Below are 144,179 nucleotides of genomic sequence, written 5' to 3'. Positions count from 1 at the left end.
CAGCTCATGTACATGGGATACACTTCTGTAATCCTACACACAGCAATCACAAAAAGGCTTCTAAGTCTATACCAAGAGTAAAACAGACAAATGCAAACTCCTTGTTTTTAAAAGAGTTACTCAGTTTCGGGTTGTTTTTTTTTCCTATGTCACTGACTAAAACAAAAAGTGTGGAGCACACTATTGTGACAAGAACTCAAAAATCAAAGTTTTTTACAAATCAGTTTGTCTGCTCCAGGATAAGAACACAAACTTGCTTTCACAAAACATTTAAATATTCTCCCCCCCCAAAAAAGGGCTGTTCTTCATTTCCATCAAACACGATAACTACAACTTGTGAAAATTAAAGTAGCCGAAACACTTGTTTCTAAATGAGAACAAGTTAGCAAGAACAGACAGAAAACAAATTACGTTGAAGGTGGAAATGCCTGGTAATAACTTAGCATGTAGCTTCTCAAATCAAATCTTAAAAATTCTCTCACTGCAATTATGTCTAGCCTCTACAAATTACGTTAGCAGAATAAAAAGCAAGCATTCAGACAGAAAACTCCTTTTAGTCTTGTGAGTATTAAGAGTTCAATTTTTTACAATTGTCCTTCTTTAACTGTATGTTACACTAAAAATGTACTTATTTACAGTCTCCAAACTAGCACCAAACCTACTGATTTCCACTTTAAAATGCAGATCAGGGATAAAAGTAACCGTGATATTTCCCCGAACAGTATCTGCCCAGATTTAATTCTGTAATTTTACAAGAACAAACAGATGTCAGAAACCTGTGACACAGATTAATTTGCAATTTAGACCCACGCTATCTTTAACTTTCGCAGATAACAACTCCCCTGCCCAACCCACAGAAAAAATACAATATCCAGAATTTTATTTGTCTAATTTTTTATTTCATTTCTAAAGATCCCCCATAGGCTCATAATCCTCCACCAATATTACTGAATGTAACATATCTTTTAAGCTGAGAAATTAAATAAATATGTAAACAGTTGAAGATATAGATAAAGCATGTAAAAAAAAAAAAAGGCAAAAAGGCTGCATTTTCAATTGCTATCAACTATCCAACTACTGAATTAATACGCAAGAAACTGTGGAAGCAGACAAGAGCACTACAGCTTCAGGCTTCTCTCAAAGCATTTTCCGTCAGATTCCTTCCCCATTAAACAGTAAGATTTCTTTGGAATAACAACTCATCCAAATATCATTTACTATTAAACATGCATTTTAAACACTAAAAAAAAGACAACACAGAACTGAAGCAGCAGTAGTTTAGGAAAGCACAACTGAGAGCTGCGGATATTGCATTTAATCTACTGCAAAATATTTATGTCAGTTTTGAAAGGATATTGGGGTTGGGGTTTTTGGTTGTGTCGTGGGGGGGGGGCTTTTTTTCAGACATTCCTTGAATTTTCCTTTTATTCCTTAAAATTCACAGTGTTAATAATAACAACAAATTAAACAACCAGCCCTGAAGAGACAGTTGCACCCAACTGTGGCAAGCAGTCGAACACTTACAGAATTTTAAGTATTTCTTTTAATAATTGATGCAGTCATTTTGAATCTTTCTGCATAGGATATAACGTGTGAGTAGATTGCATTAACACTGCTTAAACATTTCAACTTGTCAGTATGGCCAAGTCGATTTCTGAAATATTTGCAGTATTTTCCCATCGAAACAGTAATAAAGGTAGAATAAATATATGCCACTGCTTTATAATCACTGAACATTAATGAATATTTTATGTCTTTTTAAATCTCCCTGTTTAATTTAAAAGGGTGAAATTAAGTCTCCTCCCTGCAATATGCCAATTATCTGTAAATCAAACAATAACTTGGCCATTATACTCCTTTTTGTTAATATACCAGAAGCTAATTTGAAAACACTGAGCTGCATTTTTAGGTAATAATTGAATAGTCCTTCCTGCCCTCTTGTGGTTGGCAAATGCAACTCCCAGAGAGCTTTTCCACGATGACAAAAATGTACCAGAAGGAAAGTAAACTTAATTTGTTAAAGTGTGAACAAGAGAGGGAAGGGGAAAAAAAAAATCAAACCATCTAACAGTCCCTGGAGAGGAGACAGACAAGGGACAGAAGAGAAGGAAAGATTCCTTCAAATCACACAGACTAACCAGATTCATCAGTCATTTGTTACAATGCTCGCTCTATGCTAAAAGGAAAGAAAATAATAAATTAAAAAGCCATTAGGGACTTAACATCCAAAACAGTGCTTGTTTTCTATAATTAGACAAATGTTCGCCAACCCTTTTACCTCAGCCAAATCCCCAGTGGTTTCCATAAGACTTTGCACAGACAGACATATTCACCTGCTCAGCATCAGCTGCACAAGAAGGTCCAGAATTCTTTTCATTTTAGCCTCTGACATGGTCTTCGTAATTTTATAGTATTAGATGTAATACTTAGATAGAAGACGTAAAGGCAAAGAAAGGTTTGATGCTCATGCTGGTTATGGGGTTTACTATTTTGGTTGCTTAATGAAGAAAATCATAACTGACTTTTACATTACATCAACTTTATATGGTAACACATTGACTATAGTCTGCCATTGTCAACAAGAAAGAAAACTTCACTGCATGTTGAAGCAGCCTAGATTCCCATGCTTCGTCACAGCTTTCTGGTTCCTCTAAGCTGGGGAAGACTCATGAGCAAAGTAGTAATTGATATAGCATACGTAAAAATTAAACACACAATACCTGTGTTTTCTTTTAGAATCTCACTGCTTTAAAATTAAAAACAGATATTCTGATAATTTATTGCCATAAATATTCAACTTGTTATTAATTGTAAAGAGTCAGTGCTCAGCCCCTCAAAAAACAAACTGATGCAAGAAGGTTTGTTTGTACTTAAAAACAAAGCAAAATAAAACAGAACTTACTATAGCGGGTTTAAAAAGGTAAGCACAAAACAGACCTTTATGCAGGGGAAAGATCAGAATTTAGATCTTAAGAACAGTAAGATTCACAATGAAAACAATGATGGTTTTTCACTGTTGTGTGAGATACTGTTCCTCTAACTAATATTATGGAACTTGAAATAATTCTGTCTACAACACCAGCATGTGGCATGAAAACCTTCAATAAATCTGTTCAACCCTAAAAGACCAGACCAACAGCAAGCATACATTTAATTTGAAAAGCAAACATTTAATCTTAATATTTTGTAATGTGAATTCTGAAGATTCACATTTATAGATTGTTTGTCATGTTTCCAGAAGTTAGTAGGCTATATAGAAAATAACATCCAAAACATCTGTCATTAGACATACCATGGAGCACGAGGTAACAACCTTTGGCTTTAGAAAGCAGTTTTTAAGATATGCCAGACTGCTTGTTCTAAATTCAGAGCCCAGAGTCATATTGGAGATATTTGTGCCTACAGGACTTAATTCTGATGAAGTTCTCTACAATATCACCCCTTGCTGGCCATTCTACAGAACGGCAGTGACGTCCATTATCCACAAAACCATTTGGCTAGTAAAAATTACAGCATTACAATAGCAACCAGTAACGGCAGAGGTGCCTACAAAATGGAGCTGGTTAAAAGAAGGGAAGACAGAGGGAAGCTTCAAAGGGCTTAAAGATAAAATGTGATTTGAATAATTGTTTTCCTCATTATTTTAGAGTAATTCAATAACACTGATTGCATATATTGCTACTACCAAACAAAAAGAAACATCTTTTCTGTATAAATTAATAGTAAACTATTTTTTTAGGCCAAGTTCTTTAATGAAATTACAGCAATCTTGATGATCCTACTGATTAAACTAAAAAAAGAGTCTAATAAAATGAAGGAATATCCATCAAGACTATGTAAACTCTCTTTAACAGAGCTGGCATTAGCTATAATGAGCTACATTTATTCTTCAGCTGTGAAACAGCACTCACCTCCTGAATGGTACTGCTTCCTGAGAAGTTGAGGTTGTACTCCCGCTGGACTTCTCTATGGGTGACAATCAGCATGAAGTTTTGATTTAATGACTCCTGCAGGGCCCTGAAATGGTTGAAAGAAAAACAAGAAAATCAGGGATAAGCATGTTATAGCTTGTTTTACAGTTGGATGCAAAAACCCCAGGGTACCCTAAACTCTACATGGACAAGTCCAGGCACAACATTATCATCTCTCTTTTCACTCTTAAATGCAAGGAAGCATGCTGAGAATGACCAAAGGCCATTCCTGAACTCCTTCCTTAATAAGGTGACAGCAGCCTTTAAAGCTCTTCTAATGTTAAGTATTCTCAAAATTGAGAGAGTCACATTATCTTCACAAACATCGGGTATATTTAGCACTCATAAAGCCATTAACATCAGACTTGTAAGCATATTGATGACCAGACAAAATATCAAGCTACGATGCACATTAAAAACTGATGGTAAGTAGAACAAGGCAAAGCATGCTCTTGCTTCTCTAGGTTACCTGAAGCATAAACCAAACGGACATTCTTCCGCTTAGTTTCATTCGAAGCACATAAACCCAGCTAATTAGAACTGGGGAACTAACCACAGCAAAATTTCTCATGTGGGTATTGAGCACTTAGAAAAGTTAGTTCTGCCCAAGCTGTTTTAAATGTGCATTAAAACTTCTTTAATCATATGAATTATGACAATCTGAAAATATAGATTAAGCAGGCCAACTATATGTTCATGTTGTCACAAACTTGGGTTCTTATTTGTATTTTTCCCTGGTAACAAAACATCTGGATGTTAAAAAGGCCTCCTGTTTGCTTCATTAGGTACAAAATTATGCAGCTATCTACTTTTCAAAATAGAAGGCAGGACTTCTGTTACAGGCACGGCAATTACAGCCCAGTACAGTCTCACATAGGCTACAAAACTGCAGCAATGCTGTAACATAAGCTTAGATTTCTAAACAATATTTAAAGCAGACCTGACCTGTTTGATGGCATATGGAATTAAATTGGGCTTACTCAATCCTGGTTTTTCTTATTACATACTCTTAAAAGAATGACAGAATGACAGACTAGGGGCTTTTTCCTGCACATCATCACTATTCCATGATACTTCAATATGCCATTCCTCTTAATAATAAAGGACAAATTCTGTATGTAGATAAGCATGAGCACAGATACAAGACAAGAAAGACTACTAGTTTGGGACCTGATTTGTTAGTTTTAACTTCTACTGCAATTACTGATGTGCACTTTTGCTGCTCAGATGGTAAGAAACCCATGCAATATTCACTGGATGCTTTAGCAAGAGATGCATGATTTGCTTTAACATCTCAAGAAAAATTACCTTAGAAAAATGTCTTCACTCAGCAACTTAATTTGGATTCTGTGACATCTTAAACATAATAATCACATACTACAAAGCGAAGTTATGTAGTGCTATTTCTCATCTTTTATGGTTTTGTGGTATGGAAGATAAATATAACTCATTGTCAGTGCCAAGTTTGATCAAGTATATGAGAGACACTCCACATGTAACTGATGTCATCTCTGCTGAACATGAAGTTTGCTGCACTTGGCACAAAATCTTGTAAGAAAAGTTCTAAAGAATACTTAATAGTCCTTCAAAAGTGAGGGGGAAGTTGTACGCCTGTTTTTAAAGGTAATTCTAATTCGATTATTAACAATAGGTTTTGCATCACCACAGCTATATTTTCTTTTGGCAAACGTTCAGTAGCAATATCCTGCTGTGCTTTTTCAGATTCTGATATTTTATTTGTTTTCATCAAATACTGGAGGCAAATCACATATTAATTGCTCTGAAAACATTAATTACAGCATATGCGAATGGCTCTGGATTCCATACAGAACCACGCAAGGCTTTCATAACTATTTTTGACTCTTATCCGAATATCTGTAGATGCTAACTGATAACGATTCACATTTTCATTCTGTAATTGATGCAAACACAGAATGAAACAGGCTAGTTCAATCAAACCCTCCATCTCTCAACATATGTGTGATACACACACTTCAGCACTATTCAAAATACGGCATGCTGATAAAAAGCATCTGTCCATAGGAAAGGTTTTCCACTTCTCTATTTCATCTGGATGTGATAGCAGAGAGTATTTAGAAAAGGGAAAAATATATTCTTCAAACACAGTTAATTTAAATGAAGTGCTTAAAATTAAAAGCCTCAATTTTTGAAGTTACTAGCAGTTTTGACACCTCTACTTTTTGGATTTCTAAACAACACAAGCTGAATGCTGTTAACAAGCAAATTCTCAGTACAGATTCGTAGATGATATAGTCAAAGAAGAGGCTGAAAATTAAGCTGTCTGAAAAAAACAAATGAAAAAACCTTGAGGATAAGTTTGGTTTTGAAGCGTTAGCAATTAAAGTGCATGGTTAATTATTCACTTTCTCTTCAGAAAAAAAATAATATAATGATAAATATTACTTATGCTTACACAGAAACGCAGGGGTCAACTGATCCAATTCTTTGGGCTCCCACATCAGAATTTCATATGGCCTGACAGCCACAAGACCTGTCCTATATATACTGGGAGAAGGAATTGAGGGTGCTTCTGATGAGCCATTTGTGCCAATGACTTCCTGTGTGTACAAACACTCCTCTGAGGGACTGGGTCGATTGGAGCACCCAGCTGGACAACCGGTAATGTCAGTCTCCTTCCAGATTAAATTCTTCCAGCAACTACAGGTATAGATTACCCCAAATTATTTGTGCCAGGAGATCTCTGCTTCCAAAACATACTAAAACTTTATTTTCAGCCATTAAGGCTATCCACAAATGTACAAAATAAGAGTATTAAGCAGTTTCATTTTCTTGCAAATGCTATCAGCTGACTATAGCCTTCCAAATGAAACATCCTCATGAAAGGAAAGGGGAATAAGGGCAAAACCCCAGGTCCCATTAAAGTCAAGACAGATTTCTGCCTCTCCCCCGCTATTAGTTCTAACAAAATGTAATTTATCTGAGAATTAATTAGTGGGAAAACTAAATTCAAGAAACAGACCACTCTTATCAGCACCATTTCTACACTCCTGCAAACCCTACCTTTAAAAAGCATTTGCTGACAGATTACATATTGCCATTACATTTTTTTCCCCTCAGCTGAATGATTATACTTCCACTATGCAGCACAGGAGACAAGGAAACTCAATGGTATTTTGGGGCACTAATCTACCATTAGAGGAACTCTGCCTACACCCAAAAAAAGAAGTCCAAAAACAGACAACAGAAAATAGACCCAAACAGAGTCATCAATCTGACCAGTTCTAGCACTAGAGGCTTGGACCAGTTTAGGATTTTGTATGTATTGTCTACATAGAGCTATTATCAGCATTATCACAATGCACAGAAACCTCAGTGTGGGACCAGGATTCAGCTGGGGTTAAAACTCTACACTATACAAAAATGTTCCTTCCCGAGACCTGAATTTCAAGCAAGGGAAGTTGCAAGCATTTTTTTTTCCTTTTTCACTAAACTCAAAATATCAGAACTCAATTACGAGTCTGGAAAGAATTTATTCACTCCATCAGAATTCAGTATAATTTGTGAACCACAAGTCTAACAAACTAAGAATAGAAACAACATTTAGTCAAAAAACGTCTAACTGCAAATAATGCTAATCTTAAGAGACAGCAACTGATCAATCAGTATGAAGCAGGATAGTATTAGCATTGATATTTATTGTATTTTAAGCTTCTATATATCTATATTTTAAGCTATTTATTATATTTTAAGCTTTTACCACTTTTCTATTTTTCTGTAACACAATCTATAAAATAGACTGGTTGTACCTATTGTTAAGTGACTGCCTTAAAGCTCTGATTTTTTTTACGTAATGCTTTGCTTTTTAATAGCATTTTTCTTTGAAATTTTAGTAATATTTCAAGCTTTGAAACTGAAAGTATATCCTTAATCAATGATCAAATGCTCCTTTCCATTTCAGTTCTGTATGCTTTTAAGGAACACATTCAGCATTTCCCACTAGGCAGTATCTTTCTCACTTACATGGAGATTTCTCCCAGAATCTCTGAATTTTACATAAACAGGTATGACACAAGGTAATTAACATTTCCATTTTAAACTTACAGATTTATACAAGCTCATGTCAACAGAAGTCCAAATTTACTGTAATTACAGATTATTTACATTAAAACAAAATAAGAAATCAGTATGTAAATGTAATGTTTGTTGTAGCTAATGCAGCAGGAGGTGGTAGATTAGGTTCAAACAGCAATCAGTTAGCAAATCTGGCTAACATGTAAATGAGCAGAAGCCCTTTTGTTTACATTCTATTGCATTTTAAACTTCAGGATTTTTAAACTGTCTCATGAGCAGATGTGAAAATAAAACATTAATCTTACCATTCTTATTGAAGCTTTCAAAGTAACTAAAGCAAGGCACTGCTCCTGTCCAGCTAAACAGACAATACTAATAATTGGAGTTGCAGGTTACATCGTTCTTAATTAACACTCTGCTACAGTTGATAACATACAACAAGACACCATGCCACAATCACCACTGCTCCACAACAATCTAAAACACAGGCACTCAGCAACATAGACCCATTACTTGGAAGATGGGGGTTGTGAGGTTCTTTTCCTATCCACACAGATAACACTTCTTAAATGAGTTACAATTGCTTAGCAAAAATACATTATTTGCAATAACCTCTAAGTAACGCGACTGGTCAAATTGCTTTTAACTGGTTTGAACTTTCCAATGATTCATCAGGTATAGTAAAGTATCTAAGATTTTCAGCTATTCACAAAAAAGTATAAATATAAAATACATTATAGTTAGTAAAATTACAACCAAAGAAAAAAATTGATAAAAAGCATCTCCCAGGGCGTACAAGACAGAAAGAAGATCCTGATGACCTAGCTCCATCGCCAGACTCACATGTCTATGCTTTTGATGCTCCCCTTTTGCATTCTCCCAAATCTTTTTCCTAAACTGGCCAGTTCTCAAGAAGCACCCAAGGCAGCAAATGGAAATAATTGCACTCCAAGGAAGCAAAGATTCTAATCTCATGAAGCTGGTGCAAGGGATCTCTCCCCTCTGACAATTAATTGATGGACATTCTTTAGCACCTTTCAAGACCACTTTCCAAAGGAAATCATGCTCTCCACCCACCTGTCCCATCTGGGAACTTTTGAACGTATTCACTAGTTTCAAGCAGGTCTGACAGTGTTAATAAGGTCCCAAAGACTGGGTCTAAATCAACAGCCAGGCAGAGGAAAGGGATCCAAATTACTACCCACCTTGGTTAAAGGCTGCATTGCAAGTGTAGTATTTTATACTCCATCCAGCTGACTTCTGGCCAATGATCTCACAACTACCCACAGCATATAATTTACTTTTCCTTTGATATTACCTGACTACCAGCTGGAGAACAGAGGCAGAGCTGACTGTCTACACAGAGTCAAAAAAATTACACAGGTGCTACAAAATACATGGGAAGAACTGGAGACAGTGCCAGAGGTAGGTGAGATGCGGGAAGCACGGAGGGACAGGGCTGAGTTACTGCAGCCACTTGGATGAGGCACAAATTCAGTAGAAATCAGGTTTCATTCTGCCCACAGTTCACAGAACATGTTATTATTCTTCTTCAGATCAGGCATGGATAAGTATGGCTTTGCCAAATGGGAAAAGCAGGGCATGTAACTGTACAGGTGGTATTTGACATTTAAATTTAATCTTTACACCTCAATTTACCAGCATGTGGTAGTAATTCACTGGGTTTCTATTACCTCTAAGAGCTTTAGATATGTCCCTGGTGAACGTAGATACCATAGGAGATTTTTGCTTGTTTAAATTGCAGGATCGCTTTGCCATTACATTTAGGTGCTACTTTTAAGTCAGTTGTGGGTTATACCCATTCAGTCTGTCACAATAAACTTCAATGCCTACACACCAGTATGTTGGAAAAGGATGTTTCAGATGCTGTACCCCCTCAGTGTCAAGAACAGGCACAAACTGCAGTTTATAGAGCTGTGACCAAATTCTTCCTTCTAAGAAGGGCATATACACAAAATATCATGTACTGAAATCTCAGGCTTTTCATATATCACTTTCAGGAGCTATTCAAATCACGACTATTTATCTTGAGTTCAAAATAGAAAGCATTTGAAGACAACAACAGATAAACTCACAAAGTAAGAGGCAAAGTTCCTTATCATCCATTAATAATAGATGTGAGCATGACGCTTTTAAAAATTGTGGGTAACAAACTAATCTGAATAATAACTGACCTAACAGTAGGCAGTAAACAGTGTAACTGCGTTTGGTACATTGCTTCAATTAGATGTGTTTTGATCTGCATTGATGCTTTAATTGGAGGCAAGCCTCCCCTTTCATCTAGAATTTATGACTTCAGGGAGATGATCTAGCCTTCAAATTATCCTTGTTTAAGTAGCCACTAATTAATCATCATTTGCTATCCCAAAGCTACCAACTTTATCTTCAAAATATGCAGAACTAATCTCCACTATGAAACAAGTATAAACTGTAAAGGTAACAACCACTTTGATTTTACTAGCAAGTTCTTTGAAACTATTCATCCACTAAAAAAGCCTAAGAACTGTTTTTAAACAATTGGTTATATAGTTTATTGAAGCTGCGATAAACAACATTCTTCAGACCCCAGTTTTCCTTCCAGAATCAGATATTCAAATTACAATATTCAGGGATACCTGGGTGGAAAATTTTGAAACTGGAAATTGATTGGTTTTAAAAAAATTAGTGTCTGCAGTGTTATTCCGCACTATTTTCACTGTCTTTTACTTAGCTGCTTAAGTACGATGGCTTATTGCCCTTACACACAATTACAGCTCCTGTTTGCACATACAGGGCATGTACAGCTCACCCCCTCTCTGCTCACTCTGCTCCAGTGCCACTATTCTTGCTTTTAAAGCTTCTTTTCTTTAGTATTATAATTCATATCAGCATTCTTACTTCCTCCACAGACAGTTACACTTGTGCAGTTATGCGTACAAGTACCTTTCAGTAATATAAGAAATACTTTTAGTTATTAGGAAACCAGTTATTTCCATCGATTGTCAACATTTCCCTCACCAGCAATATGACAGTATTTGTTGAATATTCTCCTATCGACTAGAGGGTAGCAAACCAGCTCCTTCCTCAGACAGCCTGAAGGCACTCTCTAGTCTAATGAGAAAGCAATTTCAGCAGTTCCAAGCAAGGTGCACAGCTGCAATCCCAGGCTCAATTACCGGGCACCCTCTAGCGGCTACTATATAAAACCCATATTTTGCTAATTAAAGAGCCCATACAGGTCTGCCTTTGAGACAGGGCAGGAAAGAAAACAAGCTAAACTAATCAAATTGTAAATTACTTTGTAAGAGTAAAGATTCCACCTTCTATAAAATGACATTTCATTCTCAAACTTTAGCAACAGTCACTGACACGTGAACACTCACCATTAACTACTTGACTATTCAAGTAAGTATTAAAAGATAACCTGCTCCATTAGAGAAAACTAATTATAAGATGACAAATGACTTTTTTTAATAATTTAAGAATTTTTAATAAATATTTTTATTCAACTTTTTCTCATTTTCACACTACATTTTTGTTAAATTAAAGTCATCACATCTGGGAGATGTAAAAATCTAGTGTACCTAAGTGGTACCTGTACCACACTTTCTTCTCAATAAGGATGTGCTGAGATACTTCATCCCAACACTTCCTAGAGCAGTGAAAATGCTTTGTATTTACCAAATGCAGATTCCTGCAAGGATACACATAGCTTCATAAAAACCATACAAAATCAAATCACACAAGCAGAATTTATGGCTAAAAGACTTACCCAGAATGACTTGAAGAAGGAGGAGGCAGGTCAGGTGTTAGAACATAAAGACTATTGTTTTTTGGCAAGTGTAGAGTTTTTAAAACAGTCTGAAAGGAGAAAAGTCATTATAAATAACATGTCAGAACTGATGTTTCATTTTATTTCTTTTAATTATTGATACTCATTAACAATACCACCAACTATTTTGCTTCAAGATACACTTGCTGCTAACTTCATAACATCTTTTTTGTAGGCAGGCCATGCTAAATACATAGCCCACACAAACTAAAGTCATTTGTCCCAAAATTTTTTGCAATGCTTAAGAGTTCCTTGTATGCCACCCAAGACATCTAACACTAACACTCACAATTTGTGCATTGTAATTCCCACCCACATATGCTGAGCTTGAAACTCTGAATTTAGTTAACTGAAAACACAGTTGAGAACTTACACTATCATCTACATCTCCAGTCTTCCACCCTTTTAACAGCATTTTAGATGCAGGAACCTGAAGTTCATTTTCTAGAATATGTTTGATATCTCCTAAAGAGAAAACAAATAAAATATGTAAGATATAGATACCTACTGCTTTATTTCAAACAGCACTGAGTTACAGTTAAAAAGAAAAACAAGAGTAAGGTATAATTTACTATGAAAACCGCTTTTAGTATAGTTACCCTTGTAACATGCCCTTCAAACAGAAAAGACAAATGAAGGCAAAAAAAAAGAAATCACATAAAGCACAAATGACTGGAGAATCATGAGGATCTGATGTTTTGGGTACATACTTGTCTAGTTCTACACTGTGTATTCTAGACACACGTATTTGCAGATGCACGCTACCTGGAGCAATGGCCTTTGCCAGCAATAAGGAGGGTGCATATTTTTGATCCCTAATGCCATTATTGTTAGTCCTGACTTAAAGAACTGGAGTGTTCACACAGTTTAGCCTCTCTGACAACTTTTTTAATGTTTTGCACATATCAGTGCTTTCTTCTTCCTGTAGCTATTATAGTTGTAAAATAATTCAGGCTGCAAGGCACATCAGAAGCTCATTCAGCCCAAGGCCAGCTCAGAGGTCTAATTCAACCAGTTTAGTGAAGGATTTGTCCAGCTGACTCTTGAGCACTTCCAAGGGTGAAGTCTGACAACTTCTCTGGCCAATCTGCTCCAGTACTTCATCACTCTCCACTGAAAAAGAAGTAAAAATCCTTTTATCTAATGGGAAATTTTCACATGGCAAACTGTGTCCATTGCCTCTCATCTCACTGTCATGCACCTCCAGGAGTCTGGCTCCATCCTCTCCGTGTCTTCCCAACAGCTACTTACAGACAGAGGTAAGGTCTCTACCTCTCCACTTCTCTTTCCCTGGCTCAACAAATCCACTTTCCTGTGCCTCTCTTGTGTTGCCATGCACTCCAGGCCCCCTGCTATCCTGCTGGACTGACTTCAGAATTTCAACATCTTTCTTGTACTGGAGACACCAAAATCAGATGCAGTGCTCCAAATGCAGTCTGACAACTGCTGAATAGAAGGGAATAATTATTTCTCTGGATCCACTGGCTACACTCTTGCTAACACAGCCTAGTACCTGGCTGGCCACCTTCACTGCAAGGCTGCAGTGCTAATGCACCCCTAGATCTTTTCTTTATAAGCTGCTTTCTAGCTTGTCAGCCCTGAGCCAGTTATCAGATAGGACATCAAGGAGCTATCCTATCCTGCATGCAGGACTTCGACTTTGCTTTCTTTGAAGTTCCTCAGGGTTCTGTCAGCCCATTTCCCCAGGCTGTCCAGGTCCCTCTAAACAGCATTCTTGCACTCCACTTTCTCTGATCTGATATTCACTGTGAATTTGCCACAAGCACTCACCTTAACAATGAGGTTTTTAATAAAGACATTAAGCAACACTGGCCCAAGGACCAACCCCTGAAGGACATCCCTAAGCTGTCTACCAGTCAGACTTTCAGCCCAGCAGCCCAGGCTATTATCTACCTCCCTTTGCAGCCCATTTATCCAGCCCTTATCTTAGCAATATTACTATAAGAATACTACAGCAGAGTATGTCAAAGGACTTACTAAAGTCAAAGTGACATCCACTGTTCTCCCCTTGTCCACAGAGCCAATCATATAAGGCAAATAATATTAATTAAGCACAATTTTCCCTTAGCAAATGCATGCTGAGTGTTTCAAATCCCCTTTTTTTCTTTCCTCCACTCAAAAAAGGCTTCCAGATTTTCTCCATCATCTTCCCACTGACCAATTTCAGCAATCACTATTGAACAGCAGGCTCACATTCCCGTTAGCCTTTCATGCTGATGGACATAGAGAAGCCCTTCTAATCCCTCGGTGGTTTCAGATGCACCTGAGCTTCGGTCTTCCTAACCCCAAACCTGCACACTGCAGCAACATCTCCATATTCCTCCTGGGTAATAAGCCCATCACTACTTTCCACTTTCTCCTTACTTTCTTTTTGTATTTAGCTTGGTCAGAAATACTTTGTTCTTCTTTGCTGGCCTTCTGCCATGCTGGCTCCTTTTTCTACATGTTGGAAGGAACTGTTGTGCTTTGAAGAGGTTGTCCTTGAAGACCAACCAGCTCTCTTGAGCCTTTTTGCCCTCCAGAACAGTCTCTCATGGGATCCTGCCAAGCAGATCCCTGAAAGAGTTAAAAACTTCTTTCCTGAAGATCACAGATGAAATTTTACTGTTTACCTTACTCCCTTCAGGACTTTTAACACAAGGCTGCATCTTTATAGGCCAAGATAAAGACAAAAGTTTTACAATGACTATTTCTGCCCTATAGCTCAACCATTTATACCTGCAAGAAGTTGATAAGCAAAAATAAAGTACTACGGCTGCAGAACTCTGTTTTGATCCTACTTTTGTACCTGCTTTGCATGGATGCAACTGAGTGCAGTGGAAAACATGCAACACTAGGCAAGAATTCAAACTAATCACCACAAGGTGGCACCAGCTAATACCAAATCGAAGGCTAAAAGGCAACTAAGGATCAAAAGTTTCAATTTCAAAATTTCATGACAGACAAAAGGCTGCAGCACTGAAAATTGTTCTGACCAACTATTTCTTCATATAGAAGAAATTTTGATCTGCATAGAGTCTGCACTAAAAATGCAAAATTAAAAGTACTCTTCTTAGCAAAATAAATTAACTCCCAGCTTGGGAAATGTAAAAAGTAACACACTCTGCAATACTAACGATAGAGTATTTATAATATACTGTTACAACATGCATCAGCTTTAGGATAAAGACAATAGAACTGATAAAAGAAACCTTAATTTGCACAAAACCAGTTATTTTTGAAGAATGCAATGATGATTTTCACACTGGAAAGAGTTCCTTTAATCTTGCCACTAATCCTGCACAGAAAGAGATGCCATACAGTTTCAAAAAGAAAATGCCAAGGTCATCCTCTTATTAGTAGATTGCGTCTACACTAATCCTACTCCAAATTACATCTTCATGCCACAACTTCATCAGTAACTTCCATTTTGTTTATGAAGTGAGTTCATAAGAAAACTAGATCTCAAAATGAATATTTGATAGATCACTAACCTTTACAATGGATTAGTGAAATTTTGCTTTTTTAAAAGCTGCAAAGAGATCTGAAAATAGTTTGTAGCTGTGAAGGCTGCATTTCTTGGGAGTCTTCCTTTTGGAAATGTTTTTGGTTGAGTTTGCTTTTTCTTTTTTTGGATTTAGACTTTTGGGGTTGGGTCTTTTTTGTTTGTTTTTGTTTTAACAGTTTTACCACAACAATTTTCATTTTATCTTTACAAATCCTTACCAACTGTGGAGCTGTCTTCAAGTACTACATCCACATTTCTGTCTCTGTACTCAACCCTGAAGTCAAGCATTCGAGGTTGTCTTTCCACTATTTGTCTAGATGGCACTACATGGCGAAATGCTGAGGATGAGGAAGGAGTTGAAGAAGCTGCTGTAGAATGACTTGTGGGGCCATATGCTGGTCCATGTAAAGTCTCTCCACCATATTCACTGAAAGATATGCAGATAAAAAGGCTTAAATAGAACAGCTTGATATGTTTAAATAAAAGTCAGCAAAGCAAAATGAACAGTATTAGTCACTTACTATGGTCTACAGCATATACCTCTTGAATAAACTACATAGTCATATCTGAAAATACTGGTTTCTTCATAATTAGAACATAACTTTCATATCATCAATATTAACACTTCAATAACTCAGAAGTGATATAGGAGAACAAACAAGCACTTAATCCACTATTTCAGTCTACAGTTCACTATGCAATTACTACCAGAGTTATCTTGATGAGAAGGATTATTTCCTGTTCTGGGAGTGCTGTCACCATATAAAAAATTGGCACCATAGCAACAACCAGCCTTCTACATCATTGGGTTAGTATCAAATGGAAGTGAGAATAAGAAATAAAGCTTAAAACACGGCATATGGATGGTACCTTCCAATACCAAATTGGTGGAAAATAAGTCAGATGTGAAGATAGTACTTCAGGTAAATACGATAATGAGGTATATATGGCAAAAGAATACCTAAAAGTACAACAGTAATGCAACACTGAATTCTAGCTTGCCTTTAAGTTCAAAATCCTTCAAGCCTCCTGGACATTCATATATCTCCATATATTCAGCATTACAAGTCAGAATACTCTGGGAAACCCTCACTACCCAGAGGCACCTCATCTTCCTCAGTGAATCTCTCCACAAGCAGTATATAACTGGGATTAGAAACAAAGGTAACAAAACATGAGATTTCAGGAATATAACTCCAAGCCAAGAAACCTATAATGTACGGAAATTGAATTTGGAAGGTAAGAAACTTCACAGGGTAAGCCTAGAGCTTTCCCTTGAGGATGTTCTTATCAGGAAGATTGTCTGGGCAGTTACAGGATATCACAACAGAGGATGCAAGCTAAAAATGTAAGCACTAAGAGAATGGAAGCCAAGCAAAGAAGGATTTAGAAATGCTGAGATGTAAGTTGCCTCATTTTCATTTTTAAACATGTATTCTGTCCTTGAAATACCGCAAGATCTCTCTATAGAAATTATCCTTAAAGCAAGTCAAATCTGTCATCTAGAGGAAGCCTGAACTTAAAAAAGCATCAGTGTGGATGGCATGCATGTCACAGAAGGGCAGAAATTATACACAGCTATTGCAAATCCCATCACTGTGCCTTCCACACTTGAAAAAGAACAATGCATTATGCTTGTAAATGTATTATTCCTGTAAATTATGGAGCCCCTTATCAGAAGTAAAGGAGCCCCTTGTTTTACATCAGCAGGTGCAGAAGGATGAATTCCCAGCTACCAAGACCCACACTCAAAGACCCTTGCTCAAAGGTCAAAGATACACTTCAGAGGTCCAAAGAGCACAGGAAATAGCCTTATTTTCAGGATTTTAAAAAAAGCATAATTATGGCATGATATGTCATTGTCTGAAATCTGATGGCCAACTACAAATTAAGTACTATAACCTTTTTGTTAACAGACCCAAGAAGCAATGTATATCCTTATTTTCAGGACTAGATTTCTTTGTTATTTACTTTTTTTAAGCAACACAACCAAATCATAAAACACCAACAAATTTGGTTAAATTATTTCCCCACCAATAAATTAATTTACTTCAAGACCAATTGTATTAATTCTATTTGATTCCATCACAAAGGCATTCTACATATCTGACTGGCAACCTCTAATGGAACATAAAAAGCTTCACAGCAGTAAAATAAGCCTCATCTGAAAACCACTGGAAACAAGGCTGCTAAATCTTCTGAGCCTCCTTTTAAACCACTTCCATTGGAAGGAAAAAGAAGATTATTTGAGACACATTTGACTGTCTAGTGATTTCTAAAAATTAAGGAATTACTGTGTAAGAAAGCTGGAAGTGGACAATGGAACAGCTTTTCACCCAAGTCAGGTGCAACTACTCCCCAGCTCCTTCCTTCTGACCAAATGGGTCCAAAACTGCTTGTATTCTGAATACAAACACTTTGAGGTCAGGACTTAGTAACATAGGTAAAAAGAGTGCTCAACACAACCGAGACTTGATCTCAACTCATCTAGGTAGGTCTTACAGTGACTAAACATCTAGCAACTTTTCTGAGCAAATGAGGTTTTTCCTGAATCAAAAACTGACTATTTAATGATAGCTTTAGTAAGTACTGACAGAGATGCCAAAACACCACTTCACTTCCATTATGGATCTTTTTTCCCCCTCATTAAACTTTTTTAAAATAGTACATTGAGTATTTTTCTGAACAAAATTTTAAACACTATTTTACAGTCTCTCTAAAATAGCTCAGTTCTTGTTCTGCTGTTTGCAATTGCCTCGTCGGCATTGAGGAGCTGGCGCTTCAGTGACTTCAAGACAGCCAAGCATCAGTATACAAACATAAGTTTCATTCAGAAACTGACAGAAAATCAGTAAAGCTACTTTTAGAAGGAAGCAACTTGGCTTTGTCTAACACAGTATCTGCTACCTCGAATTCAATTTAAAATAAATAAATAAATAAAACACACAAACCTCAGAAAATCCCCACAAAAATACAAACGCTTTAGGCCAGGGACAGGGAAGCATGGAATAGCAATACCTTTAAAAATGTCTTTCAATATAGCAATACCTTTAAAAATAAGGGAAAAGAAAATACTTAGCCAAGAACATCTTGCAAATTTTTAGATACTGGAGGTGGACGTTGTGTGTCAAGTCCTGACACCCAAGAAAGCACACCAAAATCCAGACTTTACAGTAACACCCTGCAGAGAATGACCCAACAACCAACGAATTCAAAACAAAACCTAACTAATCTGGATACATGTTTGAACAGGTCCTCCATCACTATGGGAAAAACTGAACGTTTAATCCACTGTGCCAGGAATAGAATCTGTGGCTCCAGAAAGTGCTTTAAAAAGAGAATTACATCATCTTATCAGGATTCAGGAGCAAAAAACATAACTATTACCCAGCATCATTCCCTGTGTGTACTACTCCAGCCTTCTGTACTTACCTCTGTAGAATGCCGTTTTCTTGTGGTATTACACCATTTATAGCTGCCTGAAAAGAGAAAACAAGTCCTGAGTCAAGCATGCAGAGCAACAAAAATAAATCAGAACTTCTATAATGTTTTAAAGAGTCATTAGCCTGCTTTAAAATATGTCATAAAGTGTTCTCCATTCAGTGACTAATCTTGGTAAAGGATATTGTCATTGAAGTACCTGCATCAAATAAAAATCGTATTTAAGTGAAAACGAACAAAACTAAAGCTCAGGGACCTGTAGGCTTGTGATGGATTGTCCAGGTGGAATGCATAGGAATAAACTGCACAGCCCACACTCTGTAAAGCTAACGCTTTGTACGCTTGGTATATACATACAGTGAACATACGGCTTTCAATACATCAAGCTAACTGTGCAGACGAGGCAGCCAGACAGCACGTACATAGAAAATCTAATGCTTCCCAGAAGTATCAGACCTGCACAAACCTTTAAACCTGCACAGCTGTACATACACTGCCTGCTGCAGGCCTGATGTGTTCACGAATTGCTGGGGTCAGCAGAAATAGCTACTCAACAGCATACATGCCTTGATCACACCTATGACTTCCAGACAACCTTCTTCTAGCTCACATGTACAAATACCATGCAGCTTCCTAAAAGACCTCATGTGGCAGGGAATTCAACAGTCAAACAATCTTCAGGTAGAACTGAAGTATTTTTAAAGTAAGATTTATGCAGTTTAATATCCCAGGCTGTCCAGATCATCAGAATGCATATATTACTGTAAGTAATATTTTGTGTAAGTACAAACCTGGCAAGTTGCATTCAGAATTAGTTTTATCTGCTGTTGCAGAGTTACTACCTATGAAAATATCCTAAGGAATTCTATCTCATATTAAAATACATTCTTTTTAAAAGAGCCACAATGTACACCAGTTTCAAGTTCAAAACCCCACTTCTGGTAAAACTGTCTTCTCAACCTGTTACAGCATTGCTCCAGTCTATGTTGCAGAAAGGTCTGATGCATTTCCAGCACACCTGACACTATAGAAGTTAGTATAAAATATGAAATTATATGTAAGTCACTATGAAGGAAAAACCTGGAAAGGAAATAAGACTTTCTTCAAGGATTTAGAAGACAACTTATATTTCAGACTGCTTTATACCACCAAAAAGGTATTTTAAAATCATCTCATTGCTAGGACTTCTCAGGTTTGAGGAGCAGGAAAAGTGATACCATGTGAGCTGGTGAAGAGGACTCATATGTTTTACTCCTCAGCTGATTAAAATTTGTTCTGATTCTTGCTAGAAGATATGGGAGTAAAGATGTCAGAATCCTATCTAACTTCAGACTTAAACCTAGCCCAGCAGTGGGCAGATAGGGTGGAATAACATAGGAGGAAATTTCACAAGGAATGAGAAAGAATTCAAAAGAAAGTCTGAAGAGAAGAAAAACAGACTTCAAAAGACTAATTCTATTTCTGTTCTTTGATGAACTTTATAATCACTATTGTGTTCACAGGTATATATTTGTTAAGCTTAACAGTGAGATTAAAAGAGAGCTTGTAGCATCCCGCTGATATCCATTTGCTGTTGTTCCAGCAGCAATTAATGCATTTCTACTATCACAACTCATAATATCCACTGTCATGTCAGATATATGTGACCTGTTGGCCAGGTGTAACTGGTGAACGGTGTCTGGTTGTTGATGAAGAGAACACTTGTCGTGGTTTAAGCCCAGACGTAAATCAGAGCCATGCAGTCTCTCTCTCACTCCCCCTCTCTGTCCCCCACTCCCAGAGGGATGGGGAGGAGAATCAAAAGAATGTAACTCCCACTGGCTGAGATAAGAGCAGTCCAGTAACTAAGGTGTAACACAAACTACTACTGCTACCACAGGTAACAATAATGATAAGGGAAATAACAAGGAAAGAGAATACAACCGCTCACCACCCGAATAGTGATCTCACCCTTCTGGGTAACTGCCCCCAATTTTACATCCTGGCCATGACATGCTGTGGTACAGAATACCTCTTTGGCTATTTGGATAAGGTGTCCTGCCTCTGCTTCCTCCTGGCTTCCCATCCTCCCTGGCAGAGCATGAGACTCACAAAGTCCTCGGTCAGAGTAAACATTACTGAGCAGCAACTAAAAAACATCAGTGTTATCAGCGCTGTTCCCAGGATGAAAGTCAAAACCACGGCGCTGCACCAGCTACTGTGAAAGAATAAAAATTACTGCTATTGCTGAGTCGAGGACAACACTGATGTTTAGAAGCTCAGAGATTCCCTGGTACTCCAGGAGGCCAAAGTCATACACTGCAACTGAACTATGGACACTCATCATCTATCAACATCATTTTTACAAATTGACATTTAAAAAAAATTGATGCTTAAGTGCTTAATAAACACAAAAAAGTAGATTAAATCAGTATTTAAATGCTATAGTTTCTTTATCCCTGAATACATAAACATGATTTTTTACAATTTCCATTAATAGTTAAGGCTACATAATATCAGAAAGTATGACTGCTAAACTCAGCTAAGTAGCTATGATATTGTAATAAGATTTATCCTGTATCTAGAAACAAATATTGCATAAATAATAGCAAAAAAGCAGACAAGGAAAAGGGACACAGGTATCTATAAAATACAGCAGCTACCCATGAGGCTGTATCAAATTGCAGTGAAAACAAAGCTTCCTACCAGATCAGTTTTAAATCAGCTTATCCACCATGCATAGCAAGAATCAGTGGTTTCTATTTAACAATATGTCTCATTTATCATCACTGTGGTTTTTGCAGTCATATAGAGCTCTTGATCATGTTCATCTAATAAACATCTAGGAAAGAGTGGGAGGTTTTGGTTTGTTTGGGTTTTTCTGGATTTTCTCCCCCCTCGTACTCTTCAGGAACATTCATTTCATTTTTGTCAACCAACAGGTAAATTTGGTTAAAAGACAGAAATATCCTTTATTTTGCATCTGTAGGATAGAGAGCAAATACAGGTTTTTATACCACAGGACCTGCACTGATAATGATCTAGTGGTGCAACAGAATTCTCTTTACTCAGAGAAAACGAAGTACTTCAGCTATGAGGAAATATAACAGCATGGCATTTCCACACTTCTCCTGTCAAAGCTCAGGTCTCAGAGTCTTGGAGGATTAAATCAGCTCAAACTTCTTCTAAGCCTAGTTAGAGGGGTTAAATACGATAGAGGCTCCAAGCTATTTTCTTTAAAACTGAATAACTCACTTGTTCACATCCCCAGTTTCATAAACTTGATGACATTTAAGGGGCGCAGTAGTAAGAAAAAAACAGCAGCAGCATTATGTACTTTTTTGATGGAAAGACCTCTATTAACCACACTGTAAAAATAAAGACTCTGGACACTGTTTGTTAAGCAAGATAGAAGACTAAAATTATGTAGACAGCAAATGGTAGCAGTGCACATGTAGATATTGCATAAATATTAAATATCCATGTTCTTACACGACATCTATAAGTAGACCCTGCAAAGAAAATAAGAAAAATGAAAAACCATCTGCTTTAGAATTTCACAGGAGGAAGGTTGTGACTATATAAAAAAAGATTAAAAACAACTTTTAAAAAGAACAAGTTATTAAGACAAGATTTGTTCCAGGCTGTTCTTCCCCAACGTCAGTCCCCTAAGAGAGGATCAGGTCTCTTACGGTTAAGCAAACATTCACAGATATTACTTTTTTTTTGTCTTTCCAAACAGGGATCATTCGACCATCCAAAACAGCCTGTGCGACTGCTATACAGTAATTTAGAAGATGTATTACCCTGGAAACAATGTGAATAACTGGCACATTAAATCTACTCATGGGTTATTAAATATACCATGTCTGGCTCAGAAAATTTCTCCAGCCATCAATAACCTGTTGCTGAGAGTGCTATCAGGGAAGCAGCACTCCGTGCTCTCACTGTTCTCACACTGTATATCCACAAGTCAATGGTAGATACTGGTACCACAGCTTTAACAGGTTCTAAGATTTTTCCCAAAGCTAAGAATCTCAAGCATGTCTCAGTGCTATCCATACACAAACTCTAGCATAACACTGTTCAAACTCAGAACAAAGGGATAGAAAGGGGGACATCATTATTTTTTCAGTGACAACATTCAAACAACTACAATTTATTTTAGGGAATTACAAGCCAAATTTAGTTATTCTTGATTTATACATTTTGTTTAGCGTCATCAGCCATATCCAGGAATTGACATGGTCAAATAATTGGACCTGGTTTGGACCAGACTGACATCCAGAAATAACTTCCAATCTCAAGTGCTCTGTGACTCCATCATCCAGGAGTAGAGGATATATTAACAAACATTACTGACAATCTTGTTCATTTAAATGACTGGGAAAACAGGAAGATGACAGAATACTGGACTGAGCACCAATTACAAAGGTTCAAAGTAATAATACTTTTCTTAGTGTTAGTTTCAACAGCAAGCTTCCAAATTACAGTATCAAAATATATTAATCCAACTTTTTGTTTCCTGGAAATATAGGAAAGAATAAAGCAATAAGGTTAATGAAAGGTTACCAAATTCATTAAGAGTTTGGCCAATGCAGTAACTCTGCAGTATTCTAAAGACTGAAATTATTTAAGTGCCTAAAGAATGTTGTGAAGCAGACTGTGAAATTTAAAGCTTTTCCTTAAGGCAATATTAATGTAAATAGCTTAGTTCTGACTAAATGTGACTATCTTTTATGAGTACAAAACAGTGTCAGGAAAACCAAGCACCACCATTTCTTAATAAGCTGGAGCAACTACGCTAATGCCTTCTTTCAAAATACAATTATAGTACTAACCATTTCAAAGCAATTAAGCATATCTTACAGTGCCTCCCATCTTAGGGTAGTGAAGGTCCTATGAAGAATTACGGACAAAATGTAGTATTTTAGATAGCACAAACATTAAACTCCTGAGTTTAAAATTCTCAGTGATCATCACTCAGTTTGAAGACGGACTGGATTTGCCAATCATATTATTTAAAAGCAGAGGTCTACATATTGACTGTATACTCAAGAAAGGTAGGGAATTCCTTTCTTTTCATGAACTACAGACAGGAGGTAGTTTTTAGATTTCCAGAATTTGAAAGTGATGTTTATACAAATTATCTTCAGAAGTCAAAGCAGGTCCAGGCAAAAAGTGCAATCGGAGGCTTTTGCAATGGATAAAATGGGTAAAGATCCTCCTCTGTGGCCACCTTTGTTCCCTCTCCTTTCCAGTCTCCACACCACAGAATGGTTTTGGCCATCAGATACAGACCATACCGTAGATATTGTTCTTTGAAACCTTCCCCATTCCAACCCCTATAACAATGAAGAGCAAAAGCTTTTACAAAGCACAACATAAAATCAGCTTTACAAAACAGGGTACTAGAAAACACATCTCTAAGCAAAACAAGAAAGCAAGTTCAAGCAGCATGATACTGGCAGATCAACCCTTTCAGAAGAAGAGGCTAGCGAGATGTAAATGCCATGCACATGTGGAAGCTGCATGAGTTTCATTGAGATAAATAACCATATCGGCTTAATACAACCAGGACAACTTTATGTATCAATCAGCTCACACAGAATTCAAAAGCCTTATTTAGGTTTGACTGAATTCAGCAAGCAAGACCATTTCAGTCTACTTATTAAAGGCCACGCAGACTTTACATTTGTTTAGCTAAAATTTGAGAAGGTTTACATTAAACAAACACAATACACAAATGAGACACAGAGTAACAAGAACTGCCATAGCAGATTGATTAATCCAAAATCCAAAGATGTCCAACCAAATTGTAACAACTGCTTCAGAAAGTAACAGGGAAATATAATGGAGTAATTTGCTCATAGGGCATTTCCTTCCAACACCCTCATTTTCTGTAGGTCTGACATGTCCAGATTTACAATAATTATAATTTTTGTGGTATTCAATGTACTGTAACAGCCTCATAATTCAAATATTTCATTGTTTCCATAAAACAGTAAGAGCTGTCTTGGAGAAAAGGATTCATTTATTATGACTTTCAAGAATCTATATTCTTCCCCAAGTGCTACAACTCCTACATTTTACTTCTGGTTTAAAAAAGTCTGGTAATCAAAAAAACAAACCAAATCATCAAAGTCCTGCATTTCATGTCTTTCTTGCTCATTTTGCCTTTTCTTTCTATTACACATTGAAAGTTTCCTTGATATAAAAACAATTTATCTCAAATCACAAATCCAAAGTTTAGCCCACACCGTTTTCTCCATTAAAGAAATAAAGACAACTCCTTGTCTTAGAGAAAGGGGTGTTAGCAGCAGGACTATGCTTTGAAATATAACCTAAAAGTGGTTGTTTTGTTGTTCCACACTAAGCAAACAGAAACCTATTTTAATATTTGACTGACCCTTTCAGCATTTAATCTTAGATTTATTTCTCAGTCTGATTACACAAGTGACTGTAACATCAAATCCTACGTACAAAATCTCGCTACAGAGCCAATATTCCTCTGTGCTATCAATTCATCGTGCTTAAATTCAAGCAAATTAAATCTGCTTTTTCAAAAGCTAAAAGTGTAATGAAATACACTAAAAGGCCCGCATTAAACAATCTGTAACGCACTAGAAAAAATACTTATCTTTTGTATTATATATTTCCACATCATCAAAGGGTCATTTCTACTACTCTGTTTACAATTCTAATTCCACTGCAATTAATTCTACTTCTAATTTGGGCTAAATGTGATATTGCCCTTGAAATACAATATTCTCACTCTAATTTCATTGCTTTCACATGATAAATTGCTTATCCTAAAGATTTTAAATCCATTATTTCGTGTTCAAATAAAAAAAATGGATGATAAAACTCCAAATGCTTTGTACAATGGGGAGCTTTAAAAAACGAAACCAAACCCAAAACTGAACAAATGTTATCCAGAGAGGAAAACCAAATAATTAAATGATAAGGGATAAAGAAAAGCATTAGTAAGATAAAACATGCATGAAAGGACCAAAAAAGCGAAAGTAAATTCAAAATTGCTTCCAACGTATAAATCTACTTAACAAAGGAACATACTTTTATATACAACAGTAAAGCAAAACAGGAGAAGTGCAAAGATTTATTAGTTCCTTTTGAGCACAGAAGTATTTCTTACAATGAAACTAACTTGCAGTGGTTCTGCTGTGTATACACACACACACACATATATATAGTAAATGTTTTGAAATAATGCTCCCCTAATACATTTCTTTTTGTTAAATACTAATTTGGCCTTGTATTTTCAACAGAACTGATAATAACAGGTAATGCCAGATGCAGACGTTTGTTCTGACCTGCTGATACTGTGGTTACAGGAAACTGGATAAAAAGCAAGTAAGACTATGCAGAGACTTTTCTCGATCCATTTACAATAAAAAAGGTAAAAAAATGAGAATAAACAGTAGAATTTTCACTAACTGATGCTGACAAAAACATACTGCCAAGTATCAGTCAATTACTGAGGTCAATCTGGATTAATAATAAAGGTTTGCTGGAATCAGCTGCAATACAATCCCTTCTCTATGCCCCAAGGCCTTGAGACTGTATTATAAGATTCCCAAGCAGAGGAAGATGGTTTCTGCACAGCTTTATGCAACCATCAACTCTTGCCTATTACAGGCAAGTCTGTGAAGCACTATTATAAACAAGAAATTCCATAAAACCTTCTGCAGAAATACCAATTATATTAGACCAGAAGCTTTTTACAAACAAGGTACATTATCACTTTCCTACATACACAGCTACTTTGAAAACACTGCCTCAACAAGTAACAACTGCTGTAAGTTCTAAAAGATATTTTTCAGCTTGGATTTTTAAATGAATGCAATAATATTCAAATTTTAAAAGATCACTAATAGTGCCCCAGTTGTTATAGAAGAAACCTCTACCTTTGTTATCTCCAGCAGGCTTTGCAATGCAAAGAAATGAGTCAGCTTTTTCCTGTAGCTTGTGTTATACTTGCTGGCGTTTCCCCAGCTTTGCAAGTCTCAAAGTATTTCCAAGTGCTAGACGTGAAGTTACACCCACAAGGTTTTTACAGAATGCCAACATTTGTCCCCATCGTGGTTAAAATTTAACCAAAAACTGTAATTGAACTACAATGAAATGTCTTCTATGCATTCTGCTTTATTTCAGCTTGCTTTCTTTACAGCTAATGTACTTCATGAAAAGCTACAAAACAATAGAATCGCTAATAAAGCAAAAAATTAACATTTCATCAAAAAATGCCACATGAATATATTCATACAGATGATTCACTTCATCAGCAAGAGAGCACGCGTTGAAATAGTTTACAATTAGCACTCTAGATGTGGTTTCCCATTTCTCCCTACTTCTTTGGTGGCTTCAGCAAACTTTTTCCTGTAGCTCCTACAACATGCCGAAATGCACTAGGAAGCCTTTCAACAGTTACATATACTTGCATAACCCTGGGGGAAAAAATACACATCTTGCACAGTTCTTTAATTTTATATTGTCACTGCATAATTCCCCAAACAAAGCACAACCTCTATAATAAAATCATAACTTGATGTTTTTTCCTAGAGTAATGAAAATAAATAACATGAACAAGCTTATTGATCAGTATCTATCCAAGCTGAAACTATTTCAGCAGGAATAAAGGAAAATAACCTACTCTGAACTATCCACTTTTTCATATAGAAAGGGAGAGGAGTAGACTATGATGCATCTGCTACCTCAATACACATATATGTACGGTGGTGCTAGTCAGGAACATCACTTTTTACACTAATACTGCTTGACCTTCTATATTAACAGAATGTAATGCTTATGTTTGATGTAAAAACATATTTTTTTACTCCTTAAAGTGTTAAGCTAGACAGCAAGAGAGTCAGATAAAACAAAGACTATGCCTGAAAAATACCCATGTACTGAATTCTCACATTTCTACCTCTCTCCTTATTTTATTTATTTTATTTAAATTACTTAAATCTGAATGACAACACTAAAATGAAGAGTTTAGGGGTTTTTTTAAATCATTTGTTGTATAACATGATAGGTCTTAGCAAGTACTACTAGGAGTAAAATCTCAGGACACAAGACAAGTCAAGAAGTCCTAGAAGTACTGCCCACAGACTAAGGCCCCTTCATTGAAAACCTGTAATAACATCAAACACCTTATACAACAGTTTTCAAATCACTTCAACTTTAGTCAACAGGCTACCTGATCGCTAATGAATAATAAAAGAATAATTATGCAAGATTAAGCTTAAAAGCTTGGAAACCAGAAAAATCCCAAGCCAAAGTAGGTAGCCTACAACTTGTCTCTCCTTATGCTACCCTGCTAGTGTTGTAGCAAGCCAGGTCTTCCAGGACCAGCTAAAGAGAGTTTGTTTAAATAAAACTAGGGCAGAACTCTTAAGATATTCAACAGTATTTTAAGTAAAACCATTTTTAAAATACTCAGCTTTGAAAACCTGTTGGATCTAGATGACTCCTAGTTTCTGCAGTAAAACTTTTCACAATTAAGGGTCACTTGGAAAATAGTCACAGCATTGGCACCAGTGCTGTTTCTTAAATTAAATAATTTACTTTGTTCCTACTCATACATTCCCAGCATGACTGCATGAGAGACAAATCACCTGTCAAACACACATTTGTAAGATGTATGCAATTTTCAGTGCAACTAGTGTCACAGAGGAACATACTACAAACTCCTCACAGATACCTCATTACCAGTCACTTCACTATTAATATATTATAGAAACTTGCTTTTAAATTCAAATGCCTCAGGACAAAATAATGGTAAGCAATCTTCACAGAAATTGCCAATACAGAAGTAACAACCTCTGATAGCAGGTATATATAAAACATATGACAAGGTGGGTAATGCATCCATATAGTTTCAGCGATACTATCAGGCACTACTGTGATCCCAGGTGCTGCTTTCTGGTTATACTCAGAACACAAAACCCTATCACAAGAAATGAGTCTTTTTCCATCAACAGAAATCTAAGTTTATTATTCCCATTGCTTGTTTGATCACTATGCAAAACTTAAGGAGCTTATTTCTGAAGTAACTAAATCCCATCTGTTATTTGGAAAGGAGAGACACAGTTTACTTTGTATTGTTGGCAGCAAAGTTTTACCTAAAAATCTCCTCCGCAATCTTTCTGGACAGACATTAACATTTCATATGTATCATCACAGCAACATGGCTACAAAACACAGCCATAAAATACATAATCACAATCCCTTTATTATCCCCCAGAGAATAAAGCAGGCTTTTTCTATTAGAAAAACTAAAATTCATAGTTATAAACCAAAATAAACTACTTCAGATTAACACTATCTCTTTAATGTCTACAAAATTATCTAGTAGACTGTAAAACAACTATTACACTAGCTAAAATTGTGAAGGGATGACAGATACGGATTTCTTCAGATACTGAAGAATTATTCCAGTGTAACAGGAACAAAAGTGTACTCATCTACAAGACACTTTGCCCAAGCTACAACAGTTTTACCCCACAGGTAAGATATATACCCCATTACATCTTCCTTCAATCAGCAATATAAGAATTAGCCCCTTCTGATGAATCAACAAAACTGCAAAGCATATGTGAAACAGCACTAAAGAAAACATATGCTTAAAGCCATGACTCTTAACTGCCTTAAACCCAAAAAACAAATCCCTACCTCCTTGAGAGCCATCAGTTTTTTCATCCTCCCAAACGACTGCCTTCAAATCAAAGGGCAAAATAATTCATGCATTTAAGCCTAATTCATGGTTTCCATCAAGCTGCGAACACATCCTTTGGCCTCCATCCATTTAAACATGGTAGACCAAATGAGCCCTAAATACAGTTAGCCACCTACCAAATAAATGATTTTATAATGTTAACGTTTTAGCAGCATCTTGAACATAGGAGACAAGAATGACACCGCACACACAGCACCAGTTTCCCACAATGAAAGCTCCAGTCTTCCCAAGCTCTGAGGCTGTCAAGATTCCTTCTGGGAAATAAGCACTGCATTTCAGCAAAGGTGCAGTTTCAAGAAGCTAAAACTGTTTTCACAAATTCCTAATAACCTCTTTCAAAGCTGAGACACAGCATTTCAAGCGTGGGGGAAGAAGAGTTTGTATTCACCTGCCTTAGGACCAAAACCAGCAAAAGACAGAAATCAATTGAAGAAACCAAACATCCCCCTGGGTCTAGTACCCAATTTAGCTGTTATTTGTTGGGGTATTTTGAGAGTTCTTTTTTTACTTGAATAGTCCCAGGCCAGATCTATGGCAATCTAAAAGTTTTGGGATAGCAGACTACAGCTGAAGAAAACCATTTCAGTTGTCAAATCTTTCTCTACAGACAAGCCAGAGACTGCTCTCTTCCCTCCTAGGCTCGCTTTTTACAGGGGAACGTTATGAACCTTAAAGATCCTTGGGTATTTACACAATTATCAGCAGCTACAGCTTTGATTACAGCTTTCATGGGTTTCCTTATAAAAATCACAAGATGTGGCAATGTTAACATGATCCAAGCAGTTTCTCAACCTCCTTTGAAAGAGCAAAGGGTCATCTAAACAGGAAAACAAATCCAAAGACCACCTCAGGCTTTTTGGGGGAAAAAAAGAAAAAATCCAAGGAACCAACCTATGCAATAAAATAGCAGTTTTACTCAAAACAACCAGAAGTTTAGAACATACAAGTTAGACATTTGCTACTTTTATTGTCCCTTTTGTAAACTGGTTTCTTTGCTTGCATGCGTCAGAATGTGTATGTGATGTTTTTATTGGGTTTGGCTCCATTTTATTCTAGAACTGTAGCTGCTCTGTTGACCACTTTCTGATGTCTAACAGACCACTTGCAGGCAACCGACCAAGACTGATGCAGACACACAATGGGATCCACTGCAACCTGTGCTCTCAAATTCATGTGAAATGACTCTCACAGTAGCAATGTATTAAACACTTTCCTGCATCACCTGAGGTATTGACTACTGCCCTTACTCTCAGTCTCAGAAGAAAGCAGTTTGGATTTGGTAGGACCACCAAGACTGGTCTACCTTGCTGCTAGCAGAGACAAGCTTCCCTCATTGAAGCATATTACTGAGGTGACAAAGCAGCACTGATATTCTACACTCTGCAAGTAAATTATATTTAATTTCATTTCCTCCACATGTATCAGTGGTGGTGTTTTAATAGACGGATGTGCCTATAGACCTGCACATTTCATAGAGTCTTCAATGTTGAAAATACACAAAAAGGAAGTACGTTTCACTTGAGATGCACGCATTCAAAAGTAAATAAAAACAATTAATTTAGTAATCATAGGGGGTTTAAGAATTAGCTAGTCTTCTCTGCTACCACACAGCTGCATGAAATACACAGCATGCATCTGAGCTTATGCGAATACACAGAAACATCACTTTGGGACCTGCAAAAAGCTGGAAATACAAAGAACAAGAAATCAATGATTTTTGCAGGCAGGGACTGTTAATTTAACAGGAAGTATATTCAAAACTTCCAAAAGTGCTTTCTGTAGCCCTTTGTAAAAGAAAAGTTCATAAACAATTTAACTGTGTCCTACTAGAAGAGATTAATGCTGCAGCTGGACACATAAGAAACCTGCAACTCCTGGATTTCCTGGAGAACAAGACACCGTGTCCACGGGACACCTGCACCAGTGGGATGCCTGTCCACCAACACTAGTTGTCATTACCTAGCTCAGAACTTCCTTCTTCCTTAGCCTTGCTGGCAGCAGGTTCTGAATGTAGTCAGGCAACTCAGTGCAGTAACAATGAGCATAAACTAACTGAGCTGACAATAACATGTTTGACAGGACACCACGATCCAGAAGAGAACACCTGTCTAAATCAAAACTTGAAAAGCTCCTTAAAAAAAAAATATCTGGAATACAAACCTCTGGTTTCCACAGGCAGATGTAACTGTTTATTTGGCCATACGGAGAATGTTGCTAATACACAGATAAACCAGTGCTCCTAATAGTGAAAACCCCTCAGATCTAGTCCTAATGAGAAGCACACCATGAACTCCTCACTAGTCCCATGGTGAGTGCTGTCAAATGTGTGCCATATTCAGTATGCAATTCTGAAGTAAAGAAAACAGCAGGTCAACAATGCAAGATAAAAGGGGCCAATGTGATGAACACTACCACCATAATGTGTAGTTCTGGTTCTCCAGCAGCTGAAATACAGCCTGCTTGGAATGAAACAACAGAGCTGCTAAACATATGTCAATACTGTCCCATATTTAAGGAAAAGAAATGGCCATGTGCCAAACTTAGATTAATCACCTAGTTTCTGGAAGCAGGCTAATTCAAATCAACCAAAAAACATGTACAATGAGATACCACATCAAAGCTTTTGCAGAGCAAACCAGTTACAAAAACAGACAAAAGACATCATTAGTGTACTAGTTTTTACCAACTTGTACTGAGATTTACTACACATTATAACAAAAGAACTAAGTTAATGGTTTTTAAGCAATAAAAGATACAAATAACAGATTATTGATAACTCTCGAGAGTCAATGGCCCACTTTCAGCCTACAAATCCCATCTAAACTGGCATCTCCAACAGAAATAAAGAAAAATTGCAAAGTTCAATTTTTTGGGTTTGTTTTTTAACTTCTTTCCAAAAAGACAACATTATATAGAATATATATATATATATATATATAAACACAAAATGGAGACTTATCAAAAAACTTGTTGGACATATAACTATTTTTAAGAGGCTTTAAACATAGAGATGCAAAAAGCCCTTATTTTCTGTGTAAGTTACACATTTGAAAGAAAAACTGTACTTGAGAGTTGAAGCTTTATAAAAACAGATGTTTAAAATACACAATATCTCATTCCAAGGTACAGAAATGGTTTTTGTTAGCTGACTCTTGGAAACTGTGTACAACAGGAACTGCAAATCATCACATTTCCAGGTGCATTGAATTGCTGGGTTTCCTGAAGTTATACTGTGCTTCTACCAGGATACAGAGTAATGAAGACAAGTATAGCAGGAAGGCACCAAGGTAATTTTAAGAACATATTTTGAAAATGGAAAGCAGTTATTTTGTAATTATTTATATATATATACATGTTTACAGTGAAATTAATAGGGGATAACACCCCCCCTTTATTTTGATGAAATCTGTTTTCTTCTCAAAGTGGTGTTAAGCAGTACCTACATTATGTCTATTGAAAAAGACATGAAATAAATCCAAATGGTCATATTGGAAAAAGCAGAAAATCAAGCATGGTGAATCCTGCTTTTCATTCAAAAAACCTGTTCTGATTACCAGTACGGAATATAAAGTCATGCTATATATGAAGGATTTGAGGTTTTCATTAAATCTGTGAAAGGCACAGAAGACCAGGTTTCATGTGCAGATGCAATCAATTGATTTCACGTGAGCAAAGAGCTATCACCTATGTAATAACTTCATATATATGAAGGTTCATACTGTGTAAATTCAAGTAGATTACAGAATCTGTCATTAATAGGTCATTTCCTTTAAATATGTACCATCATCAGAGACACTTCAACAGCCACACAGTTGGAACTTTCATCTTTTTATTTTATTGGTTTTAACCCAGTTTAAGATATATTTACATTGTCATTCTTACCTGCACATGCCAAAGCAGTCATCATTTTCATGGGCAAGCTATGAACCCAGACTTCACAATGGACAAATTCCTAACTTCTGTTACTTCAAATGTAAAAATGATTGTAAATTAATAGGGCTCAAAGAAATGACACCAGGAAATAACATATCAGCAATCCTGGCAAGCTTAAGAGGGCTGGATTCATTTATTGCAGAACAGTTTCATAAAGATGAAGGCCTGAAGAGATCATTATATTATCTATGTTGATGTTTCAGATCTTCTGTGACACACAAAATATTTCGTCGCCCAGCCTATAATAAGCCTAGTAATTAGGCTACAGTGTTCTAATGGAGAAAAAAATCTCAGCTGCTATATATGCAGCAGACCACCACAAAGGCCAAGTCATATGCAACAGTGGGGAACTAATTACCGACAAGGTTAGACTTCATGATCCCATTAAGCAATTCATACACTGTTACTGCATATGAATTCCTCTGCGGCACTCTTGTGATCAATTTGATTTTAAGTGGTTGAACAAGGCCTAGCAACCAAACATTTATGAAAGACAGCTTCCTATATCACTTCAAGCATCTACAAACATGATTTAAACACTGTAAAGCATATACGACTCTGAGATGTTTAAATCTGATTTAGTTCCAAGTCAAAGACAAATTAATGGCAGCTCATATTGTCTTGAAGTATCCTATACAGAGGAATAGACATGAAGACTTCTAATTGGGAGTGGGTAATCTTTAAACATTCAAAATTAGGAAGCTGATGTTTCAAGTTCTAAACTGAAGAGATTTCACATGAATTCTTAATAAGAAACAAAAGTGGCTAACAGAAAAAATAAACAAGAAAGGAGATCCTTATACTTCACTCAGGACTGGCTTTGTTTAAAGGTAAGACCAAATGTCCAAAAGATTCAAAACACAGTGACAGTCACTGAAGTAACAGGAAAGACATCAGTGATATTTTAACTCTTCACACTAAAATCTACTGGCAACACCAAATAAAAAAAAGAAAACAGAAGTATGTAGAAAATAAGCAGCAGGAATACTGCATCAGCACAAAGAAATCCTCAAAATTAGCTTACACAAAAACACAGTCCTTATAAGCATGAAATTAGAAGCATGTGAACTATACAACCTCTGCTGTTTGTGTATGCGCTGATGTACTTCTCTGTCAGCCTATGTCTGTATGTACTTCCCAGTTTCTGTTTTGGGATCCTTCTACATTCCAGCTCACCAGGCCTACTTGCTCTTGGTTGTTCTGTCTGAAGTCCATGAGGAATAACAATGCCCTGGAGTTGAGTCTCATAGAGTTCAAGAAGTAACAGATGTTCCAGGGAATTTTCAACCTGGTCCCTAGCACAGCCTCTCAGTTCCCAACTCTTTCCCCCAGACAGGAAAACAGAACTGAGATCAAGAAGCCTGAGCAAAGAGCAAGAAAGAAATCTGTTCAAGACAAGAACTTCCCTAACTTCTGGTTTTGTTTTTTTTCCCCCTAATGCTGCACAAGTGCCCTGACCTTAGGTTGGTCACATTGTAACAGGACCTGCTTAGCTTTCTACTTCAAATTACCCTGGGTGCCCCACAGGAGCTTTCCCAAATACCAAGCTCAGATTTAAACTTCCAAAGTCACAGAAGTAAAGGAATACATTAAAAATAATAATAGACACACCCAAAAAATCCCACCCTGAACTCCCATATGACACCTGTATGACAATATCTGACTATTACAGGTCATGATTATCAAAAACTTGAACTTGAAATAAGCCTCTGTGCACAAAACAGAGTGAAATTAGAGAAGACAGTGATGATGTTCTTCCCATTTACCTGACAGATGGGTGGTCAAAGGATGACAGAGAAAACCCTAACCAAAAGCATCACTACTTCACTACTGCCCTTATGATTTGTGAACCAAAGTCCTATAAACCTTGTTTTCCTTACAAATCCAAAACAATGCTTTGCTCTGTATTGAATGAAATATTTAATACCAAGCAAAAGGATTTCATTTTTAACTCCACGACTTTTTGGTTCAGCCAAAACAAAACCTTCTCCCCACCCCAGCTGTGGGGCACTCAGTTTGTACTTGAATATGGAGCCAAAGGTATTAAAAAAGAACCCAAACCAAAACAAAAACCACTAAACAACAAAATACGCATCACACATGGCCCATGTACTTTTAATTTAAATATAGAAAATGTTACATTTCTCATCAGTCATGAGCCTTTTTTCATGTATTGTTTTGAATTTTGATGTGCTAAAAAAACACTTGACTAACAGAGATGTTTGATGCCCTCTCAAGCTAACAACTCCTTTTCTTCTTACATTCATGTTTCTTCTGTCTTCTCTTTCTTCACTCTTCTAACTCCTGGTTAGATTGGCACAATTTGGTTTTCACTCTCTTGTTTACAAGGCAGTAGATTTTAACAAAAAGGAGCCAGTGTCCTGCTAATGACAGACTCTTAAGGCATCTCTTCACTTCTAGCCTCCTCAATCTTTTTAATTCCACAACTTATTATTTCTTTTCATAGACACTCCATTCATCTGTTCCATTTCAAGAACTATGTATATTCCTGAAGCACCTCTTACATCCCTAATTTTCTTCCCTTTCTTACTTTTCCTATGCCTTTTTTAAGCTTACATGTTTTGAGTCATTACTTCTTTTCCCACTATATTCTACTTCTAGATTGTTTAATTATCACTAATAAAATCAACAGAATATATTGATTATATAATAGAATATTTAAAGCTATTCTTGTAGCTCTTCTCATAGCTTTAAATACTTCACTCTCCCCTTCTGCTTATACTGGAGTCTCAAAAGAAAATAAACACAATTCCCTTAGTTGTCCTTACACTTTTTCATCACAATTCTCTCATTCAACACCATCTGTAAGCATTTATTGTAAAGCATATACTTTACAATTTACAAATCCCCAAAACCATATCCAACTGATTGAATGTATTGAGAACTTTACAACTCAAACAGAATGCACAAGGCTATTCCCTGCCTTCCCATAAACACTTCAATTTTCAAAACAGCCCATGTTAAGTCACAATAAACTACTAGGACAAAAGATGGTTTTAGTTACACCATTCCGTCAGTATACATTTGGGGTTTTCCGTTTGAATGCACAGAGGATAGGCCCTCCCTTTTACTCACTGGTGGCTCATTCATGCTTACACCATGACTTGTTGCAACATAAAGACTCCATATACTTTGGCCAACATTCATTTTAAACATTTAGTTTCAAGTGTTTGGAAAACATAGTGTTTGTTTACCATAGGTTACAAGATCACACATCATTTTAATTGCTATGCCTTCAAAGAAGCACAATACTCACTCTAACAAACTCAGTATAAAACCTCACTCTATGCCTCTGTGAGACTTTATTTCAAATTATTAAAACACAACGAACACCCTAAACAATATGCTAGGAACACAACGTAGCGGACAGTTGAAACGGTATCCAGAAACAGTTTTGGAATTATTTTTTCCCTTTTTTTTTTTTAATTTTGTGATAATTTGGACTGGGCCAAAGATCACTCATTTGGAAAAGACAAAGAAGGAGGAAGTCCTTCTATTACAGTTTAAAGGAACATCACTTGCTTTTTAATTAAGTTTGTTCTATTTTACACTTTCAGACCTCAAGAAAAGGCATTAATAGTTCCTGTATTTATTCTGATAACCCCATGCAGAGTTGCTCGTTTTACTGGTTTCCTCCTATTTGTCTGCACATTGAACCTTGCTACAAAAAAGATAAGGTTTTCTTAGGATGACTTTGTTGGGGTTTTGTTTGTGTTTGACTGTGTCTGGATAACTCCAAAACTAATTAAGGTCAGGCCTTAATCTCTTATTCAATTCTGCGTAACAACTAACAATAGAAGAGTGACTATGTTGTTTTATAACTAAAAATAGAATATGAAAGATTTAAGTTGGTTTACCTTCCATTTCTTCTACAAGCATTTAAGTCCTCAAAAGTCCTGTGTGTATACGTAAGTTGTCTTCTGTAATTGCTATCCTTAATAATACTACTTACAAAATTATGCACACAATTGATCAAAAAGAAAACTAAACCCAATAAGAAACACTGATTCACAGGAAAAGAAACAAATCAAAAAGGCTTGAAGACACAGTATAGCAGAGTATAACATGATAGAACTCAGTATTGTGTTAACTTGGCAATGAGGCTTTAACAAATAACCTGCTAGCCCCAGACATAAAAGACACCCCCAAATCTGAAATAAAGATAACAGCTGTCTCAGTAAGGTGACACATCACTGTTACATGAAGTTGATCTATGAAGTCATTTTCTTTGAATACTTACCACCAAATCCCAGTTATTTTGTTCAAGCAACGTTATAGCTTCATCAATATTTTCAATACCAGTACATGCCTACAAAGAAACAACAGTAAATAGAATTAAAAGCATTGATCAAAACCAAGGGTATTAATACTTATAATTTAATTAATTTCAGCAGAACAACAGGAAAGATATAGGTCTTTTTTTTCCTGTTAAGAGAGGGTAATCCAGAAATCAGATTTCAAGATGTAAACATCAAACATTGGGATATCATTCCCAGTTCCACCAGAGGATTCTTGTGTAACCTTGAGCAAGCCACCTAGGGAAGCAAGATAAAGTAGTTATTTGTAAAACTAGGGCAACAGTGCTGTCCCATAAAGGTGTGTTGAGAATTCTATGTTCAAATGTATGAAAGACTCACACCAACTTAAAAAGGACCGTGTAAATACTTCGTATTTAAAATTATATTTGAGATGGCTGAAATATTTTGTCTAAAGCCAGAAATATGTATTACAAACCCTGCTGCTTTCATTACCATCATCTTATACCCCTGCTCACTCTGGATGTTACACTGTGCGGTTAAGAAGGTGGCAAGTACAAATTTTTGCTTAACAAAATGTCAACTTACTACCACATGTACAAATGAGCACCCCTTGTGAAATTATTTCAAATTAAGACTATATAATGAAACATTTACAACGTTTTCCTTTCAGACAAAACACTTGCGTGTTGTTCTAGCCCTGCACTCTCTCCTTTTGCTTCGGTCAATTCATTAGTACAGTAGCATTTTTAAAGTAGTGACAACATCGCACAACATGGTATTGTAAATTGAGCTTAATTCCAACTACAAGGGAACACTACTCAGCAAAAACCTTGATACAGCATCCTGCTTTCTTTTTTGATATCAATACCTTTTCAACTATCCAACTTCATCAGGCAGACTATTGCTATTTGTTCCATATATGCTCTGACATATATTTGCTACCATTCATATTAAATGATAGCAGATATATTTCACCAGAGAGGAAAAATGGAAACAGTTGACTTTCTTTCTGGAATTTATCTTTTATCCTGATCAAAGATATGCTCTGTATTCAAACACACAAAAGCACACAAAACTTTTACAAGATCTAAAGATCATGTTCCTTCTGCTCTACTACACAGTTATATAAAGTTTATATAAAACAACATTGAAAAAATCCAACCTTTGATAGTGGCAAGAAACAAATCAGTTTTCCTAACTCCAAGAATATATAAGCCTGTTTTTCCTTTACACAAATAGGAGAAAAAGGGCCCTAGGCATAAAAACAGATACTTTTTTCTCCCAAGAATAAAAAGGCACCAGATACTATTTTCCATGCTCGGACTCATCTGCCCATTTACAAAAATTAAGAAATAAAAAGTAGAACAGAAGTCACAAGGAAATTCAAGGCCAGCTCTCTCTTCCCAAATTCAGTGTGGAAGAATTCCACACATATAAAGATATAATAATGCAGATACACTGTTTTGCATGCAGTATACTGCATTACATGCAGTATATCTACATAAAATGGACGAGTATGGAGGGCCACAAACATCATCAACAAGATGACATTTTGGGGATGTCTTCTTTTTGCCTGCAGAGGGGAGGCAGCAATTTCTATTGATCCACAATGTTCTCACCAGACTGATTCTCTCTGGAACAAGAGAAAACTTTCACTGCTCACAGCATGTTGTGAAATTAATATTAAATTCATTTTATTAAATTCATTTTATTAAATTATTAAATTCGATTAATGCTGAATTTCATCCCCTTTGCACCAGGAGATGTGGAGACAGTGTTCTGACAGGAGAATGGATATTTGGTACATGAGCTCTGAATAACTCCGAGGGATACAGCAAGGCCGTGGGAGGCCCGAGGAAGCCTAAGCAAGCAAGATAAGAAGAAGCTGGAATTCACTGACTTATGAGAACTGTGGACTGTTGGCAAGCATTCGAGGTCAAGTTCTCACACCTGTGCTTAACCAATTATATGTTAGTCACTAAGGGTCTTCAAGACAAGTATCCAATCATGATATGCCAAATTGCTGTAGGTGTGTGTAAGCAACAGTATATAAGGAGTTAATGCTTTGCAATAAATGGCTTTTTGTCTGATCATATTGATCTCTGACTGAGTCCTTTCCGTGGCAAATGGCGCCTGAACAGGGACCCTCTATAAGTTCACATTGAAACGGAAGAGGGTGTGAATCGCTGGGGCGTGAAGAAATCGGCTGGAATCAATCTGGCTGGACCAAGATCGGGAGGCAGAAGCCTCGGAGGAGGAAATCCTCGGATTGGAGCCTTGTGAGCCCGGAAGACACTGCGCAGTGCAAATAAGGTGAGCAGCCGGATGGCTGGAAGGGAGCTTAAGGATGGGAAAAAAGTTAAGAAGAAGTAATACTTAAGCTCTTCCAACATATCCTCTCTGTGAGAGGGACAGACTATGATGAAGCTATGCTAAAGAGATTGTTGCTCTGTAGTAAGGAGAAGGAGTTAATTGTGGGAGTTGGCGAAGCTTTTAAATCTCAAGACTTGGGAAAAAATTGCTAAGGAAGAAGCCTCTGATTTATGGATGTTTTCAGTCCTTCTTAAGGTGAAGGGAGCAACCTTTAAAGAGAAGACTTAAAGTTAATGTTGAAATGGTCGAAGACATGTTGCCCAGAGATTGATGAGTCTACTGGACTTGAGATCTCTTTGTGGAATGAGGCAGGAGTTAAACTGTGGAATGCAGCCACGAAAGGTAATGATGCTGTGAAAAGTTTGTTAATCATTTGGAGAACTGTTTTAGAGATGTTAAAGTCAAAAAATGAGATAATGGAGACCAGTGTGCAACCACCACCCCCCCCCCCCCCCCCGCCCCGGAACCTCCGCCGGTTGCTGCCACGGCTGTGAAGACTGAAGATGAGGATGAAGATGATCCTTTTGATTCAGGTCCTATTGACCCCAAGAAGGAGCCTGTGCGCGTTCATCAGTTTGCTGTTGCTGCTCCTGAGATTCTGACGCCTGATAATGCCAATGCTGACCTGGATGGTGCTTTTGACCTGGAGCCTATTCATCCGGAAAAGAAGCCTGATTTATATCTCCCAGATCCTCCTGATAAATGGGCAGCTGTAAAGGGAGAAGCGAGACGGGTGGGGGATGCAGATGTATTGCACAGTTCCCCATGGTGTGTGTGCTTCCCACCTGAGATGGGAAGGTCTCTTTTATGCTTTTATCAGGGGTGTCGGGCAGAATGTGTCAGACCATGGAGTTGGGACCCCATATACAACTCCTTTGATACAGTCTCTCTGTGATACTCATGTACTAGAAGTTGGTAAATATAAGTATGTCCATGTTTCTATCAACACTTGGAAACCTTTATAGATATGGCTGGCAACTTCTTCCAACATAGGCTGGCCACCTCTGTCGGAATGAGTGTGCATTTTGCTCAGTATAAAAGCCCAAGCCTCATGCAGTGTGAGGGAGGCAGAGCCTCTGCAGGGACGCCCGCTAAGGTTGAGCCTGCCACCTCACACTGCGATGATGCTTCTCGGAGCTGGTTTCCTGATAGTCTTCACAAGGTCCTTGTGCCACGTTCTGCATGTGGGACTGTGCAGTGGGAGCAATGATTGTCTGGATTTTGTGTTTCAAATGTTGTAGTTGTGTGGAGTGTGCTTGTGGGATCCCCTATGTGTGTGTGTGTGATGAGGGCAGACGGTGTTCTGCATATATTTTTTGTTGTCAGGTTCATGTAAAAGTTTTAACAGGTAGCAGTTCAACATTTTGAGCAAGAAAGGGTTAATGCAAAAGTGCAGCAGGTATTTATGGTTGCTGCTGCTGAGAAGGCTGCTGCTGATAGGCCGGTGGTTTTAGCTGTGCAAAGCAGGGTGAGCGACTTAAAAAAAAAAGGAAATGGGTAATGATAACTCACTCTAGGTGTTATTAGTGACTGTAGTTTTGTTGTGTATTGTTTCAAGCTTGTTTTCTAGCCAGTGTACTATCAACAGCATGTAAGGGATTTGATTCAGTGACACTGTCAGCGTGGGTCCCTGAATAGGTTAGTCGAATCACCCTCCGATACAGTGGGCTGTCCAGTATGCAGACAGGCTGGTCGGACACAAGGGTCTCATCCTTCTTGGGACACTGACAGGCTGATCAAATATAAAGGATTCAAGGAAATCCCCCTTACAATGTTACAATGTGGTCTGAGCCATAGGGGTTAGGAAGTATTGCTTTTGATTCTGCTTGTGTGACAGAAAAAAAAAAAGAGGGAGTGTAATGATGGAGCAAACCCCTTTGACTGTTAAAAATGTGCAGTCTATTTCTGCAGCTGCTTCACATCCCCTTTGCATCAGAATGCTTCTGCTTTAAGGAGTCACTTTAACCTGTCTATTTCTCAAGAACTGATAACCCAGAGGAAGGGGTATATTTCTGTCCTCCTACCTAGAGGTCCACGGCAGCTGTTTGCAAAGTTTGTCAAGCCTTGCCATGAGCTGGACAGATGAGTGGAAGAACTTGATGCACCATCTACAGAAGCTGACCGTGAAAACCCCAAGCAGAATGAGACAGAGAGAAACGAATGATTGTAAAACATCACTTGGGGCAACTGAAAAGTAACAGCTTGAATATGTGTGCTTGTAAAGTAGCTATTATTAGAGGTTGTGATTTTGTGTATAAAACCACCTGTATTTACTAGCCAGTTGCTAAGAAACTATACCTTGTATTGTATGGATTTGTCACTTGTAAAAGAGATGTTAGAACATGCAAATTTGCAGCAGCTGCTAGAAAATGCTAAGGCAAAAGCTAGAAAGATTCTAATATGATGGTACTGTTACAAAGCAGGTAATGGAACAAATTAAGAGGGTGGGAGAACTCCACTGGTAGGAAGTTTCTTTGGTTAGTCACCCACTGCCATCAGCATCTTCAACATGCTGATGCACTCTGTAATAGTTACTCTGCTAATGTCAATCTGTGTGCGCTTTGCTGTAGTAGTGACTTGCTACTGGATGAAGCAGGTGAAACTCTGCATTGACAACAAGGTGCAAGGACTGAGATTGACCAAATGCCTGCTACTACAGTCAAGGGCAAGACTGGGTTGGACTCTGTGTCTGCCACCAAGAAGAACCTTTAGCTCCGCTGCTGGCTGCAACCCAGCAGGCGTAGAGCAGTGGAGACACATGCCATGCCAGACCTTGATGTGAGGGATGGCCTCCGTTGTTATCAGAGAGCCATCCAGGAGAAAAAGGGCAGGCCGAGCTGTGTACAGCTATCAACAGGACCATACTGGCTGCCAGCGAAATGTACAAAGCCGCAGAACTCAACCACATAAAGAAACAGCAATGGTAGAAATCTTTGTAAAATCTTTGTGATATCTGTTTTATTATGTGTGACCATGGGTAATGGACAAGTATACTGAGCACATCTGTTAAATCCCCATTATTCCAACCTGTTATATGGTTGTAGGATTCACTGGTATGCCACATGTTATAAAGGTTCAAGTGACTTCAAATCAGACCAGTCTTACTGAAATAATGCTACCTAGAGTAGTGGGTAGTTATGTTACACAAGCCCAGCAGTGGTAGAGCAGACATACCAAATTGTAAAAAACTTTTAGTAAAACTAAAAAGGGGGAGATGTGGAGACAGCGTTCTCACAGGAGAATGGATATTTGGTACATGAGCTCTGAATAACTCCGAGGGATACAGCAAGGCCGTGGGAGGCCCGAGGAAGCCTAAGCAAGCAAGATAAGAAGAAGCTGGAATTCACTGACTTATGAGAACTGTGGACTGTTGGCAAGCATTCGAGGTCAAGTTCTCACACCTGTGCTTAACCAATTATATGTTAGTCACTAAGGGTCCTCAAGACAAGTATCCAATCATGATATGCCAAATTGCTGTAGGTGTGTGTAAGCAATAGTATATAAGGAGTTAATGCTTTGCAATAAATGGCTTTTTGTCTGATCATATTGATCTCTGACTGAGTCCTTTCCACGGCAGGGAGTGCTAAAAAAAAGCATAATAATAAAAAAAATAAATACAGTTTTGCTTTCAGAAGCAACATTTTGCCTTCTTTTCCATTACTTCTTACAGTTACTTCTGAAACTAAACATGAGACAACACTTTAATACATTCCCTAGCAAGTGTGAAGGCTATATACACTTACACCAGGTACGCTTGAGGAGTGCAGGGCTTGAGCTTGTCACTTCTGAAATCCCAGGTGGGTTCACTACCATAAACCTGTCACAAACTGGTGACAGCTCTGCTTTGAAGTAGTTTCACTTTGACAATAAAGCTTTGCAGAAATGACAGCCTGAGGTTTTATTTACAGTTAAGTGAAATACACTGAAAAATCTGGTCATTGCAGAAATAAAGAGTTACTATTTCCTCATTTTTCAGCGTTGCAAACTCTGCATGATCTTCTTAAGAACCAACTTGTGCTCCAGCCCACAGTAAGAACCTGACCAACAGTGTGTTGCTTCCAGCTCTGGGTTGTGAAGATGAAATTGAGGGTACCTAGAATTCAAGCTTTGAATACTGGATTTAGTGGATCCCTGTTCAGATCACCCCTGCAGCTCAGGTGACTTACACCTGTCCATATGCCACACTCTTAGCCCATACCAAATGCAAATCAATTCAGCTCACTTTGGCATACTTTTATTTTGAGATAAACTAAACAAAATTAGCTTACCCTTCTGCCAAAGCACACAGTCCAGTTTACTCTGCTGTGCTGAGGTATCAACCAACTAATTCACTTGTATGTTCGCATCCTTCCTAAAACATCTTGTTGATGATTTACTATCTAAAATAGAACCCAGCTCTCATTCTGGAGAAGGCTGTGTGAATATCTCGTAGCAGCCTTCCAGTATCTGAATGGGGCCTGCAGGGATGCTTGACAGGGACTATTCATAAGGGACTGTAGTGATAGGACAAAGGGTAACGGGTTAAAACTTAAAAAGCGGAGGTTTAGATTGAATATAAGAAAGAAATTCTTTACTGTTAGGGTGGTGAGGTACTAGAATGGGTTGCCCAGGGAGGTTGTGAATGCTCCATCCCTGACAGTGTTCAAAGCCAGGTTGGATGAAGCCTTGCATGGCTTGCTTTAGTGTGAGGTGTCCCTGTCCATGGCAGAGGGGTTGGAACTGGATGATCTTAAGGTCCTTTCCAACCCTAACTATTCTGCGATTCTATGATTCTCTTTGCAATGCAGAATCACTCGGTAACAGGAATGGACAGGTGTAAACACTAACTAAAAATGAAAACAAGAAGAATTCTTAATACTCAAGAAAGACAGTTTTGTTGAAAAGCCTTGGACCAGTTTTACAAAGACTTTTAACACTTGATTTTGAGGAGTTCTAAAACAAAGATTTCACTTTCCAGATGGAGTGGGTTTACTAGTTGTCAATAAAACAGAAAACAAACATTTCTGAATGACAACAGTGAAGGAGTAAGTGCTATTTATTAACATAATCATGAAACAGACATTCCAAGATCTTTCTCAACATCCTGTTAACATCATAGTTCCAGCAAACTCAGATTCTTCAGAATAACATTTCAACATTCAGACACTACACACCACCATATACAAATCTCTGCCTCAAGTCATAACTCATCAGTAAGACAAAAAAAAACCCCAACTATATTTTAAGTTTGCTTCCTTTTTACTGAATCATGTCATGCAAGATCAATTCAAGAAAATTATCTTCTTTGCATGTCTTTGATTCTCCCCAAGTAATTAAGTACACAGAACAGGCAGTCCTTCGCTGGCAGGTATGACATGACATCAAGGACTCTGCAACAGCAGATTAGACCCAGAACAGCCTGGTATGCTTCTGCCTTTGTTTTCTTTAGGGAAACACACACAGGAAACCAGCAGGTTCTGTGAGCAACAGAATTTAAAAGTCTGCTTCCTCGTGGGTTTGTCTCTTACCCCTAATTGTAAAGGATGATTTAAGCTTTTCCTATGGCTAGAATATTTATTAAGAGCTTCTTTTGATGGAATTCTTTAGATGATACCTGGCTATATTTTCATGAAATTTAGCGTCATTTAATTGGACACCTGGGCACCATAAAGTTGTGTGCCTCACTTACCTAGGAAAGGCAGACAAAAAGTCACAGGGTTTACTTATTTACATTACTTTTGGGTTTTGCTCATTTTTATGCTTTCCATTCCACCCAAACAAGAAGCAAAAAGATAAAAAACAAAACCATGTTAGATATTTGCAGCAACAGAAGGAAAAAAAATGCCTTCAAAATACAGCAAAGTAGATGAGCTCCAAAGACACAAAAACACATCTTTGCTACTAAGCAAAGTGATGCTCGTTGAGAAGAAATTATCTTTGATTCACAGATTTTACTCAGCTTTATTTTCATGAGACCTACTTAATGAAAGGCGTTCAATATTTTGAAAGAAAATTCCTACCAGAATACTACAAACTCTTGATTCAATCAACAACCAACACATCCTCTAAGTCATCAAACTGAAAGAAACGAGCCACCACAGTAAAGGTAAAACCTTCAAGGCTCACTGATTTGTAAACCTTAACACATCAAAAAGAAAGCAAAACATTTTTCTGAAAGGGAAGATAAAGGGGAAGATGAGATAGAATAGGTTCCTTCTCCAACTCCTCCTCTCCACATTTCCTCTAAATCTAGGATAGCATTTTCACACTTCACTGCAGCTCCAGAGAGTGCACAGTCCCTTCTGTTTTTTTCAGACCACACAAAAGGAAAATGACTATGAAGATGAGAAAACTACTGTTTTGCACTGAATGCATAAAATCAGATCCCAAAGATAAAAGCTATCGAACGGTAAAACTTTCTTAGCATCCTGTTCTTCCAGGCCAGGTGTTTCCAAAAGGCAGATTTATATTTGCATATAATAAAACTTCAGTGCATTTCTCCAAATGTTTTTTCAGGCAGCTTTACAGATTAACCATCACCTTAGTGAGGGAGAGCTTACCCTTGGAGGAAGATTCACAGCTAACCATGAGGGGTCCTATTTAACTGGCACAGTAACCTTAATTACTGTTCCATAAAGCAAGCAAAGTAGCCACGCAATTCAGTAGAAGTCAGAGGAAAGACAGACTTCAAGGCATTCAAGACAAACCTAGGAGGCACTTCCAGACAGTCGTAATGCAGGATGACAGACTTGCTCTTCTAAATCCCTTGCAGGGTGGTCTGACCCCAGCAGGCAGCCGTAACAGCTGGATCTGGGTTTTGAGACCCTCGATGACCCCCGACTTCAACAGCACAGGCTTCAGCCTACCTCCACATCTCAGGAAACCAGCTGTCCTCCCCATCTGGCCCCAGCTGCTGCTGAAAACGTTCCTCCAGCACCTGCTGCAGTGATCCAGGCAGTTGTTGCACAGCAAAGCTGGAAGGACAACTGCTGCTCCCAACACAGAGAGCTGGGCTGTTACTGCTGTAAAAGCTGGGACAGCAACAAACAGCTGTTGCTGACTCAAATACAGAGTCAGGCTACTGTTGCCCCGACAGACAGTGGGTGGCAGTTGTTGCACAGAAGCTGGGTGCAAATGGTATTTGGCAGCAAGGCAGAATTTCTCTCACCTGTGGCACCATTCCCCTTCTGGCCAAGACAAAATGCAGCAGCCAAAAGCCTCCAGATGACCACATTCAGCCTAGCTGCCCGTAGCTGGATATGAAGAAGTTAGAAGTCTGCCTCTTGACATTTTTGTTGAACAAAACTGTATTTCCTTTGACTACCCACAGTAGCTATGTTTTCCTCAGAAAGAGACCATCTCTAAGCTAACCCAAAGTAGGCTTTAGCCTAGAACGTTTCACACAACAGGTTCAGGCCCATTAAAATCTGGCACACAGATGGCTGTGGATTACCACATGCATCAGTCTCTCCTGTAAAAGTCAGCTGGATAAAAAAAACATTTCACTTTGTGCCTAACCTCCACAGGCATTCTGCAATTAACATCCTCTGCTGCAGCCTCCTGCAGTAATATAGACTAGATGCAAACACAGGTACCATGCTCAGTTCATACAACCAACAGGATAAAATTGGAGCCATAGCTCCAAGTACCCAAAACAGCAGCAAACTCAGACAACTGATCTTCAGGGCAGAGTCACATCACTTGTCAACCACAGACTTTTTCCCTCTCTTGCTAATATCTCATCCATCTGTCTCAGAACAAGACTAAGCTACTATGATTCAGCCTGATGCCTATTACTCAGCCATTGAAACAGCAGATACAGACTCTCCTGTGTTGGATGAAAAAGGAGAAAAAAACTTTCTGGCATCAGCATTTTGTTGCAACTGTAGCTCAGTCCATCTTTTTAATACTTACACAATGCCCAAAGAAACAAGAAGATTAAGGCAACAAAAGATTTGACAGGTGAAATCACCTAGAAAGAAAAGCTTTCAGCTCTTGGGATCTCCTACAAAGCCCCAGGAAGCCAGCATTAATACACCTCCACCCACTGCAACTGCACATGCAGCACCCTAGGAAATGCTTACTTTTAAAAGCACTCAATAATTTTTTATCACTAGATACAGCAGTGCAACTACAACTATTTCTAGTCCATAAAGATGAGGTTTTAAAGATAAACCAAAAACACTGGCAAAGAAGAAATATTGTTAAAATCAACTGACTATCCCTTTAGTAACTTACTCTTCAAAAGACAAGACAGACGAGGAGCATCGAAAACACTTTTCAAGTCCTGGCCACTAACCTGCTTGAAAGGATGGCTGAATTATTCTATGATTCTGTAATTCTCCAGGTCAGCAGCTTAAAACCAAAAAGAAAAACACACAGAGCTGCTCTTAATAGCATATGAGACATAACAAAAGATATTACTTATGTCCTTGAATTACATCCAGACAGATGAGATAGCAGATGTGCTCCAGCGACCTCCCCTCCTAGGCAGCCATCCACTGGACTTGCTTCACTTTGTCAATGGAGGGACTGATACCAGACACAGTACTCCTGGTAGTAGCAGTCTCACCAGCATGAGAAAAATGGATTCCCTCAGTCTCCCAGCACACTAGTGCAACCCACTATGTGGCTACTACTTCTACTAGAAGAATCTTTAATTTGCTTTCTAAGCATTCCTAATAAAAATCAGGTTTCTGCATGTAGGATTTTAAATAACCCAACCCTGAGTTTCCTGTTTCTAGAGTGAAACATAGTACCTTGCTTTCCTCTCCCGTGCTTATAAGAACAGCTTGGAAATCAAAGATAATCATTAAAAGTCTATAAAGCAGCCAAAGGCAGCTCCAAATTGTATCTGCTAGAAGTCTACTCAAACCCAGAAAGCTCTAGGAGACTAATTCATAGAATCACAGAATAGTTAGGGTTGGAAAGGACCTTAAGATCATCTAGTTCTAACCCCGCCACCATGGGCAGGGACACCTCACACAATTATGTATTAGTAAGTGAGAAAATGTTCTTGAAAATTCCCACATATCATGTTGCAATGGTAAATACTTCAAGGCAACTGAATCAAAACATAACACTTTTTTCCCCAAAAGCAGGTAAAGTTAAACAAATATGCTCAGCCAAGCAAGGCTTTAGAACTATATTATCAGATTTAGGATCCACATATAACTCCCCTCTGGGCTACCAAGACATTCAGCACATTTGGACACTCACAACTGAGACTGCTGGTACCTCAGCTCTCACGTTCCCACAGTCCTGCCTGACTCAGGTGCACCTCCACAGGCTGCAACACCAGCTACATACATGCCCTTCTGTGGCATCCCCTCTCATTCTCACCATGCAACAACCCTACTGATATGATGAGACTGTTCTTATTATGAGTCATCCGTGGTTATTAAATTAACTTTTACTTCTCTCTGTTTCAGACAAACACTTCAAACCAACATCCAGGCATATAAACTGAGAGGTCACCTACTGCAAGCATCCAAAGGAAGAGATAAGAATGCTCCTCTGTTTTTACATAATTCAAGAGACCATCTGGTAAAAATCAAGCAGATTCACCAGCTGTTGGCTTAACAAAAACAAGCTAATACACTTAACCAGTATCAGAAATCAAGAAAAGGTTTAGGCAAATATGCCAGGTTCAAACTTTGCCCAATGCATTTGAACTCCCACCCCCTACTATTTACAAGTTTCATCGTTCTACTATTTAAGCACCACCTTAGGCAAAACACTGAAGTAAGGAAGCATTAGTCCTTTCCTACATGAGGAATGGGGGAATAAAAGAAGAAACAGCATTTCTGAAGGTCACAGAAGACATTTCTACCTATTAGTTACCAAACAGACAAGCATGACCCTTGCCCACGGTCTGAGATGACTGCAAGCCTTCTGCACAAAGCAAGCAGGCTACAAAGTCTAAACTGGTAGCATGAAGCTCTAACCACTTCTTAGCAGAACTAGCTAACTTGGCACCACACTAACCACTTTCAAATGGTTTCCAGCAGACTTTGAACACTCTCAAGACTCTGGAGCAAATTCTGTTTCCAGAATACCACGAAGGCACATCCCTAGGAAGCCCATGAGCTGAGCCAAGACATGAACCCTAGCCTCCCAAGCCCCATGTGAACACCAGCGTTTAAGCCACATGCACTACACACAAAGAGCAGTGCTCAAACTGAATTAAAACCCAAAACAAACCAAAAGTCACTACCCATTAATCAGTACCCTGGACTACTAAACTGTCTTTCCTGAGGACTGAAGACAGCCTTTACCCAGCAACTACAAAAAGCTTTAGTTAGAATTGTCCCAAAGTTTCTGTGTTTGTGTAACACTTTAATTAAAAGTATCTCAGTGAAGGTGAAAAACCCAAGACATCCTGAATCACAGTTATTTAGCTCTCACAGTACATTATACACTATCACATAAGAAAAACTGATGAAAACCAAAAAAGAACTGCACAAGTCAGACAAATGCTTTTGCTTACTGGATATCGGCAGTCATCTCCTTTCTCCTCTTTGCCTCAAAAGCAGAACCTTAAAAACGACTAAAGAATAAATAAAGGCCACTTTCCAGATATGCACACAAGGAAGAGTATTTATCCATACAAAAAACATTTTACTCCACATTCCACAAACCCTCAGGTTTTTTTGGTAAAGAACAAGACCACAGAGAATGGACATGCTCTTAAAAACCTGAGAATGGTATCCAAAATAGGGAAAGAGAAGAACACTCCATCCCAGCAGAGCACAGGTCATACCATAATGCAGGCCAACAAAACTAGACTGGAAAAAAAACTCATTTCTCTAAAGACATTAAAATTATACAAGCTTCTAAAAGCACAAGGACAAGAAAGTCTGCCAGAGAGTCAGTGGGACCAAAGCAAGAAGATACTGAAGAAGTATTTAGAGAAGGTCAGGGCATATTGGAAAAGCTAAATGAAATTTGTGCACTTGTATACACTTAGGGACCCATCCTATAACAAAGCTGCTCTTTACAGAGAGCTCTCATCCTAAAGTGCCAGTAGAGACATACAGAAAAAAACACCAGGACCAGATGACTGCCCTCAAATCTTAAGGAACTTAAATATGAATTTTTCACAGCAGACTGCTCTTGACATCAACCTCACACTCCTATATTGCTGACACTAGCTGTTTGGTGAAATTTATTGGGGTGCAAGTCAGAAAGGGTTAAGATTTCTACAGACAAATTTACATACAACCCCATCTTATAACAACCCCATCATCAAGCTCTTCAAGTGCTGACTTGTAGAAACTAGGATGAGGCAAACCCATTCAAATTCTGTTTCTTTTGGTTCTTTCCTAAGGACTAACGACTGCTGCAGAGGAGACATTAGGCCAGCTGGCTCCTTGATCTGAGCTGATACGGCACCTTTGATATTTGCTCACACAAACAACCTGACCTTTAAAAATAAGAATAACAGAAGTGACTCAGTTTTAGAGTTCTTGTCTTTACAAATTGTTTCCTGCTACACGTAAAATGTGAAACCTGTATCAAATAACTCAAGGGCTAACGTACTCTGTTCTAGTTTCAAAACCTTTCCAAGAACTTGAGCTTTAATGAATTATCTTTTGAAAGTATAACTACTCCTGCACAACAAAGACCTGCACAACCAGTTAGACACACAAGACCAGTAGATGACTTCTTTGATAGACCAAACAACATGTAATGCATACATTAGGGCTTTGGTTTCCCTTTGAGCAGTTTGGTTTTACAGTTGCACATTACCTACTCAACTCCAAAAAACTGGCTTAATTAGTAGGCATGAATCCAGCCAGAAAGCATGTCATTTCCTTTCATCCAAATTATGAGGGACAAGTAAAATGTTAGGCACTTCCCCAGGCTTTTTATTCTACTTCTTACAGCAGTCAAAAGAAAGGACTCACCTCATGGTTGCCCCATATATGCACACTGACTTAACCACTGACTAGAAAAACATGAAATCCTACCAAAGACATGCCATGTATTTCTTTTAATAAGCTATTAACTCTTGCTTCAGACGCAGAAACACATGAAAACTAGGCTTGCAATGGTAACTGAACCATAACAACTGCCCAAAGAGAGAAGGGTATTCTACCCTTTCAGACTTCCCAACACCAGTGCAATAATCCCAAGATGGGAGATTCTCAGGACCCTGTAAAACATGTATCAAATCTCTCAAATCCTCATCGTCTCCTCTCTCACACCTCCTTCCACACAAAAACATTAACTTGGTGTGTTTACTGCAAATTATCTTTGCTTACCAAGAATTACCCAAATTTAATTTTTAATGTGCTGAATAACTTTCACAGTAACTTCCAATGAAAGCATGCTCCTAGCCTCTGGGAGTATATACAATTAATAACTTCAATGTTATAATTAGCATCAGTTGTCATGGCATTTGAAAAAGGATCCTACACCTACCACCTCTCAATCTGTTTCAGTGACCTACTAACCCAAATACCTATATGAATGGACCCATGGAAAATATTACATGATTACTATGATGTGAAGAGTCTTTCCAAGGTAATTGAACTAAAGGAACAGTATAAACCACTTTCTAAAGATGAACTGGTGCTCCAGTGGTAAATTATTTAGGTTCTTGCAGCAGGGCTGAAATGCACACAAATCATATTATCCTCTTTCTTCTCTGTAAACATCAGATTGTATTTCTAATTAGCTATCTCTTCTTCTATATGAGAAATTAGCTGGCTTTTCCATGAAAAGCTATCAGTGGAAATGCCCCGGTTATAATGTTTCTGAACAGCGATAACCTATTTCAGTTTCTTTCTGTAGTGATAGGCCAAGGAGTAACGGGTTAAAACTTAAACAGGGGAAGTTTAGATTGGATATAAGGAGGAAGTTCTTTACTGTGAGGGTGACGAGGCACTGGAACGGGTTGCCCAAGGAAGTTGTGAATGCTCCATCCCCATCAGTGTTCAAGGCCAGGCTGGACAGAGCCTTGGGTGACATTGTCTAGTACAACTGTGCCTGCCCATGGGAGGGGGTTTGGCACTAGATGAACTCAACATCCTTTCCAACCCCAACTATTCTATGATTCTATGTGTGACTCTGGAATACACTTGAGCTTCAGTTTACAGACCAGAAAGTTGGCTAGTAAATCAAACTAGCTTTGCTCTGATGAACAAGAGCTTTGGGATTACAGCTGACTCTAAAAGCATCTTAAGAAATTAAAATGTTAATTCTTCAGAAACACACACCAAACAAATAGAAGCAATGGTCTTGGAAGCAGACAACAGCAATCAAACTAACCAAACTAAAACACACTAAGCACACAGTATACTTTTATCGTGTCTCTTGATCCTAAGGCCATTTACAGCAAACAAAACCAATTGCGTTGCAAACCAACTAACAGTTCCAATGCTGTTATTGACTGTGCAATACACAAAACTATAATGTGATTAAAAGCAAGAAGGATTAAAAGGAATCCTAATCAAAATGTAAATTAAGAGGTCTCATAGGTATGAACTTCAACATCTTACAGTGTCTTAAAGTCCTCTTTTTTACACTGAAAACCAGCTGTTTATTTAAAAATTTAGCTAAGAATATGGTAACCTATATCCATGAAAATACGTGAAACAGTGCTGAGCATCCTAGCAACTAACTACTAGAAACCTAGCAGAGTCCACTTCTACCTAAAGAATACACAGTATGAGGGCACGAAGAAACAAATGTGTCTATCACAAACCCTGATGTCTAATCTATGGAGCACTGGATCCTTCCAACTACTATGGTGAGAGCTGCAGAGCTCAGTTTAGCTGTGTGCCCTAGGGGCACCCACTGCATTATTATCCTACAGAGAGGGCACACAGGAAACAGTTTGGTATGAGCAAGACTGAGGTTTAAACTTGGACAGATCTTAACACATATAAAACTAGATTTTTAGACATCTAGGAGACTCTTTGGTGAAAATGCAGGCCTTCAAGAATGCTAAACGTAAGTTGGAAGACATTTCCAAAAATTAAACTTCAATTGGAAGTCTCTTCAGCACCTATCTTTTGTTGAGGATCTTGTCCCAAGTGAATTGTCACCCACTTCACAGAAAGTCTGCAAAGAAATCAAAACCAGTCCTTTGTGCTCCAATGCTTTCATGACAAAACACCACCTTTTCTTTCAGAAACCAGTGCTAAGGACATCAACTTGCTATTTGTTCAAAACTCCTTCATGGACAGTTTACCCTTACAGAAAATGGTTTAAAGACTCCTTCCAGTCCCCAGCATAAGACATAGTACAGGGCAAGAATGAAGCAAGGGTACTGACTCAAAGCTATTGCTGTCTCTTTTTCAACCATCACATTTACATGCTGACAGTACCTTAAGTGACAAAAAACCTAACCCAGCACACATAGAAGAACGTAAGGATCCCTTAGCAGTCCCTTCAAAAAATAACACACATGTAAATTCTGTATATAGATGCTTAGAGAGTGAATATATGCACAGTTGCATAACAGAGATAAACTTGAACAGGGCTGAAGCAGACAGATGTTTCTCATAACCAAAACCAAAAAGTCTTTAAAAACATATCAGTTATTTAACAGCACTGTATTAACTTCCAAGTGTAACAGACTCTTCAATTTTTTTAATTTTAGCTGTTCCAGAAGGAAAAAGAGTAGTCTGAATTATGATTAAACCTTTAAAACAAAAAGGAAAGAAATACTAAGCTGATGTATCAATGCCATGGTTGATTTTATAACTAAAAACACGATTATGTGGCATGCTTTCTCACCTTTCTGTAACTGACGGCAATGAGGTTCTTCATTCCCAACTCCCCCTTGCTCCTCCCACAAACCTCTGGTTTCATGAAACAGACTGACACAAAGGGGAAGTTTTAAGAAAGATATTTTCACATATACGTGTGTGAACCATACCAAAGCAGTCTGGTACCCAGTATAAGGGGTAAAAAAAAACTGCAAAAAGAAAAAATACTCATGTAACTTTTTTTTCCACAATGAACACAGATGAAAGACAGAAGGAACAAAACTCATGTATCTGTTGTTTCAATAAAAGCAAGGATTTTCCAGTTCTGCCATTCTACTCCAAAGTCTTTCCACCCAGACCTGAGCTACTGGGTGGGAAGACTTAGCTCAGAAGACTGAGCTACTTATTTATTTTGTCAGTGGAAAATGTGAATTCTGTGAAAAACCTCCTTCTGAAGCTCCACATGCCAGATATTCTTGTAATAAGTGGGCACCCAGGAGCTGGAAATTCCCACAGTACTCCAGCTCTTGGGCCCTACATTTAGAACTGTTGGAAGGACAACCATATAGCATGAATAAGTGGTCCTGTAGGTGGGTATAACTTATAGTGACAAAAAGATATTCTTGATAATTTTAGTCCCTATCCTAGGTGAAGCTGTTTTACAAAAGTAAAGCTGCTTGCATACAAAAATGTCAGCATCTGGCATTTCTGCCAATGTGCAAAGATCGTTCTTCATTTCTTAACAGCCAAACTATGCCAGTTTAACTCAGTTCAGTACAATTACAATTAATAATTTAAAAAGGAAAAAAATAAGAAAAACGTCTATTTTCTTTATAATGAAAAATGGACCCCAAACTGCATAGATCATTAATATTTTTGTATCTTGCATGTACCTGGGTATCCCACTGGAGACGGAAGAACATTTTACAGCTAAACACAACAAACAAAAGGAGAACAGCGATGTTGACAAAAACTGGTAGGAATTTTATGCCCTTATTTTCCCCAGCATGTAGCAGCATCACCCTTTTACCAGCTCACATGCAGTTACCTTTCAAAGAATTTCTGCTGCAAACAGAAGCAGAAATTGTTGGGCGTTTTTTCCTATATGCCAATGACACTTTGTGGAGAAATTCTGAATTGCATTTAGTGAAACAGCTAAAACTTGCCTGTGCTCTCAACTCCGCTTTGGCTACTTCCACTGAAAACAATCAGACTAGTCATGTACAAAGTTAAGCTTCTGCATAATCTTTCCTAAGTGAGAGCCTAAGAAGGAAAAGTTAGACAGGTTGCTTACACAGCCCACATGTATGAATACCTACTTTGTACTCCCTGGGTAGCATACAGTAACCTCATTAAAAAAGGAAATGGAAAGAAAATAATTACAAACCACACAGAACAGGCTTAAATTGTTTTGAGACATCAAAAAAAAACATTAGGGTAGATCACTTACTGTGTTTTGCTGTATAGTTTAAATCTTTAATAAAATTATGCAGTGTTTGTATGCATACATATGTATATATACAAAATATTTTGGAAAGCATTTCCTTTTAGTACCTCAGAAAAGCAACCTGTTACAACAATGACAGCTAAAAGGGAAAACCAAACACGGTACAAGATCCTGCTCTAGTTGAAATCAATGGCTTTGAAAGGTACCAAATAAGCCCATGAGAGCTTCATAAAAGCATCAGATATCAGTATAATCATGACTTCACTGAAGGCACAAGTTTTATAATGGGGAAAAATCCTTTCAAGTTTTAAAAGTTCAGACATTGATCTATCCTTCTTAAACGTAACGGGGGAAAGGTAAGAGTGAAACAGAAGTTTCCCTCCCAACTCAATTCAGCAACGATGAGATGAACAAAACTGCAAAGAATAGCTTTTAGGTTTCCAGTGTGCACAGCATTCTTCAACAAGATACCTCATACATATATAGAAGATAGCAGCAGAACTCTGAGAAAAAAACATTTATTAATTAAAAGGTACAGAAAATACAGAAGGGAAAACCATGCAGGATTATTTTCCACATAATGTTTTATTTTCCATTTTAAATTCTTAGTGAATGAGTTGCAAATTCCATGAAGTACTTAAAATACCCCAAATCCTTTACCACTCTGCAAGATACAAGGCCCAGTAATGCCTGACATTGTCCTTTGCTAATCTGAAGCTTTAGCAGCATAACAATTAACAGGCCAGTGTTTCAGAATCAGGCAGAAGCTTGATAGGATTTTTAAAAAGGAAAAAAAAGGGAGTGAAACAAAAAAATAAAATAAAAATAGGAAAGCTGTCTGCTGAAATACAAGAAGAAAAGGTTTGGGTTCTTTTTAAGTAAGTACTGTTATAGGATAAAATACTTCCTGGGTCTAGGTTCAAATACATTATGTCATCCTTGATCTACAACTGGTTTCTATGACTCCACCACCCTTCTGCAAGCTTGCAATAATACTTACTTGTCTTCATGGTAGCAACACTGCAGTTGCTCTTATGCCTTTATTAACTGGTTTCAAAACTCAAGCATAAAAATACTGCAAAACAGCATTGACACTAAAAAACTTGGGAAGTGGATACAGGTTGAAATCTCTATTAAAACAAAAATAATCTTACATTCACCAGCCACTAACTTGGGATTCCTGAATTTAAAGCCATTTCAGGGAATTCCATAAAAGTGGGATTCCATAAAAGATTGTCTTCACTAGTATGAGCACAGAATCGGGGTCCCTGGTTTCCTCTTACACAATGTACTGTTACTGGAAGAGCTCCCTTATGAAACCCCAGCCTTAGAATTGAGATGTCACTCCTTGCACACACAAAAGCACCTTCAAGCACAACAAAATAAAAAGATCCTTATAGAAATGTTAAACATTTTAATAAGTATGGGTGTAAGGCACTCAGGTACAAAAAGGGAAAAGACTGCCCTGTTACCAGCTGGGAACTCCGTGTGTTACGTCAGTGAGATAACAGATACCTTTTGTAAAGGGGAATTACATAATGTACATGACAGTCACCCTACCTGTAATTCCAAAGAAACATTCCTGTTAAACACACACGCACAGAGTGAACAAAGGGATTATTTTAAGCTAGCAGCTGAGAAACAGTCTTTTAAGAAGTTGGGCACACAGACAGCAGTTTTACAACTGAATCAAAGAATATCCAACAGCTTATCCATGTAAGAATAACCACTGGAAATGGAAAAAGCTTCCAAAAAAAACACAAGAAAAATCTCCCAACAAACAACAACAACAAAAAAAACATGGATTAAAAAGTAAATACTTAAAAGATATATTCAAAGATAATCTGATACCCTTCCACTCTGTTTTGAGCTCTTCCCAGTACTCCAAATGGAGGAACCGTCCACTTTTTTGTTCTTAGAAAAACCATGTAAGAGCAAGCAGTATTAGGAAGCAATACACTGAACAGATTAACCAGACTTCTGAACACATCACTTTTATTCAGAGAAAAACTTTATTCTGGGAATGAGATTTAAAAGTTCGAAGTTAAATTATAACTCTTTTTCAGGGAGGAAGGAACATGAACAGCTTTTAAGGGCATATTCCTCCTTCCTCCTTTCTACACAAACATGTTGTTGTTTGGAATGGGGCGGGAAGAGTTTTACCGTCATTACAACAGTCATAGGCTGAGGCAACCGCGAAGTTAGTGTTGATGTTATAATGGAAACACCTCTGCCCAGCTCTAATCTGTAGTACCAGTAAGTGATTCATTACAAACACTGTGACAAATCATGAGGAGTGATGAGTTTAGTATCCTCCCTGGCATTTGCCTCTTCCAAGTGAGCTGGCTCACAGCTGTCCCAGGGCCTGGGGTGGTTGCAGAGGGTTGGAACAAGCAAAAATGGATGAAAAAAAAAAAAAGAAAGCTTTTTTGTTTTCATTAGAAACCGAAACTCTTTAAGTTAAAAGAAGACATTTTGATCACGCACCTTGAGAGAAGGCACACGTTCCCCATTTCTGACAAAACAAAACAAAAAAGAAAGAAAGAGAGAAAGAGCAAGGGGCTCTGGAGGGTGGGCTTCACCCCCACCACCCTGGACCTTCCCACAAAGAACCGGCAGCACAGCAACCAGGAGAAAGAGAAAAGCAGCGAGAGGCCACGGTTGTGTGGCGGCGGCTTGAAATTTACCTGGAAATCAGCCAATATCATTTCTCGGTCCATGTTGGACGCCATTGCAGCCAACTGCGTCCCCGGCTCTGCTCTGACCCGCGCACCTGGAGCTGCTGCCGGCGAGGACGGGGCAGGGTGGGAGCTACGAGCTCATCGAGGCGCTCGGTTCCTCCCGGGCTCCCGCGGCGCTCTAGGGGCTGCCCCAACTCAGCAGCGTGCGGAGAAGAAGAAGGGAAGAAGGGAGGAGAGAGGCGAGCGGGGCGCCGGGAGCGGGCCGGGACCGGGAGCAGGCAGCGCTGCCTCAGCCGCTGGCCCGGGCGGCAGCAGGAGGAGGAGGAGGCAGCGCCGCTCCCTCCCTGCCTCCACAGCGCCTGTCGCACATTTTGCCTGTCATTGAGGTCGCAAAGAGGCGCTTTGCGGCCGGCACGTGACCACCCTCCTGTCAAGCGCTCGCGAAGCCGGGGGGGGCGGGGCCGAGCAGAGCGGGTGTTGTTCTCCCCCCCCCCCTCCTCCGGTTCCCCCCCCGCTGCCCGCACCGGTTGGGGCCCCGGGGCCCAAGCGTAGGCCCTCAGTGCAGGCCGGGCCGCCTCAGCACCGAGGAGCCGCGGCCCGGCCTCAGAGCAGGGTCAGCGGCTCCTCCGAGCGGGCAGGGCAGCTCCGGCCCTCTGCTCGTCCGGCGGCAGCGCTGGGGCTGACACCGTCCCCCTCTCCCAGCGGTTGGCGGCGGCTCCCCGGGCCCGGCTGGGCTCCGCTACCGGCTGCGGCCTAACGGCGGTGGGGGGGAGAGAACGCTGGCTGCAGCGAGCCTAGGCCCTGCCCGCCGTCCCTGCGAGGGGGGAACGAGGGCCGGGGCAGGCGGAGAGCGGCTGTGCCCCCGGTGCGCCCCGGAGCCCCGTCCGTGCCGCCGCGGCAGAGGAGCGGCGGGATGGCGGCCGCAGCAGTGATGACCCGGTCCCCAGTGCGGCTTGTGGCCGCTCTGACAGCCCGTAACTGGTGCTCGCTGAGTGACCTGACATCCTTGCCCCGGGCCCGGGGCACGCAGAGACCGGCGGCCGCGGGCAGGAGGTGGCTGCTCCCCGGTGTTGTACTTCTCTCGAAAGGAGGATGTGCGTTTTCCACGGGCTTCTGAGCCAACAGACCGTGATCTGCACAGCGGCCCTCGCTCCAGCTTAGCACTCCAGCACTGTAAGAAGCACTTGTATTGATTGTATACCCCAGATACATCTGTTTGCTTTAAGTAATGCAAATCTAACTAATTAATGCTCTTTAAATCTGCTTGCTACAACCTGATGCTGTTCACCTACCCCTTTAGTATGCATTTGGAAGCCAGCTTGCTAATTAGCGACGTGTCTAGCTCTGCTCTTCGTATGGGCGCCGCAACTACCTGAGTTCCCAGACACATCCAGCACCTTTCCCGTTCGCTAATAAAGCCACACGATGGTGCCTTGAACCAAGCTGTTTTGTCGTTTTTAGGAAACACTGTTCTTTATCTGTTTCCTCTCTCTCCGTGAGGGTTATGGACGCGATTTCCCGGACTGCGAGCTCCCTGCCGCCGGCCGCGCTGGCACCGGGAAGAGCCCGGCGCTACCGCACCGTTCGGCGGTGGGACAGACCGAACACTGCGGATGGGGGAGTAGGAAAAGACAGACTGTACCTGCAGGAGAGCCCGTGTTCCCAAGGAAAATACTCCTGGGATTGTTTAAATCCTGTTTGCGAGCGCAGCTGGGAAGCTGCAAGGCGCCGGGGCCGTTCGGGGTCTCCAGGCGGACTGAGGCCACACCGAAACGCCACTTGCGATGTAAAACCAAGTGTCAGAGACATTGGGGTTTATATTTTATAGTGTTCCTGCTCTAATTTGTGTTAGCAGGGTTTGCCAAGAGTTTTTTATTGCCCGCTGACATTAGCTTCACAATTCGAGCTCCCCACCACGGGAACGATAAAGTAATTGCCTTTGCACCTAATCTTATTTGTTTTACCTTCCCCCCCACCTCCAGTTTGGTGCTATAGACAGTTCTGTACAAGGTATGGTGCAATGCCAGGGACAGCCTATGCTAAACTACAAACAAATCCACCCACACATTACTAGAGAGTAACTATAATAAAGGCTGAAAAGCGAGTTTTAACAGTTGGATTAAAGCCAATTAGTTCCTGGCAGGAAACGAAGCTATAGGTATGTTGTCAAGGTTAGTTACCCGGCGTTCACGTCTATTACAGCCATATTTTAAATAATGATATCTATATTAGATCAAAACAGGAAGGATTTGGTCCAGAACGTGAAGAAAAGGTGAAAAGCTGCACGTGTGGCCCGCACCGCAGGAAGTTCACGGTAGAGTCACAGTGAAAGTTTGTGCTCTCCTCCTCCCATCCCCTCGCCCGGAGCCACTCGAGGTGCTTCTCGTCCTCCAACCAGTCAGACAAACCGGGGAGCCGGGGGAACACTCACTCATTTAACTCCTCCCAATGCCCGGTGATAATATTTCCCCTAAGAAGCTGTTTCTTTCGCTGGTTTTAGAGCTGATCGGGGTAACTCTTTCTCGTTCAGGAGAAGTATCTTGATCGTTGTGGAGAGGAAACGATCAGGATTAACCAGCTGCTCCCTGCGAGGGGTTTTGACAGCTCCACACGGCGAAGGCGGTTTGACGGCATGTTCCAGCTGGGCAGCTGTACTCGCAGGAGGCCTGCAGCACCCCGGCCGAGCTTCACTTCACTATTTTTGTGATGTGGTGTCATTAACAGAAAATGGGGCTTTATTCTGAGCTCTAAAACAGACCAAAAAAATAGGGAGACTGTTATAAGACCGGCAGTTCTAATTCTACAATGAGTTAGCAACAGGTAACACCACAGAAGCCTGTGTATTTTAGGCATTAAATAAGTTATTTATAAGCCGTCTGACTGAATATTCGAAGTTTTGCATATGAATTTCCTTTTTATGCAGAAAAATAACTGCAATTGAATACAAGGACGCTATTTATAAACATGTATTTCTCGAGTTAACTTTGAGGGAAATTATCGGACACATTTTTTGTTAAAAGAACTATTAGCACTGTTACTTCTGGCCGAGAATTATCATAATGAGGCCCATAAAAATGGGCCTTTTAGTGGGAGCAGGGGTCACTCGATGAGCTGAGTAAAGCCGTTTTCCCTGCTCCGCATGCAGACAATTCGTTACTTGTCACCTTCGTGTTTTCACAGACAAGCGCTGGGCAGAAAACAAGGCGGGGGGGGATCAGGACAGGAAAAGGTGACCGCGGAGCAAGAAGCAGCCGAAGCTGGCAGGAGAGAGCCAGACACAGAAGTCACACCGGCTTTCCTCCAGCAGCCCCCCCTACCCGGGTGCAGGGTCACCCCTGTAACGCTGGTTCTGGCGCTGCAAGTCGGGACCGAGGGGGATACCTGTGCTTATCAGGGAGCCGTGAGATTGCATCTTACCTCTCGGGGGTTGCCTTTGGCGGAATTCAGCGTCCCGAGGGTCCCTGAAACTTAAAGCAATCCGGCCATTAAAGCAGACATTAAAAGCTGTTAGGCAGAATGGCGTTGAGATCCCCGTGCTGTTTGTAACATCCTCACTTTGCCGCCCTTTGAAGGAAAAGCGAAGCCCTCACGTCTTCTCGGTGGCTGGGTGCGTTTCTCCCTCAAAATGGCACTTTCAAATCAATCAAGGATGCCAGGAACGCGGAAAGCAAGGAGTGCTGCCGTGGACGATCGCCTTCCACCGTTAAGAGAACTTGACATTGACCCTTCATCCTTGACCTTGTCCTTGGGGAGAGGAGCCCGCGTCGCTGCCGGGGTAAACCCCGGCCCCGCTGTCCCGCGGGGTGCCGAGTGAGGGCGGCGGGGCCGACACCGAGTCTGGGTGCGAGTCCGGGTCCGCGTCCGGGTCCGCTCCCCCCGCGGGCAGGTGGAGACATCCCGGGGGAAGCTGCGGATAGAGCCGCGGCTGGAAGCCTCCCTCCCGCAGCCCGAGCTTCTCCGATCCCCGGTCCTCCCGCCGGGGCGCGGCGGCTCCCGCTGCTAAAACCTCCTTTTCCTTTCATTCCCCCCCTCCCTCCCCTTCTTCTCCCCCCTAGGCCTCAGCAGCGCTCCTCCTAAAAACACCCTGACTGCTATGTCTGTGGCGGGGCAGCGCCGTGCCCGAGCTCTGCAAGGCCGGGGAACGACGCAAGGAGCCGCGGGCCGGGGCCGCTGCAGGCCTTCCTGCCCGGCCGCGCCGCAACTCCGCCGCGCCTCCTTAAATCTCTGCCGTTAAAATGTGGGCGGGTGTTTCAACTCAAAAAGCGCTCAAATTTTTTTTCTTTTCAAAAAAAGCTGATGAGGTTAAAAAAAAAAAAAGGAGGGGGGGGGAGGAAGAGAAGAAGGAAAAAAAAAAAAACAGAGAGAGAAACCGGCTTCGTGTCCGTAGGAAACAGAAGTAGCAATTGTTTGTGCTTAAAAAAGGGGGAGCGCAAAGCCGCGGGCGGAGGCAGCGACCGCGGGACCGGCAAGTGCAGCTTTATTTCGCGAAGTTGAAAGAAGAGGCGAGCGGCGGCTGTCACTGCGCGCCGGGCCGGGCACGGAGCGGCCCCTGCCCCTGCCCGGAGCTCACCCTCCGCTCCCCGCCGGGGCGAGAGGCGCGGCCGGCGGCGGGCAGCGGTAACAGCGGCACCCTCCGCTCTCCTGGATGCTCCGGAGCCGCCGCCGCCGGGGGCGGCCGCCGGCCGGGATCGTGCCCGCCCGCAGCGCGGAGGCTGCGCGGGGCAGAGGGAGTGAAGCTGCTGCGAGGAACGGGAGCACCGAGGGAGCCAGCTCGGCGGCTGGGAGCCGCGGGCGCGGCCCGTCCGACCCTGCCCTGCTCGGCCCGGACTAGAGAGGCGGCGGCGTGGGATGCCAAGGGGGGACCGGGATCCCGAGCGGGAGTTGGATGCACACTGCTACGGAAGACTTTTCCTCGGAGCTGTTGCTGCTAAGTCTCAGATCCCGACTGTAAGCAAGGGTGGGTTGTCTTCTTCTTCCAAGATCTCAGGTCTGAGTGAGTCTCCGGTGTACGTGTATATATGTTACCTATAACATATATCATATATCGCATAGCTCTTAACCTACCCTCCCCCCAACCTCCCCGAAAAGAGGCCAAAGTCTCTCCTAGGAGTTTACTCTATATGTGGAAGCAAAGAAATCTTCTTTCAAGTGGAGCTGCACTTTTTGCTGAATAATCACGTGTGAGTTAGGGGCGGGCTCTTGGCAAGGAGGTTTTTTACGAGTATTTACTACAAGGTCTACTCCAGAAGATTAACCATCCCAATCCTTCTGTCAGCCTCCGATGCCATGCCTGGGTAAAAAAAAAAAAAAAAAAAAAAAAAAAAAAAAAAAAAGGAAAAAAAAAAAAGAGAAAAAGAGAAAAAAAAATTCTCCTCTTTTTTCCGATCGTCAGTCACCCTAAAGAATGGCCGAGCCTTCTGGGAACGAGCTGGCGTCCGCGGCTGCCAAGGGGGACCTAGTGCAACTTACTAATTTGTTGCAAAAGAATGTAAACGTCAATGCACAAAATGGATTTGGGAGGACTGCGCTGCAGGTTGGTATCCAGAGAGGGAGGAAAAAAAATGGTTCATCACTGGTACCTCCGTGACCCGGGGTTCCAAAAACGACAGCGTACTTTTTGGTTCTGGTTTTGAAAGCAGGCTGGTGGATGAAATTCGAGTGGTTTTTCAAACTCGTTGGATGCCATATTTTATAACTTTAGTGGCTCCAACTCCCTAAAATGACGTACTTGAAATAAAAATCGCTCAAAACCATGATTTCAACCGGGGAATCACCCTCAATGTCAAACGGGCTGCGAGTTTGCTGATATTTTGTAACTTCGTGGGGAGGAGGCAAGGAATGAAAGAGCTGAGATGGAAAGAAATCAGCTTAGGTGAGCAGGATTTCATAGCAGGTCTGTAAACACCAATGTGCTGTTCTCTGAGCTTAGGATTTCTCTATTTTTTTCCTCTGTGTTTTTCTTTTTTTCTCCTTGTTTTTTTCCCTTTTGCCTGCGATCTGCTTTTAAAGCTTGGCTCGTCTCGGGTCTGGGGCTGCTGTAGATGGTACTTTTCCTTTCTACGCTGTTTGTGAGGAATGACCTTTCTCATCGGGAAGCATGCTGCTCCGCACCGAGGACCTCCGATGCACATTCAGGCTTAGCCCTACGAGTCAGGGATCCAGCCGGATCACTTGCTGCTTTTTGCTTCTTCTTCCTTTTATTTTCCATTCATAACTAAGGCTTTAAAATGTGCTTTTTCAGCTCGGCTAGCAGGGGCACCCCTTCCAGCTATTTCCTTTCTGATCGTATAGGGTGCTATGTCCTAATTTTTAAGTGTGTGGCTGTGCAAGGCAGGAGCTGGAACTCGTCCAACTATTGGAACTGATGAAAGATTTTGCTTTGAATAATATCAGATAATGATGGCAAAAAAGGTTAAAATATCTACCAAACAGCTAAAGATGTGATTTATAAATCTGGAGGGAATAATAATAACAATAATAATAGTGATGTGTAGTTATCTGTATATTTAAGGTATCAGTAATGAAACGTGGAAGTGCAGCTATAGATCTTCTTAATTTCCCAATGTTAGAAAAATCATTTGTTAACTCCTCTCCCCCTCGCCCCCCCCAACCACGACGATAATTGTTTAAAAATGGGGTTTTAAACAGCAGAGAGCTTGCGAATGTACCCGAGCTATTTACAACTTTTTGGCTTCCCATCAAAACGTTAGAGCTGGAAAATTAGCCCCTCTTGCTAAAAAAGCAGGACTGACCCTTTTTGGACCATTTCGCTGGAGCTGGGGCTCTGTGAGCTCCTCTCTGCCCTGTTAGCACCTAAATAGGGCATCGCAGGGCATCGCAGGCACTTGCAGCAACTTTTAAGAGAGTGAAAGGATTTAAATTAACAACTTAGACAAACTAACTTCTTTAAGAAGGCAGGAAACATTCATCAAGCTGGTTTATCCTCGGGACAGGGACTGAAAACCGATTTGTCCCACAGCAGTGTATTTATTTTTTTCCCCTTAAAAGCAGCTAACTGTCCGTGTCCTGAATTAAGGCATATTTTACACAATGATCCAGCACCCAGCTCTATTAAACACACATCTGTGTCCTAACAATGCTTCTTATCGCTGCCTAATTATATCTGAGTTAATGAACCACGACAAAAATCAAAACGGGGGAATCTGCCGACTTATTTTCAATATGTATCATCGACCACACTCGAAAGAGCTCTCTGTCAGTGCCCTCTCCCAAACGGAGATAATCTCTCTATAATCCCCCCCTTAATTAAAACGGGGTGAATGTTCCTGGATTAATACAAATGAATTTATCTTTTTCTCCTGCTTTTATGTTGAATTAAACAGCTGCTGAGCTTGTCTTGCTCTGTCCTTTTTATTCCTGGTGTAGTGTACCTATGCAGGCCTCAAATACATCTCCTGCCCTAATGCTTTTCGTCAGCCTGATTCTATCAACGCTTTCTCCTTCTTTGCCTCCCTCCCCTCGAGTGAAACTTTGCAAAATAAAGGGCATTCGCTGTGCAGTTGTAGCCCATGACCCACGAGCATCACCTTTTAGATGATTTTCTTTCCCCCCCCCCGCATCTGTAACTGAAGCCTCTGGTCCTCTGAGCCGAACACAGAAAACTCCCAAATACATGTTTTGAATTCCCAAATAATACAGCCTGGGCTCTGCAAAAGAGTTCAAAATGTCCGGATTTTACTAAAGAAAGAGAAATCGCAATGCCCTTGTTTTCTTTTACATCTCTTCCATCTCTGGTCAGAAGTGAAAGAAGTGGCACACAGGCAGCTGGAAACCTTGGGGCACAGAGAGATCCCTTTCCCTGAATCCCGGATCTTTTTCCCTGAATCCCAGCCTGTCTTATCTGCACTTTTTCTCTGGTCTGTAGATAGAATATACCGGGCTGCTTTACAGCCCAAATGCTGCACTAATTGTATTTATTATCGCTTGCTTTTCTTAAATAGCCTAACCGAGATTTCTCACCAGGAGAGTTTTATAGCAAAACCCCTTGTAGAAATCGTACCTTTTGCTAAACCCAAGGCACTGTAATGCTCGTTTATGCAGATAATTTTTTTAACCAAGATTTTCAAATCGCTTCTGGCGTTTCTCAGGAAATAAAAAAGGTTTTTATTGTTATTTTGACTCGAATTTGACACTTGCACTGGGACTAATGGCAAGGACAGGAAAATGCTGCCCATAGGCTGGAGATTATACATTACTGTGCTCATGTAAAAACCCCCTTTGTGCTAACCAAAAAAATAGGAATTTAGGGGGAATCGGTGCAAGCTGTAAAGTCCCAAATAAGAGAGATTTGCCTTCGAATTATGATAGTTTTATGACGCAACTGAGAAAATTCAAATAAGCTTCTTCTTTTATTTTTTTCTCTGAGAGAAACAGAAAATCCAATTATTGTTGTTGTTGTTTTTTAAAAAGGGCTGTTTTTAGCAGCAGAATATAGCCACGGTTTGCTCAGATTGAACTGATGAAAGTAGAATGGAATACACTGGGTTGAGAAAGAAACTTCTGGGACTTTGAGACATTCCTTGTAACTTCTCCTTTTTGGGTGACCTAATGCAGCACAAATATAAGGGAGGAAAAATTTCTTGTAGCATTTATTTGTCTTAGCAGACAGAGCTATGGTACAGTGCAAATATTTGTTTTATGATAATGCACAGACAATGTAAACACCTGAAAGCTTATAAAAACACATGGCACATTTGCTGTTGCTGAGGTGAAATATCTGCTCCTCAGAGACCATGGGCTGGGTGTTTAAGGAGATTAAACAGTAATGCAAAGGTGTCTCAGTGCTCAGGCAAATGAAACCAAACCGTGCTTAATGTTTGTGTGTTGAGAGACTGAGATAACCCATATCAAATAATAATAATAATAACAATAACAATAATAATAATAATAAATATAAATAATATAATACAAAAATCTCCATTCTATGTCACCTCCTCCAGTCATTAATCTCCCTGAGACAGAAAGCCATTACCACCGAAGTGATAACATCTTTAACCGGGTTTAGTGAAAAATACATTAAAAACCAGATGTTCTGCTGTGCCGTTAGCTTTCTAGGGGGGCTTCCCTGTCTGCTTGACATGAGGATTTGAGCCGAAGCAGAACCCAGGGATAAGCACTGAGCATCCAGCCCTGTGCTGGAGCAGTTCCCCCCCCACCCCATCCCTCGGTATTCAACTCTTCTTCATCTCTCCTAGGTGATGAAGCTGGGGAACCCCGAAATTGCCCGGAGGTTGCTAATTAGCGGAGCGAACCCCAATCTGAAGGACAGTACTGGCTTTGCTGTAATTCATGATGTAGCCAGAGAGGGGTTTCTGGACACTTTGCAGACTCTGCTGGAGTTCAAGGCTGATGTGAACATCGAGGATGATGAAGGGAACCTGCCCTTGCACTTGGCGGCCCGGGAGGGGCACGTCCGGGTGGTGGAGGTCCTGCTGGCCCGTGGGGAGTGCAAGGTGGGCCACCAGAACAAGCGGGGGGCCACTGCCTACGACCTGGCCAAGCTCTACAAGAGATCAGCCGTGGTGAAGCTCTTGGAGGGCAGCAGCTTCTCCCCCGCAGCCATGGATTAAGCCCCACTCGGACATTGAGCCTTCACCCTCCTCAGTATTTTTTTGTTCTCCTCCTCCTTTTTAATAACATTTGTTGCAACTTTACTTCTATTATTATATATATATATATATATTATTTTTTCTCCCCCCCCCCCCGAACAGCTGATAGTGTAAGTCTCAAGAGATTCTAGAGGTGGGTTTACAGGTAACAGAAACGCTTTAAACCTGCGCTCCCAGTGATTTCTTATGCCTGCCATTTACAGCCTACTCACAGACTCAGCCGTGTACGTGCCGGTCGCTCACACTTACTTTTCTAAGTATCAAGTTTTAGGATTTTTTTGTAGGTCATTCGTATTAAGTCATTAATACATATTCACATGCTTAATGTTGCTGGGCTTTTAAGGAAAGAAAAGAGCCTACTGTGATTTCTCCCACCTCTCAACGCCCCCCCCACCCATGCCCTCCTTTCGCCACCCCTTATTAGTCAGGCTTAAGGGTTTGAAAACCTGCTTTTGGCTTAAAACAGCTTTTCGAGGGGTAACCTGCATCTCCCTGCTCGGGCAGAGCTTGAAGTCAAAGGCTGCTTGGCCTGAGGACAGAGGACGGCGCTTAGAGGCTTTGGGGAATAGCTGCATTTTGACACTAGCAACAGCTTGTAGAAGTAGGTCACTGGCTTTCCAAACGTAGATGACACTTTTCCCCTTTCTGTATTTAAACTTCCACCAAGCTGGTTTTGAATTTAGTTACCAGAAAGAGTGTAAGTGGTGGTGTTCTGGTTGCCAGAGGTTTCAAACAGCCCAGCTGAGTAGTTCGTATTTACTGTGCACTGAACGAGATGATTTTTCTAGTTGCAAAACAAGCAGCAGAGAACCTTTGTCGGAGGCAGGAGGACGCGGGGGCTGCGATGCAACACGTCTTCTGGTCGCTTCATAAACTGACTGCAGTTTAGATGCTCTTTAAGGAATATTTGCTTTCACCAGCTGTTCCGTTCTGCCTGGAAATAAACTATCTCAATGACAGATGCACCTCACAAAGCAGGAATATCGGGATACAGTGACATTTAGGAAGCAGCACTTTGGTATTCGGGAAATTATGTTATTGCTTGTGCCTAAAACCCAATTTAACCACTGATTTTTTTTCCCATTGCAATATAGCTGAGAGGAATCACCAGACTAATTTTCTTCTCCAGCTACAACGTTAGGAGCTAAGGACACTTAGCACCGTTTTGGAAGGAGTTTAGTATGCAACTTATTACGTTTGTACAGGTTCCAGTTGTTGGACAGCTGGGCACTTTCAAGTGCTTTATTCTGAATTGCCTAAATTTCAGTTGCGCAAAATAGAAGATTTTAAATCGATGTGAAATGAACTGTACTGAAAATAGCAGTTAAAAAAAGGAGGGGGTGTACTTTAGTTTAGATTTTAACCCTTAAAAAAGCGGAGATTTTTAGCCCCCCCAGTTCAGTTACTACCGTTTATCAAGTAAGAAGTGATCTGCTGAAGCTGTCTGTCACCTTTACCATCCGCTCTGTCACGCTGCTGTGTTTTCTGATTAAAAACCTCTGTGAAATACGGAGTTTTGCGCTCTTTTGTTACCGCTTTTTGTTGACGACGGATCATTAACCCCGGCGGCTGGCACAGGGGCAATAACCCGCAATATACCCTCTGTAAAGAGCACTAAACCCATCCGAAGCATTAAACCCGAGCAACGTAATCAGCAGGTCCCCGAGGTGGAGTGACCCAGACCCTGTTGCTCTCCGTCTTCCTTTCCTCGTGTCCTGGAGGATGCTCCAAGCTTTCTCTTTCTCCAGCCAGTGCCCCGCACTCCTCCCAGGGAGCAGAAATACACTCTTCCACCAGGATTTCTTCCATCCGAAAGGTAATATGAATTTCTCACTTGTTTTTCACCTGTGCTGCTAAAAACCCTTCCTACCAACCCCGTTTTGGGCTCCATCAGCGTTTAATTCACGCTAAGCCAAAGTTTAAGCAGTGGCTTAATAAAACAACTGCTTTTCCGAGTAAAATGCCCCGCCTCGCCAGAAATAGCAGCGTTTATTGAGTGCCAAAAGTTCACGTTTATAGACAGGACGTGTTACACTCCGGTCACGCCTATGGCGTTAGGGGTGAGTTACTTCTGATATTAAGCCCGGTTTAAAGGTAGGGTTTATTTCCTTTACCTGCTGCGTTTTCTCTGTAAACTACCCCATTTATCGGAAAGAATATTGTAAATTGAAATTCCTACTGAGATACTTTGAAAAGCGAAAATTGTCCCAAGAAGTTAATGGTTACGGCAAGAAGCCTCTGGGAAACAAAGGGAGGAATCAGGTGGTGGGTAACATGTACGTTATGGGGTCTGTAGATTATAAAAAGCGCCTTGTTGCTGGAGCTGAGTCAGCTAAAACCAGGGAGAAGGTCAGTAAAACCAGGGAGAAGTCTGTACATGTCCTGAGCGAGGAGAATATAATGTAAAGCGAGTCTCATTGACAGCGGATCTTGACACCGCGCAAGGATTCTGGTATCGGATGTGGTTGCAGAAGTCACTGGTGTGATTTTTCCCAAGTAGCCTGGCAACATGAGAGGGTCCAGGTTCACAACCTCGCCTCTTTGGGAAGAAACAGGATGCAAACCTGCAGCGTGTGGGATGGAACGAAATTTTTCCGAAGGCTTTTATTGAGACATAAGCCAAATGAAGAGCGAGTTTGCCAGGCAGGAGCAGAGATTGTCCTGCAGTAACCCAGGGAGATGCAGTAACCAATATAGGACCGAGGTGAGTACATAGAAATAAATACAGCAAACACAGAAAAAATGGGAAGAAATGGGGCAGGAGCTGTCGCTGTACCAGGATTTACCCTGAGCAGGCTGCAGGAGAACAGAGCTGTGGGGAAAGAGCCTTCTCCCCTATTTCGGTTCCACGGATGAGCAAAGCTGTTGCACTTGACCTTTGTTTCTAAATTACCTTCGGAACAAAGGCGGGGGCTGTGGAATTCCTTTGGGAAAGGGCCAGATCCTGCAAATGGATCCTACAGGGAAAAAAAAAACGGATTTAATGTGTGGCAGCAGCTTGCTGAGGAGGTGGAAAGGGCCGGTCTGTGACCGGGGTGGGGGGGAGAGAGGGGCAAAGCCCCTGAGGGCTCAGGGTCTTCGGAGGGGAAACCCAGCTTAGGAAATAACTGCACATTTAGGGCACACGGAAAGACTTTCCTTCCAGTTTTCAGTGGGGGGGGGAGGAATCGGTGCTTTATTCCATGGTGGGAGCTGGAATTATCTTCGTAGGAAACGCCGCTGCGTTTCTGGCGTGAAGAAGGAGTTAAACCGGTGGAAGCCCACCGCTTTTTAGCTTTGCGAAGAAAGCAAAGGCTCTCCTCTGCGAACGTACCTGGCAATTCACTGGGCAGCCAGAAGCAGCCACGTATTATCATCGACTTCCTAAAGTGCTGAAGTTCCCTCGGGAGAAGGGGGGGAGGGGGGGGAATAGCCAGCGAGGGGAGGGAAGAAGCTGCGGCGTTTATTTGTGAGGACTGTTATACCGTGGCACGGCATAAAAACGGGAGGGGGGGTGGGGAATGAAGGGAGCAAGAAGGAAAGAGCGAAAGGGAGAGCCGGGTTCCCCGCCAGCCTCCAATCCACACGCATTCAAAATGTCGGTGCAGCTCCCGGAGGGCTTCCCGGGGTGGTGGGGGGGGGGCCGCAGGGTCGGGGCAGGTCGGTCGGCCCCGGGGGAGCGGGGGGGGAGCGGGGCAGGGGGTGGTGCGGCCGGCCCCGAAACCGTTATTTCAGCGCTGCGGTTCCTCTGCCCTCGCTCTTCCTGTCCAAATATTTTTAAATTTACGCGCCTTCCCCAACAGTCTGATTTTATTTATTTAGTTTCCTCCGCCGCCGCCTCGCCCCGGCCCCCCCGCCGAGGAACGGCCCCGGGGGCAGCCGCCGCTCCGCGTCCCATCCCCGCCGCACCGGGCACCCCGCACCCGGTACCCCCCTGCTTGGGGCCGCCGCGTTTCTTCGCGACTTTGAGCCCCTTTTTCTTCCACCCTTCCCCTTCTCCTGCTCCTGTTCTTTTCCCTCCCGCTGCCCGCAGCCCGGACTGGAGCCTCCTCGGCATAACCCCGGTGCCTCCGCAGCCCCTCGGCCGCAGTGAGTACAGCACAGCAAGGGACCCACATCTCGCCGGGGGGATGGTTATGACACATATCTGTGGCTACTGCCCGGGCTGCGGCGCTCCCGGGCTTCTCCCCCCCCCCCCCCCTCCCAACCCCGAGGTTTCAGGGATGCAGAAGCATCTCTTCCTACATAGAAGACAAAAAGCAGCAGGTTTATCTCCAGGTTTCCTTAACAAAATGGGAAGCAAGGTGGATCTCCCAGCCTGAGCGCTTTTTGTTGCAGTTGGAAATGACAGAGAGCAGAAAGAGCAGGGAAACAAAATGAATAAGCAGCCACCCTTCTTGGTTTCTATATCACAGAGGCGAGGAAATTATCGTGCGATGTAAACCCCACGGCACGTTTCTGAGAGCCACATGTGCCAAGTCTGCCTCTGCAGACCTGATTTACAGAGCTCCACTCGAAAAACTAACTTCTGCCATGGCCCTGCGTGGTAAGATGGCTCCTTGCGTTTTGAAGAAGCACCAAGTGCAAATCACCAGGGACGTTTCCCAGTGCTAAAGGTCACTGTTTGTCACCCTGTACTTCTTCGCAGAACGTTTGAATTACCTTTCAGCATGGTATCAGTTGTAATTGTGTGAAGTTCATCTTAAGGAATGACGAGGGAGAGCACTCTCCTGGGTTGGATACTTCAGAATAACCTTGACCTTTCATTAGTGCTTATCCTAAAAGATAAATCAGACAGGGAAAGCAGGGAATTGGGCGAGGCACCTGCAAAAGCATAAGTGAAATGTCTCGGGGTTGAAAGGAGTGTTAAAATGGCTTCTGAATCCTACAAAACCAGGGAGACTGAGGGGCTAAAAGACAAAACCCAGAGCTCGCAGGCAAAATTCAGCCTGAGACACACACAAAGACCCCGGGTTCATTTCCTCAGCCCCAGATGCGTTTTCGGCCGTCAGTCCAATCAGCACTGCTGAAACTCAAACTGCCAAAAAGGGTAAATTCCCTCTGAAAGCAACTGAATCAGCCAAAATCAGCTTTTCAGGGAAGTACAAGACCACTGAACCATGTTTCCAGTTGCATTTCTTTATTCCTCCGTAACTGCTTTCTGATCTTTGCAGAAGGAATTAGGAGGGCTGCTGGTATTTATGAATATTTTAAACAAACCAGCTTAATTCTGCGTGGGAAGCATGAGCCATTCTGCTTCGCAGTGCAGCCACTAAAAGGTTAAAGTCAATGCAGAGCTCCTGGTGAAGTTTTCCTTCAGCAGATAGTGCCTATCAAGATGGTCTTTCTTTCTCCTGTTACACCCTGAGAGCAGGAAACGGGGCAGCATTTATACGGCAAAGCAGCCCTGTCACTCCTTAATATGATCAACACAGTGATATTTTAATGAACACTTTTCTACGAGGAGATAATGAATGTTTAAAGGAAAAGATACTCACCCAGCCCAAAACACAGTAAAATGTGATGCCCTATAGAAACGCTGAGTATTTGGAAGCTTTTAGGGTTTGACCCTACAAGAACAATTCTGGGTACACATCACATTTATAGCAGAGTACAGTGCAGGCTGGAATGAGGGCTTCTGCTAAAGTTAACTGTAATTTTCTGGTGAGGGAGGACCACATGTTTAGGCCTTAAATTATTAACATCTATTCTGATGGAAATAGGGACATTTGGATACACTTTGTCAAACCCAAGAGAGTGCTTTCTGCTTTAGGTATGTTGCCACCGAGGTGATGTGCCACCGCTTGAATAGCTGCACTTCCAAATCAGGCATGCCAGGACAGGAGCATATTGATCGGTCATGAACTTTTGCTTCTACTTGGTAATGCTGAAGAGCAGGCAGAGAGGATTTTCAGTCCATGCTGGCTGGAATAGCAGCAGGCCTGGAAACCGAGCTGTTAGCTGTGAATACCTCATACAAAACTGATTATTCCTTATTAATTTCTGAAAGGAGATGTACACTCTGCTAGAAAAAGCAGCTTTATATCTGGACACACCACAGTTCTCAAGGGTGTGACTGTAGGGGTGCAAATAAAGCTGTATTTAATCTCTCTCAGGGAATTTTATAGAGAACATCAGTGAAAGAGAAAAGTGTATTTGTTTCATGAGCACTGTAACTTTTAATGATATCCCCTCCTTGCTCCAACATATATGCTCTGAACAGTGTGATGTCTGGGGATTTTTCAGATGTAATTTGGTTTAGCTCTTGTAAAATAAGGGCTGCAGACAAAAAGCTGTGTTACCCTGTCATATATTCACAGCATTCACAATCCAAGCACTGCATGCCTATATCGGAGTGAACAACAATTTCCTTCGTGTACCAGCATTTTAATTTATGGAAACATATTGTTTTGTGTAAAGAAGGTAGTAGATAATTAACTGTATTCATTTAATCTAATTATAGGCCTCTGAGGCAAAAAGCTGACACTTTTCATTGTGGTATATTCAGAGAAGTTAATTGAAAAAACATTGCAGCCACAAGGCATAACATGCCCATCATATATTTGATACTAATTCTTTTCTCAAAAATGGGATGAATCTGATGCTCGCTTGAGATAAGGATTACTGTTACTCACTCGAGTAAGGCAAAGTCTGGGGAAACTCATTATGCAATGCTGCAGTGCACTGCAATATCTCTGCCATTCCAGAGCTAACCACAGACAACTTAATTTGCCAAATTGCGAGATGGTTTTGAAATGCGCACAAGTATCTATTACAAATTAAGGGAAGATTGAGCACATTTTTAGCTGGGACGTAGGTCAGAATTTGAACAGAGATCTGCTTCGAGAAGCAATAGGTCAATGTATCAGCTCCTAGCTCTGTTTAATCTTTAGGAGGAACCAAGTAGTAACAGCAGCCTTACCCCTTGCAGTTGTTACTCGGAGTGTAATATATGTTTTTAAGCTATCAGTATGGCAAACAAATAAACAGACAGCAAAGCAACACTTGCAACTCCCAAGCATACAAACCATCAGGCCATTTTTGCAGTTTCAGGGTCATTTTTCCTATCACCTGATATATACCAACAGCTTTATCTTCTGACAGCAGTGCTACTTTCATTCTCAAAAGGAAAGTAAAGCAGCTCAGCTCTGCAAAGCTTGCCTCCCAGCTGACAGAGAACACAACAGATCAGACATATTGATTGTGGGGAAGCATTTGCCACGTATGTTAAAGAAATTCCAGCTTTTAAGCTGAATCATCATCTTAGAGGCAAATATCACCATTCCCCCCTACTTTTATTGGTGGAGGAGTGTAACTCTGGTGTCTCTGCAGCTGTAGCAGCACCACAAGCAGGACACCTCCAGCTGCTGAGCATCCTGGCTCAAGTTCCAGGGGCCTCTATTTCTGCTCTGCCTGTGGGCACGCTGAGGCCACCCAGTCCTCTCCACCTCTCTCTTCCCATGTCTCCAGGCAGTGTTGCTCTTAGCTGGTGGGAGATGACATCGCAAAGCCACCACACTGTGATGAAGTGTGCCTAATTACTGTGGTGGTGGTGCAAGCCCCCTTAGGTGAAAAACAACCACAGTGGAAGGCCACCGAGCTGATCACAGGGCTTTGCTCTGCTCTGCCAGGGAGAGGCATTGCTGGCAGCCCTATGTAGAAGTCCAGAATTACTTGTTTTCAAATATATTTTACAGAGATGTTTTTCACTGTGGCTAAAAAGGCAGCAGATTGCACTTTAGGCACTTCAGATGTTTGTTAATAAAGTCAGAGGAAGTCTGAAAAGTAAACAGATGGTGACATGCGGTCACCTTAACTCTGGAGCTCTGGCTCAAGAGATCCAGAATATTTGATAAAGAAGTTCTCTAACAAGAAAAAGAAGTGTGGCTATAGATAGCCATACCCAGTTCCTGCTCCTTCACCATTACATATAAATCACGATTTGCACTGATGTCAGACTCAAAACCCCAGCCTATTCTTTAGGAGTTCAGCCTGCAGCCACACTCCTCCTCTCCCTTGATGCTCCTAACTAATCTTCCTTCTGCCTGGCTCCTGCCTTCTCTTTCTCCTCTGTGGTTTTGTCAGATTACTCCCAGCTCTTGCTCTTTCATGATTCGTTTATACATCCATTCCATGGCTCCTGTTTCCACTCTTTGTGCTCTGTTTTCACCTCCTAGTTTCCTTGCCTTCAAATGCACATCCAACCTCTATTTTTTTGCTTTATTACTTCCCCTGGCATCTTATCTTTATCTCCATCATGCTTATTAACCTCCTTACCTTATGTATCATACCCTGTCCCCACTGCATAGCAGAATCTCATTATGTAGATACATATAATCTTTTTTTTAACCCCTAGTCACGCAGAACTGCTTCCACAACTGATTTCTGTCTATGATGTCCTAGGAGAAATCCTAGCACTGGTCAATAATCGTTGTCTCCTTGGCATCTACCTCTTTCATCTGCTCCTGCTTCTCACTTTCCTTTCCCTCCCATGCTCTGCCAGTTACCAGCCTCCTCCCAAACTCTTTCATCTTGGTGACCCAGCCTTCTTTCCTCACTGCCTCAGCAGCAACAGAAGAAAGGGAGATGAGGCACACAGGGGAGATGATGCGCACAGGAGTACCCAGATGTCACAAACATTAATCTCTTAGGAATGCAGGAGGAGATATAGCAGAGAAAGGCTGCTTGGTTCCCAGTGCCTCAGGCAAAGAGCATACTGGGTTGTTCTGTGAAAGAGCTGCACACGGTGCCTGCACGCCAGGCGGATGCCGAACATGGAATGGCTCTGTCAGCACAGGCTCATCTTTGGAAAACTGAGCTGCCAAAAGTTAACAATTCTTAACCCATCACGTGCAAACCGAGATGTTGTGGAGCCTTCTGTCTTTGTTATGTTCGGATGCGCATCTGTGAAACCACAGCAATGGTGCTGCCAAATTCCATGTTGCCACTGAAGAGGTACATGGATGAAACCAGGCCAGTGATGGTGCTCCATTTCAAATTCCTTCAGTTGAGAAATGGGGATGCTGATAGTTCTGAGTGAGGCAACTGCGTTATTATTTTTTAATATGGGCAAAATATTGTTTTAACCTTGCTCTTGAAAATGACTACAGTGGTTTAGCTGGGAACTGCCAAAAACCAAACCTGGGGCAGATGCTTGGCTCAGAAAATACCAGCCCAGATGGTAACAAATAAGATGTTATTAAGACACACCGGACAAGATTAAGCAGAGCAGTTCAGTGACTTTGGCCTAAATGCGGAAGATTTTTAAGTGATCTGTAATGAATTTCTTAATAACAACTTTGCTGAAACAAGCAGAAGCCAGTCAGAGTTCACATTTTTGGGTGAAGACATTTCCTCTGAAAATAAAGGTTATGATCCAGAGTGCTCTGATGTGAACAGGGAGAGGAAGGAGTGCACGGGGACTGAGACTGGGAACACTGGGACTGAAGGCTGGATCAATTTCTTTGGCAACAAAACCAATTTTAAAGACCTACAGAAGGGTAGAAATAAGTTATTAAAGGATATTCTATGGAGATGAAGCTTTATGGAGACAGCAGAGAGAAGGGGAGAAAGGAATTGCTCTTGTTCAACAAAATTCTGATCGATTTTGCTCCAAGAGCATCAGAGCAAAAGAAAGGGAAGCCCAAGTATTTTGTTAGCTCTGGGGTTCTTAAACACCCCAGCTCTGTTCTGCATGTGCCAATGGATTGAGCCCAGAGAGTAAAGCAGGTACCTTGCCCCACACCCTCTTTAGTGCAGTTTACCATCACAAGTCTCAGGGCAAGCACAATTTAACAGACCTTAAAGGTGCTCCCCATCTCCTAGAGTTGGCTGCTTACCTTCACACACCAAACTGGAAACTATGGGTGTTAGTTTGGGTGCTGCTCTGTAGGTTGAAACCTCCCTGCAATGACGGATGTCAGAGCAGGCTGGACAGCTGAGGGTATTACCTGGTTCAGTCATCTGACTTCAACGCTCCGCTGCCTCCCTGCTAGAGACTTCAAGAGTAGGTTCCCAGCAGTAGTTGCAGCTATTACCACTGACTGCTACTCTGCATTTGAAATTGCCATTCCATTTCTCTGCTATGAATGAAAGTAAGAGAGTCACACAGGTCTATTCTAATACACAGTGAACTGCCTGTTAATTTGCTAGTACATTCATCACCTTTTTTGTCTATAAAATCAGTACTTTAAAATTCTTTTAGCAGATCTAATGGATTCTCTGTCACTTGTTTGCCTAGAAGATAGGCTGTTGCTTGAAAAGAGCTTAATTCAGGAAGTCCTGTGGCCTTTGTTTTGCAGGAAGTCAGATGAGGTGAAAATGGTGGTCCCCCTGGCCACTTTATCAGCCTGTTTGTCTAGGATTTTAAGAGCAAAACTGCATTAATGCTGTGAATTTATAACTAATGCAGTTAAAACATTCTGAAACATCCAGCACAGCCCATGTTTGAAGAAGTCTGGTTGCATTAAGCAAAATATTTTATGTTAATGACCATGACTGTATAAATTACAGTAAAAATGGTGGCCTGCGATAACACTGCATGGAGAAAAGTATGGAATTAAAACTACTTTAATTAAAAGAAACCCAGCATCTATCTTCATATGCACCAAGCTGAAAAATCATTTTAGGTGCTGCTGCTTGGCACACAACTTCTTTTGCTTTTCTTAGAAGTGCATGTGTTTAACATGTTCAGATTTCTTTTCAGGTTTAATATTAAACCTGAGTTGGCAGTGCTTAGTTCTGGGACCACTGCAACATTTACACAACATACCTTAATCTTTGTGGTATTTTATGCTCAGCACCTTCTTCCATTTGATACAGTTTCATTTTTTTGTCTTTTTAGCTGGAAAAAAAGGAGGTTTAAGGGTAGCAGGAAAATTGTCCTGACAACATGAGCTAATGAACCACAAACTGCCTTCAAAGAGAAAAAGTAGCAGGAAGTTCTTTCATACCAGGTATTAAAAATAGACTGCCCCAAGTCCTGGAATGCACACGGCAGTTATGTAACGATTTTTCAGTGACATGCATTAGGAAATATTCCCAGTAAAAGCTTTTCCTTCCTAACACCCAGTTTTACCCCTCTGAAGCTTGGAAACTCTTCATATGGATGCTTCTAAGAAGTCTGAAATTACAATGTCCATTTGAATAACCTATCAATTAGCAAACCACATAATGACACCATCTAATGGTACAATTGAAGTATTTGAATTTAATATAGTGTTTTCATACTAGTACAATATGAAACACATGATGGAATCCAATTTCCCCCCCCCCAAGTTAGACTTGATTTTTTTCTGACAATGTAATAACTTTGCACTGGAGCCACCAAAAGAGATGAATCAGTTTGGGTACATAAGTAATGAGAACACCAGCTATCTTGGAGCACTAAGTATTTCACATGTTTCAAAGAGGGTTATTTGGTTTTAGGTGCCTTTGATAAGTGGGAGGCATCTGTGGAGGACTGACAGGAGCCATAAGAGCTGTATCTAGCTTCTACCATATTGAGGAAACTAAATGGTGAATTATAGTGAACTAAATTGCAAAGTATTCCTCAGGCTTTTCCCCAGAGACTGAGGAGCTTTTCCAGAGGTCTAAGCTCTGGATCCTGAAAGTATCATTTGAATTTGAGAAGGTAATAAAGGAGATGGAAAATAATTGAAGTCTAACTTTTGGATTTTCAGTGTCCTATTGTTTTATTGGATTACTTAATGTTCATAACAAAGCCCTAGCATCCTCTGCCTATAGCAAGAGCACCATACAAGGAGAACAACATACTTCCTTGTCTGCCCAAAGCCTGCTCTGCCTTTTCTAATGTCTGTTAAAAGACACAAGCCCCACCACAACCTTTAGACTTCCACGGCCACCATGAAGTTATCTCTAACATTACTGATTTCAGTTTATACTTCAAAGACAGCAAAACTTCCCAATGTGAGGGCTCATGGATCCCTCTCACCCTGGTTAGTAGCTAACTCATGCAGTGTCAGTATTTCCTAGGTTGTCACATACCAAGGTGTATCCAAAAGCACAATTGCAGTTTTCATCATCCAATCCTGTCAGTGATGGAGAGCGATAGGAAGCAGTATGGTGGGTGAAATTCTGCTCACATTTTGGCTCCTAGTAATAAGGTTTTCCCAGCTCATGTAATGGAAATTACATACCAGGATCTCCTAAATGGTCAGCTATGACTATGGTAAAGCAATATGAGGGTTTTTTCTCAGATGAGTAGAACCCCATTCTTAGTGTTGAGTCTGGCTTTCCTGAGATGTCTTTAAAATATCTTCAAAGCCAAAACTGCTTTTTTTGTGGAGCAAGTAAAGCTCCACACTGTTCTTTTTGAGAACACAAATAAACTGACTGAGGTACAATCAGAGAAAACATCAGATTTATTTTCTCTCCTTCCTGTTCTGCAGAATGGCAGAATTAACAATTCCATATTTGATGCATGGAAAAAACTGTACAACATTGAAAATACTGCATTTGGGGAAGATACATAAATAATAAAAGCAGGAGCACAAATGAGCCTCTTGTAGGGAACCTGTTTGTTTGGTAAAATAGTACGAAAGATCTTAATAGGCTATCTGAAAGAAAATTAAATAGGGCTCATGGAATCCATGTCCAAAACCTGTATCAGAAGAAGAAAGTGAGTATCAGAGCTGAGATAAAAGTTCTGCTTTTCAAAATGACAAACATATTATTTTTAAGATCAAGGTGCCTTTAAGGTCATAAAATGAAAGAAAAACCAATGAAGTTATCAACACATTCATTTGCTTCTAGATGCTGTTCTACAAATACACTTCTGGGAATCTAGTGCCTAAAAAGTGATTTGTGAATAAGTCAATACTTATTTTTCTACGTTGGTACATATGCAAAGCTCGAGTTGTTTATGTGGGGAGGAACTGTTTCATGCATAGTATTCAGTAGTGCTCCGAATTACAGGAAGACTCTCATCATTCAGCCTGATCAGTTTACATGAACTGAAGCAAATAACATCCTCTGTTTTCTTATTCATTTCATGTCTATTTTCATAGAAGCAAAAATGCCTTAAATCAAGACTTTGTCCATTTTGAGGGAAGGACATTTTAGAGCAAATAGAGGATTACAGACTCCTGTTACATCTAACTTCTCTGTAAGCTGTGCTTCATTAGGCATTTGGGAATATTTCTGAGTTTTACTGCATACATTCACTTTGTGTATGAGATTTGCTGTCACCGAATGTGATATTCAAGGTCTACATTGCAAGTGTAGCTGTAAACAAAAGCTATTTTGGCTGAATTTAAAACCTCAGGTCTTTTCTGTCCCTAAACCAACATGGGAAACCTTATTTGCATATTCAGAGAAAAAAACATTCCCTTCTTTTCCCAAAATTTTCAGTTATTTTGCTTGTATTTTTCCTTTTGTTCACATACCATTTTTTTCTTCATTAAAGTTGCTGATGTGCCTAAATAAGTCTCATTATTATATTCATAAATGAGACAAATTTGAGCTCACCTATGAAAACAAAAGCAAAGCTCTGTTTTCATCCACTTTCATCCACTTTACAAGCAGAGATTATTCTGTAGCACTGAAGGCTGTATTTTTGTCATGGTCTGAATTTTACACTGTTTGCTGGCTATGTACAACAGAAGAACAGAAAAAACCCATCAGAGCTTGAGACACTTAACAGGATGTCTTTGGAATATTACAATTGCGCTAATCTTTTCTTTTGCTTGAGCCAGCATTCCTCTCGAAAGGAAGAGAAATGATGCTGAGACAACTTATTACTGCAGATTAATTGTATGGTCTATTTCCCAAGCATTTCACTTGGCCATGCCAGCCTGTTTAAATCAGATGAGTTGCTGGAAGGTGACATAAAAGAGAGACCAAGTTCTTTAAAGGTGGCCAGTAACTTTTAAGGAATGAAATGAAATGACTGGCCTTGTTGCTTTTATCCAAGTAAAGCCTAAACAGGGTAGGGGAAAACGGAGTGATTTAGCCTCAGCAAAATTCCTGCTACTTGAGACCTTTTGGAAATGTTGACTGAAGAGCACTTGTAGACTGGAGCAGGAAAGAAGGCAGGCTTCATATGGCAAAAGCATATGAAACATAAAGAAAAAAGTGTAACTTTTTTCTACTTCTCATAAGAGATAAGTATGAAATCTGGAATATATTTTTTGGGATAGGAATTGGGATAGATGCACCTGCTCAAACCTGTCTCTACTTGCATGAGCACAGATAAGCCTGTTGCAAAAAGGCCCCTCCATTAGGTCCCTGTTGCTTCTAAGTCAGTGGGTCTGAATTTGCTCCTTTGCAGTGTGATTTGTTTTCTCTTTTTTAGCTCTGGCATTCTAGGAAGTATTTCCATGTGTGTACCCCTTGCCTGAGTCCACTCTTGGTATGCGGGCCTCCACGATTAAGCAATCCTGGATCCTTAACCCATTGCCTCCAATTTTCCCAGCTTGCTGCCTTGGTCCTTCTCTCACAGCTTTTCAAAATCCAGTTTGATCCAGTCTATCCACACAGGAACTTCTATTCATCATAAAAGCTTTTTGGGATCATAAAAGTGTAATTTTATGGTTAAATCCATCTTGTTTTCTCTGGGAAAACTTAAAGGCAGTGCATAATGAAGGCAGCTTAGGATTTGGCATTTTATCAGACTCTCAAGGAATCTCTCTGAGTAAACTCTCTTTCATTGGGAATAGTTATTTTTCAGGAAGCAACACTTGAAATTTTCCTTGCCAGCACAGAATTCTGCAGAACCCTATAGAAGAAGGTGGCACATCACCCAAAGAAACCTTTCACTACTCTGATTGCTACATCTAAAACAGTGCATCCTTCCTTCACAAAGCAAGCAGGCCTAAGCAAATACTTCAAATGGAAAATTACTCTTTGAGAATAGGGCATAGACATTTTAGTTATAGACAGCAGAAGATTAATAGACACTAATACAAATTTAGAGTGGATAAAATACTTATCTCAGTGCATTGTAAAGCTAATAAATTCCTATTTTGCTAGCACATCCTAGATATGACTTATTTTCAGAGAATTACCTCTCACAATTTTAGATTCCAGAGAAATATGATTCCCATAAACTCAGGGATTCCTTTTACTAAAGTGACCTTGGGGAAAAGATCTGTTTCATTCTGTGCCTAGTCTCTTCCTTTCCTGTCTCCCCTTATCACTTTAGAGAAGGCAGTACCATCAGTGACACACACTCTGCAGGCTCTGTGCTCCTGCCAGCCCGCCTGCCCTGCAGACCATGGGCAGGAGCAAAGCTCCTTTCAGGGACCAGGCACAAACTTGTTCTAAATGTTACTCAAAAATCCTAATCTGAATCTTGGTACCAGATATCCATTCATTTATTAAGAGCAAATAGAAGAGGCAACTAATGCTGCACTTTTTGTATTATTCAAACCTGCTGCTAACAATGAAGAAGATGATGTCATTCCCTGGATGTGACAAAGGACTAATATTATATGCAGTAAAAACAATGAGTCAACAGTTTCTATGCCCTTGAGGTCAAAGCATTCAACAGTTTTGAAAGTAGACTGTTCTTTTTGTGCACAGAGCTTGTAGCTGTATATTAATACAAAATGTGTAAAATCAAGATACAATTTGAAAAAAACCACATATTTTTTTAGTTTAAAACTGATTGTTTCCAACCAGAAGTCCAATTAAAACATGTTATAACATAAAACAACTGATAAAAAAGTCACCCACATAGGTCAAGTATAATATTGCAAAACACCTTTTTTTGGAGGGGTTAAAAATACATTCTCTTTGTTATCATTTCTGTGATCTTAAAAGGCACTTTGCAATTCCCAGTAACATTTAGCAAGAATTGTATTAATACAGCAATTAACATGAAATGTTCTGGAGATATTTTGTAATGGTCTGAAAGATAAGAAGGACCTTTAGCATGGAAATGTGTTTTGTGAGACAATTGAAAGCAGGGAGTCTAACAACCAAAGTTTCCCAGATATTCTGGAATACATGAGGTATTGACCTGCCCATCTTTAACCAGAGCTTCATTTAGAATGCCTAGTGTTGATACAGATCCTTTCTTCAGTAAATGTAAAATCATTATGGAGGATTATTATCCTTCTCACACAGACAGTGAAACTGAAGCACAGCAAAGTGACAGTTCAAGGTCATTTTAAAGTCAGGAGAGTTTGGAAAAGAACCCAGATTTCTCAATCTCTGTCCAGCACTCTGCCCACTGGGCTTCATTGCCTTGCTCAGTATCTGCTTGATACAGCTCCTTTTGAAAACCAGATAATTTAACAACTTTGAGAAGTTTTCAATTCATCATATTGTTGTCTATAATAATTTTATTTTCTGGAAAAACAGACTTGCCTAATTAGATCAGGCTGCTGACACACAATCAAATGCAAGGGAATCCCAGGCCATCTGCAGCCTCTGTTCCTGTTGTCCTTGCAGATTGAATTCAGAGACAGAAAAGCAAACCGGATCATATCTAGATGGGCTTCTATATAGCAAGAAATATGAATTTGCCCGCATGGATGCTAAATGTCAGTGTTTTGGGTTAATATGAGCCCTAGTGTGAATTAACAATATTCGGCATCCAGACAATTAACTGAAATTACACCTTAGGTTCTGAATCTCAAGGAATTTTTTCTGGCATGCTGACAAAGCACGGACAAAGTTTTCTCAGTTTATGCTGACTGCTTTATTCTGTCACCTAAAATAACTGCAAATGCATTCAGATATAACTTATGCAGTAGAGCCCAGGCCCAGTCAATTACTTACCCAAAATATGGAAGAGTGCATCTATCAGGTTAGCTGGTCAGGATCTTGACAGCTTTATTAGAGAAGTAAATGCAAGAGGCATGGCTCAATCTGATCTTCGAACTCTATGTTTTCTAACACTTAAGAAACTCTTTATCATTTAGGTATCTACACCAAATATTTAAGCCCTAAAGATATTTCAGGTGTTTAAGGGTTATGTCATACTGCTCAAGCAAGGTGAGGAAGCTTCTGAGTTATTCCAACAGACACAAGGGCTCCAGGGCTCCACATGGTTCCTTACAAGCAACAGAACTGAGAGGATTTTAATGATGAGGACTCGTTAGAGCAATTCAATTCAAACATACACATTTCCACCAAAAATTCAGTGACAAGCTGCTCTTATAAACTCAAACAAAATCAGACAGATCTGAGACATTTGAGACAACATGAAAAGACTAAAGTAACTTACAGAGTTTCCTTTGGATATCTTGAGCTAATTACAAATTGTATGGCATGCAGAGTCTGGTATTTTAATATTCATTGTAATTGATCCTCTATAGTCACAATTAAGGAAAGACACAATTATTTTATGTCATGTAAAAGAGTGATGAAAAGAATTTTCCCATGTGAAATAGACAGACATTAGAATCCCTTTTTGAAATCGTGAGAAATTTTTGCAGGCATTATCTCTTAATGAAAGCCACCATCTGAATGTACTGCAGAAAGAGTCATGCATGCTGCAGCCATGTTAGGAATGCTGTTCAACAGAGAATATGTATTTGTTTTCTTCCTGATACACAAATACAAATACATTTAATTATATTAAAAGTAAAGTCATACATGGTCTATTAAATAAGTAGACTTATGATGAAAAATAAACATTTGGGCTCATATCTTAGTGTGTTCCAAGAAGGGATCTTTACCTGACCTTTGCTTTTAAAGCCCTGATCTCAGCAACAAACTGAAAATCTGCATAACATTAAGTACTGTAAGTGCTATTGAAGCTGCTCCTTTGTTAAACAGGACATGACAAGTTTAGGCACAGAACTTCCCAGTCAGGAAAATACTGTAGATCTTATTTAAAATTAAACACATTTTCCTAAGCAAATGACATTTCCAAAAGAATATTGTAATAAACCCTCCCCAAGCAAAGGCATATTAATATTAACTTAGAGCCACCTTAGTACTACAAAGTTTGGCTAATATGAGATCTGACAAAACTGAAGTTCTGTTCAGTGTTATTTTGACTGTCAGCACAAAAATGTCACACCAGTAGCATTTATGAATTCATAAAGACAAACATATTCTTGATATTAAATAATAAAGATAAAAACCTCCAAAACCCAATAAAAAGTTTTTAATGAAATTGTGAAGCAAATCATTTGGCTTTGGGCCATTTTATGTCTGTGTCTATCACATCACCATCAGACCCATTTGTAGGCCAATCCTTTACCATATGTTGCAGTGTCTGTTTAGAACCTCACTCTTAACTATCATTTCAACAAATCAGTTACACAGTATAGCATGATGTTATTGATCTGCAACAGTATTACAAGCTCCAGGATTACAAGCAGGGAAAGTATGCAACAGCACCAACTCCAATTCTGATCTTAGCCTGTGATACAATTGCCATCATGCTGCAGTATAGATACAGATTTAGCTATGGCCCAGGGGTTTGTATTTCTTGGATGTATTAATCAGTTTCACAGTTCTAGTGTTACTTTTCTCATGTATTAATACAGACAAGAATGTTTCACAATGTTAAAGAAAAAAACAAGTTTAGCTGGAAGGCCTTTTGAGAGAGCATCATATGCTCTCCTCTAATTATTCCATAAAGTTAAATCTTTGTCTTATTTTCTCTCGCTGGTAATTTTCTATTGTTGGGAGGAACAAGAGGGAAACTTTATACCAATTTTAATATATTTTCCCTGGTGAAACAAACTAAGAAGCAGACATAGCATGCATAATAGTTAACTATATTTTGTCAGTCAGTTTTGTCTGTGGAAGAGAAGTTGTCATACAAACCCTGATGGATATTTCATCATTCTGGAGAGATCCATACCGGCTTCCAGGGGGGAAACATGGGAAACCTTTGACTCGATCAGTCATTTTCCTAAGTGCATAGATAGGTCTGAAGCCTATGCTTTCTACAGAGAAACGGTGAGAAGGGATCTGAGAGGGGCCTCACTGTATGCTATCTCCAGCTGCAGAGCTGAGGATGAACCCAAATCCTACATTCTGGGAGCAGTAGCAGGAGCCTGTGCCCATTTTCAAGTCAAGGTCTGAGTCAAACTGCTCCTGAACTTCAAGACAGGGTTGGGGATGTTGGATGCTCCTGAATCCTAATATTAGGCAAGCAAGCATAGAGGGACTTCAGGTAAACGGGTATGGTGGGTAGGCTTTCCTACTGAACTGACAAAATAGGGCAAGATTTTAGATAGGATTATTTTCTTGCAGAATACATCATCTGCCCTACCAGTCAGATGGAATTATTATCCACTCACAGCATTCTAATAGCTAGAATGGTATTACTCATTCTCTTTAACAGAAACTTGTACTGTGGTTTTGGTGACACACTAAACATTTATTTTGATCTTTCTTGTGTTTTCAGGTGGAAATGCATTGTCTCCTTCTGATCTTGGATTAGAGTCCATACTAAAATAAACATTTTTAAAAGCAATTAAGAATACAAGTTTGTGGATTTCTTTGTAAATGCTGGTTATGGGCCTCCCATAATGAAGCAGCTTTTTCTCTAGAAGTCTTGCTAAGTCCTCATTTGGAAACTGTCTATTTTCCCTCGCAAATGCTGTATTATGTGAGTTTTTTGACAAGAACAAAATACTGCTTTTTAAACAGAAGTGGATGTTATCACTTCAAATGTGCTTATATGTATTTCCTGTGCTTAGATATAGCCTAGCAATAACAATACCACAATTACCAGAACGTATAATCTATAATGTAGTCCTGTGTAAATCAACACATTGCCGAACGAGTTGCACACATCCTGCAGGATACCACTGCCATTCTAAATTGTTTCCGGTTAACACTGTGCATCTGCAGGATGATTTCTGAGCCGTGCTCAGGCTGACTCCCAACTTAGAACACTGAAAATTACCTCCTTCTAATATTTAAAGGGATCTAAATGTAGATTTAGGTATAGACATAGGGCTAAAGCGTGTCTTGTTCAGGACTGCCTAAATGGGAAACCAGAAACCAGACCTAGAGGAAAAATAGTTTTGATGTTTTAAAAGCACTTAAGGGATTTCCAGCAAAACCCAAAATCACGCAAATATTGCAAGGGCAAATGTTCAGGATTTCATCTTGGTTGTTAAATTACAAAAATAATACCTGGGTTTTACATACAGTGAAGACTTAAAGGTATGGTCTCAGATACTCTGCAATTCTCTTTAGAATAGAGCATTATTTCTTCTCTGTGTAAAACATCTGCAAAACACACATTTTTGAAAGTCATTTTATGAAGTCAGAGAAAAAACAAAAGTCCAAACTGAATCAGAAATACGTCATTTTAATTGCAACAAACATTGCAGCCATAGACTTGGAACAATCTTACAGGAGTACTCTGATCAAACGTCACTGTCATGATTCAGTCCAAATTAACTAACCAGACTGACTGGCTTGCAAATTAAATCTAGCTGACCTGTTCAGTGACTTTGCTCTTTTAGCTGGTTCTGTGATTCTGACTTTTCTAAACTTATGCTAAAATCAATATAAATTAAAAAAAACATAAACCACTTTAAAATACAATTTAAAAATATGATCCTTAAAAAAAAAGAGGTGGCAGTTGTGTTATTTGACAACTTTTAGAACTGGACCCAGTAAACCTCTACTCTCACTATGCTTTATAGTTGGGGGTCAGGCCACCTTCCATAAGTATATATAATTTCCACTGAATTCCTTACAAGCCACCAGAATTTTAGTGTGTTTTATAATAATAATATAGCAATTTAGAGAAAATATTAAGCAACACCTGTTATTTTTATCTTTCTGATACAGATAGATCATACTAAAAAGAGATTCTAGCAGGAAGCAACGATGAATGCAATGTTTGCTTGAAAGGTATCTTTCTTAAATTACCCTTTTTTTCTTGCTGCTTTTGGTACAAAATAATGTGATGAATAATGATTCAAACTTATCTATCCATTGCAGAAGGTTATGGAGAATATTTACTGGGTTAGCACGCGTACCCGCATTGCAGAGGTCATTTGAGAGGAGCAAGAAGCAACCACGGCCATGTGGCCAAGGGCAGCTGAAAAATGGAACAAACATGTGCTGAGAGGAATGACCAAGCACCTCTGCACTTCAGCTCTTCTGGGACATGCAAATCTGCTACAAAACAGTATAGCCATTCAGATCCATACAAAGAACTTTATCCAGTAAGTTTTGTTGTTTTTTCTGTTGTGAGTGGTTAATTTGTGTACTCATTTTACATTCCCTGTTATTGCCTTTTACCTTCTCTAGTCTGATCTTGTGTAGAAAGGGGCTCATACACTTGTTCACTTCCACTAAATGCAGTTTGGGGTGGCTGTCTTTTTAACTATGATTGAAGAAAAAAAGACTACTACCAAATTTTATCTGTATATACCAACTCAACCGCTCTCAATAGTAGGTCCCTCTGTAAGCATTTTGGAATTAATAGTCACCCGTACATTATTGTATGACAGGGAAATAAGGATTCTGGCTATCACTGGCTGCAGAAAAAACTCAAGCTACTATGTGCCATGGCCACACTAGGGTGACTGCATGGAAGCCAACTTAGCTGAAGCTGAGGATGAACTATTCTGCTTGTCCAGATTCAGACTGACTCCTGTGGTACTGCTGAAGCAATCTAGACATACATCTCCTTGTGCCATCCATGAGAAGACATTTTGGTGGGCATGATGTTTGCACTGGGAACCCTGCTAGGGCATACACAGCTCTGCTGGTCTTAGTCTCTACAGACACAGTTCTTCATTCATCATGAGCCTGTCTACTTATTCCCTTTTGTACATGATTTTGGACTGTCACACGTGTGTGTGTTGCTCTCACTCAGACAGCAAACAGACCAAGCTCTACATGAGTGATTTAAAAAACAGGCTTCAAACTTGTGATATCATTAGAAATGCAGATGATGTGCTTATAAAACAGTTATTAATTCTTTGATGATGCAGATACTTCAGTCAGTTATAAAAACGTGATAGAATTATCAAATTATACTTGTGTTATTTATTGCTAACTTTTTAGCTGTGGCACCACCTTGTGGACATTATTACAGGGATGAAAAGCTGACTAGTGCCAACAAAAGCATCTAAACCAGAGCAGGCATTTTGGAAAAACAACAACTGTATTCAGACAAGTACTGCTAAAGCAGAGTAAAATAACTCAATTAAAAAAGAAATCCTAAAAATCCACTTATGAAATAAAATGTATAACAAATACTGCCAGCAGTGTACTCAGTTGTCTCTGCAGTTTTTACCAACCCTTCTGGCATCAGCCAAGTGTAGTAGCCTTCAGAACTATTTTTGTTCCTTCTTGACTGATTAATTAGCAGCATCTGAACCCCAGTTCTGTCGTTGCTGTGCAAACAGACACGACTTGTGCAAGTATCCCAAGCAACAAGACTTGCAAAATCAAAACCGTAATACTGAACGTGTGGAGAAAATATTAGGTCGTACTCCATAAATGTAAACTCAACAGGCAGATTAATGTCCAAGCTAAGCCACAAGAAAAATAAGCTGCGATAGAGATGAACTGGTGGATCTTTTAAATGCTTGCTGAAAAACAAAACAAATCAAAACAATTAATTCCATTCTGTTGGTCATTAGATTCCCAGAAAAACCTTTCACAGTTGAGGTAACAGGGTATTACTGTTATGAGTACTCTATCTACTATACAGTTGAGTCAGTAAAGCACAGGAGCCAGAATTTAAAATGGCAGGAGCTCTCAAAGTTGTGTGCAGCATATATCCATCCTAAGTGTGCCTATGCGAGAAACCTTAAGAATGCAATCTTAAACACTGAATTGCATTTTCTATTTCTATCTCTTCAAAAAGTTCTGCATACAACTTGTTATTTATACTTGCATAAAGTGAAGGTAGAAGATTTGGACCCAGTTCCTCCCCTCTTGGATTGTCAATGGACTGTGCTATATTCTGTCCAGGAATCTCACATGGATAGACTCTGTTGGGGATGAGCAGCTTCCATGTCTCTGGCATAATATCGGGGCACAAACCCTTCATTTTATGTCTCTTCTCCAAATGGACCTCTGTAGCCCAAACACTACAGGCCCTTCAACTAATACTGTCCATACCACAGTCCTCCGCCAAACTCTCCTTAGCAGTACATGAGAGTTTACTCAGTGGAGCATTTCCATTTCTAGTTTGACAAATATATAACTATTAAAAGCAAGGCACAGAAACTTGAAAGCCTTCAGTTAAGAAACAGTCTTTTAAGTAACTGTTTCAGCTGATGATATTTTCTCTTTGTTAGTATCTCTTTTTAAATGAAGTTTGCACAAGTTTCTCCCTTCTTCTGCAAACTCTTCCCAATTAATCATTATAGTGACAGGAATAACCAGTAAATCAAGTTTTTGGCTGGCAGCCTCAGAGCTTGCTCCACAACTGCCCACTGCCCTCAAGCCATTTTGAACTGAAATGGAGTGTTACAGCAAACATCAGAGTTCCCTAAACTGAACCAAATGAATAAGTAGTTAACAAACTTCTACAGGGAAGCTTGTTTGACATCTAAGGTAACTCTTAGAAGAAGTGGTCTAGCATCTGAAAAAACCAAACCACTCTGGGAAGGAACCAAGCACAGAAAATCTCAGACAAGCTAAAATGATACACTGAGCTCTGTCAGACAGGTGAGCAAACCCATTCCCAATGGAGTTTGCAGATATCACCCATGAGCTGTGATTTACTGGATTTTGGTGACATGTTACTCACGTGGATTCCACATCTTAGATCCTTCTCTATTCTTGCAGTTATCCATCTTAAAGGAGTAAGTAAAGGAGTTATATCATCATTACTGCCACTCACTGCATAGGATCAGCAGAAGAGGTTTGAGGAGTAGTGCTAAGGCACTGGCAGAGCCTCTGAAGACTGCTGAAAATAATCCAATCTATATGTATTGCACCAACAAAGAAACCTTGGTGACAATGAAATTCAGAGTCAAATTTACTCTTTCTTAAATAACTGGTTTTATATCAATGTTCATTGTCAGAGAAGTTAGCAGCTGAAGTTAAGACTGTGGTGGATTACAGGAATGGAGTTAAAATAGCTAAACCAATCTCAAAGGTAGTCCGTTCCACAATAATGCCACCCTGAAACAGTTTATCAGGAAAGATCAGAATATACATCAATATAGATTTTTAGAAAGTTAGTTTATTAAAATGTCATGTAATGCAATTAAATATATTATGCAGTATAAAGTCTATACTAGAAAATACTGGAACACCATGTTTAGGTAACATATCTAAACATACACTGAGATGGTTGGGTCAAAATAACTTTGGAATTAATGAAAGAAAGCTTGGGCAGAAAATAACAATGTAGTTTTGAAAGGAAATACTTCCATTAATGATGTAAACTGATATGATGTCATACCTGTTTGTGCTCCTGGGCCATATGAAACAGAATAGGCTGGACACAGTGGATGCTGTAAAAGAAGATTGTTATTTTCACATTAAGCTTTTCAACCTGCTTGTTTATGTAGATATTTTGACAAGTTATCCTTAATTCTAGAACAGACACTACTCTCATTGGAACTGGTGTCTTTCCTCTGGGAATAGCACTATCGTACCTGTTTTATGAAAGAACATAGAGTAAAATGCCATTTTCTCCTTTATTATCTCAATATTAAAATATCTTGTAAAATCTAATACAATTTTTATAATAGAGATTTTAAGAATTGTTTCTTAGAAACTCGATTTTATTTTGTTCATTCTTCATCTCAAAAAGATGAAGCAGTTTATGCTGGTAAAATTGTTTTCCTTTAGTATCTTCATACAGTAAATATCACAGTTATTTTACTTTTGGTGCTAAGTAATTCCCTAGTATAAGCGCACTGTCTGGAAAAAATACAGGGCTTCCAAATTCCTGGTGACTTTTCTTTGGGATTGTCTATTAAAATTATTTTCAATTTAACTTAGTTATTTCTGAAAAGTTAGGCCTTTGCTACCCCTTATTCATACTGAGTGCAGAGATTCTCCTTCTCCTTAGGCATCATCAATGTAATTCTGTTCCCCATTGCAATCAGTTGCACTAGAGGAGCCATATTAAGGGCCCTGGATGTATTTAGATGAAAGTTGTCATCCACAAACCTGCAGCAGTGGTTACTGCAAACCTGGGGTGACACAGGAGAGACTGTGCCAAGTCTTATATTGAGTTCAGTTTATAGAAATACCTTATCTCTCATCTTCTTGAGCAGGTGAAAATGTTATTTTGAGTCCATCCCATTCAGCTGTTTTGCTTTTAGAAAAGAAGCCAATAAGCTGTGCGGTAAAAATAACCTTGTATTTCCATAATGATACTTTCTCCAGAGACCTGAATCTCCCTTGAATGTTTTAATTATCTCTTTCCTGAAAGCCAATGAAGTAGCCTGGCACTATATTAAAATCATTTTCTTTGCATTCTGCAAGAACTCATCTCTTGCTGAATTAACATATCAGCTGCAAAACCAATTTCCACAGCACCAGTGACCTTATGTTACTCTATGTGTTACAGAAACAGTTTCAGAAGGCTGCAACAGTTTAAAATTATTCAGTATAAATCCACTTAATAAACCAATACATGCAGGAGACCAGACCCTGGAATTATGGTGCTAATCTGTGTGGTCTCAAGCCAGATTTCTGCACTTTTAAATGCTGCACCCACCAACACAGAACCGCAGGGGGTATTAATAGAAAATGAGATGGAACAGGCAGAAATCTGATCAGGCTGGAGAAAATCCTGGGGGGAAGAATAAATGAGATCACTCAGCACCCCTGGGGTAAGAATACAGGGTACACAGGCCTTGCACAAGGGAAATGATTGGGTTCCTACCACAGGGAGAAGTGGAGAAGGGCACCAAACCCAAGACATGAAGTTTCAGGGAGTCCTTCAATAAGAGAGTAATATTGAGGTGACATTCAGAGAGCTTGTGGAAAAGGATGGATCAACCCAGACTCCTGTAGTCCAAATGCAGAACCTATTTGGTCTACGGAGAAACAAAGTGCACAACTCTAGCCATCAAAAGACAAGGTAATATTATTAAGTTACTTAATACTTTTTTCAGCAAATGAAGGTTGCATAAGCTTCTGTGCTTATTAGACATTAGATTTAATTTCCTGTATTACTGAGAAATGGGTGACTTGGAGCTATGCCAGCTTTGGATAGATATAATAGGCTATAAATGTATAAAAGGAAAACATTAGAAGTAGGAACTGCTGCTAGAGGTGTCAATTTAAAGTAACACTCTTCCCCACCAAACCCCCATCCCACACAGAGTCTACTGCAATCAGAGGAGATTTGCTGTAAAAGCACTAAGTCATGGAAAAGTGATGGCAGATGATAGCAACTTATGACTAAGTGTATTTGACCTTCATATGTTACTTGTGTCTGAAGACTTGATTTTGTGATTTTAGGATGAGTTCAACCACTGCAAAATTTACAGTCTTCTAATAGTTATCACAGGTGTTATTCATATGCTTCTGTCCTTGTCTGCCAAACCCATTCTGACTCCATATATTGATAATAAAGAAACAGGTTATTTCTTGGTGTTTCATTTGCTGGAGTGCAGAAAAATCAAATCAAGTGCTTTATAATCTATTTATTTCTTAATTCGTTGTACAAAGTTTTCCCTTTTTCTTAGAGGCAACACAAAAGAAAAAGTGTTTTCAAAAGGAGTATCTGGGAATTCTCAACACTGAAAGTTAGTTCTTTGGCATTTTCATGATGGAAACCAAAGGTAAATCTTCCTATCACTATTCAGTTGACTTAAAAAAATACATTACTTTGTCTTTCCATATAAAACTCAAGTAATGAAAATATGAAAGTAATTTCTGAATTTAATCTTTGTTTTCTGAGGGTGCTGTAAGAATAGTTTGACACTAAGTACCATAGAATATGCAATGTAATTATGTATTTTGATTTTACCTTGATCAAATGATAACATTCTCAAGTTCTTGACACATAGCATGTGCCTATTACCAAAATAATATGTCAAAATACATTGCAATATTTTAATATCAGTACTAATAAGAAAGCATGGAACAAACCAACAAATTAATTCTGCACCATAAAGCATCAAATATTCATTTATAGAATAAAGTACATGGTAAGATTTTCCAGAGCAAGATTAAATTAAAATAGGTGTTCAGAGAGAAGCTGTTACCCTTTACAGTCCAGCTGAAACGAGAGATCATACCAGTGATCACTGGGTATTCAATGTCACTGATAAGAAGACCCAAGTCTCTTCTATATTTGTATTTTTAAGTGAGATATCACTCTGATGAGACATTTAAAATACTTAGCAGCTCCCATTATGCCTTTTCTGGGCCTCAGCCATCTGGATGTATTTCTAGGGTTACAGACTGCTTTCTTTAGGATTCCTACGCAGTCAAGTTCCAGCTAAAATGCTGACCAGACATAAGCAAACTGCTTCAAATATTCACAGTACCACTGAGGCTGGAAGCACGTCTGGAGATCATCTAGTTCAGCCCCCAGCTCAAAGCAGAATCACCCAAATAAGGCTGCTTAGAAGCTTGCCCAATTGAGTTTTGAGTATCTTTAAGGATGCCAGCTCCACAGCCTCTTTGGGCAACCTTATCTTGTCCCTTAATCACCTCCATGGCCCTTACCTGCAGTCACTCCAGTATGTCCATGTCCTCCTTGCTATGGGGAGCCCAAAACTGGGCACATTACTCCTGCTGAAGTCTCACAAGTGCTGAGTAAGAGAGAACATTCACCTCCTTTGACCTGCTAGCAATGCTTTTCCTAATACAGCTGAGGATGCTGCTGGTCCTCTTTTCCAGATGTTTACAGCTATAAGAGTATTTTAAGGACATGATTAGTTTTATATTTCCAGGGCCTGCTATGTATGAGGGAAATAAAACTGTATTATTTTGCTAATACATGTCTTATGTCAGTATCAGGGACTGTATTTATGCTCTTGTTACATGCTTCTTTAAATTACTGTCCCATTAAAAACAGTTGTTTGGGATGACTATATACTGCCTTGTAAAAACATCTGTGCACTGAAAACCTCTAACAATCCTGTCTTTATAGGAATGAAGGCATTTTGGAAAACTGCAATTCTAAAGAGCAGGAATTCTCAATTTCATCATGTTGTTAGTGTCAAGATCTACAGATAGCAGATTAATTACCATTATGTTTAACTCACAGATAACCTTTTGTAGCAGTAACATTCAGCTCATAAACTTCCACAGTTTCCAAAAGCACTCCATACTGTGTTAGGAGCCAAAAATCTAGTTCTCCCTCATGTATTCCTGAGAACCTTCCACTTCCTCTGCAGCTGCCACAGTGCAACTGTGGACAATACGCTTATGTACTGACAACACACAAATCTGCTGTGGAGAAAGGTCCATAGACTTTCCAGTGGGTCCTCAGGCAGCCTAAAGCAATGAGATGTTCTATCAGATTTGTTTGTCTTGGCAAGGAAGAGAGCAACCTTGTTCTCGAAAAATCTACATTTAGTTCTTCATTTATAAACAATTTTCATCAGTTCTTCCATCTGCAGTATATGCCTGTTTGGAAAACAATTTGCAGTGTTTCTTGTTATACATGTCAAATTGTTTATGTTCTGCATGAGCTATGATGACTAAAGGACCAAAATTTCACGTGGTAGAAGGACTTTGTTCCCTCCGAATCCAGTGGTAACCTTACTGCCTGGGCTGGTCCATGATTTCTTTGCATTTCTCAGAGTCTGTGACTGAAGAAACCTGAACAATTAGACAAAGCAAAACTTGCTGTTAATGACATACCAGTACCCGAGCCAACATGCAGTGTAGCTAATGTCCTTTAGCCTTCTGGAATAGTTTAAAGCAGGATGCAAAATATTCTTCCAAAAATACACAAAGTCCTTTCCATCCTTTTTTCCTATAAAGCTATGCCAAAAGCCCTGAGAAAGCCTTTTGACTCCTAGCTAACATGCTGAAAAGAAAATTGGGAGACTGGCAAAACCCCACAATATAATTAGGACAATGCTGGGATTCAGATTAACATTATGAAAAGCAAACACCTTTCATACCACTCCCAGCTCTCATGTATCTGTACTGAAGCGAGATTAAAATCCAGATTCTAGAAAGCAGAGTAGCTCATCCCAGAACAACACCAGATTGGCCCAGGTGGCCACAACCTGCATGATTTTTCACAGACTTTGAAAGTGCCTCATAGCTGCCTCTTGGTCTCAAAGATGCTGAATATCTTTCTCTGCTCTTTCCAATGCAGACCAGATGTTGTATTGTGATCATTCTCTCATGGGCCTTTTCCATTTTGACTCTCCATCAGCTAGGAATCCAAAGAGACGTTACTTGAAAAACAGGAACCATAAAAGAGCCAGGAACTTATAAATTAAAACATAAACATTAATTTGTTTTCCAAGATACAGATGTCTTTTGTCAGTTCAAGCCTTGATCTCTCCACCAGTTAAAGGCAACAGTTGTTCTGTGGAGGCATGCACTGGAAATTAGCCAATGGGCATTAACTTTTGGTTCTGATTGAACTGGGGAAAATTTGAAACAGAAACAGAGAATTAAAAGTTGTGATAGTAATTAATGGCTGATGCCATTTTAAAATGTTCATGACATTAATACCAGAAAAAGTGTCTTACTACAAGAATTATTGAACCTTTTGGACAAGGCTTGGAAGAATTTCAAGCTGGTTTTGGTGATGGCAGGGGCTTTTCCTTCTCCTTACCTTGCTGATCTGTTTTTGCATAGGGACCAGGATCTGTCTCTGGGAACATGGTTCCTATGGTGGTGACCAATGGAAGTAGCAGTGGGGTCATGGCAACATGGCACCAACACAGCTCTGGAGAAAGGTACAGGGCTAGAAAAGGAGTGGGCAGAAGGCAGAGACAGTACAGGTGCAGAATAATGGAACAGGCTGATAGAAGTATCACACAGACATGAAAATGTAAGTAATGAACTGTATACTTTAAATTATTATTCTGGTAAATATTACAGTAACATCAGTATTGTTCTTTAGTAGTTTCTACAGCACTGTATCCTTGCAGAGGTTAATTGCAAGACAAAACACTGTCTGGTCAATAAAACATGAACTCTGGTATGAAGGATTTGCTCTAGTGAGTTTATAAAGAGGTAGAGTGAAAGCTTTCTTCCTTTTGATTAAAAAGAATCTGCTCAAAGCATAACCCACCTAGCTGCAAAAACCTACACTGCTGAAAATCAGACACAAAGTACTATGCTAAAATTACATACCGAAGTTGGAATTCAAATGACATAATGAAGGCATGGTTTTAAGAGAACCCTTTTATACATTACAAACACAAGTGCTCAGAGTTCAACTGCATATACTGAATTTTGTAGCAACATACACATGAAGCCTTGCTTTCAAATGCTCATTGAAAATCTATCTTTTTTAATGCTAAATCACTTCATATATCTGTATTATTACATCCCTTAACGTTTTTATACCAATAAAAAGTTAATATGCAAAGATTTAATAATAGAAAGGCTAGAAAGGACCAAAGAAAACATTTACAAAAATATGCATAAAGAGAGAAGGATGAAGACTTGTTTTCATGTGCTTAGTACACATGACCTACCTGTGCACTAAGTTTTTATCTTTAAAAAGTAGCAATTCACACCTCTTCATTCCTTTTCAAATCAATTTTATACACCCACACAGCTCTTCTGCAGTGGATTACTGCAAGTTTACACTTAAAACTCTGAGCAAACTGTCCTGCTGTATCTTCTTGATAAAAATCTATTAGTACAAGAGATGTGTATTACTCTGCAACTTCAGCAATTAGCCCTCTGTTTATGATACACTGCAACTGAATGTTTTATCATACATACTAGCAGGGGAATGTACAACAGATTACTCTTCAGTGTCTTGATGCCATCAGTTTCCTTCCTCCTATATGGGCATATAAAAGCAACCTTAGTTTCTAATACAATCCAATATGAAAAGTACCACTGAACGCTTGCCTGTGTCTCATACTCCTTCACAGACTTTTGCTTTCACCCATACCACCTTTTCCTAGAGCCTCCTGCTCAGAGTAAGGATACAGGCTGTCTTTTATACCAGAGGTTGCCCTTTCTCTGTACTACAATGAATGTACTTGGTGGAACAGTCACTACTCCCTCCCTGGACACCTCTGGAATAAATTTTTGTTTTCCAACACCCTTTTACTACAGGCTTTACATACTCATTTTCTTTTCCTAGGCTACAGCTTCTTCTCTAGATTTCACACCATACTAATACGTCTGTATTCCTCTTGTTGAATTGTTCATACTTTATTACTTAAGTGCAGGGAATTTTAAGTAGCTGTTCACACTTCATATGCTCGTCCCTTGAGGGTCAAACTAGCATCTGCTGTTCCCTGTCTCTTGAGGAAGAAACACCTTCTACAGAAAGGAGCAACAGAGCTCCTTTCATGACTTCATTTCACACTAAGAGAGATTTGTGTTTTTATTGCATATGCTGGTTCCAGCAGAATTTACTCTCAGGTAAAAGATTTAGTCCTGTATATTGCTAAAGGCTTAACATTCCCGTCCTTAAGGAACAGACCAAGGTCACAATTGAGAATATGCATCTTTCTCAAAGGTTTTGCCCTGGCTCAGCCAATTCCTTAATGATGCCTTTGACCAAAATATAGAATTCTATTTGTTTGGATTGCTATGAGAAACAAAAGGAGTCAGTGAGGAACTCCTAAACATCCCCAGGCTTTTCTGAGACTATTTTAATAATATGCTGGTAATGTGCATTTACAGTTTTATCTGTGAATTGATTAAAAACAATTACTTTTTTACATCTATTTATGTTATAAACAAGTTGTGGCTATGAAATTCCCAGATTACTGAAGGATGAAAATCTATATGAAGTTAACAGTTATTTTAAACTAAACTGTAAATAGATATATACTTACTTTTAGGGGTAATTTTTAGAGGTAATTTTAAGTATTAAAAAATATTGTACCTGATAGGGCTTTAAAGTGAAGATTTCATCCAGGCTCCTCCTCATAAGAATTAGGAAATTCTTTCCTGGCTTTGTAATGTCCAGATCATGAACTTTTGTCTCCTTTTTAATCACTGTTATTAGTCAAGACATCTGCCTAGAGGAATAGGAACCTCTGTTCTCCTCTCTACAAAGGGGCTGGTATAGCACCCTATTCACATGTCATATTCCTTTTTACTCTTGTCATTCCTTCCAAGGAAGTCACACCAAACAAACTTTCCCTGGGGACATTACCTTCACAGGAAAAAAAGTGGTTATGCTTTCAGTTAGAGATGTTGACTGGCTTTTGAAGAGTAGATTGGATTTAAGCACGAACCCATCTCCTGCTTAAAATTCATACATATCTAACTTGCAAATTCAGTCAAGAGCAGCTTTTCAATACTATCACCCCTCAAAACTCCTACGGGGATCATTCTAAAACCTTAAAATAAAGATCATGTTCTCATATTCATTATGCTTGCTTCTAAAGAGGTTATGTTGCTCAAGACATTATTCTTTTTGCATGGAGTATAGCTGTCAAATGCCAACCCATACAGCAAAAAATGGAGTTACAGATGTTTTAGCATGGAGGTACTTCTGCCAAGCTTTCCCTAGATGTCGCTACACTTTCTGGCTACTTTATTATAGCCTTTATTATTAAATGGAAAATTATCATATTTTCCTATTTCTTCATATAGAAGAAATAGAAAACTATCATATAATAACCCAATTGCTTCAGAGTGACAGAAGGAATTCCTATGTGTATATTATGTAATAGAAAGTGCATATTATATAATAGAATATAGATTTTATTCTACTAATGTCATAATGAAATCCGAAAATAGCTTTTATCGCAGGCTTGTTTCACACTCTTTTTTATCTACTAATGATTTCCTGTCAAGTATGTCACCTCAGCGAGTCTGGAGCTGTTGCCCTTTTCCATTACTTTGTACTGAAACCAAGTATATACTTAAGGATATTCTCAAAGTTTACAGATTCAGTTATCATGCATACTTTGCTATTCTGTCTTAATTTTTTCAAAGAATATACTTCATTCTTTATATGATTTTGTCACCCAAAGGCTAATTTATACTATACTATAGAAATGCTAAAGGAAATTATTTTGGGAATTCAAGATTTGTTAGTGTTTTAGCTGGCTCAGACTAAAAACAGAGTTGTAGGGACAACTTTTTTGGTTTCCATCCCTGTTTATCACCTCTTTGTAATTCACTATTTCTCACCTGTGGTAATAGTCTTCAAAAAGCATATGCTGATTTCTACCCATGAATGAAGTTTCCGTATCGTCCAGCAATATGAAGACTTTCTAGTTTATTGCTACCAAATACCAAAATACCTTCAGATTTTCTAAATATTTTAAATCTTAGTTGTGCTGAAGTAGTCATTGATTGCTTGTCCACAAGATGGGGCTTCTACAACAGAGATCTTTGTATCCAAATTTTGATACAAAAGCTATGAATGGCATCACAATTGACAGAAACACTTTTAGCCCATACTTTCAGACTCTGGCACAGTCCTCACAAAGGGAACTCCACTCTCCATTTCTTGCATAAAAACAATAATCCCTCAGGAAACAAAAACAGCAGCAAGTGATTTTATCTTGTCCTTAACCCTTGCACTGTGTTGGTGTACAGCTCATGAGTCAGAGGCAATACACACCATTACAATTATCTTGCGTCTTGCAGAGATTCTGTAATGTCTTCTACATGAGCTTTTGTGGAAAAGCATGCAGGCCAGAATGCAACTGAAGTGCGTGTTGGTTTAGACATCCCTAAATGAATATGTAGCTTAATATATAAGTTTTCAAAGCAGCCTGAACGTCCACTGTTAGGATGCTCCTGTTAAGATGGTAACACATCCAAAAAAACAGTGAAAGGAAGTATCTCCACAGTGTGTAGTTTCCATAAACTTAACAGAAAGATGGAAAAGTCTGCCCTTACAAAAACTAACTGCAGGTATGCACTTCAAAATAAATTAAAATAGAAATAATTTATTCCTAGACACAATAATTTTGAAACATTAAAAAAATATAGGAATAGACTTACAGTACCTTTAGCTGTCTTGTTTCAGAGTGTGGGAAGTGTTTGTTTAAACAGTATGTGATTTCTTCTGCTGCGAAAAAAATGGCCTTCCTCCTAATTTGTCATATAAGCAAGCTTAAACTATCAAGATTTTCATGTGTTATAGGAATCTCCACAAACAAAAACAGGACAGACCAACTGGGACTGTACAACTACCTTCTCGTATCCTTTCTCATAGCACTAGAGAAATCAAGAAGACTTAATCTATGATCATTCTGCTTTCTGCATGATGTAGTTGTTTTCTGTACCTTTTTCCCCAGAGAGCACAGTATTCCATCAGACAACAGTAGCTGTTTGAGCATGAAAAACCAAATACTGGTACGAACTTCCAGCCTGCCCTCCCTCCAAGAGGAGGGTGCACACACATGGACTATTCAAAAAGTAAAACTGAATCTTAAGAGGAAACACTTCTGGCCAGATGGTAAAGTTAATTTCTCAAAGACTAATTCCTGCCCAGTGCCAGAGGCAGTCACCTCATACTTTTTCCACAAAATCTTCAGTAGTTCCTCCTCACACTCCTGTTCAATCTCCAATAACCTGTCTTCTGCAATTCAGCTAGCTAAGCTGTCACAGACCAGAGTTTTAACCAGAAGTGCAAAATAGTACCCTTCAGAATAATCATCCGAAGAAACACAAAGTAAGAAAATCTGAATAGGCAGGAATTACATGGAGAAGGATATGGAGCAACAATGCCCTACAAACTGAAATCAAAGCTGTTGTATTATGAAACAGGAAATACACTAATTTTGATAAATGGCATTTTTGCACATACTAAATAACATTTTTACTCAACACTGAGGTTTTAACTAGAGTACTCCATCCAGCTTTGGATATCCACTGATGAAGCGGACCACACAAAGAGTTTTCAGGACAGTGAAACACGTGGCACATTTACAAATGATGATTCGTATGGAAAGACTGAAACAAAGCAGCATAAGTGTCTTCAGATATCTAAAATAACTGCAACAACACAGGCAGGACATGTAATGAAGAGTTTGACTTGTAGCTATCTCAGATAGTAGGAAAAATTTTGAAATCAGAACACAGTACCTACAGACATCACTCAGCATCCACAAACAGTTTCAACAGTTTTCTGTCAAAGAATGACAAAGACATGTAATCTTGGACTGGGACAAGGTTGTATGTTAGAGGATCACACTCTATAGATTTAATGAATCTTTCCATGCATCATTTTATCACTCTTCATTGCAGAAGACCTATAGCTGCCTACAGGAAGAAAACAGATTTTACGCTACAGGACAAATGGTGAAAAGCAGAAAACCAGGAAGACTGAGGAGAAGGTAAACAAGAGGTGTTCTAAGCTGTGCAGCAGAAAGCATATTCACATTGGACAAATGATAAATGCTCCAATTCTGTTTCAAACAGGAACAAGCATTTTGGGTATTACCTTACTGTTGCAGAATTAAAGTAACACAGCAGTAATGCATCTGTTGTAAGTCACTCAAGAGAAACAAAACAATATAAACCAGTCTGGAACCTTCTGAAGTTATCTGTGTATTATCTACTGCAATTAAAACCATTCCTGAGACATTTGACCTAATCCACCCTTCAAAGCCTTCAGTAAGCAAGATTCTCAGCTAATCATTTCCAGTGCTAAACTACTGCAGTTTGAAATGATTTCTTAATGTCTACCTTAAGTCTCCAAGTCCATCACCTCTTGCCCTAGACTCACAAAGAAAAACATATTCCTTCTCACTGCAGAGAAACCTTTCACATTTTTGAAGATCATTACCATGTTTCCCAACACTTTCCTTTTCTTTAGACTAAACAACCCCAGTTCTTTCAGTCTTTCCTCTTGGATCATGTTTTCTAGGTCTCTGATCATTCTTGAAGCTGAGACTGTGGTATTATGTGGTATGCTGGGAAAGAGAAAACTTGACTCCTACACAAAACTCACCATGAAGCTGGGTGACAGAGGGTTTGTTTGAAGAGGTTACTTCTGTATGATGACTGTCTGCTTTGTTGTTTGCATTTTTAAATGCCAAAATATATCTCCTTGTTCTTCTTTGTGACATAAAGTGTAGGTGCCTCAGCAGGCAGCCTCCTCGGTGCTAAAGCATTTTGGATCTGAGGAAAATAGTTATTATGGAAGGCAACTTCTTTATGGAAAATATATCCTTAACAAGATGGTATCCTTGGGATAAATTGATGTAAGTGGTATTTGTGATACTGAGATAATTTACACAGAAATTTAAGCAATTTTTAGAAACACGAGGAAAACGCTGCATCACAAAGTGCATTTCAGGGAAATGTATTAGCTCCATAATTGCCTTCTAGTGCTGTGTTCATTCTCTCTTGAAAACAATATACAATTGTAATACATACTGAGAAATGTCTATGGTTCAGCTAAAATCAACAAAACTAAAAATAATCACATGCATTTTAGAAGATGCTATGTTCCTTACAACTGTATAAATTAACTCAGTCATTCCCATAATCAGATTCACTTATAAAATAAAAGAATGTAATTTACTTTCATTCTCTAGAGGAATACAAGGTCTTTTTTTTTCTCCCCAGAAAAAGGTTTTAAAATTGTCATGCATCTTGCTCACCAACATTACCTTAGCAAACTATGCTATCTCTGAACCTACTGGTACCACAGCATGGAAACATTGCACTCAGAACTTAACTGGGCTTCTGTATATGGATTGAGAAAACAATCTTATCCAGAAGAAAGATAAGACATAATAAGAGATGGTAAATGCTGGGAAAACAAGCCTGATGGAAGAAAAGGAAGTGAAAAAACTTTTCCATGCTGGGGACAGAAAAGGTCTTTCAAAAACTTTTGTTGAGCATGACACATTAAGCACACCCAAAATGTTGCCCAACAATAAGCTGACCATGGATCATGTAAAATGAAGTCACCAAACGGTCTCTTTTATCTACAAATTAGGCAACTTGTGATGTCACCTTTGAGAGAAACTGTTAACAAGAAAGACTTTTCAGGTCCTCTGTGATTTTAAGATTTTTAACTCAAAAATAAAGGGATTTTTCAGTAAGATCCCTCATCTCCAGCTACCTCATACAAGCCATAAGAATACAGCACTATCGAACTTGTTCCCCCTCAGATCAAGCCCCTCTAAAACATCAACATTCCACTGTTTGCACCCTTTAAAAACATTTATAATGAATCTGTATTTTATTTTTTAAAAACACATTTCATTTAGAAGACTAGCTGCTGAGAAGTGGTTAGAACACACAGTTATATCACATTGTGGTACTGAGACATACTAGTACATTGATCCTGTGCACGGTCAAATTTCAGACTTCCACATTTCCATTCTGACAACAGATTATAGTCAATTGCTTAAATATTTACTGGTAAGAAAAAGGTTCATTGATTAAGGTTGCCAGTTCTGTATTGGTGTTAATCTGATACCATTTTTTTCTATCTGCATTCATCCTTTCTACCAGTAGTATCTATGCAGCCCTAAACCACTACATGGCTCTTTCTCCCATCAACAGGATTATTTTAAGGCTCTAGAAAGTTCAGTCTCCCTTGGAAAGCTGTTCAGCTGCTTTCTTGTCTCCAAGCTGCTTTTTTTGTCTCCAAGTGGCAGCAAAAGGAGTAGCCTCACAGCCACACCAGAGCACATGCAGGGATATTAAAAGACAACATTTGTGCATTTGTGAACACAAGAAATTTTCCATTCTCCATTTCCTGGACTGTTGTACAACTTTGAGCTGGGGGTGCAAGCCCATTATTAATAGCCTACCTGACATGACAGAAGTGAACAGCCTAGAAAACAAGTGATTTAAATGGTCCTTACTTCAAAGAACCCAGTAATGATTGGTAATAACTCTTGCTCATTTGGAGCTTTCACAGGTTTTCTCACAGAATTAAGTCTGTCATATTGCAAAGCCCAACGTGAACTGCTGCTTCCTCTTAGGTCTCGGTGAGTCCACCATGACAAGTACATCTCTTCCAGCGTTTGCCAAGTCTCTATCTTTTGAATGGAGCCCAGATTTGGAGCATCCTGTACCTACTAATGGGTAAATTTTAACTGGGCTTAGCAGTTATTCCTCTTGAAGACATGCCTCACGATAAATAAATACAACACCTATACTGTGGGATCCCAGAGTATATCCCAGCTGTGTCCTGACATCAGGATGAGACCAGAGATCCATGTTTGCACACTGGTTTCCAGAGAAACGAGATCTTGGGATGCCACTCAGCAGAGAGGCACCACATGCTCCCACAGGACCTCCACACTGTACACAACCAGGACTGCAAGGCACAGAGCAACACACACTTGTGATCTACACTGAGCTATACCAACAACACAGGCTGAAGCTCCACAGAGAGAATAAAACATGAAATGACAGCTGAGTAAAGAAGTCCTTCTAGCTTCCAATAATGCCGTTTCTGATGTTGCCACTGCACAACTGAAAATACCAGTGACACAGCTAGCCTCTCATCACCAGACTCTCATAGCAGACAGCTCTGACATTGCCTTAACCTTGAAATCAGACTGGGTGAGGCAGTGGTTCGCTGGATCCTCTCCAGCAACTGCTTGCCTAATTCTATTAAACCGAGTCAACACACTCATGAGCTACAAACACCCAAATGACCAAGTCATGTACCACATTCATTATTATTTACAGTAATCCATTGCTAAACTTCTCCAGCATGAGCAATGTTCACAATTCATGCACCATTTTTTATTCTTGGTTTCCTAGAAAAGCCCAAACCTGTGTTCAAACACCACAAATGCCATAATGAGATTTCTATTGCTACGCATTTTACTCTGGGGCTGTTTAGGTCATCCATGATAAGCAGCAAAACAAAACTCGTAAACAGTAATAAAATGAAATCTTTGGGAAAAATCTAGATAATAAGCAAAAAGCCTGCTCCCAGACTGAGGTCCACCACAGGCCTTCCCAAATGCTTAAGGAAAGGTCACAAACATGACTCTCTGAACAACTGGTTTATAGATATTTGACCTAAGATGGAAGCTCTTGTGCAAACCAGAACTGACATGGATCAGCAGAAAACTTGGTGATAAAAAGTAGCTTTGCTGTACTTCTTTACATACCATACTATCTGCTCTCTTTCACACTGAATTCATTTACTCCAAAAAATCCTGTAAAAAAATGGGTTTGTAAATATTTGTCCCAGTCTGACTCCGAAACCTGGAAAGAAAACTGAAAGGATCAGCCTGTAAATGAAAAGAAAAAAAGTCGCTCCCCTCTGTGCAGGTCTGCACTAGCAGGCTCATACAGTGAAAGGGGCATTCGCTCTCGTGACATTTACATTTATCACTATGTGTAAGGAAGCATAAGTAAATTTTTCATGAAGAAATAAAGGAGCCCAATACATGGTTCATCTCAGAGGGGAGACTGAGATTACGTTTTAGGCAGCTCTTCCCTGTGAGGGTGCTGAGGCGCTGGCACAGGGTGCCCAGAGAAGCTGTGGCTGCCCCATCCCTGGCAATGTTCAAGGCTAGGTTGGACACAGGCGCTTGGAGCAAGCTGCTCCAGTGGAAGGTGTCCCTGCCTGTGACAGGGGCTGGGAGCTGGAGGAGCTTTAAGGTCCCTTCCAACCCAAACTATTCTGTGATTCTATTACCTGCTTATCACAGAAAAGTCCTCAATGGCTGCACCTTCAGAAGCATGAAAGTGGTTGACAAGACATGCCTGTTGCTTTTTCTGCTCCACACTCGGAGGTCAATGCCTTGCCCCTACAACTACAAACGAGCCCACTCGAGTAATGGCCAGCCCTAAGCACCAGGGGAACCTCCTTTCCTCCCTGAGCGACAACCCAGCGGCGTACCACACACGGGGGAAGGCCCCTTGGCCTTACACACACCACAAGCCGACCCGGGGTGGTGCGGAGTACCGAGGATAGGGATGTCCCCGCTGCCGCTGCCACCTTCCCACCCCAGCCGCGCTGCCATGCCCGGAAAACAAACACAAACACAGCGCTCCCGGGGGTGGAGCCAAGCGGCACCACCATTTTGGGGCCGGGGGGAAGCTCCGCCGCCCCACAGGAGACGGCAGGCGGCCGGTCCCGCCGACCCACTTCCCCTCGCCCGCCACAAGCGGGCAGGGCTTCCCCTCTGTGGGGCTGGGCACGTTGTAACGAGGCTTCGCGGCTGCTAACCTGGCCCGGTGGGGAGGAGTGAGAGGAGGAGCCAGGGCGGCCTGTGCGACAAAGCCCAGTGCGCAGGGAGCTGGTGACCAGGAAGCAGAACAGCGCTGGGCTGCCGTGGGGCGGGTGGACCCCACCGGAGCCCGCTGCTTCACGCCGCCCCTCCGGGGGGTGGGAGGCTCAGTCCTGCCGCCCCCCCCGGCTCGGGGGTCGGGGCGGCTGTGGAGTGAAGCGGGAGGCGGCTGGGCTGCTACTGCTGCTAAGCCGCTTAGGGCCGGGGCTGGCATGAGCCTCCCCGGCGGGGCGGCTGCGGGCTGTGCGCTGCGGCGGGGAGGCTGAGAGCCCGGAGCCGCCGCCGGCGGGGGCTGGCGGTCCGTTACTGAGGAGGAGGAGGAGGAGACGGCGGAGGGGGAGCCCCGTAACCGGGGGGGAAGATGGGGAACTGCCTCAAGTCCCCCACTTCGGATGACATCTCGCTGCTTCACGAGTCCCAGTCGGACAGGGCCAGCTACGGGGACGGGGCTGAGCCGGATCAGGAGCCGCCGCCGCCATATCAGGTAAGGGAGGGGGCGGGGAGCGCCGCGGCGGCGAGCGGAGGCCGGTGGCCTCCGGGGGTACAGCGGAAGGCGGCGGGGACCTGGGTAGGGCGCTGAGGAGAGGGGAGCGGGGCAGCCGCCAGGCCGCTCCCTGAGAGCCGGGCCGAGGCCGCCGCCGCTCCTGCGCTGGGCGGCCGCCCGAACCTCTCCCTTTCCGCTCACACGTAGAGGAGGGGAAGCCGCTTTGTCTGCTCCAGTCTGGCAGCTTGGGCCTCCTGGCAGGCGGGACGCGAGGTTCCGGCAGGGAGCGCCAGGCGGGCCGGGCCCTTTGCCTGCGGGGTCCCGGAGGAGAATGGAGGGGGGAGCAGGCCCGTCCGTCCGGTGCCGCGTCCTTTGTCGCCTGCCCGCGGTGACATCACTGTCTGGCGGAGCGCTGCTCGGTGACGCTCCGGGACGGGGACCGCGGGCGCCTGCAGCCACCGAGCTTTGTCCCGGCGCGTTCGCAGCAGCCCGGGCTCTGCTCCCGTATTTTTAGCAGCATCTGATCCCCCAGTAAGTAACTATCCCAGCGCAGCGGATCCTGTTTCCTTCGGCCGTGTGGGGCACCCGCAGGGAAGTGTGTCCCATTGTTCGCGTTTTTCCCGTCGCTGAGGGAATCTGTTAATCCACATCTTCATGACGAATCAGAGGGGGGGAAAATACCAACCGCACAAAAAAGCTGGGTATTCCTTATATCGCTTTCCTCACAGTGGAGGGTAACGCTAACGTGGAGTGGTGATGGTGTTAATGGGAAAGCCCTGCTCTTGGCCGCTTCTCGGAGGGATGGCCATGGAAAGGGGAAGATGAACTTGGGGTTGCACTTGTCTGCTGTTTGTGGTTCGATGGTGGGACATTGGAACAGGCTGCCCAAAGAAGCTGTGGCTGTCCTATCCCTGTCAGTGTTCAAGGCAAGGGGTTGGAACTGGATGAGATTTAAGGTTTTTTCCCGTTCTACGAATCCGTGATCTCTGTTCCCATATATAGAAATGTATATCATAGAATCATATGGCCTGAAACAAGCCATTTGCAGTAAATGGTTGTACAGCACTAAAAATGAAGAGGAAAGTAATAATCTAGTGGTATAGCTGCACATTTTAACAGTATTTTCCAGTCCATGACAGTGGGATATGTTCCAGAGAAATTCATAGGAATATCAGTTGAGACTTGAATTCTGGAGGGTGACCAGAGAGCTCTCTGTTTTCTAGGATGGGAGTCATTCAGTAGTTGTAGACCTTGACATGTAATTAACAAAATCGCAGGAAGCATTTAGTCGGGCAGACGTGTAATCTACAAATGCTTTGACAAGTTCAAGAATTACAGCCCTGATAGGAAGCCCCATAAGGGTTGAAGAGAAGCCTCATACACAGCAGCCCTGGCTGGGGCAGTGAAGCTGCACTGGTATTGCTTGGCAGTGTGTGCCTGTTTGTTTTGTTTGGGTGCAAAAAGCTTAGCATTAGAATAAATTTCATGATGTGGGGATTTTCCTCCCCCCCCCCCGAAATTCTGAGCTAAGTCTGCTGAACTCCAGTAAATAGAAAGTGCTTGGTGGCAGATTAAGTACTTTTAATGGTTGTGGTGTTCTAAATTAAGCCTGAATTGTCCATGCAGTTTAGGAATGCATCCTATTTTTGTCGAATTGACATATAAAGTTTGGCTGTTCTATTTATTGCATTTACATCTGTGATTCTAGGCAGCCGTGTGGATTTGCTTTATTTCCCACTCCCCCCCTTTGAAAATAACCTATTACCTCTGAAAAGAGACAAAAATAAGTATATGACTGATGCCTTCTCGTGTGGATTTCGGTGTAAATAAGTATTCTTCCTTCATTTGTTTAATTACTGCTTTCTTTTCTTGATAAAGAACTTCTTGTTCATAAGTGTGGATGGTTGACTGAGGACATAGTAGACAGTAAAATAAATGAATGTACAGGTGTCTATTATTGAGTGAGTGTATTCATAGCAAAACTTCTCAGGCTTGAATAGAGCTGTGTAACATCTGATGTGCCCACAGGCCACTTGGCTGTCTCAAACATCTCCGTGTCTGTCCTGAAAACCTTTTGTTGATCCTGGCAATTCCTGATGCTTCACTGTAAGGCAGCATTTGTGTCTGTCTCGGTCAAAATTCAAAGCTATTTTTTGCACAGATTTTTAAACACAACAGTTTGCGATTCGGGGCAAAAAAGGGCCTTAACCTACAATATTACGTAGCATTTCATGCACTTTGAGGCTGAGGGCATGCATAATTTCAAATCTGAGGAGTGTATAAGATACACAAGCCAAACTCCAAACAATTACCTTCTATTATTGCTGTTGTGCTAGCAACAGGTCCCTCTCTTGTTTTAACTTGGATTCAGTGTTACGAAAGGGAATTTAGGAGTTTTGTCCTCGTCTGTGATAATTTCTTCTTTTACAGTGTCTTAACCAGAGCTAAAGTGGTTATGTAGACATTAGGAAGGAAAGAAAAGGATAAAATGCATTTGAAAATTTGTGACATTTAGCAGTGTGTGTGGGGAAACTGGGAGCTGAACAATTTGGAACTGAACTACTGAAATTTCAGCTGTAAAGTGGATGTATTTTAGAAGAGAATAAAATCTGGTATATTTGCTTTGCTTGGATTTGCAGCAATGATGTGTCAACTTCCTGGGTAGATCTTGCAAGGTGTGAGAACTAGGGGAAGGAAGTTTGTTGGGTGAAGATACACAGTTGTAGAAAATTGCTTCTGTATTATTTTGACATTTAAAATGCATATTCATCATCTGTGACAAGGTTGTGCCATGGGTATCCATATGGGAATTTTATTAAGCTGTAATTTTTATTTAGCTATTGATTTCGAACCGCAGAATGTGCCCCAATAATCATTTCAGTGTTGCATGTCAAATTTCCTTTATCAGTGAGTGCTGTTGAACTGCCTGTGTGAAATTCCTGCTTCCAAAAGGGAGATTAAAAATTGAGCTAGCAATGTGGGCACATGGAATAGCAGGGAATATAACTTCCATTCAGAGGCTCTGCATATACCTGTCTCTGCTCTCAGTTTCTGTGGCAGTACATGTTGTAAGCTACAGCAGAAAGGCTTCAGAGGAAGCATCTTTTTAAACAGGTATCTGAGTTAATGAGAAAGTGGTCCATTAAAGCAGCAGACGTTTTGCAGTGCATGAAGCTTAATGGCTGACATGGGAAATAATTAAAACACACCAAAGGAAAAAAAAAAAGTGTGTTTATGTGGTGGGTAGAAAGGAAATGATTTCAAAAGTAGACCAACATTTTCATAGGCAGATGCTAATTTTGGATGCCTCCATTTTAGAACCCAGAAATTACAACTGTTTTTTTTTAAGTGCTAAGCACATGCAACTCCATTTTTAACCAGTGAATCTGTGATGAAGAAAGAGTTAGCCTTGGTTTTGTTTTTTCTCAAGCCCTCAAAATTGAATTTGCTTTCAAGTTTGTTTCCTTTTTCTGTGTATGACTTCTTTGCCATCTGTTGGCAATATGCCTTCTGCTGTTTTTCCATAGAAGTTCACTGTTTTTTTCCAGTTTATCTTACTTCTAGTAGTACTTCTTAGACTTTATTTTGCAGAACAGATGTGCCACTTTTCTTAGTCCTTGTTTCCTATTTCTGTTCTTAAACAGTTCTGTAATAGTTGGAGGAAACAGTTTGCCAGTTTATGAGACTTTGGAATTTCAGTTAAGTACAGAACACTTTATATCTTTTCACCCTAAGTTTCTACAAGGTACTACTATGGACAAAGTATGCTGCGGTCTTCTGAAAAAGATGTATGCCACTTGCTAAATTAATAAGCTAAAAGTGTGAGACATAAGTGCATGTTCTTGGTATTGATACTGAACTCATAGAAGCATGTTTGATATGTTGATGTGGCAGATAGGCAATGGGGTAAAGTATTTTCTTAGCCTGAAGAGATCCAAAGTGTGCTCCAGTACTCAGTATCCCTCTTGTGTTGTCTTACACATACAGATAAAATGTTTCCGTGGATCTAGTGGATTTTTTTTGTGGGGGGATTAATTTAAAACCTTTTGATCTGGATATTCCTTTGATGAGACTGTAGGCACAAAATGAGAAGACATATCGCAGACAGGAGCTTAATCCAGTGTCATGCTCCCATAATGTTCCAGAAGCTGTTGGGGACTGCAGGTTTTGAAAGCATGATTTAGGATGTCTCATGGCATCTTCTAAACTGAGGTTTCTGCAATAGCCTCCTCGGGCTTCCTCTGTTAACTGAGTGTAACCTGTACACGTTGTAGTCTCATCCCCATCTGTCTGTCTTGTCGTGCTTTGTTCCAGCCACCCCCAGTTCAGGGAGGTGGCACAGCAGCCTGTGATGATGGTGTGCTGGTCCCTACTGTGTCACTCTCTGGAGTTCTCTCAGTCTGAACACAGTCCTGAGCTTATCCAAGACACTGAAGAATCCCCAGTTTGAACAGTCAAAGTTTTCTTGAAATAGTCTACTGCTTTTCTGTGTGCAGTGTGCCCCTGGGGATGAGTGTGTTGGATGTATTTTGCTCAACAGAGGAAAAAACCCTTTTCTTATGCTCATCATGAATCAAATAATCTATTACATCAGTGTTCTGATGCTGCCTTTTCAAAGGCATGGTAATTAGTATAATTAAAAATTGCAAACCAAATTAATTCTGATATAGGAATTGCACCCTTTTATAGAAACATCCATACAAAATTACCTTGTGCCGCAAATGAAATTATTTATGATCCATTATTGCACGTATTGTACAAGAAGGAAGACTACGGTAGTATAACATGTTATAAGTTAACGTTGAGTGGTTGTGCAAAGCTAGAACCAGAACTGTTGGAACAGCATAAGAAGAGGAAAGGTGGGAAAACATCACATACAGACAGCTATCCATGAGCAAAAGCAAACCAACGAGTATGTTTACTTTTAGTTAAGAGAAATGAGTCTATTTTAAAATTGCCTAGGCAGCTCTTGCTCTTTTCTTTCTTTTCTTGTCCTCCACATCTCGGTGATGAGGTGCATAAATTAGTTACATTTGTGGATGTGAACTGAAGTACTGCTCCAGTCCACAATTCATCAGTCTGGTGAAAACTTCAAAGGGCTTCAGACAAGTGTGTGTCTTTGTTGGTGTGTTGCTGGCTGGTGCCTTCTGGCAGCAGTGCCCTAGGTGGAGATCAGCTTCAGTGAGAAGAGAGGGTGGTGGAGGAGTGGACATTGTTTTTTGCATTGATAAGAAATGGTAGAGTGAGACAGTGATGTTTTTGTTTACGTATTTTCAAGAGTAAGATTGCTTAAGCTAACTTATATAACTCATTCTCAGAAATGGACAAGTGCTTGAGTGGAATTCTGGAATATCTCTTACTGTGAAAGATAAGGCACTAAATGATAAAGTAATTCCTGATAAACAGGTATGGTACAATTTAGATGGCTGCATTCTGAAAGTCTGTGAGTCCCCTATATCTTATGGTGCAGTTCTGATAAATTACTTGTATATGCAAAGCAATCATTTATTAACATCAGTATAGGGATATACAGTTCCTTTATTCAGACATCAGTGAAACATACATAGTACAATGAACTTAATTGTGATAGCATTCAAGACTATTTGGCTAGTAAACAGTATGCCATGACTCTTCTTATTCCTTCCATGTCTGAAGAACTTAGCAAGTTGTCTGGAGAATTGTGTTTCTGGTAGTCAGTGCTATGTGGAAAGCTTCCTGAGGGTGCTAAGTCTGACTTCCTTTCTTGATAACAGATAGAGAAAACTGTGCACCTGTATTTCCTGTCTTAATGCATGCTGGTTTCAGCATAACCTGCCAGGCTGGCTGATTGATGCCTGGGGAGTGCAAGGGGAGAAGAGAGGAAGGAAGGCAAACCTGAAGATAAAAGCTATCAGATGGTACCTGAGTTAGATAACTTTAATCTTGAAAATACTCATTCATAAAACAGGTTTTAATGAATATTGTAATTCTTTGCCTGCTTAAAATAGATTTTTGACTGCTGTTGGTCAAAGTGGGAAATGGGACGTGTACGCTGATGTTTGAGTTATCAGTATTATGATGTTTGACTTCTCTTTCTATTATGAAAATTAGAGCAGTTTCTAGACTGGTGTTCAGTCGGCCGTTGGTAAAGCTCTGTTCCTAACCATTCTGGCCAGGAGACTTTTATTCCAAGAGGAATAAAAAAGAGAATTGTTTATAATCACATTTGTGCTTCAGTACTGCTTGCTGTTCTACATGGATTTTGTCAAGAAATGTTGCCAGTTGGATTAAGATGCTGCTTGAGGTCCATCCCTGTTTTCCTGTGTCCCTGTTCATCATATCAGCAGAGAAAAGAAGCTTGATTTAATGAGCACTTCTGTGGACTCTGGTAATGGTTGTAGTCAAACTGGTTGCCGAATGTAAGGTCAAGAAACTAAAAATAACACCACTTGCAAGTGACAGACTTGTCTTCCAGTCTTTGTGCTTGTCCTTGTTATTGCCTCCCCGTGGGCACACAGAGAGAAGAGTATTTATATTTTGAAGAGGTAATGGTCTGTGGAATAGACTAAAGCAAATCATCTGTGACACTTCTATGAGTTAATGAAACAGTTCCTAAGAGACCAAAGAATTACAAAATGAGCAGGTTTTTAGGGATGTCATGGCTGAGTTAGAATAAAACCTCTTCAGGGGAAAAAGCTGGAGAGTCACCGTTCTCTGGCTTCAAAAGGCAAAGCAAGCTTCAGTCCTAATTTAGTCCATGCGAGATATTTGCCCTGACATTGTAAAGGTTTCAGAAGTGAAGATGTGTCCTGCTTCCTGAAGGTAGGATATACTTTTGTAGAAGATGCTATCTTTATTGTTGTCCTATTGAGGGGCAGCTGCAGCAGTGACCTTTCCCAGCAGAGCTAGAGTCATGTGTAGCTTCTTGCTGGGTAAAACTGCACTGTGGACTTCAACCAAAAAAACCCTCCCACTACCAAAACTAAACAAAATCCACCAAAAAATCACTCTAGCAGCCCTAGCTTAAGCTATTGTCAGTCATAGTTCAGTCTTCAGTTTGCAACTTTTTGCAGATCACTGGTCTGTGCTTTGGTTTCCTCACTGTAATATGAGGAGTAAAAGAGTAATAAACTTTATCTTTAGTGCAGGCATGCTTGGTAATTTAATTCATGTTTGTAAAGTGTTCCATGGTAATTTGATTGTGATAAAATAATATTCCTCCATTACAAAATGAACCTCTGCAGGAGTTTGCAACAAACCTGCTGATGTAAAGAGGGAACTTTATCAGGAGATCTGTTTAAGGCAGTAGATAAGTCTCCTAAAATCCGTTTTGGAATCTTATAGTTCAGCACTTATTTGGCAGCCCATGTTCCAGATCCTCAATTAGTAGGAATGAAGAGGCCGTGGAGATGGTAATAAGAAGTCTTGCTTAATCAGGATGATGAATCTTCATTATGCTGGGAGATTGTGTGTTCTTTCAGGCAAGCCAACCCAAACAAGCAATACTTCCCTCCCCAAAAATCTAAGACCACCATGTGTTTAGGAAGCTCTTGTACTTCCCGTATGTACCACTGGCTCATTTCTGGGATGTGCAGCTGTTGCTGGCTGTACATCTGGACTTCAGTTTCTGAACCACGGAGAACAAAGTAGTTTTATGAAGAGATAATGATCTGCGGAATGGACTAAAGCAAATCAACCATGACTTTCCTATGAACTAATGAAACAATTTCCAAGAGGCCAAACGGTTCTAGAGAGCGGTTGTTTTATTTACCAGTCCTCCGTAGGAATCCGCCAGCCGCTCTGTTTCTCATCAGTGAAGAAGAAAGTCAGAATGCCGGTGGCATAAAAGCTGTTGGGCCACGATCCACGCGCAGTGACACGGACAAACAGCAGATGCGGGCAGCAACTGGAGGAGGAGATAAAAGAACTGTCCTTCCAACCGCAGTTGCGTCAGCCAAATCACAACCAGCTGGTTTATTGCATCGGGCATTTCTGCTGATCCACCAGAATGCTTCACACGTGTGTGTATGCATAGCATTGTATCAAAGGCTGGGCTGATTTTCGTGCGTTCTCATCCTGCCTCTGTTCTTAGCCACTGGTTTAAGTTTAGGGATGATGCAGACATGAGGTGCCGGGGGAGGACTGAAACTGTTGGAGGAATGAGAGAAACAGTGACTCAGGAAATTCAGTTCTTCCCTTAGCCCCAGCATGCCGTGATGAATGTGCAGACTATTATTCCTGCAATACAGAAACCTGTTTCCCTTGATCATGTTTTTTTGGACACTGGAAAGTCCTCTGTGATCTCTCATCTGCTTTTTCCCCACTCAGAGCATTTCTAGAGGCACCGCTCAGAAGCAGTCCTTTGTAGTTCACTGAACTCCAAGGCCAAAATGCCTTTGAAGATGAGTAAGGCACAGCCTCATCCTCAAAGACAAATCTCAGCTGGCTGACGATACTGAGTTTTCCAGTACTTGGGATTATAGCTAGTCCATGTGCCATTAGAGTTTGGACTGCTGAGAAAGGTCCCAGAAGCATCAAGGAAACGCCTGGTTTATGACTAATAAAATTTAATGAAGCTGTGTGAATATCCAGTGGTAAGCAAAAGTCATTCAGTCAGTGCTGGTTTGGACAAAAGCAAGGAATCTACTATCCTGCAGCCAAGATTAAAACCATTAAATTTACCAGATACTGCCAGTTTCTAATCTTTGTCATGGCCGAACTGCTTAAAAAAGACAGACTAGACTCTAACCCAGAAATATATCTGTAATATAGCTATATATACTTGGACAGTAGTTCTGTAGAAACGTAAGGTTTCCCTGTAGTCCTCACCACTAACACTCTGCATGGCTCTCCTGATGATTTGTATACAAGCTCTAGCCAGAAGGAAATGGAGCAATATTTATCTGACTTGATTTATTCCCCTAAGATGCATCTTGGTAGTGGGGGATACAAATCTCTCATGAGTCAGTGTGCAAACACTGCAGAATTGGATGAGGCTGGGTGCGCTTACCCTTTCTGTTTCAGAGCTGTGGGACACTTATCTGAGAGATCAAAGTACATCAGATTCTATTATTGCAGTATCTATGGGACAGTATAATGCATGGCTACTCTGGGATGATGCCTGTGTCTGACTTTCATTCATCACTGTAATTAAACCCAGATACACAGTTTGTTCTGTGCACTGAACGTTTATCACAGCATTTTATTAATATGGTTGTCGAAATCTGTGGTTCAGACATAGCATAATTTTGCAGTGTAGATTGAAACCAGTATTTATTTTGCCTGAATAAAGTAATAGTATTTAAAATTCAGAAAGAGAAGTTAATTGCTCTCAGGTTTTGAGCACAGGTGCAAACATTGCTTGAATGCAGAAGTACCAAACTGTTAAACTGGTTTGGTCTGTACTGTTGCTTAACAGAAAGCAGTTAACTGCTATATTCAGTAGAAACTATATAAAAGGCTCAGATCATCAAACTAATGCTCAAAATTCAGGTTTAGTTAAGGCACTGAAATGCATATTTTAACACCAGAAGACTTTATGCTCTGTAATAGTTCTTGCTTAATTGCTGTTGCCAGTTTCTGATGTTCGGGGATTTCCCTTGGTTGTTTTCTGTTTAGGTATTATGATTTGTATTGCAGTGACATCCATTTATCTTCAGTTTAGCTTATGAAATACAACCAAGTCATTGCTGTAGTGTCATATAGTTCTGTAATATTGAATCTATATTACTTGGAGACCTTGAGGCAGTTGTGAATTGTCTAGTGGAAAGTGTCATACTTGAAAGTATATTGCCATTCTTGGAAGGAACCAGTATCACTTTTAAAATTCAAGCAAAAATACTCAATTTAAATTAACTGTCAGTTGTTTTCTAGGTTAGTGCTTTTTTCACCTCTTAGTTCCTGGGTCTCTGGGGCTCTATGGGCTATTTTTGCAGTGCTCATAAGAGCTTATAAAATCCCTGTAGTCACTGAACTGACAACACAGGTCCACACCTCTACTTGACAGTTTTGGGGGATCTGCAAATCAGAAACTAGTAAGAAGTGCTGCATAGGTAGTAATACTCTCAGGTCTGTCCCTGCCTAAGAGGAGTCCTCTGCCTGCCCTGATAGAGGCACACCTTTCTAGCTAATGGCATCCATGTGATGCTGCAGTAGTTATGATGGCCAGGTACCCTGGGTTCAGTTAGATGGTGGCCTTTGACCCAAACCTGAATGAGGTGCTCGGTTGCTCTCCCACTCCACCCTCAACTGGAAGTGGTAACATGGTAGTTAATCCATCAGAGTGGATTCAGATGATGACCCGTCTGGAGCTGTGCTGGGTTGTATATAATCCTTCCAGCCAGTCATCTGTAAGAATCAAAAAAGAGGTGGAAGGAGGGGTTTTACTTGATGTCTGAATTTAGACAAACTCTCTGGAATTTCAAAGAATTGGAAGTTTTATTTGTTCTACTGTGTGGCTAAACTGCCAAGAGTTAAGTTTATCAAAGAATGCTCATTCTTTTTGTAAATACAGTAGGTTTCTTGATTTATAATAGATGGAGTCAAGGCACTTGGAGATAGTGTTTAATGACTAACTAGTTTTATGTTTAAAAATACTATTCACACACAATTTCATGCTTCAAGTGATCTGTGTTTTCCTCTGCAAACCGTACTCTTGTTCAATGAGTAACCTGTTTTTTCTTGCTTCCCAGAAGAAGCAAGATGACCTAGATCTAGAGCTTCCTGGAGAGAAGTTCGCTTCCCCCTATATATAGCTTCTCCTGAAGTGTCTTTATGTAGCTGCCACCTACTCTCAGCTGATAAACTGAGGAGAAAAGAACTATAGTTTTAGGCTGAAGTAGGAAAGGAGGGCGTGTTAATCCTTTGTCTTTTTTTGGGTCTATTAAATTCATCTTGCAGCTATGCTGCCAGCTGGATTCCAGCATGGTGAAGGCCAGACTTGCAAGCTCCCAGCTGCAACATGCAGACCTTCATGTGTCTGTGTCTCCTGGATGTGCTGTGGCTGAATAATGACCAATTACTTCTTGGTTAACGAGTGAATTGGATCATGCCTTTGTGCTGGCAGGAGTTTCTGCAGTGGACTCTGAACGTGATATCCTGGGGTCAGTGTGTTCTTTGCTCTGGTTGGATCGTGCAGATGGAGATTCCTCCAAGCAGTGCTGCTGGCACAGTGGTATTTTTATTGGAAAGCAAAAACTGGGAAAATGGTAGTAACAACTACATAGCAGATGCTACCAAACAGGCTGGTGGTGTTGAGGGATCAGACAAGTGTTTCCATCTCAGGGTAACAAGTCAAATGGTGAAGAGTACTGTAGGTTGAGGGAAATTTGTCTGTCCTTTTGTTAGTGTAAGGCATTTTTTGTAAGTACAGGGGAGTTTATCTGAGTCAGTGCATCAGCAACTTAAGCTGTTTGGGTTTCTGCAGACTTTCTGGAGAGAGAAGAGTACTTATTGTGTCCCTAAAGAAAGTGCTGCTGCACAGGAGTGACTCCACTCCTGGGGCCTTTACCATAGTGGGGATGGGTGGCAGTGGAACTCGCTGGTGCTCCTGTGCTGGGGTGTGCACATCTCTGGCACGTGGCAAAATTGTGTTTGTTTAACTTGATTTGAGGCAGGATTCTGCTCCAGCACTTAAAAATAATGGCTTTGACAGATGCTGATTGGGAGTGAATGCAGCCAAGGCCAAAGGAGGGGCTCGGGGGCCATTTCTGCAGCAGACCACAAGCTGAAACCAGGCGAAAATGTGGCGTGCCTCGTGATCGGCGGTGTGTGTTTCCATGTTTCTGGCCCAAGAAGGTCTGATCTAACCCTCTGCTGCTGCCAAAAAGGATTGCTTTGCTTTTTCCCCTGCTTTCCACTTGCAGCCGCATGCTCTGCAGTTGTGACATGGTGGCTTTGGTGCTTATCTCATCCCTCAGTGAGTCAGCTTATACTCTTCAAGTGTCTGAAATGGGTGCTCTTGCTCTTATTTTCCCCCTGTCAGATTAGTGAACCAAAATGACTTCCTGGTGGTGACAAACTTATCTGCACTCTGCCATCTATATATTGTGTTTTATTTTGTGACATCTCAGGGAAGGTCTAGAAGTGTCAGGTATAAGATATGTGCTATCACCACCAAATATCGAAGGATTTTTGACTTCTCCGTATTGCAGTTGAGGATCTACTTGGACTTAGTCCATGCATGCTCTGGTTTGCAGTTGAAGATCTGATACTGGTTTGGGCAGTGAATGCATTGGGAATGGTCTGTGCATGAGATGCAGTATAAAAGTGCTATTTTGAACCTCAGTGGGATGGCGATTTCAGTTGGAGGGATTTTGTTGCTTCAGAGCAAATCTCTGATGTAGACAAAACCTTAATTCTGTTTAATGTGATCTCTTTCTTAAAAACAAAACAAAACCCCAACAAAACAGAATAAAAGAATATAAATCTGTGTGCCACAACCACCTGTAAAGATGCTTAGATGGTTTTCCTCTCTATTTTCTTATTTTTTAAAGAAGCTCCATTAGTGTTATCTAACAGTTCATGAGTATATTTGGTTAAGTACAGGACTGGATGAAGACTTTCACAGTCTGTTCATGTTGCACAGCAGACTGTGGCATCTCTTGGGACACAACTGACTACAGTAATGTCATTCATCTGCATTGTGGGGTGCTGCTCTGCCTCTTTCCTCACACAAGCCTTCCAGTTATGACTCTGTGGATAGCTTCCAAAGTCTGAACATAACTTGGCAAGCTTTGTCACTGCTGTTAGGAGTTTGATTACCTTTGTGCATATGCATTTGAGGACTGACCCTCTATGTGGCTTTTAATAAAACAACTTCTTCGTTGTCTGTAATGTCTAGAATTAAGAAATTATACAAGTATGCAAATGCAAGAGCAGAAATTAAGCTGGACACCTCAATTTGACTGTCCTGTTCTATGTGTTGTGACTCCTCATTCTAATCTGGTGTCCCTCAGGAGAGGCCATTAGTTTCCTGTTGAAGCCAGCCTTATTTAAAGCAAATTGAGGGACAAAACCCTGTTTCAAGAAATAAATTTGGGAAGCAAATCTTACCCCTTCTTCATGTGCCTGCTTGTGCCGCATTACCAGCACCTGTAATTTCTGTGGTAACCCCATGCATTTACATAACTTGAACCCTCTTGCTCAGTACCTTTCTGTTTTGTTTTCTGGATTCAGAACTAGTAATGGTGAACACAAGCAGTAATAAAAACAATCTTTACAGCTTTTTTTGCATCTCATGAACTAAGTTGTGCCAGGCTTAATTTTTGCCTTGGAGACCTACAAACCCCCCCCAGAAGCCACAGGAGGTGGGGCTGCTGGGATAGGGAGGGACACCCTTCCTTGTCAGTCACTGGTGAGCAAGTGGCCCAGCACGTTATTGGGGCTGCGTGGCACTGCAAAGCTGTTTTCTGAGTGAGCTTGCTTGCTGTTGCTAATGTTTCCTTGGTTTATTTCACAAGATAGACTGGCCAGGTTTCAGTTTGAATACAGTAATGTGCTTCAGCTGGACAGAGCTATTTAAATTAGACCAATAGCTATTGCCCTTCCTTCTTTAAAAAGACTTAAGTAACATGTTCAATTGAAGTAGTGACAGGACAAGGGGTGACGGGTTAAAACTTAAACAGGGGAGGTTTAGATTGGATATAAGGAAGAAGTTCTTTACTGTTAGGGTGGTGAGGCACTGGAATGGGTTACTCAAGGAAGTTGTGAAGGCTCCATCCCTGGCAGTGTTCAAGGCCAGGTTGGACAAAGCCTTAGGTGATATGGTTTAGTGTGAAGTGTCCCTGCCCATGGCAGGGGGGTTGGAACTGGATGATTTTAGGGTCCTTTCCAACCCTAACTATTCTATGACTGTAAGTAAGACACATTTTTAAGGCCTCGATGCAGAATGGTTACTGTGTGCCAGCAATAAAATGCCTGTATATCAATATGGAGTGCAATAATCCCACATACATTTGCTCACTGATGACCTTGCATTTTGCTTGCCACAGGCCAAATCCTCACCAGTGGTGCAGCTGTCTGGTGCTGCTCAAGCAACACAAATGGGTTTATAAAGCTGGAGACTTCGGAATGTGCCAAAACTTCCAGCTAGCATCCTGTCAGCAGGCTAAGCCTTTTAAAGGTCCTTTAGTTTCATCTCTGCCTTCACTGCTGCTTCTACCTGTAGATTGTGCTGCAGGAAACACGGTTTGGCCAAGAACCTTTGTGCTTCTGCCATAGGTTTCTTCCACCAGTGCGCTGTTGGAAACTCAGCAGAGATCAAACCAGAATTGCTAATGAAAATAATTTTATCCAGAAGGAATGATATGATCCAAAAAGAAATCCTTTTGCTTTTAAAGTTTCCTTATGTTAGTGTTTGAAATTTTATGTTAGTGTTTTAGATTTTAAATGTGGATGTAACAGTGTCTGCAGACATTTATAATGGCGTCAACAAAGCGAGGCTCAGATTTACTGAGTGTTACGGTCCATGTGTGAATTAGCTTTGAGTTAAATATGACAAGCATTATTGCTTAGTGGTTACGCTGCCTCATAGATTATATTAATTTGGGTAACAGCCCTGTTCGGCACAGTGTTAGAAACTGCATATTAAGAAGCATGTGAACTGGACTGTTTGCTGGTGTCTGTGAACAAAGAGATGTATGGATGGCTACACATGTGCTCAGTGAAGTTATTTTCTGCACAGAATGTGTGATTTAGCAAAGCACTGGTCAAGTTTTTCCCTTACAATTCCTCCAGGGAACCTCTTTTGATGAGCTGAGAACTAAGGCTCAAGAAGCTATTTCACAATTCTAGATATTTATGGCAAACTTGCCCCTGTTATTCTTGTACCAACCAGATCTTTAGTTGCTTCTCTGATGTTTATTTCCCTGATTTATTTAGACATCAGTCCTGTATCCCTTTCAGCCTTTGTTTTCTTTTCTAGGCTATTGCTTCTATTTTTATTTTGTTTGTTAGTGGATGTGATATTCAAACAACTTGGTTTTCCTGAAAAACAGAATCTGTCTCACCCATAGTCAGTGAAACTAGAACAAACCCACAAAAAATAGAAAGAATATTAAAGTAGGGCATATTTTGTGTGATTGAGGGATCACTGACTGTTTGTTGAACATCTTGCATTGAATTTTGTCATGGTGACTGATAATGGGAGTCAAAGACAATACTTTAAATCTGCAGAACATGCAGCTCAGAAGTCCAAGGGGCAGGTACCTTTTCATGCTCTGCTAGCCATTACCTTCTCTCATTGGGGTGAACCATAACATGCTGAAGACCTTACCAGGAATGCAGCATTTCATGAAGTGATAAAAATAAATCAGGATCAGGCTTGTAAGTTATTTCAAGGCTAATTTCTGTACAGAGCTTCTTTAACCTGACCTGCCAGTCTGAAATTGCTCCATAGGGTACTTGCTGTATGGCTTTCAGCAGATTTCATTTGATGAACATGGGACTCATTTTTACCGAAGTTCATGGAGAAAGGTATGCCCAGCCCCTTTCTGTCCCCAAGGACACATCTAGAGCTGCCCATCTCAGAAAACAATGGTTTATTTCTGCTTCTGCTGTCTGATTCAAACCAGCAAATTAAAGAACAGAATAAATGTTTGCAGTGATTTCTGTTTGTGTCTTTACAGCAGTGGAAATCCCTCTTTAGGAAAGGAGGTATCCCAGATAAAGACAGGAATTCAGACTCCTCTTGTTACCATGGCTATTTGATTCAGAGATTACTCAGCAAATCTTTTAGTGTCCCCAGGGAAGCACTTTCCCCAGCTTTACTGAACTACAGCAGTCTGTAAGGAGACAAAGTGAGCTTTAGTTCCACAGGTCCTTGGACTTGGAGGAGTGTCACTAAATGCCATCTACTTCCCAGGCTACTCTGCTGCACCCATAGCTCTCAGAAATGCATTTGAGAGGTGTCCTTTTGGGGACTGTACAGAGAGGTGGAAAGTCTAGAATGATAATGAAATACTTCTGTAGTAATTGCATGATATTTCTAAGTTGGGGTTGAAATGTAAGCAAGAAGCTGCTTCTTCTCTTCCCTTTGAGCCTATCTAGTTATTGCAGTTACCTCTGTAGTTACACCCTAATGACTCCTAAGGTGTGTTCTAGACTAAATGTCATAAATTAAACCTAAGAAACTCCCAGCTGTTTACCTGTGGCTGTGTGTATTGCTATTTAGTTTTGGACACAATGACACATGGAATACCTCCAGATCTGCTGCCTCAAAGCTCAGTGTTACTCTATTATGGTGTTTTACTGTGACTGTAGTTTGTGTGTGTATGTATAAACTGGCAAAACTTATTTTAGCAATAGTGTGGGCTGTAGCAAGATATGGTTATTCCACCCTAAACATTAATGCAGGAGAATGCAATAAGTAGATATCTTTATGTCCTTATAATGCCTGAAAGAGGAGCAGTAGAATAATATTAATGACATCAGACTTTCAGTTCTGACTCTGAGGGGTATCAAAAATTAGTACTTACCTCACCTATGGTACACTTATGTGTTAGCGCAATGTCTGAGCTGTTGCTTTGTACCCATGTGTCTAAATCAGAGTATTTGAAAGTCACAGGTAATGCTTTTGGGAAGTTGGCACTTCTGAATTTGTGCTGATAACCTTTGTATTTCCGTGTGATCTTCTCAACCCCAGCCCTAACACTGCATCCTGTCTGCTACTGTTATAGGTGTTGAGTGTTTCTGGGGTACTTAACACAACATGAAAGATGTGTTGTTGCGTATGGATGAGCTAAGGCTGGAGATCTCCGGGCTTTGCAGCTGCTCTTCTACAAGTGTGTTGGGGAGAAATGGGGCTTTGTTTTCCAACCAGTCAGTCCATATTCAGAAAAATGATCTCTCTGTTCTCATGTCCCTGCTCTCAAACAGTTTTCTGTTCTTCAGAGGTTTTGTAGCAGCCTGAGCCTTAATTCAGGCAAGTACTTAATTGGTGCTCAAGTGCTGCATCCCTCATAGCATTTGGAATCCTTACTAAGTGTGTTACTGGGATTAGTAGTGGGGATATTTGTAGATCTTCCTATATGATGTTTGCAGTCAGCAGGATGAACCCATTGTGGAGACCTCAAGTTTTCCTTCAGAAAGCCAGTTTCAGTGCAAAGCTCTTGCCACTTTCCATTAGAGTAGATACAATCTACTGGATGGCCTGATGAAGTAGAGGTTTTTCTTTATCCCATCAGGTCTGAACAAGGTGAGATGGGAGATGCAGTGGCTGCAGAGGAAGGGCTAGGCTGTGTGTTCCTCTTCTTCCTCTTTGACTTTGCAGAGCCCTGGATCTGCTTCATTCCCCCCTTCAAACCACCTACTCTGAAAGCACCTGTGCTGAACAGAACATGAGTATTTTTGGTGTAAAACCATCACAGGCAAGATCCAAAGACAAGTGCTTAAAAAAACCCCAACAAAAACTGAAATGCTGTTCAGACAGGTGGTTGCTTATATTTAGTGAAGGATGTGGTACCTTATTCATCTGTGGGAGCTGAACGTTTGTGGCTTGTCTTGGTTACACCAGCAACTGCCTGTGTGTTTCAAAGATAGCAGTAAAATGAGCATGTGTTTTCTGGTGGCAGATTAAAGAAAGAGCCAGATGCCCATTGAACTGTCTCTGTTTATTGGAAACTTTAAAATAAGTGGGGGAAAACACATTCTGGAAATACTCTGCTTGTATAACCAGCTCCTGAGAGAGCTATTTAGGATTTTTCTACCTGTTCTTGGCACAGGCTTTTTTTCTGTTAGAAGAGGTTTGACAGTTGCATGAGATCACACTTGGATTTGTGCCCTGCGAGCTAAAAACGCAGAGTCACTGCTTGTGAGGACAAGACTTTGCTGGAAAAAATAGAAACATTGCCCTTGTGTTCACTGCTAATACTGCATCGAACAGGGGAGCTTCGTCAAGTTTTGGTGTGCCTTAATGTTCATGCAGTTGTTCCTTTTTAGGTAGAGCACTGCTTTAAAAAACCCCAACAAAACCCAAACCAACAGATTTAGTAATAATTGTTTAATGCCTGAGACATTCCTCAAAGATTAATAAATGACAGGCTGAGATGAGCCAACAGCCTGAATCGGAGCCTCTGGCTGTTTACATCTGCTGCTCATTAGCTCAGAGTTGAAATAATGAATGTTATTATCAAGTGATACTAAACAAATGGCCAGATTGCATTTTTTGGTGTGCGTTCATCGTGCCAAAGGAGGAGATAGCAGCAAGTATGTGTCTGGGAGAGGTGACCGTGTCTCTGTGGTGCAGCACCCTGGGCTGTGCTGAATACCTCTTGTGCGCAGCCCGGCAGTTCAGGGTGCCGATTCAAACCCCATATCCAGCTTCAAGAGGTGGAAAAAAATTAGCTGAAATCCCCCCACTGATTGTCTAGGATCCTGGTGTAAGGGAGGAGCCGTTGGCTGGGTGCATGGTTGGGATTTTCTGGCCAAGCTGACATTCCACTGCTGGTGACACCCAGGAAAGCTGCACACAGGGAGTCATACTGCATTTAATGTGCCCTAGTATATGTGAGGCTTCATCTATCTATGGCTTTCTGGCAGGCTAATGCAGACTCATGAGATCATAGAATGGTTTGGGTTGGAAAGGACCTTAAGGTCATCCAGTTCCAGCCCCCCATCATGGACAGGGATGCTTCACAGTAGGCTATGTTGCCCAAGGCTCTGTCCAGCCTGCCCTTGAACACTGCCAGGGATGGGGCATTTACCACTTCTTGGGTAACCTGTTCCAGTGCCTCATCACCCTCATAGTAATATGCTTAAAAAAGCTGTGGCTATACTGTTGCACAATGCAACATTGATTATATCCTTTAATTGGCCTGAGGAAGCCTCCTCGCTGCTGCTAAGGAGCAGCCCAGTCCCCTGCTGTACTGCCAGGGCTGAGGTGTCAGTCACACATACCTGGGTCTTGGGGGCATCCGCTCTGTGTTAGAAATTCACTGCTAGGGAAATAAAAAGACCTGTGTATCTGAGGGTACCATCAAACTGCCAAGGTGTGGCAGCTTCCTGCTTGAGCAAGCGCTTGTAATTGAGCATGGCTTCATTAAAAAGCCAATTAAAATCTTCCAAATGGAGTACAAAGTTATGATCAAGTGAAGTATAGCACAGATTCCTGAGATTTGAAACTAACCCAGCTAACGTGGTCTCAAAGCAGGTGTCCCACACCAACAGCCTCTCTTCTTCAGGTTTCCTTGCTCATCACCAGCCCTGCCTACTTTTGAAGCCTTTCTGCAGTAGAACACGGACTCTTACAGCTTTTCTCCTCCAAGTCATTTATCCTCAGTAGATCAGTCTGTTTCCTCTGCTTTCTCTATGGTTTGGCAGAGGTTTGCACTGTGTGAATCCCACTCTGCTGAGTCCCTGTTTGCTGCAAGGCCTGGTGGAAAATTCTTCATTAGGCTTGTGCTTGGCTTACCTTGTGAATGCTCTGGTAAACAAGATAGTGAATGTTAACAAACAAGATGAATGAATGTTAGAAGTAAAATAGTAAATGTGTTGATAAAAGGGAGGAGCCTCTTGGTAGCCCACCTTGGCTGTGGTGCTTTGAATCATCAGATACTCTTTACCTGCTCCCTCATCACTGGGAAGGCCTCTCTCTAGGTTTGGAGAAGCCCTCTCCTATGTGTGTTTTGGTTGGGTAGCAGACTGTATCTCTATAAAAAGAACTACTGTATCCTCTTTTAAACTTCTTTTTTTGGTCCTTGCTTACAACTGGATGGCTACAGACAAGTATTTTCTGTCATTACACAGGGTAGTACATGAGGGGTAGATGATCTGAGATAGCTGCTGTTGATCTGCCTGTTTGTTTTCATTATGTGCTGCCTCTTGCCTGAAGCTAAATTGACATCTCCCAGATGACTGTCCATAGGTGATGTTCTCCTTCCAACTGTGGCTATTGTGTCTATTTAAGTCTGCTTTAGGAAACTGGTATACGAGGACTTGAATTCGATGTGATTTGTTTGGATGTGTAGTGAAACTTGCTTTAGACGAGGCTGTTAAATGGTGCTCTGGGTGGCTTTCTTTGCTCAAGGAGGATGCTTGCCATATCGTTGTACAATAAGGTTGAGGGAACACCATACAGTGAGCCTCTAGATGAGATAATTTGTCACTTGATGTCACTGATCCTCTGATAGACTACTCACACTGTACTTAAAATACATTCCTAGCTCTACATAGAATAGAATCATAGAATAGTTAGGGTTGGAAAAGACCTTAAGATCATGTAGTTCCAACCCCCCCAATAATCACAGAACATAATGATAGAACAGCTTGTGTTGGAAGGGGCCTACGAAGCTCATCTAATCCAGCACCTCTGCAGCAATCAGGGACATCTTCAACTAGATCAGGTTGCCCAGAACTACATCCAGCCTGGCCTTGAATGTCTCCAGGGATAGTGCATCCACCAGCTCTCTGGGCAACCTGTGCCAAGATTTTCTTCCTCACATTCACCCTGAATATCCCCTCTTTTAGTTTAAAACTGTCACCCCTTGCCCTGCTAAAGTCTCTCCCCATCTTTCTCACAAGCCCCTTTTAAGTACTGAAAGGCTGCAATAAAGTCTCCCCTGAGCCTTCCCTTCATGCTGAACAATGCCAACTCTCAGCCTTCCCTCATAGGAGACATGCTCCATCCCTGTGATTATTTCTGTGGCCCTCCTCTGGACCTGCTATATGTTGCTATGTTGTTGTTATGTTCTTATTAGCTCAAACTAGCACATTTAAATATATATGTACACATCTTCTATTCACATATGGAAGTACAGCCTGTATTTATACTTCATCAGCTCTTCTCTGATGGGTTGCTCATGTCTTTGGCTTAGGTGTGTTTCCACGTTTACTCCCTGCTTTGGCCTTTTATCCCAAGCCTGTCCTGGCCAGTTCCTGCATTTTTGCTACCTTGTTCCTGAAGTACTTGGAAGGGCTGTTTTGTTCTTAGAATTGCCTTCAAGCTGACCTAATTTTTGCCAAAAGATACATTTTAGCACTTCTGCTGTTCTAAGTGTTTGGCGTCAACTGGCTTAAGTCCTGACAGGGGCACTCCTCCCATTTTCCTCTTGGCTGCCTGTTCCTAACTTACTCCATAGCTATAGCAATCACAGAGTTGATGGTAATGGGCTATTGCTTTTCATGAGGTGAAGAGTCAGTTGGAGCAATGTCCTTGGTCCCAGTGGAAGGGAAGTAGCAGCAGGACCCAGGGACAGCACTGCTTTACACCAGCTGGAGTCAGCTGCACCCTAATCCCCAAATTCCCTGCAGTGACACTAAGAGGTAAGCAGGGGCTGTGTGTGCACTAAGCTTGGCTATGTTGAATCTGTGGGCTTAGTAAGCAATGCAGGGCATAATGTGTGCTGATACTTACTCTTAGGGTGTTACATCACCCACCTGAAGTCATCTCTGTGCCTGTACTCTTGGTTGGGTGCCCACCCATTCGGTAACCAGTGTCAAGCCCTTCATGTAGGGGACTCGCATGGACTCGTCTGAGTGATGCAGTGGTTTGGGTGCTGTAGGATGGTAGACTTGGGCCAGTCTCATGTCTCAGGAGGCAGAAGCATGTGTGAGCTTCAGGTTTTTTTTTTCCTGCTGTATGCTGAGGTGAGTCAAAGCCTCTGATTGAGTGGTTTGGGTGGTTGTGGATGGGGGACGGTGTCTGGGACATATCTCACAGGGAGGAGCAGGGCAGGCTGTAAGCAACCCTGTTTGCTGCACTGGGTATGGGACCGGGCTGCATGCAGGTTTCATGTGTTACCCAGGATGTTCAATGCTAGCATTTTTAGCTGCTGTCCCTTTGGTTTACACTATAAACAAGCTGCACGGATTGATGTTTACTCTTTCCAGAAAGTAAATATGTGTCTGAAGGAAGTGTGAGCGATTCCCCTATTACTGTGTTGACTGCTTGTGTTCTGTCACCTTCTTTGTGGTAGCTCCAGAGTGCTTCCCCCTCTCTTGAGCTTGAGTGAAAAACGTGTTAACTGGGTTGGTTTGTTTGGGGCTGTTCTCTTTTACTTTTACTTCCTGCTAGCCAGCAGCTCCACAGCAGTAAGTGAAGGGGACACAATGGATTCACTCTGTACCTTTCAGCAGAGACTGTCTGAGAGATCTGTTTGAGCCTCTTCTGCTACAGGACCATTTGCTTCTCAAAACTTCAGTTTTTTTATTTGTTGTTAAATCTGCACTTTGTCCAGCCACTGCCTTGCTTGAACCATAAGTGCTGTGTTTAACATAGCCATAGCACTGTAATGACTGTCTGCCCTTGCCAGGCATAAGAAGGGGTTTCTGCAAAGATAACCACTTGGTGTAAGTAGGAGAGAACACGTACCAATAATGCAGACGTTGTGGTTCGCTAATGGGGTAGGATGATCCACATACACGTGCTCTCCTTCTGCCACCAGCTGCAGTAAAACCTGCTGGCCCTTCTGCTTCTCCTTACCCAGCTGCTTTGCTCTGTAGTCCTTGGGATGTGTGTGTCTCAGGAGGCTGCATTTTGTGCCTGAGTGTGCTTAATTTAATGTACAGGTGCAAGTGTTCTTTCCTGGCTTTGCTCACTGCAGCAACTTGAAAAGCATGAGGTTTTGTAGATGGTTATTGGATCTTTTCCCTCCCTGTATAACCCCTCTCCTCCCCCCAGTCTATTAAAATAAACATGCTAGGAGCTGTAATAAGAGGACTTTGTTATCTCTCAGGAGTTGTGGCCTGATGCTGTAAGTGGAGCTGTCTGGAGAGATGGAGTCAGCTCTCTGGCGAGCAGTTTGATGTCAGGAATGTGTTGGTGTCTGTTATCCACTCTCCTGAAGGAATTCTCATCCTGATATTTGATGGGATCACTGGAGAAAGGAACAAGGGCAACTAAAACTGGCACAAAGCTTGTGTACACGAGTTCAGTTGGTGGAACCATACCCAAGGATATGGCCCTGGAGTCAGAGAAACCAGCTGTGCAGCCTGGAAACGTAAAAATCTGTCTGGTTGTCAGGAGAGATTGTGCTTCCAGGGATTAATTACTGCTTCTTAATTACTGCTTTTCCCCTACAACTCCTTGCTAATCTTTTCTATTTAGGTTTGCACTGATGGTTAATCAAGTTTCAGGGCATGTGAGGTGATTTCCATCTCCCAGGTAGGGCTGGGTTTGCACTGGCCAATCTGCAAAGGGCACTGTCACCTATTTGTGTTGATAGCCTTTTTGGTTTGTTGTGACAGCACGGGTAAGAAGCTTGAAAACAGACTCCCTTTCCCTAATAACCCTTGTCACTGTCTGGGAGAGCAGCAGGCAAAATCCATCTAGTTTGTACTTCTCTTTCTGGCCCAGCTCTAGTTCTGATAGCAAAGCTAAGCTCAGGGGATGGGTGACATTTTAAGAGGCAGCAGCCAGGACTCACTTACTTTCATGGTTCCTTGTCTTTTCCCACTCTCCAGATATATTTATTTCTCAGTAACTTCAGTAATTGGGGAAAGTGTAAAGGGCAATTTTACCATGTTAGCAAGAACTTAAAAGAGGCTACACACTGCAGAACCACCGTGGCTTTCACCAAACCCGTCTGATACGTGACTCAAACCAGGTGCTGCTGCTGGAGAAGTGCCCTGCAGATCCTGCAGGTTCCTCTGCTCCTTTGCACACTGTTTCCTTAGTCTCATATTAATTACTGACCATACCTACAATGTGCTCATGTGCGTATGGTATGGACGTGACTCTGTCTAAAGTGCAGGTGGCCCTTGCTAGGGTTTGAAGTGTTGCTCTCCTACTGACTACGGACCAGGAAGATGCTAAAGCTCAGGTTTATTTCTGCATGAAAGTTCTCTGTTTAATATTTAAATGATAATGGTGATTTCGTATGTTGTGGATTTGAGGTTTTTTTTGGTCCTTCCGTGCTGTGAAACATATCAAGGAATACATCAAACAAAGGGAAGTAAAAATAAAGTGATCTTACTTAAAATGGTCCTGAACAATTAAAGCAAGCTGTCTCTGGCAAGCAGTACCTGCAGAACAATCCCTTCATAATCCTTAATAATGAAATAGAAATTTATTGACCTTAAAGTTCTGGATGAATCAAATATACATTCAGAATTTAAATTGTGTGATTAGTCTCCATAGGGAGGAATGTGGCACTCCTGGGAAGTGCAGGGACTTGAACTGTATCTAAAGGTAAGCATGTATTTAGTACAGCCATGCAGCGAAGCCCTCTTGGAATGTATTGTTATTTTCTTGGGAGAGAACTGCTTGGATCTTCCCACTTCTTACACAAACAAAGGGAAGCGGTCTTTGGCATGCTTGGAAATTTGATAAAGGATCTGTTATAATTTTGCTTAATGCAGTCTTAATGTTTAATCTCTTTTCTGACTGTATTGCTGTTCAGTGAATGGGATCTGCTAGAAAAGCCCACACTTCAGGCTCCAGCCTGTGCCAGAATGGCTCCTCATGTGCACACGTGTGTGTGTGTCTGGACTGGTTCTGTCCCAGGCATCCCATCCAAATGGAAGAGGAGAGAGGAGGGTATCTTTCTTTCAAAAGAACTTACCAGCTGCAGTGTGCAGCTGTTGCAGATATTTACACTGACTGCCTACCTGGAAGCAGGAATAGAAAAGACTGGGTAACAATTTCATTACATGATGGTTTATAGCAGCTGCTGTTCAGCTTTATAAATGAACTGTTCTCTATGGCAGAAAAAGGTTTTTATAGTTGGCAGGCTGCTTGTAATAGTCTATGAGTTATTAAAGGAAGCTGTAGTTGCCATATAATGCACGTTATAATGGCAAATGGTTTTACATTAGTATGTCTTGGGGGAGGGTGTTATTTCAGAATGTGTGTTCAGATACAGATGGAGTTTAAGTCTTTTCACCCAGATCAGGATGGCATTCACAGCAAAGGCCCCTGGACCGTCATCCCAGCGAGTTCCTTATGAGTAATAAAGTAGCTAAAGAGAAAATCTCATGAAATTCAGTGGGGGTTTGGCAAAAAAAAAGCCCCCAAAAGCACAATCTTTTTCTCACCTCCTGACTTTACGTTTATAAACTGAAGTTGTTCGTGCCTAGATCAGTTATTTCGGCTTCCTGCTAACATCTCACCTCGGAGGTGAGAAAACTGGGAAGCAGCAAGGCAGGAAGGTGTGTATAGTGAGGATAAGCCCTGTAATAGGCAGGATGTTGCATGGCTGTCAGGGTAATGGAAAGGCCAGGCCACTCTTCAGATGCATGTTTGAGGGCTGGTGAGCAGTAAGCTCTGTGGCTCTGGTGCAGCTGTTTGTGACCCAACGCAGCTGCTTTCAGACAGCGCTTGCAAGGAAGACATTTGCATAGTGAAGGGATCTCAGAAAAAGAGCTGTGGGGATGGCTGGGGAAATTCAAATAGAACTGTTCCATTTGCATTAACTAATAAGGCAGCAACCGCAAGGAGCATAAGTGCTTGGTACTGGTATCTAAACTATGTAAGAGAGACTTGGGATTAATATAGCTAGGAAGATGTTTGTCTCCTTTGTCAGACTGAATTTAACAGAGATGCTGTTGATCTGGTGTTAAAATGCTAATAAATATCCCAGGGTGAGAGACACGGGGAGCATTGGATTAGATGGGGAGGAAAATTCAGAGATGGAAATCGAGCAGAGCAGTTGGCAGCGGAAAGCAGGTGGCTGTAGGCAGGATCTCCTGGACAGCAGTGAAGCTTTAACCTCTGGAACCATTAGATGTTATGAATTATTCATCTCACCTTTGGCCTTCCTGACAGGATAATTTGTGCATGTTGGTGCAATTATTAACAACAACAAACAAACAAAAGCCCTGATAACGTACTGCTCATATGTGGCCTAGAGGGATCTTAAAATAATCTTTATCCAGAGATTAAGAGTTTCTGATCTACCACTGACCTGTTTTCAGAGCATTGCAAATGCATTGCACTTGCAAAACCAGCATGAAAATGCTGTAGGACAAGAGAAAGGCGGGTTTACTTTGGTTACTTGTGCTGCTGTAAGTTGCATTGAGGAGGAAACTTCAAACTAAAAATCGTGCTTGATGAAACCTTCTTTTTCTAGGTGAGAACCAAAGCGTGCTTGGGAATCTGCATGCAGAAACAGTGTCTGGGCCTTTTAAGGCTGTGTGAAAATGTTTGTTTTCATTGCAAGTGAAAAATGCAACCTCCAGATGCCCTCTATGATTTTGGTTTTTCCCCCTCTTGTTTTCCCCCAAAGGATGAGGGGCCAGGGTGAGGAGACGACACAAACCCTGCCGTAGTCCTTGAGTTTAAATTAATGTTGTTATTTAAGGGCTGAATAAACATTAGGGACCAATGATTTCTGTGCACAGAAAGCCAAGGAAACTTGTGCTGACACCACCTACTTTGTGAACAAGAAAAATGTGTATCTCCAGATGTTTCATCATGACCAAATTCACATGGGGGTAAAAAAATAATTGATTAAAGCAAATGAAGTGCCAAAAAGTGATTTTTTTATTTCATTGCCTGACACTGATATGTGGTTTTGATTCTGTGTTTTGGCCTTTTTGCATCGAGGAATAGAGTTAACATGAAATTTCAGCTTGGTTTGAAATGCCTGACTCCTTTATGAAATGATAAATAACATGGACTTTGGCCGAAAGTTCAGTATTTTCCTAATTTTGTCTGCAAAAACATTTTCCAAGGGAGATAAGGGAGAAGTGAGAGCAATAAATTCATGCTTGTCTTTGGAGTAAGGTAATGATTACTTGGGTAATACAATCGTGTGTATGTATATGTGTATCTGTGTATATACATGTCAGGGGCCTCTAACTACAAATGCAAGTTTGCTGCAGTCTCATATCCTCATGTTGTTACCCTCGAATATCCATGCTGGAGTGAGTGGGACCTTGCCTTAACGTGGGTTGATAACAGCAGCCATTATAAACTGTGAAAGATTAGCAGAGGGGTGATAAACCCACGTAGGCAGGGCTGCACTCTGTCCCTGCAGGAGGCTTGAAATTACTGTCCCATGAGCTTAACTTCCAAAAATGGTCCAGAGATTTGGTGGTGGAGACACCATAGGATGCAGCTGATGTGGTGGTGGCTGTGAGCAGGCAGCCTGGGTGCTCAGCGTGGCTGATGGCTGGTGAGCAGGGTGCGGGTGAGGGAATCACAGAATGGTTTGGGTTAGAAGGGACCTTAGAGCTCATCCAGTTCCAACCCCCTGCCACAGGCAGGGACACCTTCCACTAGAGCAGGGTGCTGCAAGCTGCTGTGTATAACCTGGCCTTGAGCACTTTCTGCTCCATCGGCTTGACAAACTCAGAGAAATCTGGTCTCTCATATTCTCAATAAATAGTTTAAAATATGTTCAGAATCATGTGGGTATAAACACACCTTTTTGAAGGGGAAAGGACTGGTTTGAAAAGGTTGTTGACCAGGTACCCTATAATTTGAGTCTCTGCAACATGAACAGCTGTGTTCTCCAGTTTTACTGGTGTTTGTATCCAGGGGACTGCTGGCTCAGTTTAGGCAGGCTTTTAATAGCAACTGGGAAGTGAGAGTAGAAGTGCCACCAGACAGTGTGCTGAAGGAAGGCACCCAATCATGGGTAGTGAGTGGTCACTCTTTTTCACTTGCAGTAGTACAACTTATGCTTTTTCCAGAGCAACCCCAGTATTTTATATTCACAACCATGAGGATGTCATGGTGAAAGCACCATTTTTCACCCAGAGTTACTCATCTGACAAGAGATTCTTGTCCACGCTGTGAAATTCTAGAAGCCCACAGCTGGTAACTATAAATTCCTGCTGTAATTGGTTATGTTGGACATGTAGCACGGGTCGGTGGCTCCGCGGGGAGGGAACCTGAGATGGGATGCCAAAAGGAGGAATGTTTCCATACAGCACTGGTGGTCGGGAAAGCATTTGTATGTTTGGCCTGGGAGGGAGGCCTGGGGGGTCCATCCTGCCCCTCTTCTGCAGGGCACTGCAGGGAATGTGAGACCTCCAGGAGAGGTCTCCTTTATCTGCCTGTATTAGCATCAACCTAGGCCGTGCACATACAGTTCTGCTACTCCTGTTTCCTAAGACTGGAAGGAGGGTGCATCTCTCTCCACATCCTAAGTGTTCTTTACATCTCTGTAAGGAGTTAGCAGTAATGTCTTTAGTATTGATTTAATAATCTGTCCAAAGCAGTATAGCAAAGCCTTGGAGTTAAAAGTTACTGACACTTCGTAGTGTTAAATTCTTGAAACATAAAACCAGGGCCAGGCTCTGCCTTGAGCTGACACGTTCAGTGCAGAGGTTCTGCAGCATTTGGCAGGGGCAAAAGTGCTTTATTTCCCTGGCACCAAAGGTTGCAGAGCCACTTTAAGAATAGTTAGTTATATCTGACAGGTCATCTCTAGCTACAGCTGGTGCTTTTCCCTATCCAAATGAAGATTAGAGGATACTTTAGATAATTTAAGCCATTAAAATGCGGCTGATCTAGAAGAAATTGTGATTCTGTGAGATAGGGTTTGGCGTAGTCAGGAAATTAATGAACCTTACAGCACCACTGGCATTTTGTCTTTGAACCTCATAATTCCTTGGAGTTCAGAGGGGGAAATACTGGTGTAGCTGAATGAAGAGAAGGCTGAATTTTACCTGACAGCAAGCGGTGGGCAGTACGTGAAAAGAACTGCCAGGCAGGCTGGTGGCTTTGACTGGCATTTCTCATAAGCAAGGCCTTTTGCTGCTGGGCACCCCTGGTGCTGGCTGGTGAGAGGCTGCTTTCTCTTGGCCTTCCAGGGGCAGTCTTGTCTTTTTGCTGCTAAGCAGTGTGGCAAGTGGAAAGGAGAGTGGCTTTATCAGGTTTTACAAGTGCAGTTTGCATGTGTTAAGCCCCATATCTGGGCTTTGCCAGGTGCTGGTGTCAGTTGAACACTGAACACTGCACTTGACCGTTGCCAGAGGAGGCCAAAAGGCAAAAAGGGAACAGGAGAGGGGAACACAGCGGTGTTTCTGCTGCTAGAAGTACCTGGCGATGCCAACAGCGGCCCATGCTCTCTGTAAGGACATGCACAAAGGTAGTTGCCCTGTCCCAGACAACAAAGGCCTGTGTCTTCCCTGTGATGAACAAGCAGGAGTTTGGCAAAGGGAACTGTGTTGGAGGTGATGTGTGCTGCATTGGCAGTTCCTGCAGCGCAGCTGCACGCACCCCGGCACTCTTTGTTTTGCAGCGGTGTCCTCTGAAACATCTCCTTCTGCATTTTTCAGGCGGTGGAATCGATGCCCTCGTGTCTCCAATGCACCAGGGTTATTTTCAGAATGCAGCAATAAGTTGAATTTTTTCTGCTGTTTAAGAACCATGGTTAAAATAGGCCTATTGCAAGAAATTGTCTCCCTATCAAAATAGATTCATGGCTACTGGCCAGTACTGGCCTAATAGTGCCTCCTGTTCAAAAAAATGGTATTTATGTCCAAAAAAGTTTGCTTTAAAAGCAAGTAAAATAAATACCATGTTAATGTGAAAGTGTCTAATCTAAAGCTTGTATTAATATCAACAGAAGCTTCTGAGAAGATGGCAGAGGAAGGAGTGCATAATACTTATCTGTTGCCTATTTTTAGTTTGGGAAGAATGGACTTGAAATGTAACAGCAGTTGAAGTTCAGCTTGGGAGAACTTGTAGACTTGTATTAACGTATGAGAACTAACGTAAAACTCGGAGTACTTAAGCTTTTCTTTTTATTGTCCAGGTGACATAGACACAAAAGAATGAAACCTGTGGTTCTGGTTTGGAGCTTGTGTGGCCCAGAGCAGTCCACATAAACTGCAGTTGTTACAGAACCAATGAAACCTTTCTCTCCAAGACTCTTCAGAATAGGCCCTACCTATCCTCCTCTTTGCAAGTCATCATTCCAAAATGGAAAGTCTTACTTTTAGTTGCAAACAAACACCGGGGGCTTTTCCTCAGCCATGATGTTGCTCAGTCAGTACCTCAGCAGTTCACTGGGTGCGTGGAAGGTTTATGTGCCCTCTGTTGTGTGGAGTTTGTTGTACATTCGTTTTAATTCCTGGAGATAAAGAGCTTTTGCAGAGAACAACTCCAAACAGCTCCTTGCTCAACATACTGGCCTCAGTTTCTTACCCCATTCTCAATGTAATTATAGCCCCCCAGACTGCCCAGTTGGAGTGGGGGATGCTACAGACGTTTGTAGGACTAAGTGGAAGAGTTGAATATGTTGCCTGTGCTGTGCTATGAACTGGTAGAAAAGCCTCTGTGCTTTGTTTAACGGGAATTTTTACTTTCAGGAGCAGGTCCCCGTTCCTGTTTATCACCCAACTCCCAGCCAGACTCGGCTAGCAACACAGCTGACAGAAGAGGAACAAATCAGAATAGCGCAGAGGATAGGCCTTATTCAGCATCTACCTAAAGGAGTCTATGATCCTGGAAGAGACGGCTCCGAGAAGAAGATCAGAGAGTAAGTTACAGAAACTGAACTCGTGCCTGTTGCACTGGGTTATGATACTGCCCTGAGGAACCTGATCTTGTCCTCCTGGTTTGCCTTATTTTAAGAGACTGCAGTTTAATGTAGCTTTCTGGGGAAAAAATTACCATGTAGACAGTTCCTTCCTTTATCCTCCCTTGTTTTCCTGTTACAGATGAAACTTTTCCAAATGTAATTCATGCCCCTATAGGGTTTTTTCCCCTCTTTATCCTCTCTTCACAAAATCAATATTTTATGTTGCTTCCTCACCTCTGTGGCTGCCTCTTAGCATTTCTGATCTTACGCACTCTTCTGAGCTGCCCCACCATGCCCATAGAAGGCTTCTTGCCCTCACTGACATTGTAACCAGGGGCACGTATACTCAAATGAATGCCAAAAACCCCTCTAGTCCTTGTTGGGGCCAGCACTGACAATGCCTAAGAACTCCTCCCAGTATCTACAAGTACTAAAGGTTTGTTTGACTCAAACATACCTAGGGGTAAATATCACACTACTCTTCATTTCCAGTGTGGTAACAGCAGTTTAAATCTTGTTACAATTTTTCTTTCCCCCCAGATGTGTCATTTGTATGATGGACTTTGTTTATGGGGACCCTATCCGATTTCTGCCGTGCATGCACATTTACCACCTGGACTGTATAGATGACTGGTTGATGAGATCCTTTACCTGTCCATCCTGCATGGAGCCAGTGGATGCAGCACTGCTTTCATCATACGAGACTAACTGAGCCAGGGTTTCTCCACTGAACCTTCAAGGAGACCATCCACTTTAAGGGGTTTGATCCTTTTGTCATTCAGCCCAAAGAGCCAGAAATTAGGAATTAAGATCATGCACAAAGTATATGTTTCCTAATAAAGAAATAAAAAATATTCCTGAATGGCTGCAAATATTGGAAAAAAAACATAGTATTTTAGAGACGATAGAGAAGTAGGTCGTTATTTTTAATGTAAAGCCTTGACCCACCATTGTCTTTTAATGTTTGTTCTTACACCCATATATAGGAATTGTGTAAAGTGTTACAGCAACTGTAAATGTTTAAACTCCGTGTATCCAATTTTATTAGCAGCGAGATAAGAGTATTTTTTTCCTAAATAAAGTAACCAGTTTTGTTCTGATTCTTTTCACAAGTCCTGGCATTTGGGTCAAGGCTTTATCGAAATCTACATTTTATAACACTGGCACAAAGAAATAGGTTTAAGCTTGTTTGCACAGTTCTTTTTCTTTTTCCCTTTTTTCCCCCCCTTTTTTTTTTACTCCATTGGAGACGGAATTCATTGCCTTAGGTCTTTTTAATAGTGTATTGTTATTGTTGGGCTGGCTCTATGCTTGAAAACCAGTTTATTTATAACCTGTTAAAAGTGCTATATTTTGTTTGCAGTTAGGAATATGCAGACTTCAAAGTGATCTCCTAGCTTGTAAGCAAACTGAGATGCATTATCCCTTTTCTACAAGTGAGGTGCAATGTGAAGATACAAAACAAGTCCTGCAGTGAAATTATGGTTTCATGGTTTTTATCACTTGCTTTGGTTCTGATGAAACAACAGGCGTTAAAGTCTAATGGCACCTTTAACTTGCTCAGATTAAAAGTGGGCCAGGAGGGCAATAAATAGTTACCATGACTGAGAGAAAAAGAGAAATAAAATTGGAACTAATGTAGTGTTAGCAGTGATCATTTACTCTACTTTATTTCTTCCTAAAAATGGTTGTCTTGGATTATAGCAAATGGATACTGCATCTCTTGTTCTTGTAGTTCTTAGGTTATCAGAAGTTAAGAATAAACATACTGTATCTCAGTCTCCTGTATTAAATGTATCTGTTGAGCCCTGCTGGCTGACACATCAATCCACCAAACAGGTATGAAATCAGATTGAGAAAGAAAGGGCTTGTTCTGCATGTAAATGCATAGTTTCTATGAACTTAGACAGTCTACAAGCAGTTGAGGGGGAAGCCAGTGCTGCTGTGGCCACAATGACACCATTAACTAATTTCTGTAGCAAACAGTGTGTGCTTGCTAAGAGATGGTCTGGCAAAGACTGTTGCTGTAAAGAGCTTTTTTCCACTTTAGCATGGTTTGGGTTTTTGCTTTTATTTCCCCCCCTTACCATACTTTACTGTGACTCTTACACATTCACCACAACGCTGATGCATTGAGAAGTCCCGGTCTTGCAAAACGAAATGCAATCTCAAGTTAACCACAACAAATCAAATACTCAAGCTCTATATGACAACTAAGTTGTGTTTAAAGGCTCAAATCCTTTGAAGACTTAGTGTATTTTCAACACAGAAGAATTGTGCACACTGTGGATGACCTTTGAAGGGTTGGTCAGCACCATGCAGAGTCAACATGTTGGTTTATTTACTACTCCTGCACAGCAACCTCCTCTTAGCGAAGAACTCCAAGTAGCAGTCAGAAGGAACTGAAAGCAGTCTACAGTTCTAGATTCACTCACATTGCTACACATGTATCTGGACCCAAGTTTTTTTGCTGCATCAAAATCTGGGAAGAGAGACCTGAAGTTGTGCAATATCATTGTTCCTTTTCATCATTCCATGTGTGTTCCTTTGTGTCCTCCTTTTTGTCTGTTTTTGGGGGTTTGGTTTCTTTTTTTTTTTTTGGTGAAATAATGTCCACATAAAGTATTCATTTCTTTCTCTTGTCAAAACTGGCAAATGAACAACTTGAAAAAACAGCCTTGGCCTGTTGGTATTAGTCTTTATTTATTACATGACTTGGTGAAGAAGGATTGGGAAGAAATATGAAGTGACCCGTTACTGAGCTGAATGCTTTTCTAGGCACTTTGTAAAGCTGGACTTCTAACACTGATCTAACTCACTGGGCTAAGGGAAAAAATACTATTAAAGATACTTGTTAAATAGCAGGAAGGGGTGAAGGGCTGAAACGCGAGGTGATTACACAGAAACATTCCAAAAGGTTCGAGCTTAAAGCAAATGTGTAAATACAACAAATAAATCCAACTGATTTTTTCAAGTTTTTAGGTGAATGCTCTTTTGGATGGTTTCTAATACAAAAAAAAGTGCAACTGATTCTGAATTTAATGCAAAAATAACGTGTAACCTGAATTCTGGGTCCAGTTGTGAAACCAGATCTTGTGTATTAACTCCTCCATCTGTAAGATGGAGATAATACTGGCCTCTATTCTCAGAGGTGTCTAATAAATTACTTACACTTAAACCACATTAGGCAGCCCATTTACAGCACAGCTCTCTCTAAACCAGAGCCTACTGCAGCTCAGGCAGTGGAAGGAGCTGGCTCTGACTCATCTGGACCTGTTCAGCCATAGCCCTTCTTAAGTCAGAGCTGTGTGTGCCAGGGTGGGCAGGCCCACAGGAAAGGATCTGCACAGCAGTTTGAAGAAAACAAGCAAAAACCCCCTTACAGCTACTGTAATTAACCAAGGCTGTAGGTGCATCAGAAGTCATCGAAAGAAGTTGCTTTCAGGTATTTCATAGAGGCTGTGCAGGATGATGAAAACAGTGTGACAATGCTGTTTGTGCTTTACACCTGTAACTGATTAACAACCCTGGGCCAGACCCAGCAATGGGGTTAGTCCTCTGCAACTTCAGGCAAGGATGCAGGAGAGCTGGAGTATGAAGGTCCATGCACCCCTCTCTAGTCATTACCAGACACTGCAGCTTCTCATAGCAACCTGCTCCATCATTTAAAGGCAAAAAGCTGCCACAAAACCAGAGCAGGTAGGGACCAAGGGCATCACCAACACCTGAGATGCTTGCACAGCAGAGAAGCTGTTAGGTTACAATGGCAGGTTAGAGTATACAACCAGGAAACAGAGCTCCCACAATCTGAGGCAGGAGAGATGCAATGGCAAGTAACGAACATCTATTTTATAAAGACCTTTATGCTTAGAGATTTGCACAGGCTGCTGGAATTACCACTTCAATCATTCTACATCTAAGGCTGATAATCCTTACTGCTTGTTGCCAGTTCAGTATGTAAATCAGGGGGGAATCATCAAATCTGTATGTAAACAAGAAGAAAAGCCCAGAGAATTTCTTTGTGGGGAGCTGTGGTGTAGAAGTGCTCGAACCAGTGCAGGCTTTAAAAGTCTCTAGTGTTGTGCAGCTTCCCAGGGCTGAAAGCAATGCTGTGTTTGGAAGGCTGACAGGCCTGGCATTGCAGTGGGAGAAGTAAATGTTTCTAGGCTGAGGGATTATGAAATACCTGCACTGAAGTTGCCACAGCTTCAAGCCTTTGACATTTCCTGTCCTTGTGCAACCGTGGTGAAGATGAACATTCTTGTGAGTCAGCCTGCCAGTTAAATCAATAACGAGATGGCTGAAAGCAAACATGCACGGCCTCTCCTCAGTTAAATCCCGGATTAAAAGGGACTTGGAAATGAAGGGGATGCTACTTGATTACAGATGCGGTTTGTTACAGACACCATGTTTTCATTAAGAACATGCTAGTTGGTAAACGTATAGAAAACAGGAGTTCAAATCTGTTCAGAAGAAACCTTCTTGCCTTAATATCCAGAAGAAAAATTAGCTTCAAGGATTAATTTTTCCTTTTATACAGCATTTAACTTTGAAG

General features: G+C 40.7%; 3 protein-coding genes and 1 long non-coding RNA gene across 6 annotated transcripts in view; 3 read left to right on the top strand and 1 right to left on the bottom strand.

Moving 5' to 3' along the window:
• FAF1 (Fas associated factor 1) overlaps positions 1-59,409 on the bottom strand; it is a 174,106-nt gene extending 114,697 nt beyond the window's left edge. Inside the window, exons 1-7 of the mRNA XM_005151116.3 lie at positions 58,966-59,409; positions 37,741-37,809; positions 18,797-18,843; positions 15,583-15,791; positions 12,230-12,321; positions 11,797-11,885; positions 3,912-4,017 (exon numbers count right to left, since the gene is read on the bottom strand). Of these exons, the coding sequence (XP_005151173.2) occupies positions 3,912-4,017; positions 11,797-11,885; positions 12,230-12,321; positions 15,583-15,791; positions 18,797-18,843; positions 37,741-37,809; positions 58,966-59,010 (657 nt within the window). The 5' untranslated portion in view covers positions 59,011-59,409. The remainder of the gene's footprint in view (positions 1-3,911; positions 4,018-11,796; positions 11,886-12,229; positions 12,322-15,582; positions 15,792-18,796; positions 18,844-37,740; positions 37,810-58,965) is intronic.
• A 3,900-nt stretch (positions 59,410-63,309) lies between these two features.
• CDKN2C (cyclin dependent kinase inhibitor 2C) lies at positions 63,310-68,663 on the top strand. 2 transcript variants are annotated; one of them, XM_005151281.3, is made up of 3 exons: positions 63,310-63,916; positions 64,352-64,492; positions 68,175-68,663. In XM_005151281.3, exons 2-3 carry the CDS (start codon positions 64,364-64,366, stop codon positions 68,547-68,549), a joined length of 504 nt encoding a protein of 167 aa, XP_005151338.1. In that variant the 5' UTR covers positions 63,310-63,916; positions 64,352-64,363; the 3' UTR covers positions 68,550-68,663. The 2 variants fall into 2 exon arrangements, with proteins under 2 accessions (XP_005151338.1, XP_030906678.1); XM_031050818.2 differs by lacking the exon at positions 63,310-63,916 and adding an exon at positions 63,929-64,253.
• A 3,815-nt stretch (positions 68,664-72,478) lies between these two features.
• LOC115946830 (uncharacterized) lies at positions 72,479-89,853 on the top strand. 2 transcript variants are annotated; one of them, XR_004080843.2, is made up of 3 exons: positions 72,479-72,656; positions 89,307-89,369; positions 89,460-89,853. It is a non-coding gene; the product is annotated as an uncharacterized lncRNA (long non-coding RNA). The 2 variants fall into 2 exon arrangements; XR_004080844.2 differs by lacking the exon at positions 72,479-72,656 and adding an exon at positions 87,991-88,107.
• Positions 89,854-108,565: 18,712 nt separating this feature from the next.
• RNF11 (ring finger protein 11) lies at positions 108,566-141,404 on the top strand. The gene is made up of 3 exons (XM_034063691.1): positions 108,566-109,235; positions 139,413-139,582; positions 140,165-141,404. Exons 1-3 carry the CDS (start codon positions 109,113-109,115, stop codon positions 140,334-140,336), a joined length of 465 nt encoding a protein of 154 aa, XP_033919582.1. The 5' UTR covers positions 108,566-109,112; the 3' UTR covers positions 140,337-141,404.
• Positions 141,405-144,179: the final 2,775 nt, after the last annotated feature.

Source organism: Melopsittacus undulatus, chromosome 6 (genome assembly GCF_012275295.1).
Source record: "Melopsittacus undulatus isolate bMelUnd1 chromosome 6, bMelUnd1.mat.Z, whole genome shotgun sequence".
Classification (NCBI taxonomy): Eukaryota; Metazoa; Chordata; class Aves; order Psittaciformes; family Psittaculidae; genus Melopsittacus; species Melopsittacus undulatus.
The sequence above is the reverse complement of the archived record's forward strand: the minus strand, read 5'-3'. Positions and strand labels throughout refer to the sequence as shown.

Coding starts and splice junctions, on each gene's coding strand:
- CDKN2C (XM_005151281.3), top strand. CDS start 64,364: ATGGCCGAGCCTTCTGGGAACGAGCTGGCGTCCGCGGCTGCCAAGGGG. Junction 64,493..68,174: donor TTGGGAGGACTGCGCTGCAG/GTTGGTATCCAG, acceptor CATCTCTCCTAG/GTGATGAAGCTGGGGAACCC.
- RNF11 (XM_034063691.1), top strand. CDS start 109,113: ATGGGGAACTGCCTCAAGTCCCCCACTTCGGATGACATCTCGCTGCTT. Junction 109,236..139,412: donor AGCCGCCGCCGCCATATCAG/GTAAGGGAGGGG, acceptor TTTTACTTTCAG/GAGCAGGTCCCCGTTCCTGT. Junction 139,583..140,164: donor TCCGAGAAGAAGATCAGAGA/GTAAGTTACAGA, acceptor CTTTCCCCCCAG/ATGTGTCATTTGTATGATGG.